This window comes from Pempheris klunzingeri, chromosome 9 (genome assembly GCF_042242105.1).
Source record: "Pempheris klunzingeri isolate RE-2024b chromosome 9, fPemKlu1.hap1, whole genome shotgun sequence".
NCBI classification, from domain to species: Eukaryota; Metazoa; Chordata; class Actinopteri; order Acropomatiformes; family Pempheridae; genus Pempheris; species Pempheris klunzingeri.
In genome coordinates this window covers 25,321,762-25,464,290 of record NC_092020.1, presented here as the reverse complement: position 1 = coordinate 25,464,290, position 142,529 = coordinate 25,321,762, and the positions used below count along the sequence as shown (strand labels likewise).

At 43.3% G+C, this 142,529-nt stretch overlaps 8 protein-coding genes across 9 annotated transcripts in view; 5 read left to right on the top strand and 3 right to left on the bottom strand.

The window, feature by feature from the left end:
* The window catches only part of LOC139206863 (NACHT, LRR and PYD domains-containing protein 12-like), a 39,095-nt gene extending 26,778 nt beyond the window's left edge, over positions 1–12,317 (top strand). The window contains exons 12-16 of one of the 2 annotated variants that reach the window (XM_070836460.1): positions 5,112–5,285; positions 7,404–7,577; positions 9,123–9,296; positions 9,716–9,762; positions 10,478–12,317. In XM_070836460.1, the coding sequence (XP_070692561.1) occupies positions 5,112–5,285; positions 7,404–7,577; positions 9,123–9,296; positions 9,716–9,762; positions 10,478–11,064 (1,156 nt within the window). In that variant the 3' untranslated portion in view covers positions 11,065–12,317. The remainder of the gene's footprint in view (positions 1–5,111; positions 5,286–7,403; positions 7,578–9,122; positions 9,297–9,715; positions 9,763–10,477) is intronic. The other variant, XM_070836461.1, reaches the window with a different exon arrangement.
* A 7,958-nt stretch (positions 12,318–20,275) lies between these two features.
* Positions 20,276–24,484, top strand: LOC139206838 (TBC1 domain family member 2A-like). The gene is made up of 4 exons (XM_070836433.1): positions 20,276–20,399; positions 23,922–24,042; positions 24,210–24,325; positions 24,441–24,484. Exons 1-4 carry the CDS (start codon positions 20,384–20,386, stop codon positions 24,482–24,484), a joined length of 297 nt encoding a protein of 98 aa, XP_070692534.1. The 5' UTR covers positions 20,276–20,383.
* Positions 24,485–24,838: 354 nt separating this feature from the next.
* LOC139207006 (TBC1 domain family member 2A-like) lies at positions 24,839–34,416 on the top strand. Its single transcript, XM_070836629.1, has 12 exons — positions 24,839–24,962; positions 25,744–26,013; positions 26,476–26,601; positions 28,000–28,110; positions 29,004–29,176; positions 29,265–29,376; positions 29,457–29,657; positions 30,093–30,280; positions 30,451–30,571; positions 30,828–31,013; positions 31,688–31,809; positions 34,204–34,416. The coding sequence occupies exons 1-12, from the start codon at positions 24,861–24,863 to the stop codon at positions 34,403–34,405; spliced, it is 1,914 nt and encodes a 637-aa protein (XP_070692730.1). The 5' UTR covers positions 24,839–24,860; the 3' UTR covers positions 34,406–34,416.
* Positions 34,417–46,241: 11,825 nt separating this feature from the next.
* Positions 46,242–69,323, bottom strand: slc44a1b (solute carrier family 44 member 1b). Its single transcript, XM_070836598.1, has 15 exons — positions 69,244–69,323; positions 68,698–68,787; positions 64,431–64,573; positions 57,249–57,385; positions 55,201–55,294; positions 54,273–54,442; positions 53,180–53,269; positions 52,789–52,946; positions 51,487–51,673; positions 50,684–50,852; positions 49,842–49,998; positions 49,041–49,124; positions 48,484–48,621; positions 47,517–47,753; positions 46,242–46,806 (listed from the first exon to the last, which is right to left on the bottom strand). The coding sequence occupies exons 1-15, from the start codon at positions 69,265–69,267 to the stop codon at positions 46,393–46,395; spliced, it is 2,292 nt and encodes a 763-aa protein (XP_070692699.1). The 5' UTR covers positions 69,268–69,323; the 3' UTR covers positions 46,242–46,392.
* A 6,426-nt stretch (positions 69,324–75,749) lies between these two features.
* On the top strand, positions 75,750–117,103 carry abca1b (ATP-binding cassette, sub-family A (ABC1), member 1B). The gene is made up of 49 exons (XM_070837343.1): positions 75,750–75,827; positions 79,087–79,212; positions 80,235–80,328; positions 85,836–85,977; positions 86,180–86,298; positions 89,596–89,717; positions 89,970–90,173; positions 92,168–92,257; positions 97,181–97,421; positions 97,527–97,666; positions 97,797–97,913; positions 98,137–98,331; positions 98,679–98,884; positions 99,292–99,468; positions 99,563–99,785; positions 100,785–101,006; positions 101,094–101,298; positions 101,593–101,706; positions 101,901–102,075; positions 102,483–102,614; positions 102,722–102,999; positions 103,091–103,311; positions 103,419–103,494; positions 103,576–103,826; positions 104,068–104,119; positions 104,230–104,355; positions 104,610–104,755; positions 104,860–104,984; positions 105,533–105,631; positions 106,169–106,358; positions 106,825–106,919; positions 107,004–107,036; positions 107,170–107,275; positions 108,154–108,228; positions 108,394–108,563; positions 108,732–108,909; positions 109,016–109,131; positions 109,707–109,851; positions 110,329–110,452; positions 110,597–110,726; positions 111,141–111,267; positions 111,386–111,448; positions 111,565–111,671; positions 113,399–113,540; positions 113,758–113,892; positions 114,366–114,469; positions 114,885–114,977; positions 115,129–115,372; positions 115,962–117,103. The coding sequence occupies exons 2-49, from the start codon at positions 79,147–79,149 to the stop codon at positions 116,112–116,114; spliced, it is 6,888 nt and encodes a 2,295-aa protein (XP_070693444.1). The 5' UTR covers positions 75,750–75,827; positions 79,087–79,146; the 3' UTR covers positions 116,115–117,103.
* A 1,739-nt stretch (positions 117,104–118,842) lies between these two features.
* On the bottom strand, positions 118,843–122,288 carry nipsnap3a (nipsnap homolog 3A (C. elegans)). Its single transcript, XM_070837046.1, has 6 exons — positions 122,188–122,288; positions 120,786–120,993; positions 120,032–120,193; positions 119,812–119,961; positions 119,408–119,494; positions 118,843–119,162 (listed from the first exon to the last, which is right to left on the bottom strand). Exons 1-6 carry the CDS (start codon positions 122,263–122,265, stop codon positions 119,086–119,088), a joined length of 762 nt encoding a protein of 253 aa, XP_070693147.1. The 5' UTR covers positions 122,266–122,288; the 3' UTR covers positions 118,843–119,085.
* Positions 122,289–122,842: 554 nt separating this feature from the next.
* noa1 (nitric oxide associated 1) lies at positions 122,843–128,592 on the top strand. Its single transcript, XM_070836916.1, has 9 exons — positions 122,843–123,068; positions 123,833–124,789; positions 125,112–125,276; positions 125,366–125,482; positions 125,591–125,682; positions 126,163–126,294; positions 126,884–127,000; positions 127,094–127,211; positions 128,019–128,592. The coding sequence occupies exons 1-9, from the start codon at positions 122,864–122,866 to the stop codon at positions 128,279–128,281; spliced, it is 2,166 nt and encodes a 721-aa protein (XP_070693017.1). The 5' UTR covers positions 122,843–122,863; the 3' UTR covers positions 128,282–128,592.
* A 3,767-nt stretch (positions 128,593–132,359) lies between these two features.
* rest (RE1-silencing transcription factor) lies at positions 132,360–140,068 on the bottom strand. The gene is made up of 7 exons (XM_070836736.1): positions 140,031–140,068; positions 137,428–137,712; positions 136,613–137,278; positions 135,895–136,055; positions 135,637–135,720; positions 133,354–134,633; positions 132,360–133,257 (listed from the first exon to the last, which is right to left on the bottom strand). Exons 2-7 carry the CDS (start codon positions 137,673–137,675, stop codon positions 132,733–132,735), a joined length of 2,964 nt encoding a protein of 987 aa, XP_070692837.1. The 5' UTR covers positions 137,676–137,712; positions 140,031–140,068; the 3' UTR covers positions 132,360–132,732.
* Positions 140,069–142,529: the final 2,461 nt, after the last annotated feature.

Genomic DNA, 142,529 nt, shown 5'->3' with positions numbered 1-142,529 from the left:
TATCATATCTCAGGCATTTGTTTTAATTTTAATTAATAAATTGCTGTTTATTCCATGTATTTATTTTTATTTGTTCATATAGTTATTTATCTATCTATTTATTCATTTATTTATTCGTTGCCGTGGTAACGGTGACGTCACAGCCCCTTCTTGTCTCAAAGTTTAGTTCCACTTTTCACTCTTCAAGTTTTAACTTGTCAGTTCGTCGTGTCGCAGTTTGTTTTCTCCTTCTTCTGAAAGGTAGGACTGTTTTTAGCGACATGTTTTCACTGTTTGACTCCTGAACGATCTTCTGTTCGTCCCGTTTCTTTACTGCAGGTAAAAATTAACAAAAAAAAAGACAGAAAACAGCAGAAATCTGCCGCTGGTTTACTCACAACTCCACTGGTGGAGTGTAGCAAGAGGCCTTTAGTCAGAAAATAAGGAAGAAGATGAGGAAATAAGTCAAAGTCAGCGGCCTCACACTCACTGTGGGTGTGTGAGGCTTTTAGGTAAAATGGTAAAAATCACCACCCACACAACAACAAAGCAAAATAGCAGTTAAACAAAAACCAAATAAGCTCAACTAGAACATGTTTAAATTAAACAAACTAACAAGCAGAAGGAAACACGACCAGCAGCACTTCTTATCATTAAAACAAGTGTTAGGCTGAACAGAACTGACTGAACCCTCAATGCAGACGAGGACACAGGTTGGGAGACAGGGAGGCTCTTTGGAGCGTATTTGCAGAGGAGGAAATTCAGCAGGAACGTTTCTATGTTTGTGTGTCGTCTTCTCTGTGGACTGAAATAACTGAATTTGTCTGATAAGTGACGGCCTCTTTTTCCACAGCTACAGAGAATAAACACCAGTCTGTCCTTCAACCAATGAAGAAGAAAAAATAAGCAAGAAGAAGAAATGCAGAGAACACATTTAGGTGACGAGTCCGCGCCGACCAAAAGGACTCACATGGAATCAGAAGACAGGTAAGGAAACACCTTCATATACACAATTTGGGTGAATTAGCCTAATGTGGGGCATTTTTGCATTTCAGACATTGACAGTACCTTATATCCACATTCAGTAGCACTCCCAAATCTCCAGGATGTGTCCTAATTAAACCAAAAGAGAAAGTGCAGATATCACACCCAACAAAGAAACGGGACACTGAGAAGAAACACCAGAGGAGGGAATATATTTTGGAAGAATGGTGCTCAGAAAGATGGTTTTTCCTATTTATGTACCAAACTCAATTCAAAAACTTTATTATTTTAAAGTTTCCTGCTTTCAAAGAGACATTTGCATAGTGACCAGTAACCATTTTAAAGGCTTCACTAGTGATCGAGGTCTTGTTGTGATTTCGGCAAGTGGATCATCCACATCCACATTATTTTAACAGAGTTATTAAAATATGTTGTCTTTTACTTTGAATCTAGAATCTTTTAATGGTGAATAACTCTTGTGCTGCAGAAAGAAAATGAAAATAAAATAATTACGATGAACAAAAGATGCAAAACAAGCAAAGTATTAAGACTGTGTGTTACACCACCAGGTCACAGCACCTACACGTGCACTCGAAGCACACAGCAGACTCTCCTGGATCTGAACCTGGATCTGTACCTGAACCTGAACCTGGACCTGAACCTGAACCCAGCTGTGTGTCTATAAAGAGTGATAGGTCAATGCTGCCTCCTCTTCTTTTTAAGGAACCTGCTGATGGAAGGTAAGAATTAAACTGGTAAAAACACATTTGAGACAGAAAGTTATTTGTTAATAAATTGGACATATTTTTGTCCGACATGCACATTTATCTGTGCTGCTGACGTTTCAGGGTCCTGCTGCAGAGACGAGACTCTCCTGAACCCAGCTGTCTGTCCTTCAAGAGCGACCGGTCGAAGGATGATTTCATTGATTTTAAAGATCAACCTCCATCTGCTGACCTTATGTAAGCTTACACTGACATTAAGAGTTGGTGAAACTAGAAAAGAACTAGTTTGAATCAGAATCAGATTAAGAAACAGTTTTATTGGCCAAGTATGTGATTTCTGTTTTTCCACTGATCTCCTCCAGACAAAAAGGGAGACAAGAACAACAAAGCTGAACGAAGCAAACACACATTTAACTTAAGCACAAAAAATGAACATTTAAGGTCTTTGTACAATGTAAATCTGTGAATATACATATAAGTATAGTTTAAAAAAGAGTGAGAAGAGACAGTAGTGCAATGATGCAGTGACGTGATCTCATGTTCATATATATAAAGACACACAAACACATTTTCAGACTCTAGAAGACCTTTAGTGTTCAAACCTGCCGCCTCCACACGGCCGACCAATCACTGAGTGAGGTGGGTGTCAGGACACAACCCGTCTGGGGGGAGGTTCAGACGCTGTTCGACCATCTGACAATGGAGGGCACTGATGTTTGAACTGTTGTTTACTTGTTGGTTGTCATTTTTCTCCTGGGAGCTGCCCAGCACAACCAGTTTGATACCAGCAGACACTGAGCAGCTCTACTGGAGCAGCTGGAGGGTCAGTGAGGGAGGGAGAGCTCATTGGAGGGGTTGGTGAGAGCTGCTGGGACTAAACAAAACCAACTAGTGAAGCAAAACACTGAGCTGAACTCTAGAAATAGGCTGTTAACTGTTGATTCTCAGTGGGATCAGCAGGACGAGTAAACCTTTACCACTACAGGGAGTCACCTGACCTTGTGTTTGACTCTCTGCAGACAGACACAATGTGAGCTAATTCTTCAGTGTTCCTCCACAGAGTTGACCAGGAGCATCAAACACCCCTGGACTCAATATTTATGGTCTGTTGTACAATAATTACTTTTACATCTATTCTGTTCCAAATCATCTCCACACACACGATTTTGTTTGACTTTGATCGTGTCATTCCCATGATCCTCTGCTCCAGCTGCTGGAGGAGAATATGGTCAGTCTTGTGAAGAAGGAGCTGAAGGAGATCCAGAGGGCTCTGAGTTCAGACTGCTCAGGATACTTAGAGAGTCAGAGGGAGGGTGAGGATGAAGAGCAGAGGAAGAGCAGCAGAGAGGCGATTCTGAAGATCACACTTTACCTCCTGAGGAGACTGAAGCAGGAGGAGCTGGCTGACTATCTGCAGAGCAGTAAGAGGATTTCTGGATAAACGGGACATTAACTAATGTCTCTAGAGACGATAGAAATGTATTATTTATTACTTTGTTGGAATTTTCATCATTTCTCAAATGTTATTATTTGTTGTGTGTCCATTCAGAAACTTTTGCCTCCGTTTGTCAACGTAACCTTAAATCTAACCAGAAGAAGAAGTTCCAGTGTGTGTTCGAGGGCGTCGCTAAAGCAGGAAACCCAACGCTTCTGAACCAGATCTACACAGAGCTCCACATCACAGAGGGAGGGACTGCAGCGGTCAATGATGAACATGAGGTCAGACAGATTGAAGCAGCATCCAGGAAACCAGACAGACCAGAAACAACCATCAGATGTGTGGACATCTTTAAAGCCCCACCTGGAAGAGATTCTCCAATCAGATCAGTGATGACAACGGGAGTGGCCGGCATCGGGAAAACAGTCTTAACGCAGAAGTTCACTCTGGACTGGGCTGAAGACGAAGCCAACCAGGACACACAGTTCATGTTTCCATTCACTTTCAGAGAGCTGAATCTGCTGAGAGACAAAACATGCAGCTTGGTGGAACTCGTTCATCGTTTCTTTCCTGAAACCAAAGAAGCAGGAATCTGCAGGTTTGACGGGTTCCAGGTTCTGTTCATCTTTGACGGTCTGGACGAGTGCCGACTTCCTCTGGACTTCCACAGCAACGAGACCCTGACTGATATTAAAGAGTCGGCCTCAGTGGATGTGCTGCTGACAAACCTCATCAGAGGGAATCTGCTTCCCTCTGCCCGCATCTGGATAACCACACGACCTGCAGCAGCCAATCAGGTCCCTCCTGAGTGTGTTGACATGGTGACAGAGGTCAAAGGGTTCACCAACCCTCAGAAGGAGGAGTACTTCAGGAAGAGATTCAGAGATGAGGAGCAGGCCGACAGGATCATCTCCCACATCAAGACGTCACGAAGCCTCCACATCATGTGCCACATCCCGGTCTTCTGCTGGATCACCGCTACGGTTCTGGAGGACGCGTTGAAAACCAGAGAGGGAGGAGAGCTGCCCAAGACCCTGACTGAGATGTACATCCACTACCTGGTGGTTCAGACCAAAGTGAAGAATGTCAAGTTTGATGGAGGAGCTCAGACAGATCCACACTGGAGTCTAGAGACCAGGACCATGATCTGGTCTCTGGGAAAACTGGCTTTTGAGCAGCTGCAGAAAGGGAACCTGATCTTCTATGAATCAGACCTGACAGAGTGTGGCATAGATATCAGAGCAGCCTCAGTGTACTCAGGAGTGTTCACCCAGATCTTTAGAGAGGAGAGGGGGCTGTACCAGGACCAGGTCTTCTGCTTCGTCCATTTGAGCCTTCAGGAGTTTCTGGCTGCTCTTTATGTCCATCTAGAATTCACCTACAGTGGTTTCAATCTGCTGACAGGCTGCCAAGTGTCTGCAGTGACAGAGCTCCACCAGAGTGCCGTGGACCAGGCCTTACAGAGTCCAAATGGACACCTGGATTTGTTCCTCCGCTTCCTTCTGGGCCTTTCACTTCAGACCAATCAGGATCTCCTGCAAGGCCTGGTCATCCCGGCAAGTAGTAATTTACAGGCCACTCAGCAAACAGTCCAGTACATCAAGGAGAAGCTTGAGGAAAATCTGTCTTCAGAGAAAAGCATCAACCTGTTCCACTGTCTGAATGAACTGAATGATCGTTCTCTAGTGGAGGAGATCCAACAGTCCCTGAGTTCAGGACGTCTCTCCACAGATGAACTCTCTCCTGCTCAGTGGTCAGCTCTGGTCTTCATTTTACTGTCATCAGAAAAAGATCTGGACGTGTTTGACCTGAAGAAATACTCTGCTTCAGAGGAGGCTCTTCTGAAGCTGCTGCCAGTGCTCAAAGCCTCCAACAAAGCTCTGTAAGAACAGGCAGATTTTGTTTGATTGAAATAATAATGTTGTCACTGCTGAGCTTTAATGAGAGAAATATATATAAATAACTTACACTCATTGTGTCTTCAGGCTGAGTGGCTGTAACCTCTCAGAGAGAAGCTGTGAAGTCCTGTCCTCAGTGCTCAGCTCCCAGTCCTCTAGTCTGACAGAGCTGGACCTGAGTAACAACCACCTGCAGGATCCAGGAGTGAAGGTCCTGTCTGCTGGTCTGGAGAGTCCACACTGTACACTGGAAACTCTCAGGTAAGCTTGCAGTACAGTTGGTGTCAAGTCAGTAGGAGGCAAATAGTGACTTGTGTGCCAAGTTCATCACTCCAGCAAAAACATTTGGCCCCATAATCACAGGTTTTACCATCAAACACTCATGTAAATCCCATTAAATCTAACCCAGTGTTGTGGAAAGATGAGGGGTTGATGAAGGATCATGGAGGCCGACACATAGACACACGGGAGACCCAGATGGCTTACATTGTGGTAAAGTTTACTGATCAGGAGAAGTGACATCAGCAGAGCAGCAGTTCATGCAAGCAGTGCCAACATCAATTCTGAGGATCCTCTGCTTTCATTAGGTATATATTGTCCAGATTACAGACCAATACGAAGACAGCTAGTCTGCTCAGTATTGTCAACAATAAACAGAACTCAACCTTGACTAGTACAGAGAGCTCCAGCATATCTTGTAGTGTCTGTCCATCAGAAAGCCATATTAGGGCAAGATAAGGCCTTAACATGGAGACAGGACTCAGACCTGTGGAGGGTAAAGTGACCTACACTTTAACCTATGGCATAATTTAGGGTGTCGTCAGTTTACGGCTGAAAGGAGACATCTTCTCTAGGGGAAAGGACAATTTTCCCTCACACCCAGTATCATTTAATACTGCTCCAAGTGAAGAAAGACATGCAAACTGCAGCTACTGTGCCTCTTTCTGCAGCAGGCTGTCAGAACAGTAAACAGGCCCAGAATGATGTCTGACAAATACACCAGATGAACTATAACTGAAGCAGGCCTCTTTTTGTGTTATGGGAAAAACCCTATCAATTACATATCTAGTACCGTGAATGCAACCAGAGAACATACGTGTGAGTGTGACTGACTAAACCGAGAACGTTGGTCCCATCAGTGGAAAAGTTAGTCTGTAGTCCTGATTGTGTAACAGGTCTCAGATAGAGTTCCCATTAACAGAGAAGAGTCCTGTATAAACAGGAGGAAGAATGAGACGGTGACAGAGCTTCTGGTCGGTGCAGCTTCGCTCAGCAGAATTTAATTACCAATACACAAAATATACTTTTCCTTTTCTCCCCCCTTGTATTTTGTTCTACATCTTCAAATATACTTTTATCAATACCAACATCCACAATATTAGAAACAAAACAAAATACACAGGCTGGTTACAGGACCATTACTTTGTGCTTTCAAATAAAAACACACATCCTCTATTCAGATGAATCCTGAGTTCAGTGTATCACTATTAATACATCCTCGTTCAGTCTACTAACTGAGCTAGTATGTAGTTCACTACCACTCGGAAGGAAACATTATTGTGAAATACAGAATTTGTAGGTACGTGTTCCCTTATTTAACCCCATAGTGCAAATGAAAAGAGACCCAGCACATTGCTAATGATGACTGTCGTTTCAATATAAATGCACGAGCTGAAGACTTGCAAACATTTAACTTTCCAAAGTGCTTACAATTTAACAATTCAAATACATACACATCAAACAGTAACACCAAATGCATACGTGTTAAGCTGGCTTAACAAGAAAAATAGTTATTAACCCAAAATGGAATGTGCTGGAGCCAAAAACTACGACATGCTTGGAGAATACAACAAAAAGTTTACAGCCGGCGCCATCTTGGGCCACCCCGACACAGAGAAGAACCCAACCGTATGCTTTCTACTTGTTCACAAAACCATTATATACTCCTCCCAGACATCGATCTAACATTACATTTAAATGTATGTAGTTATACAAGTTTTCCAAATCTCACCAACCTGTATAAACAGGAGGAAGAATGAGACGGTGACAGAGCTTCTGGTCGGTGCAGCTTCGCTCAGCAGAATGAGGACGTAAACAAGAGTCCGTTCTAAAGGAGTCCCAAGCAGAAGCAAAGCGCCTCACTGCCTCCTACTGGCAACACTGAAATGCTCTAAGTGTGTAATACAATGAGGGCTTGTCATCTCACTTAAGAGATAATCATTGACCATTACGGTTCATATTAGTACATTTATCTCACAGAAATAAGCCTTTCAAAATAAAACAAACAAAATTACATCAATGTGACCATACGTTTCGTGTGTGTCACAATTGCAATGATGTAACGTTCAGCTTGTTGGGTGTTATGTATTGTGTCTTCAGGCTGAGTGGCTGTAACCTCTCAAGGAGAAGCTGTGAAGTCCTGTCCTCAGTGCTCAGCTCCCAGTCCTCTAGTCTGACAGAGCTGGACCTGAGTAACAACCACCTGCAGGATCCAGGAGTGAAGGTCCTGTCTGCTGGGCTGGAGAGTCCACACTGTACACTGGAAACTCTCAGGTAAGCTTGCAGTACAGTTGGTGTCAAGTCAGTCGGAGGCAAATAGTGACTTGTGTGCCAAGTTCATCACTCCAGCAAAAACATTTTTCACACTGTGAACTGGAAACTCTCAGGTAAGGATTCATCAGCCTGATCGATTAATATATATTATTGATAAGCTCTTTTTAGCACGACTCAAAATTATTTTCAAACCAATTGTATTTACTCTGTTTTTAGACTTAGTACCTTACCATTGGCTTATTTTATATTAGTTTTGTCTCTCTGTTGTCAGCGGCTAGTCCGAGAACCCAAAATGTGGATATGTAATGTGGACAGACCCAAATTCAAGGTTCACACAGGTTTATTACAGTATGAACAGAACTCTCAGAACAACAGAGAGAATACAAAATGCCGAGGCTGCCACTCCTCACAGACTCAAAGGGATCTAACTAAGAAACAATGGCAGAGCGCAGGAACGCAAAACACTAACAAAAGGCGGACAGCTAACAAAATAATCCACAAACTTAGCTGCCCAGTTTCAGGGCTGATCTGGGCAATCGGAGCCCAGCAAGGGTTCTGAAGCTGGAGGTGGGAGTCAGAAACCAGGACAGGCAGGGCAGAGCAGGGGTTGAAGCCAGGGCAGGAGTGAGTTACTGAGTCGACAGACTGGCGAAGAGTGAGTTCCTGAACCAGACTTAAGCAGCAGGAGGTGGATGATGAATTGCAGGTGACCCACACAGCTGTCTCCACTCCTGCAACCACAGCCAGAGAGAGACAGACAGACAAAAGGGCACAGGCAGGGGCAGGAGCAGTGGTCCTGACACTTGTTGCATCAGAGACGGTTTTAAAGATACAGAAAGTCTGACAGAGTTTCAAGGAGTTTCTGTTTTATTGTCCAGAGTTTCTTACTCATTGATGATGCACCGTTGGTTTGGTCAGTTATGTCCGTGTGGCTCCAGCGTAGATGGTGTGTTTTCATAAAAAACTTAGCTCATGGTCAGAAACCATGGACCTCTCAGCACGACACACCTGGAACAATTACTGCAGCGTTTCAGGCTCCCAGCGCCACAATCATCACCACAGAAAAGGCTCAAACACTCGTCATGGCGATACGACAGTTCATCCTAGTTGTGTTATAAATGTTTGCTTTTTAATGTTTATTTCACAATGTAAAGTCCTTAAACTTTTTCATTTACAGTTTTAAATGTTAGTGTTGTTTTAGTTCACTATAATAACTCTGGTCCAAACTGTAGGAAGGTTCTGTCACCTGCAGCTCATCTAATTAGCTGTCTGTGACTGTTTCTTTTCATATTTCTTTATTTGGACGTGTTTTTAATGCGGTTAAGATTTAAGAGCTGCTAACAACATGTGGACTGAGGCTACAGGAAGCTGCAGTAGCTTCATAATAAAAGCCTTACAGTAGTCTGCCATTTTGGTTTTAATGTACTGACTGGAAAGTTTAAAGACGGAAGCAAATTACAGGCGATGACAGAAAAAACACTCCACCTTCCCGCCCCTGACAGTCCCATCAGACTGTTTCATGTGTGTTAATGTGTGTGTTTTCAGGCTGTCAGGCTGTCTGATCACAGAGGAAGGCTGCACTTCTCTGGCCTCCGCCCTGAGCTCCAACCCCTCCCATCTGAGAGAGCTGGACCTGAGCTACAACCATCCAGGCGACTCAGGCGTGAGTCTGCTGTCTGCTGGACTGAAGCATCCACACTGGAGACTGGACACTCTCAGGTATGAGGAGGCCTGCTGCTGCCACCGACAATCAGTCTGATAGAGGAGCTGCAGCTGGAAACATCTGTGTGTAGTTTTTATTTTATCTGGTGTCAGCGAGGAGACACAAAAAGTCAGCCAACACCATGATGCATGCCTTCAAAGTAAATTAAAAGGTTCTGGTTCATACAGCCTTAGAATAAAGTGAATATTGGTGAGAAAAGATTAGATGTAAACACAAGAATAGAGGTTTTCCTCCCTCAACAGACATTTAGGCATTTTTGTGTGACTAAGATCTAATTTTTCAGTCCATAATAACACAAAACACTGTCTGTAAACACAGAAATATGAACTGAACTGTGTGTGTGAGAGCGATGTAACGTCCATGTTTCCATGCTGAAAGAGAAAGTGCTGGTCTGACACCCCCCTCCTCCTTTCAGGGTGGAGCCTGGAGGAGAGCGATGGTTGAGACCAGGTCTGAGGAAGTGTAAGTGTGTTTATGATTCAACCATCTTCACTCATTCAAATGCTACTGAGGATGAAGATGATCACTGATGAGTCTCTGACAGGTGTCGTCATTTTAATCCTCTGAGAGCATGAACACTGAAAATAAACATTATTAATCCTTTCATCTAATGCAATGTTGTGAACAAATCAGTTCCCAGTTACACACTTTAACTCCACATTAAATTATTAAACAGCTCAAAATAACTAAAAATCTGCATATTGACAACAAAGAATAATTAAGAGCTGCTCAATTAGCAAATGCAGCTTTTTCTCATATTGGATAAACAGTAAACTCCAGCAACACTGCCTGTAAACATTCTGTAGCCTGAACAGACCATATTTATGTAATAAAGAATTAATTAGGCTAAAATCCTACAACATATTACGCTAACTTACCTGCATCACAGAGGTTTTGTGAGGTGAGTGAAGTTTGGCCTCTCAGGTTCACTGCAACAACTCCTTGTTGTTCTTTTTCTGTGGGAACAACAACACAGCAGTCAGAAACACAATAGTTGAGCTGGACATGAATGTGAAGTTTACTTCTTGATATCGATACATTCATTTATTCTTTTAAAAACAGTAAGAGGAGGTTTAATAGGTGGGATCGGCAGCTTCTGCAGTATCCTGTCAGGGAAACACTGATCAGGTGATCGATTGATAACTGCAGCTGTTTTGTGTCTCGTTCTCTCCGTCAGATTCCTGTGAACTCACATTCGACTTAAACACAGTAAACAGGAAGATCAGACTGTCTGATGACAACAGGAAGGCGACACTTTTGATGACTGAGACGTCCTATCCTGATCATCCAGACAGATTCTCCAGGTACCACCAGCTGCTGTGTAGAGAAGGTCTGACTGGTCGCTGTTACTGGGAGGTGGAGGTGAGCGGATATGTTGATGTATCAGTGGCTTACAGAGGAATCAACAGGAAAGGAATCACTACAGACAGTGTTTTTGGAGGGAATAAGCAGTCCTGGAGTCTGAACCACTCCAACGGTTTTTACTCTGTCTGGCACAATAACAGAAGAATATCCATTCCTTCCTCCTCCTCCTCCTCCTCCTCCTCCTCTGGTAGAGTAGGAGTGTATGTCGACTGTCCTGCTGGCACTCTGTCCTTCTATGAAGTCTCCTCTGACTCACTGATCCACCTCCACACCTTCAACACCACATTCACTGAACCTCTTTATCCAGGGTTTGGGATCTGGATAAATTTCGGAAAGTTGTCCTTGTCAAAATGGTTTTCGTCAGGTTCTGAGTCCTCAGTGTCTCTGTGTCGTCTGTAGGAGGGAGAGTCGTTCTCACTGACTGGATAGTTCAGTCTGTACAGGATCACACACAGCTGATGTTATTTAGTATCAACCTGATCATCGTCATAAAACAAGAGTAGTTATATATGCAGATGATTTGGTGCTCTACATTGCAGCATTAACATATGAAGAGCTGATTCATGTGCTGAGTGCCGAGCTGAGAACAGTGGCTCAGTGGGTAAGGAAGAGGAAACTATTGCTGAATAACTAAAATGTATAGTGTTTGGATCAAGACGTATGCCGGCCAATAATCCTCAGATAAACTCATCACTTGGGGGACGGCCAGTGCAACGAGTTAAAGCGGTCATGCTACTTGTTATTGTGATGGATGTTAGACTCAACGTGGACACATTGATAATATTGTAGCTAAAATGGGAAATGGATAGATAGATGGATTATTAAATCACCACAGGGAAATGAAATTGCTATAGCAGCCAGGTACATCTGAATTACAAGAGCACACTATAAAGAATAAAACTAGAAAGGGGAGAGTGAAAAATACAGGGTAGATACATACACACAAGATAAAGTGCATAATGGTGACTGTAATGTAACATCAAGCTGTCTGAACCAAGTGATCCAAGCTGTAGTTTGGCCATATCTTGTATATTGTCCAAGTAATTTGGTCAAAACAAAACATCCAGATTAGCTCTCCACAGGTGCACAGAAATCTCTCGTGGCTTCCTGTAGAGAGCAGATTATAATCCAGTCTTCTGATCTCCTTCAAATGACAAGAAACCAAAGCGTTCTTCCGGCCACGTAGTGCACATCAGAGGCGAACATAGCTACGTGAGCAGACAGGCCAGTTTAGGATGTATTTTACCACAGAGACCCAGGAGAAACCTCCTCAAGACGACTGTCATTTACAGAGTAATAACAGAGAGATTACAGGAAGGAGCTCACATTATTAAAACAAACACTAAAGCCGCTTTCAAGACAACAATTAAAGAGAATCTAACCTGATAAACTGCATGAACACAGTGGACGTGTCATCTTGCTCCCTACCCACTATCCTCTTTGTAGTGTAGATTTCTGTTTTGGGATCCTGATAATGATAAAGTCTTGTTTTTGAACTTTAAATGACGACTCTTCTTTGTTTATGGGCTGTTTAAGTTTGACTTTGTGTAGTTTAGATTGTTCAGCTATGAGCCAGTGAATGATGGTGTCCATGTAAACAATCTGTATAACACACGTCTGTCTCTAAATAAAGATTTCTTCCTCCACAAACATTATTAGCTGTGTCTCAGTTATTTCTGACAAATATCAATGAAGATCATTCTGATATTTATACTGACAGAGATTCAATGACACCTTGATGACACTTTTGTTGTTGTACTAATCAAATGCTTGAAAAGTTATCATACTAAGTTTTTAACAGTGTAATTATGTGTTTTTTCTCAGTTTTCACAATTTCAGCCAATAATACAACAGTTAGGCCAATTTACACATGAAACCCTTCATAGAAAACCAGTGTTTGATCACACTATGATATGAACAGTGAGACAACAGTCTGAAGGATGATGAACAATGTTCTACAGAAATACAACCATACAGATACAATTTATCTATTTGTATTTTATTCCAATTATTGTTCATATTGTCTATGTGGAAGAAACTGGAGCACCTGGAGGAAACCTGTGTGTGTGTGTGTGTGTGTGTGTGTGTGTGTGTGTGTGTGTGTGTGTGTGTTAGTCCAGGTCCTGGACCTTCTTCTTGCTCTTGTACTTGTGCCGGTGTTTTGGCGTCAGAGCTTTCTTGAAGAGCCTCCAAGCTGAGATGTGCTCCTCTGTTTCCTGGATGTTCTCAGGAGCGTCGACCCGTTCCATGACCTCTGTGTTCTCCGGTGGGGAGGTCGTTGCAATCGGCTCGCACATCATCTTCATTTCCCTCTCCAGTGCCTGATAGGCTTCCTGCTGAGTCTTCAGCTGGGAGGCCAGTTCAAGTTCAGCACTGGTCTTCTCCTCCAGCTGCTTCTTGACCTCCTCAAACTGCTCTACAGTCTGTGTGCTGACCTCCTGCTGAGTCTGCAGACTAGAAGCAGGCTTGAGTTTGGAGCTGGTCTTCTCCTCCAGCTGCTTCTTTACATCCTCAAGCTCAGCCGTCAGTCTGCAGACGTCTTTCTGACTTTCCGGCTGCCTCAGTGGCTTGTTTTCAGTCAGCCGCCGCGGCCGGTTGCGAATGGGATGGTTGATTCTTTCCATTGATGTTCTCGCTCTCTAAAATCTCTGTGTGTGTCTGATACCTGTGATGATCGCTGTGTATCTGTGAGAGTGAAACTGGTGAGTTTCAAACTTGTACCTTTTATATACTCAAAGTGAGGGTCAACATTCTAAATGTCTTTGATGTGTCATCAGAACCATCTAGAATGTTGACGTGTCATCATATTTATTTACAAGTTTGAACAAAATGGCCGCCCCAACATCAGACCACGCCCCCACAGGAAGTGCTCAAGGATTTGAAGCTTTGAATTCTACATAGTGTCCAGAGACGTCTGTAAATCAGCCTATAAATGTTTTGGAGCGTTGCAACCTGTGAAATGACTCGTTTGACCATCAGACTTTGATCCAGTCAACAGCATCACTGAATTTTATTATTTGAATTATGCCACAACTGCTTTACATGTTAACTTATTTTCTAAAACCATAAATGTTCCAGTTTGAATGTTTTTGGACCCTCTCTGCTCTGACAGATGTGATGCTCTGAATGAACAGCAGGTGGCAGCAGACGCTCATGTCCCCATAAGTCTGTTCCTCCAACACAGTTCATTTGTTCACAGGTAGAAGAATCACTTTAGTTGAAGTAGTAGAATTACTATAAAATACTCCATTACAAGTTTAAAGTCTGCTTTGGAAATGTTTCTTCATTGAAAATAACCAGGTGTGACACTAAAGCTCAGTGTTTCTCTGTGAAGTGTGGTGGAGGAGCTGCAGAGAGTCTCCTGTGTGTCCACCAGTCGTCCCACAGCTCAGTCTAACTGGTCCCAGTGGGACTCTGCAGTGGTCAGACTGGTGTGATGGTGGTTCATGTCTTTCCTCTGCAGATGTGTGTGTGTATATATTCAGTATCTATCTGTTGTACATGATTCTATAAAGCTGATTGTTCTGGAAAGTTTCATGTTCATGAAGGATGATATTAAATAAATATGTTTGTGGTTTCTTAATCTGCTGTTTAAGTCACGCCGTTATTCAACCAGAAGGAAAATATATGCGTGTGTTTGTCAAATTGAGAACAATTTTGGAGAGTGAGGATATTTTGTTCGGTCTTAACTTCCTCTAAAAGCTGTTTGAGAGCTTAGTCTTGGTTTAAAACGTAAAGGTTTTGAGCTTGAAAACATTCCATGAAGTAATCTGACATGCTCGCTATGTGCTTTTAAAAACTTTAAACAGGTTTAAATTGTGTTCAAAAGTAAATGTTTTGAAATTATGTTTTATTTTGAAAAGCCACAAGCGAGATTTATTTTTTTAATTCATTCTTTAAAAACAGCTCTTATTTTGAAATGGAAACCCGGAACTGGCGTGTGTTCCGGCGGTGCTCAAAATAACTTGTTGAGCAGAAAGGATCGTAACCGGCTGGAGGGAAGGATCAGGAAGAGAGAAGAGAAGAAGTCTGGATTAAACGAGACTCGAACCAGAGAAGAAGAAGAAGAAGAAGAAGAAGACGAAGAAAACAACAACAAGCAAAAACAAACGAAGAAGAAGAAGTAAACAGCAGCAGAGTTCAGTGACTTAGTTTGTTTTCTTCTGCTGTTGCTGTCAATCAAACAGGACCCAGTGAGGTGTGTTCGGGCCACGCCCCCTCAGGTAAATACCCAGGTGTGTTTCTGAGCAGGTCGGGACACGGTGAGACACACTGTGTAAGCTACTGCTGCGACGATTAGTCGAATAATCGTCCAGTTGTCAACTATTAAATTAACTGTCAGCTGTTTTTGATGAGTGATTAATCGATTTTGAGTTTGTTTTTTCAAGACAAAAGTCAAAATTCTTCAGTAAACTGAACATCTTTGATTTGTGGATATTTTTGGGACGACAGTTTTCACCATATTCTGATGTTTTATGTACCAAACGACTAACCGAACAGCTTTTAATCGAGAAAACGATCCACACATTAATCCCTAGTGAAAAAATTTGTTACAGGTCACAGTTAACAGCTTCAAAATGTGTGACTTTGTCTAAATATTATAGTGGCAACATGTTTGGATAATAAAGTTAGACACATAAACATGTAAGTGTAGAGCACAGCTTCGGTGTCTCCGACTGGTGTCACCGTCCTTTTTCAGCCCTGAGTCGAGTCAGCAAGGAGCCTGAGAGGCAGAAAACAGGGCAAAATTCACTGTTTAATGACTTTTCAGCATTAATATGTGTCCCTGGTGTGTTCAAAGACCATCAGACTGATAAAACACCGCCCTGTGTGTGAAAACGCTCATCTTAGATTTGCTCCCACTTGTGACGTCACACACAGGGATCCGTTGATCATGTGACCTCCTCCAGCCCATCAGGGGTCTCACCGTCCCGCTCCACCTCGCTGTCGGCCGTCACCATGTGGCTAATGTTAGCTCCAGTAATGAGATCTGGAAGGTACGAGCAGAGCAGGCGAACTGTTCTTCTTGTCCTCACGTCCTCCCACCATCTGACGACGGGGATCTACTTTCTGAAACTGTGTGTGTGTGTGTGTGTGTGTGTGTGTGTGTGTGTTTGGCGTCACGCTCCCCTGGATCTGAACCACTTCCTGCCATTATGTCTCATTACTGTGGAGATGCTTCCCTTTGAAGCCCGTTCTCCTGGCTGCTCGTCCTGTAAACCACCACACCCACGTTAATCTGGACGGGAACTCATTGGGTTTGTTGTTTTTACACCACAGACCGGGTGTAAATAGCAGGATAGCGGGACCGTCTCTGATTAATGTACTGTTAATGTGTTGACCAGTGTTGGTGCCAGAGAACAGCAGCGTTAAAAGTTTCAGGGAGACCCAACATGAAGAAACTCGTGTCAGACTGATATACAATTATATACAGGCCTGTGAGATAATTTCATGTGACTTTTAAGAACGGCCCGTCGGTAAATAGCACTCCCACCTCTCATACTACAAGTCCCACAATGCACTGAACTGCTGCAGCAACCCCCCCCTCCCGCAGGTATAATGACACACCGATCAGCGGCTTTGTAGCGACACTTCAGCTCGCCCTAAAATGAAAAGTGGGGTTTTACCTGTTTGTGTATCGGAGGTAAACCGAGCTCATGTGGCCGTAATTAAAGAACAGAAATATAAGACGACACGATGAGACAAAACGAGGATAAGAACAAAAAAAGAAGAAGAAAAAATAATAAAAAATTGTATTGAGGAAAGGTTGTTGGAGTTTGGCTGTTTAAATTCATATTTCTGAATAAAATACACATACACTACTCACTAAAAGTTAGGGATGTTCGACTTTCAGGTGAAATATAAGGAAAATGTAAAAAATGAGTGCTACAGTGATATTATATCATGAAAGTAGGGCATTTAAGTAGAAGCATGCACTGGTGATTTCTTCATTTTAAACAATGTATTTGAAGAAAATCTACCAACAGTGGTAGGTAAACCACAACAAAACATGTCAGTGTCTCAATAAATTGGGACGTGGCCAAAGGACGTCCACTCCTCTCCTTTCTGTGACTCTTCCAGTCTCTGTATCACTGTTCCAACCTCCTGATGACACTCTGTGACCCTCTAAGCTCAGTGAACACCTCCGTCTGAGGACTTCCTGTTTGAAGCCTCCAGTGTTGAGGTGCTGCTGATCAACTGTTAGGTGTCGTCTTGGTCTCATGATGTCAGAATGTGAACAGCAGGATGAGGAGGACTGTTTAAATACCAATTCTACCTGAAGCAGGAAATGTATTGGTGGATTCATGGATCAAACCTGTTGTGAATGTTGCTGTTAAGCTTCTTGTTAGAGAACAGCAGCTGGTGCAGAAAGTACTGAAACACTGAACAGTTGGACATGTGCATTCAAAGGTTTAGAGAAGGTCACATTAAGTTCACCTGGAAAGGTTAGAATGCATTTTAGGTTCATCCTGAAATTTCACCTGAAAGCTGAATATCCCTAACTTTTTGTGAGGAGTGTATACGATAATAAAATAGTCACTTTTAGACTCTTCACTAAATGTTGAGCCCGTTTGGTCCACGACTTCGACCGTGTTTTAAATTTTGGCCCCTTGTTTATGATTTAGTTTGATTGAGAGCCCCCTGCTCTGATGGCTGAAATAAGATATTTTCATTAGGTTGAGGAACAGTTAACTGATCTGCGTCGAGGCAGAGTCCCGAGACCAGATGCAGGACGAAGCCGATTCATTTAAATCTCCACAGATTTTGGTGTCAGCTCTGGTTTGTGTTGGTAACCAGTGAAACTACATCAGGACCGCTGTCATGTGATCAATCGTCTCGTGTCTTGTGGGGACTGTGTTTTGGAGTAGCAGCTGGCACAAAAACATTATTATTAAGATGTTTTTTGTTTTACAGGTGAATGGAGGCAGCTCTTTCAGAATGAGGTGGTGTCAGAATGAATGTAAAAGTCCATTTAGTCTGGTTTTTGAAGTGAAAACTGTTTCAGCGTGAGTCCAAACGAAGCTCCTGCAGCCACAGTGTGACGTTTTTAGCTTAAACGTCTCCTCACAAACATCATTAAAGTTTGTTTCTCTCTGCCGTCTTCCTCCTCTCCCTGTTTTCTTTTCTTTTTTTAGAAGGATGGATGGAGGCAGCGCGGCAGGAAATCCCAGCGCTGCCTCGTCTCGCTCACTTCCTGCCCACACCGGCGAGGACACGCTTCAACCAGCCGATTGGATCTCGGCTTCTGAGGACGACGACGGGCCGAGCGGAGAGTCAGTCAGTCTGCCTGAGTCCCGCAAAGACCAGAGTCCTGCAGAGGGACACCAGGAAGACCAGAGTCCTGCAGAGACCCAACAGACTGCAGAGGAACCAGACCAGCTGGGTCTCCCCGATCACATAACCCCTGAGGAACAGAAACCAGAGGATCCCCCAGTCAAACCAGACAAACTAAAACCAAACTTTCTTCCTACAGAGCAACAAAAAGTTGACGAAGACCGGACTTTGCCAAAAAACAAACCAAATTCAGATCAACCAGCACCAGAAGAACCTTCTCCAGCTAAACCAGGTCAAACAAAACCAGACTGTCTTCCTACAGAGGAAGAAAAACTGGGAGATTCAACTCTTCTAACCACATCAGATCTGCCAAAACCAGATCTAAAGAAACCAGGGGATCCTTTTTCTGCAAAACATGAACAAAAACCAGACGACTGTCAGAGACACCAAACCCAGGAGGATCTCAGTCTTACAACCCAGAAGACCAAAGAGGACCTTCCTCCTGCTGCCCTAAAGGAACAAAACCAGAAGGAGCTCGAATCCCTTGAGTCCAAAGACCAGCAGAACCAGCAGGATCCACCTCCAGAGAAACCCAGGTCAACCACACCTGAGGGGCACCAGGACCACCAACATCCCCCTCCTCCTCACCTAAACACCCTGCAGGCTCCTCGTCCTCCTGCTCAACAGAACCACCGTTCTCCCTCCCAGGTTTTTCCTCCGACAGTCCGTCTGACTGAAGCGGCGACCCTGGCTCCGCCGGTCCAGGCCCCGCCCCTCACCATCGAGGCGTTCTGTGACCGGGGGCGGTGGCCCCGTCCTCCGGGTTCTTCTTCAGGTGAGCCCAAACTGTGCGGCTTCCTGCAGAAGCAAGGGGGGCCTCTGAGGGCCTGGAAGCAGCGCTGGTTCACCTACGAGGAGAAGAAGAACCAGCTGTTCTACTACCGCACGCCGCAGGATGTGACGCCTCTTGGCCGGGTGGAGCTCTGCAGCGCCACCTTCACCTACCCGCTAAAGGGCGAAAGGGGCACCTTCCACATCAAGACACCCGAACGCACCTACATACTCAAGGTGGGTTAAAGGTTTAACGGCACCAACCGACACAACAGCAGTGAATGGAAACAAGCATTCAGTTGAAAATTCAGTGAAGTTTGAACTAAGTTTGGTTGGAAACTTTGAAAAAGCTGTTCGACCTTTAAATGACATCAAACTGCCCCCCAGGCTGTGACCCAGGAGCTGATGCTCTACTGGCTGCAGCAGCTTCAGGTGAAACGCTGGCAGCACAGAGAGACGTCCACCTGTCCGGACCCGACAAACAACAACACCACCACCACCACCACCACCACCACCACCCCAGGTAAGACACCAAGCCTCCAATCACCAAGACTCCTATCTACACTCAGCTGATACTTAAATCATCATGTTGGTGTGATTTTAGAGCTGCTGCTTAAAGTCAGACCAAACAGAACCTGTGTTCATTTTCATGGTTCATATTTTAGATTAATGATTAAATGATCTTTTCTATGATTTCTGTCAATATATATTGTTTGAACTACACTGCAGAGCCGAGCAGATCATAGTAACCAATGAAAATTGTTGGTTTTTCAGGTAAAAAACTGGTTTACTGGACTGATGAATAGTTTAACTCATGTGATGATGGTTTTACTGGTTTTGTCAGTTGATTTAAGTTGTCTGATGATGGTTTAACTGGTCTGATGATGGTTTAACTGGTCTGATGGTGGTTTAACTAGTCTGATGGTGGTTTAACTGGTCTGATGGTGGTTTAACTGGTCTGATGATGGTTTAACTGGTCTGATTATAGTTTAACTGGTCTGATAGATGGTTTACTGGTCTGATTATAGTTTAACTGGTCTGATAGATGGTTTACTGGTCTGATAAATGGTTTAACTGGTCTGATAGATGGTTTAACTGGTCTGATGATGGTTTAACTGGTCTGATAAATGGTTTAACTGGTCTGATAGATGGTTTAAATGGTCTGATAGATGGTTTACTGGTGACTTGCCGAGTTAAACTCATGCTTTCAGTCTCAGTAGTCTGTCAGTGTCTGTGACTGTGTGAAGTCATTTCCACTAAAAGTAGTTTGAGAGTCCTCCACCTGTTTCAACTCCTCGTGGCCCATATCCAGGAAGTGGGCGGGTCCTGTGGTAACCCCCCTTCTTCCTCCTCCTCCTCCTCCTCCTCCTCCTCGCAGGGAGAGTTGGGAAATCCGTCCTCCAGGCGAGGGAGCGGCTCAGAATGACAGATAATACAGTGTGACTCACTGCTCTCCAAAACACTGTTAAAAACGGCTACCTATCAAAACCCTGCTGGCAGAAGAGAGCGAGTGTCTGACTGACTGAAGTGGGACTTAATCTGCTTCACATGTTTACTCTTTACCAGAGAAAAGGCTTCTTGGACCAAACAAGCAGCTGCTGGAAAGTGGACCATGCAGGACTGTGTGGGTCTGTACTCTCCTCTCTCCTGTTGTGTTGTGAATTATTCTGATTAGCTTGGTGAGCTCATGTCAGTCCCAGCGAAGCTTTGTCTGATTAACCACAGATACACAAACCCGTGTAGGTGTGCAGGCCCCTTTAATCCACAATAATAATAGTGACTCCAGCTGTCAGATAAACACAGCGGAGTAAAACATGTCCCTCTAGAAAAGTTGCTCCCAGTCTGACAACCTTGGATTTAAATCACCATCCTGGCGTGGAGCACGTATGAGTCCTTCAGTGTGACGCACACTTCCAGAGGACGCCGTTACCTCCAATGTTCATCGAGAATAAACGTCCATTAATCCACTTTGAAATCTTGAAAAAGACAATTCAGAACTTGCTTTAAGAATCATCATGTTTTTAAGTTTTCTTCAGCGCTCTTTTAATGGTGCTAATGTTAAAACTGCATAAACCAGTAAATTCTTAATTCTGCATATTTACTGGTTTTACTGGTTTAGAGAAGTTGCTCGCCATCACTCACCAGAGCAAATGAATGGAGCAGAAAATAACATAAGATATAATATTTATTATACTTTTAATATCCCATGTCCAGCTAAAATAAAGTCTGTATATAAAGAAGGGAAACGGCGTCCAGCAGTGAGAGTGAGGCTGCAGGTCATCTGAACATCCACAGCTGCATTTAGGCAGAATCTACTCTGTTATTTACTTTTCTACTGTTAATCCAGAGTTGTCTGATTTGGTAGAAATGGAGTCTGACTGTGTGGAGACACAAACGTCCGCTCTGCAGAGAAAGTAACCACAGGATGGACACCTGCAGATCTGAAATATGACGTAAAATTACCTTTTTTTTTTTTTTAAATCAATGCAAAAACTGAAGGGGGGGCCAATGCAGAGCTGGAGTTATATAATCTGGTTTTCTTGAATTATAATTCTAATGATGTGAGCAGCAACATTTTCCACCAACTGAAGGCGGCCTGAGTAACACCTGAGTAGAGGCCATCACAGAAATCTTGACGAGGACAAATAGGAGCACCGACAAGCCGGTGAAAATCCTCAAATGATAAGACGGATCTAATTTCAGAGAATAATTTAAGGATAACTCGCAGGACCTACTGGACTAGTTTCTGTGGATTTGGTGTTTTTAATAAGTGAGTTCAGATTCTTTAAAACACCAAAATCACACAATAACAGGAACAAACCAACCAGTTCAAGGCAGCAGCAGAGCAGCAGCTCCTGTGTTCTGTGAGCTAAAATCCCTGTTTTAGTGAATGTAGTCTGGTGTGTGTGCTGTTTGTGGTTAAACCAAAAGGATCTTCCAGGTCTCTCTCTGTAGGGATCCTTTCCATGATGCTGTCACACACTTAGAATAACACTCTGAGCCTGTCGGTGGATCAAACAAGCTCTTTTAGTGGACCTACTTTAGCCCAGAACGAAGGATTACATCACAACCACTGAAGCCAGATCGTCACCTGCTCTCACCTGCAGGCGGAGGAGATCCACTGGACCGATTTCATCATTTGTTGTCCCTACTAATCATTTAAAACCCCAAATATATAAAAATAAAAATAAACAGGGCACAGGTTTAAAAATACCGGAGTTATCCTTTAAGGATTGAGGTTAGGAATTTAGTTGTGATGGTTATGGTAGAACAATAGAAGCACGACTGTGTGTGTGTGATTAGATTAAAGTGGAGTGAAAAGGCGGAGGATTAAAATGTTTTCAGACTTCAGCTGATCTGGATTTCAGAAGGTTTTCGAAACTAACGAGCTCAGTCTGCAGGTCATGACCTCGTCGACGTTTAGGGGCGACGGGGGCGAGACAGGAAATGTGGCGTCGCTCTGTGGATCTCAGGATCATTTCCTGTTTGGGTCGATTTTACACCGACTACGACCATCAGGGAATCGCAGCCTATCAGAGCTCAGTTCTGCCAAGGCGCAGTGACATCATCAGTGACCTCATCCTCAGGACGCCGCCAGCAGGATGTGACATCATTCTGACCTGATCAGCTGCAGGCGACTGAATGAGAGGAAACACTGACAGACTAAATATAAACCAGTGAACACACACACACAAGGAGGATGGAATTCAATCACATGCAGAACTTCATTCAGTTTTTAGTCATTTTTACTGTGGGAGAGAAAACAGTTGTTTCAGGACAGATTTTCCCTCAGTTTGGATTTAATAACACAACACAGAAAGATGAAAACTAAAAAGTCTAAATTAAATTTGTAAATCTTCCAAATGAAGACATGATATGAAGACTTCATATTGTTCGTTGGGACATAAATTCAGCCGTTTGTCGGCCAGAGTTTGGTGCTGCAGTGGAAGCAGCTCACCTGGTTCTCAGGTATTCCAGTCGTGTCCTGGCTCGTTCAACGGCTTCAGGTTTCAGGTCGGAGTTTTACAGCAGAAAGTAAAGTTATTTTAACGAGAAGCAAAACTGAATCAATCTCATTTTTGTTTTTTATTTGGTTTGGACTGAAGTTCAGCTCAACACCAGACCGACGGTATGAAGTGCTGCTGAGTGCCTCCTGCAGGCTGCAGACTTCATTACAAACAACATCCTGGTCATCTCGTCTTTAGAGTCTGGACATACACAGCCTGTCCTGAGGGGGGCGCTAGAGGAAAGAGCATCGTCCAAATGTAAAGGGTTATTCCTCTGGAGACCATGAAGGAGATCAGAGCACTGAATTTATGTATTAGATGATACATTTTCCCACAAAATCTAAAATATGATTTTTTTTAAATTTCAAAATAAAATAACACTAAAACCTTGTTATGAAATAAACAATAGCAATAATGAATAACAGGAACTAAATGAACAATAAATACTACGACTATGATTATGATTATAAAGCTAAAATTACATTTATATAAAATCCTAATTGTATAACATAAAAAATAAACAGAACACACCTGTGATATAAAGGTGATGGTGCGAAGGTTTCCAGTCAGTTTAAGCTTTTAAGTTGAATTTTTTGTTTGGTTGAATAAGTTTGAATCATCCGCATTGAAAATATTTGACTATGTTATTTGTCTAGAAACCAGCATTTATGTTCCTGCTCAGATCTTTTGGTTGACGCCTCATTTAAGCATCAGTTCACATCACGTTCGTGTCTGCACGAATCGCTATTCGGCTGTTTACACCCAGTCGGTTCAAGAGCGACAGACTAGTTAACTTATTTCTTTTATTATCATGAATGTTCAGTTACAGTTTGGTTAGGTTTAGGAAAAGATCATGATTTGGGTTAATAAGTAAAATACGAATAGAAAAAGTAAAGTACATTGAACACACTGTGCTTTCCATCATACATGTGGGTGTAAATAACCATATTGGCCGTTTTTATTATCATCCTTGGTGAGGAAATTCATTTTGTTTAGTTGTGATTTAAACTAAATGAGATGTTATTCACACCAAAAAGGCTCCAGGTGACGTCAAACTGAATTCAGCCGATTGTTTGTTCCGGTTTGAGTTTTCCGTATCGGTTTCTTTCCTTCTGGACTGAATTCTGTTTCCTGTGTCTGCAGACGACTTCCTGCCGGTGCTGAAGAGCCCGCTGGGTCTGGTGGGGGAGGAGGCGGCCAACGTACCATCACAGCGAACGCCGCTCGCCAATGTGTCGATCAAACATCCGCTCATCGAGATCCAGTGAGTGACCTCAGCATGTTGGTTGTCTCCAAAGATTTGGAAGACGTCCGACGCCAAGTGTTGTTTCGTTCAGACGCCAAAGTGTGTGAAAATGAGACCAAGTGTCCCGTGAGCCTTTAGCGCCTGCGGTGAAGGACCAAACCTGTTATCTCTTTTTGTGTGAACAGAAACTCAGTCCACAGCCTTCGTAAGAGGTCGTCTCAGGAGTGCAGTCAGAGCGTGTTTCATGTAGAAGCTCCTCCGTGGACTCCCCCGAACTCTGCAGACACCAACAGCACTACAGGTACGACTGGTTCTATTATAGCACTAACATCGGTTTTAAAACTGCTAATTCAAACCAGTCCGCACATTCAAAACCTTTGGACTTGTGGCTTGATCTGGATTCACTTTGGATTTAGACTTGGAGCGTAGAGCATCCGGTCCAAGGACTTCTGGCTCTTGAACTGGGATCCTGATTGGATGTCAGACTTGTTGGTTTTGACTTGATACTCGATGTTGGACTTGTAGAACTTGATTTAACAGTTGAAACGACTTCCCTGTGTTATCGCCTCACTTGTGTTAACTCGGGACATCGGTATTTTCCTGTTGATCACTTTTGTAGTGCAGCAAGTGATTGTTTTATTAAAAATTAATACTCGTCTTTGTTTATTTGATGCTCAGTTTTAGTCCCTCCAGCTCCCAAGACCCCCATCGAGCCTCCGACCCCGCCCACTCCCCTCTCATTGGCTGAGCCAGCAGGTCAGGAGGAGGGCCGGTCAGAGTCTCCGTCACTGTTCGACAGCTGCAGCAGGAAGACGAAGAGTCGCAGCTCGTCCACCATGCCGGTCCTCCGCAGGGACACTCTGTCCTCGTCCTCGGACCGAACGTCTCGCCTTCAGCAGGAGAAACAGATGCTGATGGAGGAGGTCAAAGCTCAGAAGGTGATCAGATACTGAACAGTTTAGCAATGCTACTGATCCGGGAGGATGTGTAGAAGGAACATGAACGAAGAGGGTTTGTCACGTGTTTCATGTCTGTTATCAGATGTCACGCTCTCCCTCTCCCCTTAAACTCCTGCTGAATGTTCGTGTGTATCACAGACCAGTTCCTGTCACTTCCAGGATTAAAGTGCTGCTCTAAACACCAGTTAAACTACTGAGCAGCAAAGTGATGTGATGTTAAAGGGAGGATCTGTAAATTATTCCAGAAGCACTTTTGGTTATATTGGTTTACAGTCTCATATCAGAGCAACAGCAATTAAGAAATGTTGATAAATTAACTAGTTTGACATAAAAAAGAAAAACATCTGATGTCTGTAGCTTTCAGTCAGTGAGCAGTAGCTAACGCTAACGCTAACGCTAACGTTACATCAGAACTGTATGCATGGTAAGAATTGAGCTCAGCATCAGATTTGTTGTGTATTTTAAGGGGTCCTTCATTCGTATGCACGTCAGGATGAGTAGCTGGAGTCCTCGGGAGGGTTTTCCCCTCAGGTGACCTTCGTCTTTCTCATGTATGATGCTGAATTTTACCCGATGAAGGTCTGAGGGTCAAAACATCTGAGTAACAAAAGGAAGTTCATGTGATGGAGAGCATGCGGGATGATTTTCACCAACAAAGACAACATGGACACAGTTTAGATGATCAATAAATCTGTTCTTTCCACCTCCACCACCGCTACTGATCATAATAATAATAATAATGATGCTGTGGCCTCTCCAGGAGTTGGTATGGATCCTCCACAAAGCCTTGGAGGCGTCTCAGCTGGAGAAGCGAACCTGTGCAGAGTTTTTGGCGGAGAAGGGCGAGCAGGAGCGTCTGGAGCTGCTGCGACACCGCGAGCGGCAGGCGGCCGACCTGCGAGGGCGGCTGGAGGAGGCGAAGACGGAGGCGGAGGCCACGAGGACGAGTCTGGCTCAGAGAGACGCTCAGCTGGCCGAGCTGCAGGAGACCATCAGGATGCTGACGGAGAAGAACAACGCCAAGCAGGAGGTGCGACAAAATCACAATAGCAGCACCAATAAATTGAGAGGAGCTCTTATCGCCACGCTACTCCACCCAGACGCCAACAGCATCCACTCATTAACACCTTAGTTTAGATTAATCGCTCTGCCAAAGAGATGCTGTGTAATTTGGTGTCACTGATCTCTGATTTGTTCCCACCACTTCCTGGAAAAGATCCTGATGGAGGTGTTTTATGGCTACAGGCTACATGCTAACGCTACGTGCTCGTCGCTGGTGTGTGAAGCGAGTCACCTGTGTTTGCTGACCCCGTGTCAGTTTAGTGTATTTCAGGGGTGCAAAAACAATCTTACGTGCATGAATTGAATATGAACAGCTGCAGCCTGATGTTAGCAGCACAGGCTCTGGAAGGTATATGTACATAAAAGTGTGTTGATCCAGTGATCACAGTGTTTCTGTTTGACTGAAGTGTGTCCTGTTGTTTCCTGTCAGGTGATCATAAAGCTGTCTGATCAGGTGACCGCCTGCATGTCCGACCCACGTTTGTTCGTCTCGACCTCCGGCGGTTTGAACTCTCAGACCTTCAGACAGCTTCAGCAGGAGATCGAGAACCTCAAGGTGAAGAAGACATTTACATACATGAATACTAGCAAACTATGCTAAACCCTCAGCCAGAAATCCTCGTGTCACTTTTAATCAGGGGCTTTGAACCATGTTTTTTATCAGTGTAGAAGCCAATCGGTCTTTTATTTCAGCCCCAAGTCTGAAGGAACTCACCCAGACCTTTATTTCCTGTCTACACACCTGCCCCAAATTAACTTGACTCATTATTTTAACCCAAACCTTCATCTTTTCCTAAATCTAACTGAACGGAAATATAAGTAAACATCATTTTACAAATAAAAACAATAACGACATCTCTTAATGGTTTATTTTGGTAAACAAACAGGAAACACAGAACCTCCATGTTAGTTTAACAGCCCGCTCCACCATTTTAGGAATATAACCAAGTTTAGTTCTTTTATTTGAGCCTGGTGAAGCTCTTCATCCCCGTCTCCGTTGGAAATCAGTCCACCACACGCAGTTGGTTCAAAACGCTGCAACTTTTCACTCCAAAAGAAGGGACCACATCCACTGGTTGCCAGTTTATTTTAGGATTCATTAATAAATTCTTTAAAGGCAGATTGGCTGTTTGCACCCAGCTGTCAGTAGTCAACAACACTGTTACAGCCTTGCCTTTTATATTTGTATTTGACTTGTTATTTCACCAAAACCATCATCCTTTCCTAAACCTAACCAACCTGCCACTGGAACTGATGATAAAGAAAGAAAACTGAAATATAGTTTCAGTTTACAAATAATGTATTTCACTGTTGGATTTGAACCTTGCTTTGAAAAACAGATTAGCCATGGAGCGCTCCAGATCCTACGCAAATAAAATAAATATACGAAACAGAAGTTAGCTCAGGTTGCCACAACTTTAAGCTAAAATATCTCCTTTTTTGTCGGTTCGTAGAAATCAACACGTGGACATTATATCACTGTTGGGAACAAACATGAGACATTGAAACAAGAGCATACAAGAAATAATCGGCTGGATTACGATAAAAGTAAATAAGTAAAAAAGAAAATGAAGGACGCCTGTCACAGGGGATTATCGTACAAAAGGGAAGACGGGAATCGAGCAAAAGGGATTTATAGCAGGAACCACAGAAGAAGAAATGAAGGAAGAGGGGCTCTAAAGTTCAATATGTATACATTTAGGAGTTTGGGGAAGTCAAAAATAAACTGTAACGATGTTGTGTGATTATAACAAGAGATAGTCGTGACTCTTCTGCACACGCTAACGTGAGGAAGGAGACGGTTGTAGGACAGGAGACCTTCTGTGGGTCTAACAAAGACCAGGAAGTCCACGGATACGCCTGAGCAGGTCAAAGAGAGAGTAACGAAAAGTGAGAGATAAATAGCTGTTGTTCTCTTCCTCTAATCCCTCTCACGCCTCTCTGTGCTCCTCAGGACGACATCGAGGCGTACAAGACTCAGAACAAGTTTCTGAACTCTGAGATCTACCAGCTGACCAAGCTGTGGAGGAACAGCTCTGAGCAGGAGAAGAGTCTGATGGTGAAGGTGGGTGTTCACCACTTCTCCTCAGGTTTTTCTTCTTCTTCTTCTTCTTCTTCTTCTGTGGTGGGAGGAGCTGCTTGTTTGGTGCCTGTCACTGTGATGGCAGTACTCACTGATTCGGCTAAAATGTGGAATGTCGAGCACAAACAAAAGCAAAATCTTCAGTTTTCCAAAGACACTCGGACGTCTTAATGATTCAGGAAAAATCTCCAGTCTGCCTCACCTACCGTGTCCCACAATGCAAAGCGCTTATCGTTGTGTGAATCTGTTTCTGAAGAAATTTGAGGTGAGAAATGATTCACCAGCTGCTGAATACTCACCGCTAGCCTGTTAGCCACGGCGCTGAATGTAGCACAAAATGGTTTAAATGGTTCACTTGCTGGGGTTTTTGCATAATGCTATTTTGTTTTTAACTTGCGCATAAAAATGACAATAAAGAAATTGATTGAAATTGATAACTTTCTATTATAATGTCCCATAGAGGTTAGCGAGTTAGCATTAACATTAACATTAGCTTGCAGTTTATTGTAAATGAGCTGAACTTACCAAAACACTGTTAGTATTTTAATAACCAACATTGGTGTATTTTGATATCTATAATATTTACCACATTATATATAGTAGTTTTATGTTTATTATTAGATTTAGATTTATATATATTAGATATTTCCTAATGAGCAGTAGGTTATGGTTTTCATATAATCATATCATAGACTGTAAATAAGAAGTGGACTGATGTTTTGAAGCCTGGAGTTTCGCTTTATGGGCGTCGCCATCTTGGTTTTTTGGAGCCAGAAGTGATGTTCGTTCCTCTGATTGGTTCGTGAGCAGGTAGCCCCGCCCTAAAGTACAGCCTCACTGTCACGCTGTGTTTCCTGTCCTCTGATTGGCTGCAGTGTGCCTACCTGGAGGCCAGTAACTGTCAGGTGGAGAGCCGTTACCTGGGCGTCCTGCGGCAGCTGCAGGAGATCAAATCTCTGGATCCGGTCCAGCGGGGGGCCGTCCAGAAGATGATCGAGGTCGCTCTGAAAGGAGAGCTGAAGAGCGTCATCAAGCTCAGCGTGGCCAGGTAACCCGGCGCAGGGTGGACGGAATAACAGGAACACCTGGTTCATTGGTGGGAAACGGTGGGATGAGCAGCTCTGTTGTGTCCGCAGGGATCACGATGAGTACGGCTTTAAAATCATCCCGGACTACGAGGTGGAGGACATGAAGCTGCTGGCAAAGATTCAGGCGCTGGAGATCCGCTCGCACAACCTGCTGCACCAGGTGTGAACCCTCAGCCGTAGACAAGCCGGCATCGATCCCCTCAACGCTGAATTAACACCTTTATTATTATTCGTCTGCAGGAGGGCGTAGAGCACCCCCTGCTGAGCCGCTGGGCTCAGTACCTGGCCGGCAGGTCGGATGACGACCTCTGTCCGTCACCAGAGCTCAAAAGTCTGGTGCGAGCCGGCGTCCCCCAGGAGTACCGGCAGCGGGTGTGGCGCTGGGTGGTCCGAGCCCGAACCAGGACGATCAGAGAGAGTCACCCACAGCGCTACCAGCAGGTACGCAGGGAGAGTTCACCTGTCCGCACCTGATCTACACCTGTCTCCACCTGATCTACACCTGTCTCCACCTGATCTACACCTGTCCCCACCTGATCTACACCTGTCCGCACCTGATCTACACCTGTCCCCACCTGATCTACACCTGTCCGCACCTGATCTACACCTGTCCACACCTGATCTACACCTGTCCACACCTGATCTACACCTGTCCCCACCTGATCTACACCTGTCCCCACTTAATCTACACCTCTCCACATCTGATCTACACCTGTCCACACCTGATCTACACTGAATCTACACTTAATCTACACCTGTCCCCCCTTATCTACACTTAATCTACACCTGTCCACATCTGATCTACACTTAACCTACACCTGTGCACACCTGTCCACACTCTATCAAACCGCACATTAATCCAGCTGCTGTTTCCAGCTGTGTGAGAAGAGTCGGACGTCTCCTCATCCGGCCTCCAGACAGATCCAGCTGGACCTCCACCGCACCCTGACAACCAATCAGCGCTTCTCCTCGCCCTCTAGCCCCGCCCTCCAGCAGCTCCGCTGCGTCCTATTGGCCTTCTCCTGGCAGAACCCTGCCATCGGCTACTGCCAGGGACTCAACAGGTACACACAGGTGTTGGTCCAAAAAAATCATTATCACACTTTTATAGTATGTCGTCATTTTACAAAAGTGTTTGTTTTTATAAACATGTGATGTGCTGTTTCACCTGTCATGTGACCTGTCATGTGACCTGTCATGTGACCTGTCCTGTGACGCCCCATGTGTCTCTTAGGTTGGCAGCCATCGCTCTGCTGGTCCTTCAGAGTGAAGAAGACGCCTTCTGGTGTCTGGTGGCCGTGGTGGAGACCATCATGCCTCAGGACTACTACACCAAGAACCTGGTGGCCTCTCAGGTCAGGAAACACACACACACACACACCTGTTCACCTGATCTCTGCTCACCTGCGACCCAGATTCACTTCCTGTACCTGTGTCAGGTGGTGTGTCCTCTGCCCCGCCCCCTTTAGGAGGGTGGGGCCGCCAGGTCAATGGAGTCTGGTGGCTTTGAACCAAGCGATAACCAGTTAGTTAGTTAGTTAGTTAGTGATGATTACAGACCTTGTGCCTTGTTTAGTTTTGATATGATCACTTTCATTGATTGGTGTCCAGGCGGATCAGCGGGTGCTGAAGGACTTCCTGGCGGAGAAGCTTCCCCGGCTGGCGGCTCACTTCGAGGATCACAGCGTCGACGTATCTCTCATCACCTTCAACTGGTTCCTGGTGGTTTTCGTGGAGTCTCTGCCGAGCGACATCCTGCTGCCACTGTGGGATGCCTTCCTGTACGAGGGCACCAAGGTACCATCCACCAACACAACAGCAATATAGAAACATATTTTTACATATTCTGGTGTCAAAATGACTGGTAGACTGTAAGATCACAGCCATTATGTTGCTTGGTTCAAAGCCACCAGACTCCATTGACAAAAATAGTAATTCTACATGGAAGTTGCTGGTCCACTGCTGCCTCAATCAGTTAGTTGGTTTGTGTTATTGTATGACTTTGGTGTTTTAAAGGGTTAGTTCAGATCCATCACAACACTTGTCTAACACACAGTAACACAGACAAGCTAACCAGTTGAGGCTGCAGTATATCAGTAACTCCTGTGCTCTGCGAGGTAAAATCGCTGTTTTTGTGAATGGAGTCTGGTGTGTGTGCAGAGAGTGATATAACGGCTGTGGTTAAACCAAAAGGATCTTCCAGATCTCTCTCTGTAGGGATCCTTTCCATGATGCTGTCACACACTTAGAATAACACTCTGAGCCTGTCAGTGGATCAAACAAGCTCTTTTAGTGGACCTACTGTGATCAGGTGCAGTTGTCCCAAAGGATCACCTTGCAGCCATTGCTGAGGTGATCTACTGGACCAGTTCCAACACTTTTATTACCTACCAGTCATTCAGACACCAGGTGTGTAATATGTGAAACTTTTTTTGTTCCTTGGAGATCACGTGTGTGTTTTTGTGTCACAGGTGATCTTCAGGTACGCTCTGGCTCTCTTCAAATACAAAGAGGACGACATCCTGAAGATCCACGACAGCGTGGAGATCTACCAGTACCTGCGCTTCTTCACCAAGACCATCTCTGACGGCAGGTAACGGCTCACCTGGTCTCCCCTGAACTCATTTGGTTGTGTGGTCACTGTGTTGTTGTAGCAGTGAGTGTAGTCACACTGCCACCTGCTGGAGCTTTAACACAGACACACCAGACCTGATCAGGTTTACAGTCTGCAGTGTGTTTGTGTTCGGTCAGATGCCACTCAGTCACGTTTTGAACACAGTCAGGAAGTTAGTTAGTTACTCCTCTAGAAGATGTCATTATCTCTGATGCCCTTCCAGAATAAATGCCCATAAATATAGTTAAAAACCATAGAAAAAAGAGTCTGCAGAACTTGCTTGAAAATCTTCATGTTTTTAAGTTTTCTTCAGTGTCACAGAAATCCAGTGATAATTATCAGTATATGAATGAGTCCACTGCAGACAGGAGCTACTAACGGCTAATTCAGCATGTTGTCAATGGACCCAGTTTGATTAAATCTAAACAAATACAGCAAAAACAGGGCTCAGGTTGTAGCCCACAGCTAACTCACCGACTCCATGGTAACATTACACTTCCTGTTTACATCCCTCAAAGCATCTTGGGAAGTGTAGTTCCAGGATAAGCAAGCGTGATAATCATCATAACAGACGTTTTTAACAGTTAGTATATCTAAAATATTTTTTAAAAGTGTTTTATACGAACAAAAAATCAGACATCAAATCAAACTTCAACACTTGAATGTCTCTGCAAATTAAACTGCACAAACAGTGTGTTAGTTTGAATACTGTCAGCATTGATTCAACTTTTAGGCACTTTGCAATGTTAGTTTGCACGTGACATTATTAAGTCACAGACTGATTGACAAGCTGCAGTTTCCTGGTAGTGTAAGTATGTTTTTTTTTATATAATTGCTGCATAAAATTAAAGAATACCTTTTGATGTAACCCTTTGGAGCATCACTAAAAGTGTGTGACAGCATCATGGAAAGGATCCCTACAGAGAGAGACCTGGAAGATCCTTTTGGTTTAACCACAAACAGCCGTTATATCGCTCTCTGCACACACACACCAGACTCCATTCACTAAAACAGGGATTTTACCTCACAGAACATAGGAGCTGCTGTTCTGCTGCTGCCTCCATCAGTTAGTTTGTGTTTTAAAGGGTTAGTCTGGATCCAACCCCACATTTGTGTAATAACACATAATTACGCAAACAAACTAACAGTTTGTGTAAAATTACTGTTTTTGTCAATGGAGTCTGGTGGCTTTGAACCAAGCGGCATAATGGTTGTTTTTAGTTAAACAAAAAAGATCTTTCAAATCTGCCGGCTTAGATGATCGACTGGACCAATTCCAAAACCTTTTTCTTTGTATCAGTCATTTCGACATCAAAATATGATCAAATAGGGCCGCAGTTTAAAAACACTGGAGTTGTCCTTCACACTAAGACACTCAAGTTCTATACGTACTCCACAAGAACAAGAACAAAGTTCGTTCTGGCCAGGACATTTCATACTACACGACAAACAAGTGCAGAACAGAAAAGCGGGAATGACAACATTTCCGCATTAACCCTTAGAGGTCTGCGATCACGTGACGTTTTCAAAGCGCCGTGACTAAAAACCTCGGTCACCTGGAGCGCTGCTGTCAACTTCACTCAAAAGTGCAGATTTGAAACTCTCTCCCAGTTTTTGTTTGACGTTGACAGACCATGTGAAACCGGAGATGTGATAGTTTTGATTAAATTAAATTATATTTAATTAAAAATATGTATCCGTGCGTAAAAGTGGGATGGGCAGGCGTTGCATTTCTTGTTGCATAACGCCTGCATAAATATTTTTGTACTATCAAATTAAAACTATCACATCTCCGGTTTCACATGGTCTGTCAACGTCAAACAAAAACTGGGAGAGAGTTTCAAATCTGCACTTTTGAGTGAAGTTGACAGCAGCGCTTCAGGTGACCGAGGTTTTTTGTTTCGGCGCTTTGAAAACGTCACGTGATCTGATCAGGTCATTTTTTTCTCGCAGCTCTGGTTTGGGAGTGCAGACACTCAGTGTTCAGCAAGTCTGAAAATAAACAGCAGCTATTTTAATCATGGTTTTAGTCATTTTCAATGTTGAACATTTTGTCGGTTCCAGTTTCTTTTCTTTCTTAGTTGATATTAAACTGAACATCTTTTGTCATTGGTCAGTTAAACGACATTTGATGGCATCACTTTGTGCTCCAGGACATTTTAATTGACGTTTTTCAAATTATTTCCTCTTTTTTTCTCGTCATTTCAGAGAGATGATAATGGACAGATTAATAGCAAGTTGCTGCTCAACTAGTTAACCAAAATGTTGAACTAATCCTTTAGAGAAACACATCTGTGACATGATTCTGTGGAGGAAAACACCAGAAACCCGTGTCGATGAATCTGTTAAATACGGTTCTTTTCGGTCCTGCAGGAGGTTGACCAGCATCGCCTTCAACGACATGAACCCGTTCCCCGGCCGCCTGCTGAGGAACCGGCGGGTGCTTCACCTGGAGCGCCTGCAGGGGGAGCTGCGAGAGCTGGAGGAGCAGCAGAAGGAGTTCGTGACGGAGAGCGCCGTGCGGAAAGACAAGGAGCTCGACACGATGGTCAGCGAGGACGATGAGGAGCTCTGAGCTCTCCGAAGGGTTTTTATCTTTCTGAAGCTTTTCAGGGATCGACACACGGCTGCTTCTTCCTTTAATACCTAAAGCTGTTTCACAGTAACGTTGGACAGCCCCTCCCCCCCACCACGGGACGTGTTGTTAGCATGTTCCTGCTCAAACTGAACTAAAATAAGAACTATAAGAGACGGAGGAGTCATCCTGTTTGCAGCAGAGAGCTCCGACGTCTGTTGTACGTTCGTGTTGCAAGTTGACGACGTCACTAAATTATGTTACCAGTTACTAAACGCTGTGACACCAGGCAGCGCGGGGGTTTCTACAGAGCCTCCAGTGTCTCCGTGTGTGTGACGGTGAACCACATCAGCCTCTCTTGGTCAGGTCACTAATCTGATTCCAATCAATGTTTTTCTGTGTTTCCTACGTGTAAATCAGGGCGTCGGGCTGTGGGGGGCGGCGATGCACCTGAAACTGTTTGGTAACCGACAAAAACGAGCAAATGCGTGAACGAATCGTCTTCTTGAGCCACATCAGGGATCAGATTGTGTTTTAGCAGACGAACGGCTCGTTTCAGAATCACTTTAGTGAACCTGAAGCTTCTGTTATCACAAAGACGGACGGACGGACGGACGGATGTTAAGAACATCAGAGTGGATATTTACACATTCTTTTGCTTTTTCACTAATTCCTTCACTACATTTAAACTAGTTTTTAAACCAAGCTGCACACGAAGCCTTAAAGTATTGTCGACTTTGTTGAGTGAGAGTTTCTGGTCTTTTCACAGGTTTGATACCAGCTGATAACGTAAACGGCCTTTACGGCCTGTTACTGCTGCCATCAGTATCCATAATGTTATAATCTTCATGGCAGTTTGCAGCTGGTTTTGTTACTGAGTCACTTTTGATTCATCTACTCGCATGGAGGCGTTTCAGCTAGCTTAAAACAGCCTCGCTAGCATGCTGTGTTTAACTACAGTCAGTGAGGCGTGTTCAGATTACACACACACACACACACACACTCACACACACACACACAAACCCAGTGTGTGCTCGTACTCAGCTAAAGAATAAACTGAGAGCATCAGTTCATCTTACGTGCAATTAAAGGACGCTGCTATTTATCAGCAGAGTATTTTATGTATTTTGTGTTTAAATGCAAACTTGTCTAAAATTTGGTTTGTTTGGTCTGAAACTATTTTAACTCCACGCAAACGTCAAGTAGCAAACGATGTTTCTCATAAACAGGAAGAGGAAAAAAGTACCAAGTGAGAAAGAAACACTAGCACAAGTGAAATTCAGCAAGTTTCCAGTAAGAATATAATCTGTGATGAGTAACTTTAACTGCACTGTTCTTCTTGCTAATGTACATTTCACACGAGAACACTGAGTTTGTTTGTGTTTTTACTATAAGTTTTCACTACTGGTTGTGTCTGTTGTGTAAAATTGTTGCCCAAATCTGTCTTTTTCTATTATTCTTGTGGTTTTGTACATAAATATCCATTAATTACAAGTGTTGGATTTTATTTTATTAATTCTACGTGATTATTATTGTTAATATAACGGTCAGATGTAATGGACTTAATTAATTTTGCTTTCCAGCCAGCAAATATGTGCATAAAAACAATGACGGTAAATGTAACCTTTACTGAAACACGAACACGATGATTGACACTGTGTCCCGTTCGCTGTTTTGACTAATCATTTAAATAATGTCAGTCTAACAAATTAAATATTTACATTCATGAAGAAATCTTATCGTTTACAAGATTTTGTGGTTCTCAATTTCAATTGACGATCTATTTTGTTCTATATCTACTAATATCTACTAAATATTTTGTTATTTAACAGGAGAAACTGATATATTCAGTTTAGGCCTGAAACCATTAGTCAGCTAATCAAGTCGCCTATTGAGAAATAATCGCCAGCAATTAAGATAATCAATTAAATGTTAAAATGATCTTTTCAAGGGAACTAACTGGTTTTCTAATTTGTGTTTCTCTGCTTTATATCTGTTGGTTGGACTAAATAAGACACTGGAAGACGTCATTTTGGACTCAGATACCTTCTTCACACACATACGGATATTTTTCCGCTTTACTTCAAAAAAGAAATTCTGTCCACAACCTTTGTTTTACAAAACACAAACAGTGTGTCAGTGTGTTAAATACTAAAGAAGAAGTTCTTAATGCTTATTTAAATAAATTAGTTGAACGATCCAAAGCAGACGGAAACTTTAAATGAGACCCGGCAGTGCCAAGCAAATGTAAACAAACCAGCAGTCCACCGTTAAGAGGCAAAGCCCTAACGCCCCTTCAGGTGGCGCCATGGGGCCTTATTTTGGAAAAAGTCTGAACAGCAGTCAACGAGGGAAAGACAAATAAATTTTTGATCCATTCAAATAGTTCCATGAATTACACACGTTGTAATTTTACAAAAAAAGTACCGTTTAGTAAACTACATCCTCTCCAACAATATACGTCACCTGCTAGCTAGCGAGCTAACGACGCTACTCGTGCTAATGTAACGTTATCTGATCCTTTTATCAGCCTGAAGCCAAAGAAGGATCAGACCCGTCTACCTGCTCCTGTGACCACATCCTGATACCAAACACACACACACAGCAGCTTTAGCGCCGCTCGCTAGCTGGACGTCGCTTACATGACTTTTCAGGTGTGTCGTCTTCCTAATTACACATTTTGAAAGTCTGATACTTCAACAGTTTTACAACAATCAAAGCAAAATTATCTTTTAAATAGACAAACATCACACGTGTAATTCACAACACTTGGCACACATTTGTCTCTCGCCATTGACGACCACACATTTTTTTTCTAAATTAAGGTCCCATCGTGGTCCATCGGAGGGGGCGGGACTTCAAAGTGTTTTAAAAAATCTGTTTTCATGAACTAAAGCTGTTACCATGTGGGCAAAATGTTAATTTATCTGAATACACATGGACGAGGCCCGAGTAACTGATTGTTGTTTTTTTTTGATAATTTCTATACATTTGTTTAAAATAACTGACACATTAATTGATAATGAAAGTGATCCTTAGTTGCTGCGCTTGTTTCTCTTGGTGGAAAAATGTCACCCGAAACAGAAAACACTCATTTCTGTTGTGCTAGCATGAATACACTTCCTGAGTTCAACAAAAGACATCAAGCACAGGTTAAAATTTTCCGTTTTATTATTTTTCTTAAAAAACAAATATACATAAGAAATGATAAATATAAAAAAGTCAACCCAGAAGAAAAGAAAAAGTTCTTCAATGTTACAAACAACTTCTTACTGCAGAGAAAACCTAAACACTAGTGTTACACCTGACAGTTAAACTCACGTGTCAGCCTAAAGTCTTAACTTGTTCTTGTTGCTATGTAGCCGTCCCTGGTGTGAAGACGGATTTAAAGAGTCACATCCCAAAGAAACGAAGGCGCCTATCAGGTAACTCGGAGTGTTTTTAGTCCTGTGAGCCGAACTTCAGGTTATTTCACACCGTACGACGATGACGCGCTGTGGCAAAGAGCAGGAAAACGTGGACATGCAACATGTTTCGGGATTCAGCTTCTCCACAATATCGGCCCCTTCGACGGGCTCCGATCGGGGCCGAAGAACAGTCCTCGGGTTTGAAGGCGGGTTTATTTAACAATTCGGTAACCATGACGACCAGAAATTAAAAGTCAACAAAAAGCGACAAGTGATTTCGCCGTAGTCGGGGACGCTCCAGTCGATCCGTGTTTCTGATCGACGGTTTGAACTGCAGAGAGCTGTTGTGAATCGGCTAGTGTTAGCATGTTAGCAGCTGGCTAGCGTGTTAGCAGTTAGCTCACCAGCTAGCGTAGTTCACCTCGAGGACGTGTGGTTGAACTTCACACCGCGGTTTTGACTTTATGGGGTTGAATCCAAAATGCTGCTCTTCTGATTGTTTCTTTTCGTCATTCACTGCTCGGCACAACTGGCTAGTTTCCTGCAGTCTAGTTCAGTAGTTTCAAGGCAAATCTGACGGATCACAACATTATTAAACTATTAAAGAAAACAAAGTCACTGTTGGGTTTGGCTTTTCTCACAATCTCTTATAATTATGTTGACAAAATTAAGACCAACTGAAGCCACATTTTGACTATTCTTTGCTAAAAAGTGAGCTCCCAGAGTATTAATCAACTTAAAACATAGTGTGAATGAATGATTAATAATTAATATTTGCTTTATCTGAGGAGTAATCAACTGCATATTTGCTAACGAAAGAAAGCGAATAAAAGAAGCGAATATCTTTTTTGCACTTCTTTAGTTGATTCACACATTTACAGTTTTATGTTCGTAGAAACTTACAGTTTGAGTGATTATGAATTTAAATGAATTTAAGGCCATGAGGACAGAAGATAAAACCGACATCACGTAGACTTCTTGAGTTTAGGTGACAGGAAGCGTCTTTACGCTAGCGAGCTTTAGCGCCTGGGTTAGCATGCTAGATGCTAACAGCACTAATTGTAAAGACTCTGATAAGACTTTGAGTTTTGTTAAGCTAACGGTGAGCTAACGGCTACTAACTTTACCGTCGACAGACAACCAATCACAGGGAGACTAGTGCTAATGACATCAGCTGTGACGTCGTCTCGTCTCTCACCTTTACCAGGTGAGTGAGACGTTAGAATATTTAATCCCGTTGAAGCCAAATCAGTGAGTGAATATGACGATATCGGATCAATGATTCTGACTGGAGCGCCCCGAGCCCGCGGCTCACCTGTCGACACCTTCAGCAGGCGGAGCTTCTGCGCTACGTGCTGATTGGTTGGATTTGGTGAATAAAGCAGATTATTGATCAGCAGGCGACAGAGGAGCTGAAAAGTTTCATTCCAGTCTGAATTAATATTTAAATACTCTGAAATGCATTTGAGAATAATTAATTTGTTTTATCTTTAATTTATGTTTAATTCAGCAAAACTCTAACCTTTTAATAATGTGTTCGATCTGGAATATTTTAAATGACTTTTCACTAAAATAACCAAAATAAATTGAAATATATTTCTATGTCTTTTAGCCCTAAAACTGTCATTTTTGGAAGTTTCTAGTTTGTGACGCAGTACTGACTTCCTGTTTCCCTCACTCCTGATTGGACGGCGCTACAGGTGTTTCCTAGCAACAGATTTACAGCCTTTACCAGCTTTTCCAGTTCTAGTGTAAACCTGGTTATCAGTTACTGAGAACTTGAGAGTCTAACTAACACACTATTTTATACTTTATAGACGTATAAAGATTAAATTGTTAAAGTACTTTCCGTAACGATTCATTTTCTGAATCTGATCTATTTTCTAATAATATCCAAGAAGTTTCCTGTAAAGAGCCGTTTAATTAATAATCATTTTAGGATCAACAGAAACAGCAAATAATCGGTACACTTTCAGTGAATTTGCCCAATTCCAAGTAATTTCTGTGTAACCCAGAGTATTTTTATCAGTCTACAGACGAGAACACAATTTAATATAAAGAACAAGCGAATAATAAAATATATAATTATATAATAATATACAAAACCCCAATGTTCCTGTTATGATTTGTGTAAAAAATTATTTATATCAATTAACTAATTAAGGACAGTTTAAATTGAATAATAAGCCATAATTTTTCACCACATTGTTTTTATCTGATGTTGGAATGAAACTCTTCAGTTCCTGCAGTCAGCAGGTTAATCTGCCCGGCGACAGCGGTCACATGATCCAAACTAAACGTATGAATGCGTCTGAGAAGCAGGATTTAAATATTTCCATCGACTGTTGTTACGGGTTGTTTTTCTTTTCTGGACGTTTGAACATGAATAAATGTGTGTGTGTGTGTGTGTGTGTGTGTGTGTGTGTTAATATCTGAGCTACAAACACTGTTCATCTAAAATACTTTACAGCTACTTTAAACTGACGTCAGTGTTGAATGAACTCCATCTTTAGTGCAATTGGTTAACATGCTCGGAGCATCGCGTCCTGTGACCACTGACTCACGGCGTCAACAGCTTTTAAACACACATGCTCTTAATATTTCAAAGCTAAATCTCAGAGTGAGGCCCAGAGTTTCTGCACAGAACCAAACCACATGGAGAGAACTAAACTCCTCTGTGGGTTTGAGGTTTTAAACAGCTCTCAGATCAGCTGTGGGGTCGGATTTGTTTGGAGGAGAAGCTCTTCGGTTTGTCTCTGTGCCGCTGAAACTCTCCGACCGGCTTATCTTTTGAAGTGAAGGAGGTGTTTCGCCGACAGGAGGTGGACGATGGGAACAGTCGCAGCCTGAAAAAAACGTCCGTCCTCGACACAAACAAACACATCAGCTGCAGCCTTTACATCTCAGGGCAGAAAAATGAACTTTAAAACCACACACAACACGATGTCCACTCGCACGTTGGCAACAAACTTTCCCTCAGAAACACGTCAGCAGGTCGATGTTTGAACTTTAATCTCAGCTGATTAAACTGTCGGTCTGAGGCTGAATCTAAACGTTGACGTCCTGCAAGGAAAACTCGCAACTGATCACTCGTGCATGCAGTGAGATGGTTTTAATTGCAGTACCGCTGGTGGCCACAGGGGGCGATGATCTACCAAATACATCTATGGTGAATTCGCCGCTGCGCTGATTTCTCCATGGCAACAGCAGCAGAGGCTTATGGGTATTTTAGTATTTGGAGACAGAAAGAAATAATTTGTAAATAAAACTGGTGCTCAGAACGTAAACCTGCATGTTTACAACGTCCAGGAGACGGAGGAGTCACATTCAGAAGTCCCATTAAAAAAACACTTAAAATAAAGAAACAGGAGAAATAATAAACGTATGGCATGTCAGTCTGATCACTCAGTAATAATACTGAATAATTTGGATACATTTGTTATAATCTTCAGATCTGATTTTCATTCAACTGAGAAAACCAGCCATGACCTTCAACTAATCTCCATGGAAACAAGAGGATCGGACTCGTCTGATGGGTCCGATGGACGTTTAGATTCAGCTGGACGCACAGCTAACCAGGACGGACAGCTGAGCGCCGCAGGTTTGCCTCAGCAGCACTGATGCCTTCATCACACGTCAACGTTTAGTCACCGAAAGTGAATCTCTGCCCGTAATTGTCGGTTTTGCAGTTTTCTGGGAGCGTTGCCCAAACAAACGTCAGACAGAACTACTCAAAGGTCCATGTGAGATGCAGCTGAAAGCTCAGAGAAAAGGCCAGTAAGTGGACACTGACTTGAGACAATGTCCCCCTAAACTCAGGCTGCCCAGTCAGGTGCCTTGTGTTGGACAGAATAGCAGATGCTGAACATTAAACCTCAGACAGAGATGGCGTGTCCGACATCAGACTTTAAACCTGGAACATGCGGAACAAAAAGAAGCAGGAAGACTTGTCGTTGTTGTTGTGGTCACATGATGCAGTTTGTTTTATTGCTGACTGTCTGAACTCAGCCGTCACGTCCACAGGAAGCTCCGCCCACACGTATCTGCCCTTCTTCGTCTTCTTCTTCTCTGGATTTTTAATGAAACGACGCTTAATGTCGAGGAGCTTTCAGACAGTGATCAGGAGATTAAACTCCAGGACGGGAAGTTGGATCCAGGTGACGGTTTGAGGAGATGAAAACAATCTGACTCTCCATCATCTTCTTCATCACAGATCAGCTGACGGGACGCTGACGCCTGCCACAGACTCCACGGGGAGACTCGGCTGAACCACTACAACCTGCCAGCTGACAGTCGTGATGATTCTCTCACTGCTGTTTATTGTTTTGACAGACTGAGTCTACAGCCATGCTAGCAGCTCTGTGAGGCTATACTTTGTGCTGAATGCTAATGAATCAGCATGCTGATGTATAATGTCAGCCATGTTCAACACCTTAGTGTTTGGTGTTAGCATGCTAACATTTGTTAATTAGCAGTAAACACAAAGTACAGCTGAGGCTGATGGGAACGTCGGTAGTTCTGCCTCAATGTCTCAACCACATTTAATCACAACCCATCCAATAGTTGCTGAGATATTTCCGTCTGAACAAAGTGGTGGACAGACGTTAGCATCACAGAGCTGCTAACGGGCTAAAAACATGTACTGATTCCTACAAAATAAGTTCAGTTACGTTTCAATTTTTGATTTACAGCTCTGTCATCAGTGTGGATCTGATGTCCAGCAGCAGTAAACATTCTAACATAATTAGCCCCCGCTAACAGTAGTGCTAGCGTGGTTACCCCAGTCGGTCACATGACTGTCATCATGCAGGTCGTAGGCAGTTTGTGGAGAACACCCCGCGAGAGAGAACAACGTCTGACGTGGAGTCGGAAACAGGCGTCGCCCTGCGAGCAGAAAATCACTGCTGTGTCAACTGTTCAACAGGCCTTCATCAGCCATCGACAGCCAATCAGATCCCTGCCCCGGTGACAGTAGAGTTAGTTTCTATGGCAACGGCTCTGCTCATTAACCTGCTGATGACCTCATTTACCCTGTAAACCAATCACTGCTCCACCGCTGGAGTGATTATAACTCAATTGATTAAGGCCTTCAAACTAAATATTAAGTTCTCATAAGTTCTCAGTAACTACTAACTACTTTAGCATTAGAGATGTATTAGCTATTAAAGACATTAGTCATGTGGTAATTGGTTGCTAAGTAACATCTGTGACCAATCAGGAAGCATTTGACACTGGAAACAACCAAGTCGACTGCAGCATCACGTCTCAGATTCACTGTAACGGCGTTTTTAATCGGACAAGTGTTACTAAGCATCTCCTGCCGATCACTGATCCTAATGATCTGCTCTCAGCTCCATCGATGACCTGCAGAAATTTTTTTTTTTCTTGTAGCGTTTAAACTTTCCGGTCAGTTTTCAGCTACACCTGGCAGTCATCTAACGTCTTCTGGTCGAAGTTTTCTTCTTCTGCTCTCTTGTTTTATGCACGCCCAACAGATCAAATACACGTTAACCAGCGCCAACGTGTTGTCGATAACACGCTTGTTGATGCAACACGTTATCGACACATTGACATGTTAAGAATGTGTTGATAACATTTGATTGATAATGCTGATTTTTCACATGCTAACACACTGACAACTATTTACTGATTGATAACTGATTTTTCAGCACTCGTTATAAACACATTAGCATGTGAATAATTTGCATGTTTTTAACATGTTACCAACACATTGTTCACGTATGGTTAACGTGTTGAAAACATTACGTGTATTGGAACTGTTCCATATTGTGCTTGTGCGGTAAACGACTTAGCGTAGCGTTGGAAATTCGTCCCACGTAAGAAGACGACCACAGAGCAGAAGTTTCAATTAGCATAGCAGCAAAATAATCCTGCTCTTTCTCGACCAATCGATTCGTTGAAATGTGTAAATTTTCGTTCGACCGAGATTTTCTTTGGTTTACTACAGTCTTCATAACTAAAATATAATATTTAGCAACAACTAATGTCTCTCTGTCTTAATTTACTGACGCTAACGGATGCTCGGTAAACTTTTATGTTAGAACGAAGCCGAATACGAAGCTACAAACAGCGACTACCTAAAACTCCTGATTTTAACTGGAAAGATTTCTTATTGGTTGAAGACTTATTTGCTAATTTAAGTCGTGCTTTTAAAGACGTGGTCCATAACAGAGCAGTGAATCTTTACTGTCGCCAAACTACGTCCAGTCGCTCGAAGTGGAACCGGCGGTCTAATCTAATGGAAATATAGTTTTATATTTAAGCAACAGTTGCCAAAAAGATATTATTAAAATGTGTTCATATTGTGCTGCAATTCGCTCAAATTAAAAAACTTTTTGCTATTTTCATGCAAACACATGAAACCTAGTTTAGTGCTCCAGCTAAGTAGGCCGGCCCTTAGTAACGCCCCTAGCAACAGAGACGATAACTAGACCCTGTCGAGTCGGCGGCCGAGCTGAGCTGATGCTTTCTAGAGATGGAGGGATTTCCCAAACTGAATGAAAACCACATGTAGCGCCTCGTTGGAGCTCAGATATTTGCTGGAAAACATCATTTACATCCACAGATTTAGCCGCTCTGCTACGTCCACCAACACCAGAGGACTGAAACTGAGATGAAAGTAAACCTGCTGCAGAGGAACCTGAACATGTTCTCGCCACAAAACAGTTGAACTGAATGAGAATTAGAAACAGCAGAGTGATATCTTTGTGATGTGCACGGCGGCAGTTAGCTGTGCTGTTTGTACATCACCAATTGATCAGAGGTATTGATCGATCTGCTCGCAGGGCGTCCCGTCGGTCTCTCTCTCTCTCTCTCTCCGCACATTAAAACCTGATCAGCTGACCAATAGGAGAGAAGGTGCAGCAGGACGTGTCTGACCTCTGACCCCGTCCCTCTGACACCAGCTGACCGCTCGGGTCTCATCCACCAATCAGACTGGCTCCGTCCCCGTCTGATGACATCACAGCGCTCCCGATCCAAACGGCAGGTGAGTCCAGGGGGTGGAGTTTTTGTGTCGGTGTCATGTGATCCCACAGCTCGTCTCCACAACGAAAACATTAAAAAAAAAAAAAAAAAAAATGGGACTCGCTTCACTGAAAAACTGTTAGGAACTGAAGTGTGAGCGGAGACGATGAGTTCAGTGAGACGAGATGCTTCAGTTTTATAAAAAAGGACATCACTACGAAAAAATGCATCAGCCGGTTTAAAATCTGCAGCGCTTCAATATAAAGTGCTTCATTACATTGTTACGTTTTTACAGTTTCTTATTAAAATATTGTTTTCCCTGGAGTGAAACCATAGTAAACATGTTACACGTTGGTAAAAATAAACATTTGGAATGTCTCTTTTTTTTTTTTTTTTTTTTTTTTAAGAAGTCCCATTGGCTGATTTTGGTCAAGCTGAACTCGTCCCAGGAGCCTGAAACAGGAAACCACAGGAGTCCACATGGTTAAATGCTTCACGGTTCGTCGTGATGATCAGACAGACAGGATGGAGGGCGACGGGTGTGTGGGTGGCGGGGTAGGGGAGGTGGGTTATGAGGGAAATGGAGGTGAGAGTGAAGCATCATGGGTAGGGAGACCAGTCAGCAGGGACGGAGCAACACTTTAGAGACACTGAACCACACGAAACAGAAGGTCTTTACATTTTTATTAGTGCTTCCATATTTAATTACTCAGTTAACTATAATTCCCCGTCGTCATGGAGGGAGGGAAAAGGCCCCACGTCCCCCCTGGATAGCAGCAAGACCCCCAGACTGAAAGACACTGAACTACACGAAACCAATTTTGGGTCGTTTTGCGTTCCTTTAAGTACTTTTTTTTTTTTTTTTTTTTTTTTATTTCATTAGTAGGCAAATTTAAATGTATTGAGTCTAAAAATACTGGTATCCAAATGTAAACTCCCTCCGTGACACCGTTTAGCAGCCGAACAGGAACCAGTTTGCACAACTGTCCCCGTGCAGGAAGACAGGACCCAGCAGACGCCATTTTTTTATGACAAACAACTTCTTTTTCTGCCTTTGCAGTCCTGAAACGTTATATTTGTTATCTTGTGAGCACAAGACCCACATCTTTGACTCTGAGGCTTTGTTCGTTGCAGCAGCAGCAGCAGCAGCAGGGGGATCGAGGCCTGCCAAGTCAAGTCTGAGTGAAATTCAGACAAGCACCTGATTTGTTTGAACTAATATGAACGAAACCCACACAGCTCAAAGATGTTCGTGTAAACATGAGAGGAGCAGAACCCTGAAGCCTCTGATCGTCTGCTGAGTCCTTAAAGCACTGCGGTGAGAAAATAAGGCCGAACACAAACAGCTGCAAAATAACCTTTAAAAAAAAGTCTTTAAAAAACGATTAAAATATAAAAAGATAAAAAAAAAAGTAAAAAAATAAATAATAAATAAGCTCAAAGTTAAGAAGAGTTTGGTCCCAGATGTTGAGCAGCAGCTGTGATGATGATGATGGTGATGATGATGAAGGGTATGAGTCAGGTTAGCATGCATCACTATTAGCATGCTGGACAGTGTACGTCTGTTAGCATGCGTCTGTTAGCACACGTTCGTTAGCATGCGGCGGTGACGGCGGCTGTTTCGGTGCTGGAGGGGGCGGGGCTTGGCTTGTGCAGCAGGCTGACGAACAGGAAGAGGGTGGAGGTGGGCAGGTAGACGCAGAGGAAGAGGACGACGTCCTCGCTGAGACAGAGGACGAAGTCGTTCTGCTCCATCAGCACCCAGTCCACCAGCACCCCCACCAGCAGGTAGTACACATGGAACTCCTGAAGCTCCTCCCACTCCCCCCCGCCACCGTCCAGCCCCACCCCCGCTTCCTGCGATGTGCTCTTCCGCTTGGCCACGCCCCCTCCGTCGCTGTCACTCACCATGGGCTTCATCTCCGCCCCCTCTGACACCGCCTCCTTCACCCGGCTCCGCCCACGCTCCACCACTCGCTCCAACCGCCGGCTGCTCTCCACGAACTCCTGCAGGGGCGGGGCCACAGAGGGAGGGGCGGGGTCACAGAGGGAGGGGCGGGGTCACAGGAACGAGAGAGGTGGAGCACAAATGTCAAATCAAAAGGACAAAAAACAACGTGAATCTCGACGGGTCAGTTTGTTGCTGTAATAAGACGGTGATGCTCAGATTTATATCCATTTTAACTGAAACACACGGGGCTCTGACTAACACCTGGAAACCAATCAGTCCCGTCAGTAGACTCCTCTGTGATGAAACCTAGTTTAGCGCTCCAGTTAGTAGGCCGGCCCTTAGTAACGCCCCTAGCAACAGAGACGATAACTAGTCCCTGCTCGCCTAACTAGCCGAGCCGAGCCGAAGCTTTCTAGAGATGGAGGGATTTCCAAAACTGAATAAAAACCACACGTGTTGTCGACCTTTGCTGTCGTTCCCGCCGCAGGTTGCAAGTTACACGGTTGCCATGACAACGGTGGAGTCATATTTTTAGTGACGAGCACGGCGGCGGCGGTTTGGCCGTGCTGTCGTACCGATTTGAGCACGTTCTCGCGTCACATTATTGTTTCTATGACGTGACAAACACGCATCACATCAAGAGAAGTGACGATATTATGAGCAACCAATCACATGATACGACAAGTTCAATCACATTAGATAATCTATGTTATTGATTACTGGTTATCTGCTGGTATAAAATGATGGAGGCGTGCTGCCGCCTCACCATCAGAGCTTTGTCCATGAAGAACTCCTTCCCCGGGGTGCCGTCGTTGTACTTGGTGTCGATGGCGAAGCAGAGGAAGAGGACGTCCACCACGATCTCAAAGATGGACAGGAAGCAGTGAGCCACCAGGAAGGAGAAGAGACACACGATGATCAGAGGCAGCAGCCACTCGGCGTAATCCCGCTGGTAGTTCAGGAGGAGGACGCCGGCGAACGCCGTCGACGTCACGATCAGGATCTGAGGAAACAGGACGGACAGATTTAGACAGGTCTGAATGTGTTTGATATTCATGTCACAGAAACACAATTGTCAACAATAAAGAGTAAAAAAACTGTGAATTCAGTCTGTCGGTCAAATACTTTGGACTTTCAGAGTAAAACTTCCACTGGTTGGATTATCATTGAATCTGTTTACAATCAGTAGTCACTGATCCAAGCAAACACCACATCAGGTCCAAACACCCTCAGAGCCAAGAGATTATATATAAAAACATGTATTTGTCAAGATAAACAGGGATCCACATCTCCCTCCAAAACCAGCACAGGAAACCTTTCAAAATAAAAGCCACAAAGAGATTTACCACCAGAAAACTTTTAACCCTCTGAGCTCTGTGATCTAAACGCTCCGTCTGCATCCATGTTGGTGTTTTTTCTTATTGTGACGTCATTTCTTTTCTTCAAATGCTTCATGTCCCTAAAATCTGTCCAATAAACCAGAATAACTGAGAAAACTGGGACAAAAATACAGAATCAGACATGTTTTTCCATCAGATGAGACTAAATAAAGACAGAAAACATGTTGATCCAGAACAACAGTGGATGTAGAAACAGAAACTAAAGATCTGTGAACCCTCCAGAAGAGATTTAAACTGTTTCATGGACAGTAGGGGGCGCCAACATGGCTCGACTCCTGTTCACTGGGACCAGAACCAGTTCAGACCTGCTGGGAAACAACCAGACCCTCTCACCTTCCCCAGGAAGAGCACAAAGTCTCCGACGGCGTTGATTGTGGCGACGCGCAGGGCGTTTTCCACCAGGATCACGAAGGCGTCGCGCGCAGACGTGCAGAAACTGGTGCTGTTGATGGCTGTGGCTGCATATGCATTCTGGGAAATAAAGACACGGGCGAGCCAGTGATGATGAAAAGAAGAAGAAGAGTTGAAAACCGGTTTCTGCAGCTTCTTCTGAGTGAAATTCAAGAATTTTTTAGCACTTTTAAAGAACCTAAACCAAGAATTTCCAGACTATTGAAGCCTTTTATCATCACATCTAAAGAATTGTGAAAAATGTTTTATTTTTTTTTTACCACTAAGATGAAACAAACAGATGACAGGATCATTTCATTTCAAATATTAAAACATGTTTGATTTACATGAACTGAAACACCAGATTATGCGTAAAAAAAAAAAGAAGTATCCTGAAATTCAAGCATATTGAAAACATAACAGCTAAAATTAACCTTTTCCCAAACTTTGCAGACTCTGTAGAAGCTTGTGAGGAAGAAAAGCGAAGAGAAGTTTGTTACCTGATTGAGATAGTTGAGGCACTTCTCCAAACACCACAGACAGCAGATACAAGTTTTCAGCAGGCAGCGAGCGCACGCATTCTCCTGAGACACACAAACAGCGGCAGATGACACGTTCGGCGTAAAAAAACAAAACAAACCGGCAGCGTCAGATCCCACCAAAGGAGGCAGAAGTCTGAGCTGCAGGTGAATCAGACAGGTGAGGAAGCATCAACACCGGGCTCGTCTACAGCTGTGAATCCCACCGGGAGCGTTTCACCAGTGTTTTTCCAGGCTAATTAGTCGACCTGCTCAGATTTAGTCGATTTGGTCCTTAAATTGATGTTGGAGCTGCGTTTCTTCTTCTGTCTGGTTTAAATAAATGTGGGTTTTAGCCTTAAATCGTGCCGGTCATAAAGGTATGGATGCACAGATATCGGAGCTACAGGGCCGATCTATTCAATTAACTTTATGTTTACGTCTGGGAGCGTGTGCTGTGTAGCGTCAGCAGACCGACTGTGATCGGCTCTGTGGACAGAAACACCTCCAAACCACTCTGGATTATCTTCCTGTGCTTTTAGATTAATTTACTTCAAACGAGCTGCCTGAAGAACGGAAACGTCGCCATTTAACAGGTTTTTTCAACAGAAACCTGCCTAGAGACAGAACTTCTTTGTGTGTTGGCCAACATTTCCCCGGATGATTAGACGGAAAGACGAGGAGGTTCTAGGCTCTTCAGCACCGGCTTCACTGTTCAGACCTGGAAGCTACGTCCACGTCTTTTTAAACAGTCTGTTGGTGTAAATAAAGTTTGTTTTGTACCTTTCCTTTGAGCTGGTTGTGGATGTACATGAGGATGAGTCGTGGGATCTTGACCAGCGTGATGATGAAGGCTCCTTTGGCGACGGTGCCCAGGTGATACCTGACCAGCCTCAGGACTGACGACAGGATCGGGGTCACCGGGAGCCGGTTCTTGTCTCTGAAACACAAACTCCTCATTAAGTTATGTTCTAGTTTATGGAAAATTAAATCATTCCTGAGTATTCGTTTCTAGATTAAAGGATAGTTCCGCTTTATTTCATCCTGATGGATTTCCCTTAACCCTGAGTTGACTTTTCACTCTCCAACCTTTGCTGAGCATAGCATAAAGACTAAAAACATGGGGAAACAGTTAGCTTAGCTTAGCATAAATCATAAAAACAAAGGGAAACCGCTATTTTAGCATTGCATAAAGTCTAGAAGAAGTGAGAATCAACAAGCTTAGCTTAGAGCAAAGACTCAACTCAGGGGGTAAAAAGTTAGCTTGGCTTAACATAAAGATTGAAAAAGAGGAGACACAACTAACTTAGCTTAGCATAAAGACTGGAGACAGCAAAAAAGCTAGCGTAGCTTAATATAAAAATTGGAAACATGGAGAAATAGCTATCTTATCTAAGCATACAGTCTGAAAATGGAGAATCAGCTAGCTTAGCTTAGCATAAAGACTGAAAACAAGGAGAAAAAACTGGAAATAGAGCAAAAAAAGGTAGCTTAGGTGAGTATAAAAACTGGAAACATGGAGAAACAGCTATCTTAGCTTAGCATAAAGACTGGAAACAAGGGGCTAGCCTGATTCTGTCCAAAAGGTAACAAAATCCACCAGGTGTGTGCAGGTGTGGACTCACCTGGTGAAGTAGTAAGTGACCACGGCTCCGGCCACAGTCATCTGCTGGCAGGCCAGGATGAACTCTGTGATCCAGACCAGACCCACAGCGTGGTACCAGGTCAGGTACTGCAGAGGCCCCGTCAGTCTGAACTCTGTCAGACCCGTCTCCTCGTTCTGGACCGCGTTCCCTGCAGAACCACACAGGCACTTAATCTCATGTCATATGTGTCAGGACCTTTTTTCAGCCCTCAGTGTGTCTGCAGGTATTCTTTACAGGAGGAAACGTGTTACTGAAGAAATCAACCTGATTTCAAGAAGTGCAGCAGAAGTGTTGCAATGTTTATTCATTTAGCTCTGTTAGCCTGAGTTAGCTCTGTTAGCCTGTGTTAGCTCTGTTAGCTTGTGTTAGCCTGAGTTAGCTCTGTTAGCCTTTGTTAGCCCGAGTTAGCTCTGTTAGCTTGTGTTAGCCTGAGTTAGCTCTGTCTCCACGACCAGATGTGACTTCACATCTGAGGGAACTTCTGAACGTTGAGACCAGACCAGCAGGAAGCCAGTTTATTATTTTTTTATAATAATTCATTTATTAACTAGAATAAATATGTTCATTAGCTATTTTTTAATTTAACAGCCCCAACATCAGTCCAGACTCTATTAATTCCAGTGAGATAGAAACCAAAAAGATGCTAAAAACAGTAAGAACGAGCTTCTTTGAAGAAACCAGTTTAACCAGTTTGCTGTTTCTAATCAAATGTTCTGTCCATTTCCTCAGCTTCATCTCTGATCTTTACTTCGTGTGTGAAACCGGACCGGAGTCAAACTGACCGGTGGTTCCCAGGAAGAGCAGGACCAGGATCCAGTAGATCCAGAAGAGCAGGAGGGCGAGGAAGGTGACGAAGGGCTGCAGGGTGAGGAGGGGGAGGTGGATGAAGACTTTGCCCGCCACGTGGAACAGAGCGATGGTCAGGGCGACTCGTTTCCTCATGAACAGCATCAGCAGCAGCAGGATGATCTGAAACAGACAACAGAGTCAGAGCTGAGGCCACGGAGCCGCTGCTGAAGGTTAACTTTTTATTTTATTATCAGGATATTGGTGTTAAATTCCTAGATTAGAGACTAAACTTTGAACTGATAATATCTATTTTTTTCAGTGTTAGCTCTGTTAGACATGTTCACTGACTATATTACATTATACTATGTTATATTAACATGTCATACTGTTTTTTTTATTATTTAAACATGATAAAAAATGTTTAATGTGTTTTTATTACTTACAATTGCTTTAATAATGGAAGTATTTTATTAAAATTTGAAAACAAAAGATTTAAGGGGTGGTAGTTGGTAAAATGTTTCCATATGGCAGCAATGTGCAATCATGAAAAAAAAAAAATCTATTTTTTCTTTAAAAATCTGCTTACTAAACAAATCCAACTCATACTTCGAGGAATGTATAAGCCAACATTTACACAGTGAATATAATATAATATAATATAATATAATATAATATAATTAATAATAATAACATATATAAATAACAGTGATGTAACTTGTAATGTAAATTATACATAACACTTAAAAATGTCTATAATTTCAAGATATGAATAAAAATGATGTTTTGGGGACGGCTGGAGACGAAATGTTATATGGAAGGAAATCAATTTTACCATTTTACGAAAAAAAATGTATGACATCTAAATTGGTTTTGATGGTGAAAATTACAAGTTAACTCACCTCAGATTCTTTTTCAGTTATTGTCTTGAAAGAATTTTGCCTAAATATTGAACAGATGGACGTTCAAACTGAATTTAGTGGTGATTTGAGGTGTTCAGTTATTTGTCCTGACATAGTAAAAAAAAGCCCATTTTTTACATCTAAACAGTAAAACATGAATTTATATTACTGCCTCTTAGTGAAAATGAGATAAAGGAATTGTTGCCGTATGGAAACATCATATTCTGCTGTTTGCTGCTAATTGTTTGTTTTGTACTTTTCTGTATCCTGTTTCCCCTCTGAGGATCAATAAGCATGACCACTGTGGTCTTTAAGTCTTAATAGATAAAAAACAAACACCCCCCCCCCCACACACACACACACACACAGCATGTTTGTTACGGCAGGTTTTCGTACGGTGAAGACGGTGGCAGCGACGGCGTAGACGAGCAGCGCCTGCCCGCTGTCTCTGCTGATCTCCACCTCCTCCTTTGCCTCCTTCGCCACTTTAGTGGTGGTGTCGTTTCCGTACAACCGGTGGTCGATGTAGAGCCACCAGAGGACGCTGGTCCCCGCTGAAACAACACACACACACACACACACACACACACACACACACACACACACACACACACACACACACACACACACACACACACACACACACACACACACACATTTAATGGGCATAACGTGACAGAGTTCATATCTATTCAAATACAACGAGGGAACACAGAGCTGTTTGTCTCTGCTGCAGTCAGCTCATCAGGAAAAGACAGGACGGGGTTTTAATAGGAAGTGAGCTCACCGAGGGATCCGAGGACGACCAGCGAGGTGAGGATCCAGACGAGGATGGCCGAGATGTAGCGGATGATCACCATGAGGATCATGGAGAGGACTGACAGACGGACAGAGAGACGGACAGACATGCAGAAACATGAAGCTGGTCCAGTAAATCACTTCTGAGAGCAGACAGAGAACCTGCTGCAACGGCTGCAAGGTGATCCTTTGGGACAACTGCACCTGATCACAGTTGGTCCACTAAAAGAGCTTGTTTGATCCACTGACAGGCTCAGAGTGTTATTCTAAGTGTGCGACAGCATCATGGAAAGGATCCCTACAGAGAGAGACCTGGAAGATCCTTTTGGTTTAACCACAAACAGCACACACACCAGACTACATTCACTAAAACAGGGATTTTAGCTTGGAAAATACAGGTGTGGCTGCTCTACAGCTGCCTCGATTAGTTAGTTTGTTTGTGTTATTATGCGTTACACAAATATTGCGTTGGATCTGAACTAACCCTTTAAAACACCAAAGTCACACATTAACACAAACAAACTAACCAATTGAGGCAGCAGTAGACCAGCAACTCTCAAGTAAAATCCCTGTTTTAGTGAATGTAGTCTGGTGTGTGTGCAGAGAGCGATATAACAGCTGTTTGTGGTTAAACCAAAAGGATCTTCCAGGTCTCTCTCTGTAGGGATCCTTTCCATGATGCTGTCACACACTTAGAATAACACTCTGAGCCTGTCACTGGATCAAACAAGCACACAGCTGAGGCAATCTTGTTTTTTAACAAAAAATTTGTGAAAATATGGCCCAGGATGAAAAATACAGGAGTTTTCCTTTAAGTTGCAGTGCGTTGATCGCTCAAGGTCACCATAAAAAAAAGAACACCATGAAGATTCATTTCATTCTCTTCTGTTCTTTATATATTGTTCATGTAGCAGATTTAAATTTGATGCCAAGAAACTGAGAACTCTTACTAAAGACTTCTTATAGAGAAGACCAACACAGAAACTTGCTCTAAAATATGGATCCAATTATCATTTACTGGAAAAGAAATGGAATAAACTGCTGGGTGATTTGTGGTCAGTGACGGTGTAGCCGGTTCTCACCCAGAGCGAGCACACACAGTCCGATGATGATCTCTTTACTGGCGGCGACGCCGGCAATCAGTCTGTGCAGAACGCTGTTATCGCCCACAAACGTCACCACGGCCTCCGCAAACTTCGCATAACAGGAGACATCCAGTGGAGTGCAGCGGTTAAACACTGGCAGCGGCTTACTGAGGACACACAGAGGGGTCAGAGGTCAGAGCAGAGACGGGTCTATTCAGTCCGATGGGAGACGTGAACGTGATCACAGATTCTGATCCGATTCTTTGGCCCCAAAGTCACCAAAGTAAATATTGGAGGCAGTTTTCACAGGACACAGATCTTCTGAACACTGAGACACTAAAAAACATTGATCAGACAGATCAATCAGGAGGAAATTACCTGTGTGAGACCTGCTTCTGTCTCACAGACACTGATATGGTTTGGGAGGCTGCTGAAGTACAGCAACAGTCACTGACAATAAATAGAAGCATTGTTTCGACGTCCTCAGAGACTCTGAAGCTGTTTCTGATAGAAAGCTGTCACTCTACACCTGGAGGCTAAAGTTAGTTAGCATGGAAGCTAACAACAACAGCAGGCTAACAGCAGTTTGCAGACGGTCTGTCAACCTGAACAACAGCTGACTACGACCTCCACTGAGCTCCAGTCTGACTGCTATTAAACACTGAACAGCTGGAGCTCAGTGCAGGTCGGAGTTAGTTGATGTTCAGATAGATTATCGATAGATTATTGATGCTCCAGCAGCCCCGTCTGCTTCCCTCCAATCACACCACCTTCACCACCAGGAGACCACGCCCACTCAGGGGACAGGAAGTGGACACCATCTCAGACCACTAGCACAGCCTGTAGTGAGCCATCTTTAGTTTTAGAGGATCTTTCATCAGAGGTCAGAGAGGAGGAGAAGAGTGGGAGGTAAAGGTGGACGTACCTGGGTGGAACAGGAAGCTTGGGACATTTGGAGAACCTCTCGGATAGACCGGGATATTTATGACCCGCTAACTCGTAGGAACACAGCTCCGAACCTGAACCAGAGAAAAAGAGAGACGTGATGAGGTTAACTTCATCATCTGCATCTTCGTCTGCAGCTCAGAGGACACACGAAGCTCCTCCAACCTCCAACCACAAAGGATCATGGGAGTAAAGTAAAGAAAACAGACTTACAGTAGCTTTAAAATTCAGCTATTAAAACTCTGACATGATACATAGATTCTGCAGAGGGAGGCAGCGTCCTGTGGTGTGAGACCACCTGCCAATATATCATATAATCTAGAATTTTCATCAGTTTTCATTCACAGTTTGGACGGATTTAGGCACCAAAACTACTTGGTCATGTTTAGGAAAAGATCACGATTTGGATACAAGTCAAAAACATGTATAAATATAAAAGGCAGAGTATATAAAACACAAAATACACTCTTTCCAACAGACACCAGAGTTCAAACAGCATCTGTTTTAATTAAATCTGTTTACTTTTAGTGTTTTTTATTCTTTCAGGCTTCATTTTCATGCAGACACACTCTGGTTTAATTTTAGATTTCATGTTTGTACATGTGTCGTGAATATTTGGACAGGTGTCTAACACACCTGTGGGTTGTTTATGGACAGAATCAAACCAAACATTAAGTGAAGTGAGGCTTCATCACTGGATGCTGCAGCCGGCAGCTGGTTAGCTTAGCTTAGCATAAAAAAAAAGACATGTGAGACAGCTAGCGTGGCTGGAGTGTCAGCTGACCCCTCGACTCCACAAAGTTACTGCTTTAAAGCCAGAAAAAAGTCTGACACATAACCCCACGTGCAGATTAAACCAACGAGATATAACATGTCGCTCAGTGAGGCTTTAAGAGGATTTTGCTGCAGGCTGCAGCTTCATATTTAGCAGACACTCGAGTGGCATCAGTCTGAAAGAGAAGAGGAGGATTTCCCTAAATGTTGAACTGCTCCTTTACTGAGAGAAGGAGGCAACAACACCAGTGGACAAAATAATAGCAACAGCTCCCTCAGACGTCTCAGACTGACCGCTGAGGAGTTTAAGACGGCGTCAGACTCATGAACTGGCTCCTCTGTGCCGTCCGGTCACAGAGGCTCCTTTCATAAACAGCATGGCCGCCGGAGGAGCTGTGAGGTCACCTGATAACATGTCTGCTGTCACGTTTTCAACACTGAACGAAGAGCAGCCATGATGGAGGACAAACGGGGCAGAGTGGCACCAACGATACAGGACTTAATGCTGCCTTTGTTACTGTACTCTGTGTGTGTGTGTGTGTGTGTGTTGTAAAGGAAGCAGTGATGCCAACAGTTGTCCGGACGCTCGCCGTCACGTCATGCTGATGATTTAATGTCTGCAAGTGTGACCTGACATGTAATCAATATACAGTACTGTCCACACACACACACACACACACACACACACGACCCTGGACATTTCAGAGAACGGGACGAACCAGGAAGAATCCTGCAGCCACAGCTCAGGGCTGAAAAGACCCTGCACACCCTTCTGCATGTTTTCCAAATAAAACAATAAAATTCAAATCTGTATTTTTACACTCGGTATTTTCCTGGAGAGACGCGACAAGTGAACATAAATTAACCAAATGTAGTTTTTAATGTCCTCGGTGTGTTTAGAGACCCTCAGACGCAGAGAGGTCACACACGGGGGTCTGTTGATCATGTGACCTCCTGACATCCACCTCACCACCTGCTGCTGCTGTTGTTATCTTGCTAAGGTGTGAGTGAATGAGCGTTTTCATGTCCTCCCACCATCTGAGGACGTGAACATTTACTTTATTTCGGGTGGAAATGTGACAAATGTCCTCACAGTGATGGCAAAACACGTCTGCTGTGTGTGTGTGTGTTGTTATTTGACTCGAACTTCAGGCTAAAGCTGTGAGTTTTATCGTGTTTTCTGTTATTTTGTAGTCTGTTGAACTTTAGCATTAGCATGTTACCCCATGGGTGACAGAGGGGGGGGGGCCTCACCGTTGAGCATGGCGAACCTCTTCAGGTCCTGGTAGGTCTTCAGCTCCTCGGTGGGACACAGAGACACACACAGAGCCATGGACTTGATTTTCCTCTGAACGATGTCGATGTTGCAGGGATCCAGGAAGAAGACAAATCTGCAGGAGACAGAAAGCACAGGAAGGAAGGTCAGAGGTCATATGCAGTGGTTAATAAATGTCTCAGACCAGCTGTCATAAAAACGAGAAAACACAAATATTTTAGAAATCTGTCAAAAACTTGTTTCAAATTAAACATTGTATTATTATTTATTAGGCAAATAACAAACTGGAACAACTAAATAGTCCCAATTCACATATTTTAATCAAAAATCCCTGATTCCTCCTTTCGACCGTCTCTTTTGTTATTGAGTTCCAAATAGTTCCCAGCTGTTCCCACAGACTTGCTTTGGATTAAATTTGTGTGTGATCTATTTTTTAATTCAATAAATCCGAGATCTGTTCGATAGGATTCAAGTCTGGACTTTGACTTGTCCAGTCCATCAGTTCCTCTACTCCAGATTCCTTTTGCATCATTTCAAATCCATCATTGTGATTAAAGAGCTACACATACTGGAGGGTTAACCATCACAGAAACTAAAGAAATATTTTGGTTATCAGCAATACTGTTAATTTAGGGCAGGGGAGGGAAACGCCTTCCACTGGGTGGTGGTCTAATACATGTGTTAAGCACTGTATATGGGTTGAAACGTATTTGGACAATTCAAATAAGCATTTTATTGAGAAAAAAATAATGATTTTAACGACTGTGTGAGATTTACGCCTCCATAAGACAAAGCCACAGCGTTACATAACAACACCAGACCTGTCTGAGTTTCTATTTTTGATCATTCAGTCCATCAAATGACTGAAAACCAGCTGACATGCAGTGACCGCAGAGCCGTCAGGGCTCCCGAGGGTCAGGAGGTGATCGGGTCTGGAGCCCTGGAGAGGTGTTTAAAGTGTTTGCAGTAAAAATAGAAGCAAAGATGAAGGCGAGGAGGATTAAAGCCGAGCTGAAAGTCACAATAAAGACGTGGGAGAGAAACCCAACAAAGAGTCTGCAGTGAAAACCTCCTACAGCAACAGAAATCTGTGATCACAGCTGATACACGCTGTTCCTGCCGCCTCACACACACACACACACACACACACACACACACACACACAGTATGTTAATGAGATCACCTGCACGAACTCACCTGTTTTAATCTATCTATGTCAAACCAGAAGAAGTGTTGGATAACAAGCGACATCTTTACAGGTGTTAACGTTGGAACAGTTTTCAGCTTCTGTCCTTTCCAAAAAAACATTCAAATGCACGAAAAATGACTAGTTTTAATTCTCAGTAAGATCTCAGCCTTTGATTTTGTTTTCTTCTTTTTCCTTTCCTCTTTTTACTAATTTTATTTTGTAAAAACAACCAACAATAAAATACACTGTAGCAAGCAAAACATAAAAACACATATTAGGAGAAAGAAAACCAAAAGATAAGAAAAGGAGAATAAATAAATAACATTTCAGACGTCACAACGTTTCAGGAGTGTTTTTCCTGCTGATCAGTGTTTCTGCTCAGGTTTAGTTGATCTGGTCACTAAATTGACGTTGGAGCTTCTAACAGGATCAAACAGGCTGCGTTTCTTCTTCTGCTGCTGCTTTAAATGTGTTTCTAACAGGATCAAACAGGCTGCGTTTCTTCTTCTGCTGCTTTAAATGTGTTTCTAACAGGATCAAACAGGCTGCGTTTCTTCTTCTTCTGCTGCTTTAAATGTGTTTCTAACAGGATCAAACAGGCTGCGTTTCTTCTTCTTCTGCTGCTTTAAATGTGTTTCTAACAGGATCAAACAGGCTGCGTTTCTTCTTCTGCTGCTGCTTTAAATGTGTTTCTTGGATGTACTTCCTGCTTTGTTGTGCTGCAGCTACAGACAGCAGCTAAAGTCAAAGTCAGAGTGTTTCTCCATCCAGGATGAACCTCTGGTCGTCATGGTGTTAAAAACCCTCTGAGTGGCTGACGTCTGGCCTGGTGCCCCCCCCCCATTAGAGAATAATACTGATGTGCTGCTGGAATACACCACTGAAAGTCTGCATGGGGGGCTTTTATTTTGAAATCTGAGCGGATTCTCTTTGTCGTTTGTCCGTCTGACTTCCTGCTGCCTCATCCGCTCTGAGCTGCAGCGTCTGTCAGAATCAGACCAGGAGTGAATCTCCGGTGGGATATTAACTTTTTAACTTAAATGCTGGAGCAGGATCAGCTCCAGCGTGACGCCGATGCTGCCGGTGGGATTTATCCACCAGCATCCAGCTCTTATAATACATCCATGGTACAGATGTGTGCTGTCGTCCAGATGTGAGCGTCTCAGAGTGATGATGTCACACAGCGGCGCCGTTGTACAGTAACAGACAGTCACACACAGCTGGTACCGACTCGCTCTGCCTCCCCCTCTGACCGTCTATGTCTCTCACCCTCCCTCTCCCTCTCCCTCTCTCTCTGTCTGTTTGAGGATTATTTATTCGGACTCATTAACTGCTCCAGTCTGCACTTCCTCCATCAGACTTTTCACGCCAAAATCGCTACTCAGAGCTGCTATTATTATTATGAATGACATCATAAAGCTGTCACAGCTGACCACTGACCACAAACTGCATTATTGTTGTCACTGTATCTTTTCTACAGTATATAAGAATGCTATCAACATGTGTCAGCGTTTTGTTGTGTTGGGACTACTTGTGTAAATTAGCTGTTAAACCATATAGCTATTTATATGGTTCCATAGATGATCAGATCGGCAATACGTCATCCAGAGTAGATCCCATCACCACGCCTCTTTTTTGGGGGAAAAAATGATCCCTTGTCCCACGTAGACAGTAACAGCGCCCACACTTAAACAAGCCAATTAAAATTAAAAACGCTCTGCTTAAGAGATGTTGGGAAGTCAGTGTCACAAGGATTAAATCCCACATTGCTAATCTCGGATTTGTTCCCACCAGGTGCTGAAAAAGGTCCTGATAGAAGGGTTTTATGGCTCCAAGCTAAATGCTATATGCTTGTGTGTTAGCGGCTTATTTGCCTCATTTGTGTGAAACGAGTCATCTGTTGACCCTGTGTTAGCTTAGCTTAGCTTATTTTAGGGGCACAAAGCCAAACCAGTTTCACTTTAATAACATTCACTATTAAAAGCTGGAGCCTGATGTTAGCAGCACATGCAGGACAGGACAGTGGCGGCGAGCCTGTTAGCGCTCATCGTTTCTGCAGAATCAAGCTAGCTAACAATTGATTTAAAGTTCATATCCTGACAGAGAACAGGTTCTAGTGGCTCTGGGTTTAACACTTCCTGGTTGGAGATCTGGCTGCACTGACCGGGCTAACGTAAGCTAACTTATAGGCTACAATGTAAGGTTAGCTAGCTCAGCTGTCAGAGCACATCATCATGCTAATGCTAGCTAACATAGTGTTAGCAGGGCAGGACTGAAAAGTAAAATATATCACTGGTAATCTGCTGACATTTTATTTTTAGTTTAGTTCATAGGGATGAATATAAATGGAAAATAAAAACAGCATCAGATCAGAAAACATGACTGATGTCATCACATATAAAACAGGAACTTCAGAGCTGCAATGCTTATTTGAACTGATTTATGGTCTTAGGCGACTATAAAATTCAGGCTTTAGACTATTTTCATGATAATACATTTTACCGGGCAAACCATCAATCAGTTATCCTGGAAAATAACTGCAGCCTGTTTCTAATAAAAGCCTCTGCAGGTCCAACACACGACTTTAAAGTTCAGTTTAAGGTATGAATGAAATCCAGCGGTAAGTTACCTCCGTACGACAGCAGGATTAAATCCTCTGTGCGAGTTTCAGATGCTGACTGGACACGTCAGTCAATCAACAGAGATTAAATTAAATAGATTAATCAATAATCAGTTAGTGTGCTAGTTGTTAGCAGCAGCACTAACTGAGCTGCTGCCAGTTAAAGTAGGTCTGAACACTCGTCTCCATATTTCATCAGCTGCTCGTGTTCCTGCAGGTGGAGCTGCAGGTAAAAATAGGCTGACGGAGGCAGAGAAGTGTGTGTGTGTGTGTGTGAGAGAGAGAGAGAGTGTGTGTGTGTGTGTGTGTGAGAGAGAGAGAGTGTGTGTGTGTGTGTGTGTGTGTGAGAGAGAGCTGCTGATGAGTCACAGCTCTGAACAGTTTGTCAGCACAATCAACACTGCTCACTCCCACAGGACCTCAAACGCACCGTGTGTTCAAGAGCCAGACTGAGCCAGTGAAACAACACTACAGCAGTACTGCAGTACTACAGTACTACTACAGTGTTACTGCAGTACTACAGTAATACTACAGTGTTACAGTATTACTACAGTAATACTACAGCAGTACTGCAGTACTACAGTAATACTACAGTGTTACAGCAGTACTGCAGAAATACAACAATAATACTACCGTAATACAATACTACAGTAATACTGTAATACTACAGTAATACCTTAATACTGTACAATACTACAGTAATACTGTACAGCTGTAGTATTACAGTATTACAGTAATACTACAGCAGTCTTACAGTAATACGACAGTAATACCTTTATACTAATGCTGTACAATAACACTACAGTAATACTGTAATACTACAGCAGTACTACAGTAATAGTCCATGACTACGACCCCAGCAGGAACGTTTGGTTTCTTATTGACTCAACCTGTGTTTTAATTGTTGATGACTGAATGCGAGACAAAAACATAACTGGGTGCTGTGCCATAATTAAAAATAAAAGGCTACTGGAGCTTAGTAGTCGTTTCCATGTTAAATGGCGAGAAGATTCATGAATGCCGACACGTTCTTTTATCAAACACAGGAGCAACTGACATGACGGGTACAACCCACAAGCAGTAACTTACAGTAGGTAACGCAGTACTACCTAGATTCCAACAGACAGCAGTAACGAGCCAGCTAAGACCTCTGAAGATTAGCTTCAATCTGGTTTTCATAGCGCAGAACCCTGTTTCTGACCTCACTGGACGTCACAGAAAAACATATGTATTAAAGCTCATAGCTTTATGAGCTAAAGAATACCTCCATTATCCACGAAGAATACCACCACAATACACTAAGAATACCACCACAATACACTAAGAATACCACCACAATACACTAAGAATACTACTAATATACACTAAGAATACTACCAATATACACTAAGAATACCACCACAATACACTAAGAATACCACCATAATACACTAAGAATACCACCACAATACACTAAGAATACCACCACAATACACTAAGAATACTACTAATATACACTAAGAATACTACCAATATACACTAAGAATACCACCACAATACACTAAGAATACCACCACAATACACTAAGAATACCACCACAATACACTAAGAATACCACTAATATACACTAAAAATACCACCACAATACACTAAGAATACTACTAATATACACTAAGAATACTACCAATATACACTAAGAATACCACCACAATACACTAAGAATACCACCACAATACACTAAGAATACCACCACAATACACTAAGAATACCACTAATATACACTAAAAATACCACCACAATACACTAAGAATACTACCAATATACACTAAGAATACCACCATAATACACGAAAAATACCACCATAATACACGAAAAATACCACCATAATACACTAAGAATACCACCACAATACACTAAGAATACCACCACAATACACTAAGAATACCACCACAATACACTAAGAATACCACCAATATACACTAAGAATACCACCACAATACACTAAGAATACTACCAATATACACTAAGAATACCACCATAATACACGAAAAATACCACCATAATACACGAAAAATACCACCATAATACACTAAGAATACCACCACAATACACTAAGAATACTACCAATATACACTAAGAATACCACCACAATACACTAAGAATACCACCAATATACACTAAGAATACTACCAATATACACTAAGAATACCACCACAATACACTAAGAATACCACCAATATACACTAAGAATACCACCAATATACACTAAGAATACCACCACAATACACTAAGAATACCACCACAATACACGAAAAATACCACCATAATACCCTAAGAATACCACGATAATACACGAAAAATACCACCATAATACACGAAAAATACCACCATAATACACTAAGAATACCACCACAATACACGAAAAATACCACCATAATACACGAAAAATACCACCATAATACACGAAAAATACCACCATAATACACTAAGAATACCACCATAATACACAAAAAATACCACCATAATACACTAAGAATACCACCACAATACACGAAAAATACCACCAATATACACTAAGAATACCACCAATATACACGAAAAATACCACCATAATACACTAAGAATACCACCATAATACACTAAGAATACCACCATAATACACAAAAAATACCACCAATATACACTAAGAATACCACCACAATACACGAAAAATACCACCAATATACACTAAGAATACCACCAATATACACTAAGAATACCACCAATATACACTAAGAATACCACCAATATACACTAAGAATACCACCATAATACACTAAGAATACCACCAATATACACTAAGAATACCACCAATATACACGAAAAATACCACCAATATACACTAAGAATACTACCAATATACACTAAGAATACCACCAATATACACTAAGAATACCACCAATATACACTAAGAATACCACCATAATACACGAAAAATACCACCATAATACACTAAGAATACTACCAATAAACACTAAGAATACCACCACAATACACTAAGAATACCACCAATATACACTAAGAATACTACCATAATACAAAACATCATTATAATACACTAATATACCACCATAAAACACTAAAAAATATCTCCATTATACACTAAAAATATCAGAATATTGTAAAAATACCATTTACACACTAAAAGACACCAGTGGTGCACAAACCCCCCCTTTATACACTAAAATACCTCCATAATGAAAATACCTGAGTTACTCATTAAAAACAGGCCTGACATACATACATATATGGTTAAACACCATAACAACACCAAGCACCTCAGTCAAACACAGTACGGTGGGCAGCAGAGAGCCAGTATAAAGTCAGACTTACTTCCTGTCGGTGTGGTCGAGGCCGCTGAGCCGCACACCCTCGATCAGCTTGTTGCGTTGACCGCAGGTGTTTCCGTAGCTGTCATATCCAAAGACGAGACGAGCGGCGCCGCCGGTGGCGATGGTGAAGCCGCAGATGCTGCCCTGCAGGACAGAACACAAACATTATGATGATAGTAAATCCAGTCGTCAGCAAAGAGGCGAACTAGCAGATTCATAACATTAAATTGATTCATGTATTTAACTAAACAACAACACAGTGTGTATAAATGGTCCATTTTCAGGGGAAAGTTTGTGTGAAGTGTTTTGCAGTCACCCAATTAATTCTATAAATGTTTGGTCAGTATTGTTTAGTTTTGACGTGAGATCGGATCCAAAAGGTTAAGTTATGGGCTACATCCAAAAATGACGTTCATTAAGGACCAATGTGCCAATTATTTTCCTGATTCATCAGTAGTCTAGTCTGTAAAATGTCAGAATTGTCCATCTCAGTCCAACATGACATCTTCAGATGTCCAACCAACAGTCTAAAACACAAAAACAGAACATCTCAGACACATCGGAGAAACTGACATGAGTTGAATCATGATCAGTGATCAGATAGCAGAGTCAACAATCATTCTAATACTGACTGTCCTTGGACACAGAGGTGCTTTGAGCCAAATGCTAGCAATAACATGCTAACATGCACACAGTTGCAATGTTAACATGCTAACATTAGCTAGTTAGCAGTAAATACAAAGTACAGCTGAGGCTGATGGGACTATCAGTTGTACACGTCCAGAGTGCTGCAGGAATCAGTCCTGAAACCTGCAAACAAATTAGCGTTTTTCTCACTTCCTGGTCTCCCTCTCTCTCTTTCGAGTCAGTAGGCTTTTGGTTACATGCCTGAAAAAAGGTCTGTGGTTAACAGAAGCTTAAGAAGCAGTAAATCAGTACACTCTTTTTCTTAAAAGAATGCAGTTGCTGACAGTTGGCTAAATGAGACTACAAAGGTTGTCGGGGAGGTTAAACATCATTACATCAACTCTCCAACTTGTAGAGTCATTAGTTTGTTTTATTTTGAAATTACAGTTTTTCAAATTGTAGTGTAACTTTGTGGTGGTGATGCTGACGTCATGCTTCTGTGGTGCAGTTTGTTTATATCCTAACGTTAGCTTTTTACTTCTGACATTAAAAAAAAGAAATCACAAAAGTGGTGTTAATTTGTGACGATTATCAGTATCAGAAACTCTGTTTGCCACAGAGTTGATTTTCCACATTTGTTCCAAAAACCAACAGAAACATCTCATTGGCTGTTTGTGAAAGGAACCAGGGCGATGCTAACCTGATGAAAAGTAAGGGGATCAATAACATTATTGCAATAATAATGCACAAGCACGCCTGACAGTGACCTCTAGTGGCCGTTAGAGGAAGAGGAGGAGGAGGTTGCCACGGATACAGTCGTTGATATCCCGTCTACTTTGGTCTCTTTCAACCCAAACCGCCATCTGAGTAGTTTGTGTGTGCAAAACGAACCGAACCTAAAACCAAAGAGGCAGCAGAGCAGAAAATGGTCACGACTTCTTTCGGTGACTCTCTGGAAAAGGAAGATGTCCCGAGGAAGGAGCCACACGTGACGACTAAATATGATATTTTTATCAACAGAGCTGCAGAATGAATGTTTTCACCATGAAATAAATAAAGTGTGACAGATTATAACCCGAACATGTTTAAATAAACTGACTTTCTATGTTTTCTCCTCACTGATCATTAAACTTTCATCTTCTCTATTTCTGTCCATGGCTTGGTTGTAAAATCAAACCGTCTCTGACCAATCAGATCGCTCGTCTGAGGCTCTGTGCAGTCGAATGAGCCAATCAGCTGTCTGCTCAGCTGCTGCTGCTGCGTTCACTGTCTGGAGGAAATCGGGCCGCACACATGTCTCATTTATCTTTCATCTCTCAGTTTTTAAATCTGCTGCTTCGCCGACTGGAGACGACCGACAGATCAGCTCCTTCTATATTTTTACCAAAATCTTGTGAAATCAGGTCTAAATACACAAAAGAATAATCAAAAAAATACACAAAAGAAGAATTAAAATTAGTGCCGCTAACAATTAGTCATCAATAAGTTGACAGATTCAAACTTTGGTAAAAATCAATTCTTTTTAGTTATTTATTACAGTAAACATTTGGTAAATCCAGCAAATAAGATGATCGTTATTTTCATTATCAATTCATCTTTTGATTATTATCAATACTGTCACACCTGGACCAGCTGACACACCTGGACTGCTGCCACATCTGGACCTAACGTCACACCTGGACCAGCTGTCACACCAGGACCTGCTGTCACACCTGGACCCAACATCACACCAGGACCCGCTGTCACACCTGGACCCAACATCACACCTGCACTGCTGCCACACCTGTAGCTACCGCCCCACTGGGAGCTACCGTCACACCTGGACCCACTGTCACACCTGGACTAAGAATAACAGAAAATCCCTGAAAATCCCTCCATCCTTACAGATTCATTCATCAATGAATCAATCAGTCAAACGACAGAACATGTTGATATTCAATGAATCAATTAATCAACTTGATGAAGCAAATATTCCAAAAAAAAAAAAAATATTTTCTGACATTTTATCTCCTAAAGTGATCAATAATTTAAAAACTATCGACACATTGATTAGTGTGACTACTGTGCAGCAGCATCACTCTCCTCTGTATTATCTCTTTGCTTTCATCTAAATTTGATATAATTTATGCCACATGTATAAACTGTTGGTGTGGTGCCTAGCATTTACATAACATTTGCATATTTAATGAGCTGTCGGTTCTGCTGCACATCTCCTACAATTTTAATCAGACGATAAATATGTCTTATTGTGTGTAATTCTTTGAGGTGACTTTTATTATTACACACTTTATGGGATGTTGGTTTAAATACAGCTCCCACTGATATCTGTTGTATTTGCAGCTCAGCACAAACTGAGAACTGACCACTGATCAGCTGATCGTGATCTCATTATAATAATATGAATGGTTACACACACTAAGTCACTGAAGCCGACTGGATGATCCTCCGTCAGGTTTCTCTTTCAGTTCATCTACAGACTAGTTTTCCTTCTTTAAATTGTTCAGATCAGATTTTCTTGAAACGAGTTCAGATTGTAAACTTTTACTACAATATCAGCACGTTCGCCGTGACGTCAGCACGTTCGCCGTGACGTCAGCACGTTCGCCGTGACGTCAGCACGTTCGCCGTGACGTCAGCACGTTCGCCGTGACGTCAGCACGTTCGCCGTGACGTCAGCACGTTCGCCGTGACGTCAGCACGTTCGCTATGACTTCAGCACCTTCCCTGTGATGTCAGCACGTTCGCTATGACTTCAGCACCTTCCCTGTGATGTCATCATGTTCACTATGTCAGCACATTCGCTATCATGTCAGCACGTTCGCCGTGATGTCAGCACGTTCGCCGTGATGTCAGCACGTTCGCCATGATGTCAGCACATTCGCTATCATGTTAGCACGTTCGCCATGATGTCAGTACGTTCGCCTTGATGTCAGCACATTCGCTATCATGTCAGCACGTTCGCCGTGATGTCAGCAGGTTCGCCGTGATGTCAGCAGGTTCGCCGTGATGTCAGCACGTTCGCCGTGATGTCAGTACGTTCGCCTTGATGTCAGCACGTTTGCCGTGATGTCAGTACGTTCGCCTTGATGTCAGCACGTTCGCCTTGATGTCAGCACGTTCGCTATCATGTTAGCACGTTCGCCGTGATGTCAGCACGTTCGCCTTGATGTTACTATGTTCCCTATGATGTCATCATGTCCACAGCTGCTGTGATTGGCTGTCAGCACTGGCACAGCAAACTGAAATGTCCCACTCAACCTGAACACACCACATTTTAAAGCCTGACGCCCGATCAGTTTTCAAACAATGATCCAGTTAAAGAATCAGTCCAGTTCACAGCAGAGCAGCTTTTTCAGGAAGAGACTAAAATATAAAACCAGCTCCTCGTTTTCACTTTCTTTACCAAATACTGTTTATAAAATGGGAGAGAAGAAGAAAAATCAGCTTCTGTTCAGTTCGCTGAGACAGAAAACATGAAGGAGCTCAACTGTTCTGTGTTTCAGGGTGAAAATTATCCTTAAAGTAGTTTCTGATTAATCTCCCCTTGATCACTAATCGATTAATCGCTGCATCCACACTCGTTGGGGGGATAATTGGAGTTTTTAGCGGGTCTTTCTGTCGGTGATGCTCGGTGTGGTTACCATGCCGACGCAGAAGACGGTGAAGAGCAGGAACCAGGGCAGGTCGGTGCAGCTCCGGTCCTCCAGCGGTCTCCATTCTCTCTTTGTCCTCTGAAACACACACACACACACAAACAAACACACGGTCACACCGGGCCTGCGGGACCGGGCCGGGCCGAGCCGAGCCGCTCCGCCTGTCCCCGGCCTGGTGGCTCGGCTCAGCTCGGCTCGGCCCCGGTTTCCATCAGTAATCAGATCACACAAAGCGGGAGCACCGGGAGCAGCAGAGGGCTGAGCGGTGCGCTGACATGACGGTCCCGGTAACAGGCCCCGGTAGCCGGCCCCGGTAGCCTGCCTCTCCCCGGGAGGAGCTAATTGGATTACAGCTCCTGGCTCTAATCCCAGCTCGGCCCTCTCTGCTCCCCGGGACCGGTTTCCCTTTCACGGTGAACAAATAAACACGCACCGGTGCTCTGCTGAAGGGCACCGGGGAGGGTGGAGGAATGAGAGGGGGGGGGCAGCCGGTACCGAGCCGAGCCGAGCCGAGCCGGTCTGTGCCGTTCTTACCTCCGCGCTACCGCAGCATCCCATTGCAGTCAGGGTGGACGTGCCCGGAGCTTCACGGAGCCTCACGGAGCTTCAGCTCAGCAGCAGCGGGGGTCTGGAGCCCGACAGGCGGGGGGGGGGAGGAGACGGACAGCCCCGCGCGCTCTGCCTGCATGCACTCACTGCGCAGCGGCGCGATCCCGGAGGCCGAGCCCGGAGCGGAGACGGTCCCGACGGTCAGACTGAGCGGTCCGGCCCGCTGAGCATGCTACTGTCGGTGCCTCCTCCGGTTACCGTACCGAGCGGGGATTAACGGCCGAGGATTTGTCCGCCACACTTCCTGGTGGGCCGTCAGGTGCAGCGGCCATTCATCTCATTGCGCATGCGCAATTAGTGGCCGCGGAGGAGCTGAACAACAAACCGTTTTAACGGCGGAGCTGCAGGTGTAATACCCGGTCTGACCACTGAGTGGAGCCCAACGGCAGGGTGGCGCTGTTTCCACCACTGGGTGCATTTTTTACAACTTTATTTAGAAAAACAAAACAAGTAACAACGTTTTTGAAACGGGATTTTGTATTTTGTATTTTATTTTTGCTTATAGTTTTGTTTTAAGTATCTTTTTATTTATTATATTTACCTGCAACTCACAACATTTTGTAAATTTTTCTTTTGCTTATTTATTTGTTTGTGTTCATGGTGGTGGTCACTTTTACTTCTGTACTATTGTAACACCAGAATTTCCCGCCCCGGGGATCAATAAAGTATTTCTATCTATCTATCTATTCATCAGATATCTACAGATCAACACGTCGTTTCCTCATATGACCATTTCTGGTGTTTTTGTACTGTTTCACACAACACAATTGTTTTTATTCTATATATTTACATCTTAATTTAAGCAGTATTAATGTCAGATATTATGTTATCAATCACAAATACCTTTCCGTAACATATCAGCTTTACTTTTGATACTTTTAGTGCACTTTCTGACAAAACATCTGTACTGATATGTGAGTAAATTGTTGTATAGTTGTTACTTTTAATGGTGTATTTATGTATATTTATTGATTTAATAAAAGCATCTGAGTACTTCTTCCACCACAGACAAGTCATCAAATCAACTTGATTTTAAAATATCTGTTTGTCACACGGGTGCAAATAGCCAGACGGACGATATTTGAATATTTAAACCTGGTCCGGTCATGCAGTATAAAGAATGATAAACTGGATCAATATGGATAAATATGGACTAATATGGTTTGAGTGGATGAATGATTTAGTTCCAGGACTTTCACCAGATCCTGTGTGAGACAGGAACAGTTAATTATATTCATTTATTTCCAAACTTGTTTAACTTACATTTTTCAGTTTTCTATGACCAATTATCAGTTGGTCATAGAACTACTTGATTAGGTTCAGGAAAAGATAATTGTTTGGGCTAAAATAATAAGTCAAATAATGATATAAAATGCAGGTACATTAAACACAAAATATCTTCTTTCCAACATACACCAAGGTCCGAATAAAATTAATTTGCACACTACATTTACAGTTCTTAAATTCAATTTGGAGAAACTTGTATTTTACTGGAGTATTTCAGCTTTATAGTATTTTATACTTCTACTCCACCACTTTTCACAGGCAAATATTGTACTTTTACTCCAATATGGTTACAAGTTACTTTTCAGATTAAGATCTTACTTAGAAAACATCAGGACCAGTTCATAGAACATGATGCATTATTATAGATGACCTATAATAATAATAATGATGATGACATTTACTTTTTGATAGTCATAACTCATAAAAGACTTGAGTACTTTTTGCACCACCAAGAAAGTAACAACCCCACAGTGTAGAGAGCCTAAAAATATGTTTTAAAGTGTCAAAAATAAAGCACTCACAGCCTCTATGAGTGTATTATCAGCCTCTCACTGATGATTTAGCTCAATAAGGTTGTACTGGGCTAATTTTACATTCTTTCGGATGGTTTAATCTAAAAAAAAAAAGCATCACTGTTTAAAAATTCAACATGTTTTATACATTAAATCTTTTTCTGAAACTCCACCGTCAGATAAATGGTGGCATAAAAAGTCTAATATTTAATTCTAGTGCCGAGAAATCTGGATTGTTTTTGCATAAAGAAGCATGAAATTAAAGATACTCACTTACAAGTACTTTAAAAATGCACTAAAGTACAAATACTTGAGTAAAAGTACTTAGTTTCTTTCCATCACTGTATTTTCATCTTTGTTTCACAGTTTTTCATCCAGGTGACAGCAGTCGATGTCTGACCAGTAAAACCAGCGATCTTTTACCTTAATTCTGAAATGAACCTGCTGCTGAGAGCTCGAGGAGAGACGCTTGGGGTCCATGTTCCTGGAGAGTCCTGAAAAGTCCTGGAGAGTCCTGAAAAGTCCTGGAAAGTCCTGGAGGGTCCTGGAGGGTCGTGGTGTTCCTGTCAGACTGAGGACAGCAGCGATGTGGGTCTGACCAGCCTGCAGAGAGGACAGAGAGCTTTTGTCTTATTGTTTACTGTTGTACCAGGCTGAACACTGAGTGTGTGTGTGTGTGTGTGTGTGTGTGTGTGTGTGTGTGTGTGTGAGTAAGTGTGTGTGTCAGCAGGTCTGCTGGTGTGTGTGGGAGAGAGAGACATTGATTTCTTATCAAACAGTAGGTTTTCTTCAAGGAAGAAAGATGATTTTCAGTCAAACTTTCAACAGAAAAAAAAACCTGGAATTTTTGTCACAAGCTCAAAAACTCATTTAAATATTCAAACGTCCTCAAATTCATTTTCTTTTGTTTGTTATCAGGTTGCAGGTCACATTTCTACTGACGTTAACATACTTTCTTCCCTCAAAAAACAAATAAAAGGGACAAAAGAGAAGCATAAAAAACTATTTCTCCACGGCCGAGTCTCCATAAAAAACATATATGTGAGATTTTATGATACCTGATGCTTCTAATACTGCAGCACTTCTCAGAGACTAAGGCTTTATTTAAAAGAACAAAACATTAGAGCGACATAAACAACAACATCATGCAATAAAAAGTAAAATAAAATCAGTTCACACTAAAACGATTCAAATGATAAATAAAAGGAGACAAAATACAAATAGATAAACAATAAGAGACCAAAAATACAGTTGTGAAGTGAAAAGCTGTTTTTTTTTTTTCATTTAGCTGCCTGCTTTAGTCACTGATTACTTTTTTAGATTAACATTTGACCTAAAAAGACACATGATGAGCTGATAAATAAAAGTTATAGATTAAATATTCTATAGAAGAAATCAAGGTTGTTGTAATGTCAGATACAGAACTGCTATTGTCATTTCATCCCTGTGTTTTAGTCCATATTCTGTTAAATTAGCACCATTAAAAGCGAGCCGAATTATCAACTAGCAGCTGTTGTTTTGCAGTGTGTCACTGGATTTACAGACAACTTTCACTGGATTACTTTGATATTGAAGAAAACTTAAAAACAGGAGGATTCTCAAGGAAGTTCTGCAGCGTTTGTTTCCTCTATGATTTCTAAGTGGATTTCTGGATATTATTATGGATGTACATCAGAGGTACTGATATCCTCTGGAAGTGTAAGTTACTCTGAATTATTCAGTATCTGTGTTGTGTGTGTGTGTTCAGGTGTGACTGAGTTATGACTCTGATGAGGAAGGCCACTTTTGACTCAACAACACCTCCTACAGTGTCTGAGCTTCTTCTTCAGCTCTCTGCCGCCCCCCCAGGATGACTTCTGTCTGTGTGTTTAGTCTTTGTCCTGAAAGTCTTCATGTCACCAGAGGGTTAAAACAGTTAAAGTTAACAAGTCATTTAACATAACTTGATTTTTAGACAAATTAGAAACTGAGCCACAAGTATCTGGACTTAAATATTTACATTTTCTGCTACTTTATACTTTTTACAAAATAAATACAGAAATAATGGCTCTAAAATGTTGCACAGATTTATAAATAAACTAAACTAAAATAAAATAAAATAAAAGCAAATGCGTGTCAGCAAAAGTGGCTATGAATTAAAAAGGAGCTTCATATGGATGTGTTTTAATTTTTTGTGATTTAAAATGTGGAATTAAAAGCAGCTACGTCCAAGTGTGTTTTAAATTATTTAACATTGGGCACAGATAAATAAAATAAAATAAAACAAAACAAAACAAGTGTGTATTTTAAGTTTTTGTAATATAATTAAAATAAAATAAAAGTGGTATTAAAAGCAGCTCCATGCTGGCATGTGTCAAATGATTTAAAATGGGGAACAGCTTCATAAATAAAATAAAACAAAATCATGAATTAAAAGCAGCTTGTGTGTTTTAAATAATTTAAAATGGGGCACAGATTTAGCACAGACTGTAAACTCACTGAAATGAATCTCCCCACGGCAAACACAGTAAGAGGACCTTGAGTGGAGGTCGTATCGATACCATTCACTGTGTGCAGTTCAGTGTTTGTCCACTAGAGGTCAGAGCAGCACAACAGCAGAGAGGCCCTCTGTTATCTTCATCACCATCACCATCACCATCACCTCGCTCCTTCATCACTGCACTCATCATCAGGTCTGTATGTTAAAGAGTTTGAGCAGTGAAAGCTCCACCTGATCAAACGTCTCCAGCCTGAAGCAGCTGATCTGATCTGATGTCACACTGACTGCAGCCTGAAAAGGGAAATCAGAAACTGTGTCAGAGTGCAAACAAACAAAAAACATGACTTCATGTTTCATCACGAGCACTTTCTTCATTTCTTCAGTCCCCACAGGCTCAGAATCAGCACGGATTCATAAGAAAGCTCCTTTACAGCAAAAAAAAAGGAGTCTGTGAGTCCTTATGATGAGAGACTTTGTCAAAAACAATGACTTATTATCTTAAAATAATTAGAGACTTTGTCAAAATATTGACTCAGTATCTAAAGAATAATAAGAAACACAAAATAATCACATATCATCTTAAAATAACTAGAAACTTTCTCAAAATAATGACTTGTTATCTTAAAATAATTGTCAAAATAAGGAATCAGTACCTAAAAATAATGAGAAATTTTGTCAAAATATTGACACATTATCTTAAATTAATTCATTGTTTTTGAAATAATGACTCAGTATCTAAAAATAATAAGAAACACACAAAATAATCACTTATCATCTTAAAATAACTAGAAACTTAGTCAAAATAATTACTTAAAATAATGTTAAAAAATTTCAAAATAATGACTTATCTTAAAATAATTAGAAACTTTCTCAGAATGATGACTTGTTATCTTAAAATAATAAAATAAGTTGTCAAAAATGGTCAAAATAAGGACTAAATAATGAGAAATGTTGTCAAAACAATGACTTATTATCTTAAAACAATGAGAAACTTTTGGGATCATAGTAAATCATTAATTAGAGAAACATGTAGAACAAAAACATTTCTCATTACAATGACTTGCTGGATCTTCTTTTTCATCGTAGTGGTATCTCTGTAATCATGGTGTGTATTTTATACTAAAAAGGGGCTAAACTTTATAGAAGTTTTACATATTGTACTAGTTTTGTTACTATGATGACAAAAACAACATTTCTCTCTTCGCCTCTGTAGTTTTACTCTTCTCTGTTGTTGTTTCTGCTCTTGGCTCACACTGGAAAGTCTTTTATTGTGAAACATTCGCTGCTTGATCTTTTATTGTGAAACATTGAACCCAGCTGCTCCGTGACCGACAGTAACCCCTCTGTCAGCTTCCGCTCACTGAGGCCGGAAGTACGGCCAGAGTGCACTTTACAAAATAAAATACACACTATTACCACTGCTAGTATTATTTCTACTACTACTACTAATAATAATAATAATATATATTAATAATAATAAGAAGAAGTAAAAGCACAGAGTTACATAAAAGTCTTTTTTTCAGACAAAAACAAGTCAAACTTTTAGTAAACTTCAAATTTCACTGACAGAACTTTTAGTTTTTAGCTAACTTTTAAAGTTTTAGCTGATGTCAGAGGGACAGTCGGGCTAGCACTAACACTAGTGGCTACCTTGAAGCTAACAAGTTTTTATTCTCTTGTTTTTGTTATATGCTACAGCTATAGTTCTGATTATAGTTGTGAGGGTTAGCTAATCAATGCTGGTGTGTTTGAGAATCATACTTACACCTAAGTCACAGAAAAGGCATCTGTATATAGTAAAGTCCTCCGGCCATTTGACAAAACATTTACTTTTTAGCTAACTGTTAAACTTTTAGCCGATCTGGGAGGAATAATCAGGCTAGCACCGACAAAAGTTAGCTAGTACTGGTAGTTAGCATTAGCTTAGCCCAGTGTTAGCTTGTAAAAAGTATTAAAATAACACTGCTGTAGCGACCCTGAAGCTTATATGTTTCTATTTTCTTGTTTTGTTGTATGCCACCCCTGCGCTGCAATAAAACACATCTGTGTTTAGTTTGTCCGTCTGTTTTATTTTGAAATGGCTTACCGGAAGCAGCGTGCGTGGCCGTGGATGAATTGACTCCGGTGAGTTTTTGTCCCGCAACTGCAGGTCGGTGCGGGGCAGATGCTGCTGAAGGAAGACAGGAGGCAGACCGGGGTCTCCGAGGCGGATAAACAACACCGACAAAACGGTATTTCACCTTTAATTCGCTTTGTTTCGCCTTTAACCTGAATCCTGTTGGAGTTTTAATGTGATTTAAAGTCACTTTCAGAGAAAACAAACGGCTGAAAACAGCATCTCGGTCCTCAACTATTCATCTCCTGCGGCTTAAAATGGTTAAAAGGCGTCGAAAGAGAAAGACGAAGCTAAAAAAACGAGTTGATGTTGAGGGATTTGCTGTTAAACTAACGTTGCAAAGTTACGAGATTAAATTCTGCTTAAAAGGACAAAAACTTGAATGTGGTTTTGTGTCGGCGCAGCACAGTTTGAGCTGCGGTTTTAAAACTTGAAAAGGGTTTTGTTTGAGTGTGAACACGCTTCTGAAATTAGTGCAGCTGTTAGAAATATTAAATTAAACCCCCAGTGTTGGATTTTTTTTGTGCTTTTGTGTTGTTAAAGAAAAGAAAAGAAGATTTTTTTAAAGAGATTTTAAAGTTTTATTGGGTGCAGTTCGTGTGGCTGCCACTGGGGGCGCTGCGAGAGCTCATCACTGCAGTTAAATCAGTTTATTTAAACCCTGATTTACTCTCAAACAGTGTCATTAATCTGTTTTTATATGCAAAATAGCTCCCTGCTAACACTTCTGTTAGTTAGAAACAAAATTATTTTAGCTCCTGATGTCAGGAAGCCACATTTCTGAACATTTAGAGTGACATTTTCTGTTGTTTTTGTCTCCCTGGCTGATGGCCCAAATGTTTCTAAGTCTTTTCCAGCATCCAAGGAGACTTTGATGAAGTTCAGTTATATGCTTGTGCCATAAAATGTCACATTTTAGCTGCAAAAGATGATTTTTTTGAAGGTGAACTCCTACTCAGGCCAATAACGTACATACAGAATCCCATAGAAAATACAGAAGATTTAAGCGCTCGAGCTGTAGTCCTTTAAATTAGAAGTGTTGGACATTTTTACGTGTTTCTAAGCAGATTTCTGGTGAGTTTTAGGTATCTGAGGAAATGAATGAAGTGAATGTTGTTTATTTTCTCCAGTCGGATGTAGAAAATGATGTCTGAAAAAAACACAACAATCTCACATGTTTTCCTTTTGAGTCAAATTGAGGTGTTTTTTCGAGTTAACTTTAATATGATTGACTGAAATATGTACAAATTCAAAGAAAAGAATACAATTAAGATGTAAGATAATTATCAAATATCTAGAAAACAACATATTTTACCAGGACAGAAAGACTTTGTCAACCTTTGACCTTAATCAGGGTGTCACACGTGTTGTCGATAAAGGTTAGGGTATCAAAAAAGACCGGCTGTGTATTCTGCATTAACCAGAGAGAGAGAGAGAGAGAGAGAGAGAGAGAGAGAGAGAGAGAGAGAGAGAGAGAGCAGTGATCAATGAAGATATCAGACGTCAATACAAATAACACAGATTCACGGAGACCATGATAAAGTTGATAGTAAGAAACTTTATTTACACCGCACGGTTCAGAAAACTGCTTTACTGTAAAAACAAACAATGAAAACCATTTTTTTAAAAAATGCACACAAGAAAGGCCGTATACAAAACTAGGTTAAAAGAATGAACATAATAAGGACGGAGCTAAAACAAATAAAATCAGCTTAAATAACTGGTGGCTCATGTAAAATAAGGAAAGACTGAAGACGTGAATGAGGACACAGACTCTGCCTGCTGTTTTTACACGTTTAGATCACGTTTAGATCACGTTTAGATCATGTTTAGATCATGTTTAGATCATACTGTGAGTGGAACATGAACTGAGTTAAAACCAGTACATTTTGAACAGAGTCTCTGTGAGGACTCACTGATTGATTCTCCTCAGACGGCTGATTTCATCATTGCCGTCATCATCGTCATCATCATCAGAGTTCAAGGACATTTGTGTTTTTGTGTATGTCTGTGTGTGTGATGGGGGGCTCTGTGTGTGTGTGTGTGTGTGTGTGTTAATGCCCCCCTCCCCCGTCACTCACTCATTATTCTTTGTTTCCTGTGTGTGTGAATGGACGAGGAGCTGCAGCTTACTGTCATCAAAGTGTGCAGACGAGGACGAGGACGGGGGTCTGAGTGCTTTTACACACTTGCAAATGCATTCAGACGCCCTCCCCCCTTTCCTCCCATCCTCACCCCCCCAGCACCTCCCTCCTCACACACACAGACTCTGATGGCAGGAGAATATAAGTTTGTTGTTTTCTTCATTTGTGTTTATTTTATTGTAATTATTAGTTTAAGTGTCACATAGTCGCCAACATTACATAAACATATGTGTGTGTGTGTGTACATATATATATATAATGTATGTCACACATAGTAAAAACAGTGTTAATGATTATGAAGTAAAAAGGGAAAATATGAATAATATAAATACATAAAAGCTGTGTGACATAAAACTAAAGATTTGGATTTAGTTCTGGAAATGAAAAGAGGGTGAAACATTCAGTCATTTAGAGCAATTTGATAATTATTAAATATTTAGTGATCATATAGATATCACATATTTATCAGGACAATTTAAATTATATGATAAATGACTATTTGTATAATTTTTACTTTTAATGACAATGTGGGTTAGAAAACACCAAATATGTGAAGATTAAACACGTGTGGTAAAAAACTACATCGACATCTTGTACATATATGTATATTTACATTAAATTGATATTTAAACAAAACATGAAACACACAGAACAGAAAATATTCTGTATATATTGATCTTTTTTGATATATTCTGTGTGAAACATCATGTGACATCACTCTTATGACGACTTTTAGTACGTTTACGTCCTACGTTTGACTTTATATACATAATGGCTGCTCACACACATGTTACGTGTTCATGTACATGTGTGTACGTAGTGTGTTACTGTTGTAGTGTCGGTGTGTGTGTCGGTGTGTATTAGTGTTTGTTATGTGTTGCTGATAGTGTGTGTGTGTGTGTGTCGGTGTGTATTAGTGTGTGTGAGGTGTGTATCTCAGTGTGTAAGGTGTGTATTATTGTGTACTAGTGTGTGTGTTAGCTGTGTATCACAGTGTTAGTGGTGTGTACTAGTGTGTGTTAGCTGTGTATTTGCCAGCCTGTTAAAACAACAGTGACTCTTATTTTGAAGGGCTGCTGTTTTTAAAGCAGATAAACGTGTGCCTGATCAGCAGCTTCGGTATCTGAGCCTCCCTCCTTCGCCCTCGGCCTGATGTATCTGCTGTGACCTTTGACCCCGGCACCTTTGAGCCGTGCGCTGGCTCACACCCCGTCTGTGTTCTTAATGCAGAGCGAGCGGCGGCGGACCGTCATTCCGGTGGAGCGCGGCGGCGGAGAGACGGCGGCAGACATGTCTGTCCTAACACAGCTGGGCCTGTTGCTGTGGAAGAACTTCACCTACCGACGACGACAGACGGTCAGTCGCTGATTTACCTTCTACCTGTCTGTCTGCTGTCTTCTTTATCGATTATCGTCCCCATTAATCAATCAGTTGTTTGGTCACCAGTATTTATACCAACCACCGTTTAATTTATGACATAAAAACTATGAATCAGAAACTAAATTCCCATTTTAATTGATAAGAAGTGACTGAACTCTTTTATATTTTTAGCATTAATATTATTGTGCCTGTTGTTGTTTGTCTTGGTACCAAAAATCAATAAACAAAGAAGATAAAGAAGAAGAAATGACAGATTTATGTCCCACAGTCTTAAAATGTCTCATTTTAGCTCCAATAACCTCAGAAATGATCATTTTTAACTCTGCCAGCAGCGATAAGTGACCTGAGCAGCTATCAGAGTGATAAACTGATTAAATGATTAGTCTATAAAAACATAAAGCAGTGACGAGTCAATAAAACTGAGAAAAACACGAAATCAGAAGTGTTGCATGATGAGTTGGTGAACTGATTGATCGCCTCTCTGCTGTCGTCATCTGAAGCCCGAACGTCTTCAGATTGACTTGAATATTGACTGAAGGGGGTCAGAGGTCAGAGCTGCCCGATAGCAGCTGAGGCATCATGGGAGACTGAGTCCCTCTCGTGTTGTTGATGTAACGATCTGTCCGAGCGCAGCGTGTTTGTGTTTCTGTGTGCTGTGAAAACAGAGAGCTCCGATCGATGGATGGATGCATCGATCGATGGCGCGTCATTAATTATGAATGACGGCTAATAATAAAGACGAGCTGCTTCCTGTTTCACACACACACACAGACACACACACTCTTTAGGGGCCTAGAGGGATGCTTTCAGAGTGTGTGTTTGTGTTTGTTATTGTTAGTGTGTGTGCTACTGTGTGTTAGTGTTCATTAATGTGTGTGTGTGTGTGTGTGTTATTGTGCTTTTCTGTTGTGTATTAGTCCATGTGGTTTACTGTGTGTGTATCAGTGAGTGTGTGTGTGTGTTGTTGTTGACTTCCTGTCTCTCTTCCTGTCTCCCAGCTTCAGCTCCTGGTGGAGATCGTCTGGCCGCTCTTCATCTTCTTCATCCTCATCGCGGTGCGGCTGAACTACCCGCCGTACGAACAGCATGAGTGTGAGTTTAAAAAAAAAACAACTTTATTTACATTTCCATCGGAGGCTCATGGACGCGTCGGACAGCGAGGAAATAAAATATGAGACTAAAAGTCTGTTTCTGCCCCGACGGGCTCAGATTGTTACTCTGGTTTAACCTCAAACAGCCATCGTGTCGCTCCCATAAAAGCCACCAGACTCCATTGACAAAAACAGTAATTTTACACAGTAGTTGCTGGGTAAGCGCTGTCTCAATCAGTTGGTTAGTTTGTGTCATTGTGTGACTTTGGTGTTTTGAAGGGTTAGTTCGGATCCAACGCAATATTTGTGTAACACACAGTAACCCAAACGGAGTACTCGATTGAGGCGACAGTAGACTGGGAAGTCTGATGTTCTGCAAGGTAAAATGACTGTTTTTGTCAATGGAGTCTGGTGTGTGTGTGTGCAGAGAGCGACATAAAGCCTGGAAAGGAACCAGAGGAATCTGCTGAGCTCATGTTTTAGTCGTGAAATAGTTGCCAGGCTTGTGTTTAAGATGAATTAACAACAATACAAGGCAGATTTTTTTTCTTGTTGTGGAGCGAGCAGGGGTGATTTTGAGTGAAGCGGCTCTGAGCAGGAGTAATCAGAGGTGATGTGGGTCAGTACCGGCCCGGTGCATGCTGGGAGTATTTCTGCATGCACTCACAGAGGTGATATGAAGCTGTTCCTGATTATCAGATTTTAATCTGCAGCAGCAGCAGCGCTCAGACCCTTGCACCTTTTAAGGACGTCTCATATCAAATGTCAGTTTGACTCCAAATGGCAGATTGATTCCTGATTATCTGAAGCTATTGATTGATAATTGGACAGCTGGAGAAAGTGCAGAGCTGGCTGAGATGTTGTTTATAGGTTGCAGGAATTCAAATGAAGGTCTCGACGCTGAATGAAGCTGGTTTAAACTGCTCGTGTTGGTTTATCAGCGCCGTTTATGGCACTTTATCGCCGGGCTGTAATGTCATTATCAAATGCGGTGAAGGTCACAGAGCGGCGTTCAGGATCGATAAGGTCATCACGTAACCACACGCTTCCAACCTGAAACTGTGTCGGCGTCGGGCTGAGGGTTCGGCAGCTTTCTGTGGAAGTTCAGCTCGCTCTCTGACTCCACACGGCTGTGAGAAAGTAACCCCCAGCAGCCAATCAATCAATCAATCAATCAGTCAGTCAGTCAGTCAATCGATTTCCAAACAGCTTCACTTACTTCCAAACTTCTAAAGTTGATTAAGCTTGTCGTGTAAACTGACGTGAGACGGATTCTTGTGGCCTTCGGCAGAGTCACGTCATCAATGAGTTAATAATGTGGTTTAGGATCAATCAGGTCTCTGAGTCGTGGTTTCACTGCAGGAGTTTCAGGCCCAGATTATCTGGTAATGTGACGGATCATTTAAAATCTGGATGATGACGCCACGGCAGCCGATGAAAGAGCAGCCGACTGTATCGCCAAGCAACCGGTAACCATGAGGCTAATGTTAGCTAGCGTTAGCATACTATACTGTTGATGTGAAAACTGTGATGGATTAAATTTCACCACTGATTCTCGCTCTCCTCGTCCGTTTGTCCACCCTGATTCGTGCAGTCTTCTGTTTTTGCGTTAGCATGTTGTGCTCAGTCCGGTTTGTTTACATGTGCGTGGTCGTGAGATCGTGCTCCCCCTGGCACGATCCTGGAAGAGAAGACTAGTGTGTGATCGGCCATTATCTTCATTATTCTGTCTATCAAATGCCAAAATCAGTTGGGCATTAGAGAAGAAATGGTTTGGGGGGGTCTGAACTTGGGCCTCCTCCTGCCTCAGGTCTGTATGCTAAGCTAAGCTAACGTCGTAGTGATTAAACGTGAGAAAAGGTGCGTTTCATCACGAGGAAGATTTCCTGAAATGTTGTTTTAGTATTTCGACGTGTCGCCCACATGTTCCTGACATGTTAAAAACTGGAACTGATGAAACACATTAGATGAAATGAACAATAAAATACTTAAAACTGAAAAACATCAGCACAATATGATTAAGAGCTCTGTTCTGATATTTAATGTTTAATGTTTAAAAGATAAAATTAACAAACATCATTTCATGGAGGAACTGGAAACAGAGAGATCCAGATTCTCCTGCTTTTTTCTGTCCAGTGAGAGAAAACGTGATGAACTGAGCTTCGTCTCGTTTGTCCGGTCACTTCTTACTCAAACTGAGACCACATTAAACCTGGTTGAACTCATGCAGGAAGCCTCCCGTCTTCCTGTTTCCCCTGAAAGCAGAAGCTCTCAGGACTTAAAGAGCTTTCAGTTCTGCTGCAGTCGGCCGTTTGAGGAATGTTTCTGCTGTGATTCACGCAGCATGTGAGCTCGGACGTGTTGAAACCCGTCGGCTTAAAGCGACCCTGAAGGTCTCGCACAGAAGACTTCACTTGATGCGGTTTTCTCAGTGGCCAAGTTCAGATTTAACTGTTTCAAACGGGCCTTGAAGTCTGACTCAGTTATCACACAGAGGAAGCCTGTCGAATCCTGAGTAGGAGTTAATTATCGTACCACAATTCAACGAGTAAAAGTACGATAAAACATGTAAATAAACGGCAGATCAATAGTAAAATATCTTCAGAGCTCACACAAGGTGCTTGAATTTAACTGTGAAGGTTTGGAAAGTGCTTAAATTCAAATACTCTCCTGGAAAAATGTTTGTTTTTCAGCATAATTTGGTTCAAGCACTCATTTAACGCTAGATTATAAACCTGATCAATAACATACAATCAGTGTTGATATAGGCAGCTGGTAAAATAATCAAAGTGACAACATGCACTGATTGATCATTATTCGTAGTGTTGAGAGTCTGGAAACATTTGGTTTAGTTACCTTGAAAGTGCTTGAAAAGTGCTTGAACTTTGCTCTTGAAAAGCCGTACGAACTCTGGATCTTTTCTCTTTTCAAAGTTTAATTGATCGCAGCAAACGTATTGTAGACTACATGCACCTGCAGTAGTCAGTCGATAAATTGATTAGCTGAACGGACGAAGATTAGTCGCCAAATATTTTGATAAATGAGTAAATTTTTCAGCAGTGAGTCAAAGCTCCTTTTTGCTTGTGATAGAAAACAGAATATTTTCAGTTTGTTCAAACAAATAAAGCTGATTGATTAATGTAGAAGATAATCTGCAAATGAACCAATAATAAAACAAATGTGTGATTATTATGGGCAGCATGTGATGATAGAACATGCTGTAGAATCAGGTGGTGACGTAGGGCTTTGTCATTGATTGATCTGCTTGTTATCATCTTGAAGGATTGATTAATTGTTTAGTCTGTGTCTCATTTTGTCCAACTAACAAAGAGAGCGAGTTATCTGGCACACAAGACGAAAGCCTTTAATCGATTAGTCGATTATCAGAATAGCTGCTGGTCATGTTGATTGAATAATCCATCGATTGGCTGATTGTGACAGATTAAGTTTGCAGTAGTCAAATTGGGAAACAGCAGAAGTTTCTGGCGTGAAAACCCAAAGATGTTTCTTCCTCAGAGGGAAACGTTTTGTGTTATTTTTAGGAATATTTAATCCGACGCATCCTGAACGCTCCCGTCGGTGTCCTGAGTCTGACTGCTGAGCTAAATGAGCCGTGAAGCCGTCCTGTCTGAGTGAATCTGCAGCTCTCTGTCTCTTATCTTATCTCCGTTTTGATTAAAAAGAGGCCAGTTGGCAGTCTTAAAGGTTCTCTGATAACAGCTTCTTCACTCCTCATGGAGCTGACGGCGGGGCGAAGCCCGGTGGAAGGTGGAGGGTGGGGGGGTAAAGGTCGCGGCGCCGCCTCCTCCCTCGGCTCGCTCCTCCAACAGCTGCTGCTGATGCTTCGATGCAGGTGATAATAAACCAGTGGCAGGTTATCTACCTGCGGCGTGTGTGTCCAGGTGAAAGTGTGGACAGTGTGTTCCAGCACAGCTCGGGGAGATAAAGACGAAACGTCTTCAACATCTTTCAGATTAAATCTGACAGGAGACAGTGTGTCTTCACAAACACGTGTGTGGGGGGGTTTAAATCTCACATGTGCCCCCGGGGGGGGTTTAGTATGTAGTATGACCATCTGCATCCCCAGAGAGGGCACCCAAGGGTGAAAGCTCAGGAAGAGAAACCAAGTAAGATCCCTAATCAGGACGGACAGATAGATCTGGAGAATGTTTTCTACGTTGAGCTCATACTTGAATTCAGATAAAGATGCTTGATTTCCAACATAATCGCTCATCAAAAATCTCTAACAACCCCGCCGTCGTATTTATCGTGTGGCAGCACACACACACACACACACACACACACACACACACACACACACACACACACACACACACACACACACACAAGAAGATAAGAGAAGATATTCCTTTATTTTCCAAACCTACATGAGAAGCAGACGTAGTTGCCACGGCGTCGCCCATCAGTTTGTCGTCGTTTGCCGTTTGAAGCTTTGAGTTTTGGACGTCGCCTCTTCGCCTTCTTTACACAGTTTGTGGTTTATTTTTCACAGTTGCATTAATAGTGACAATTTAACGGACTACGGCTTTGAGAGTCTGGAAATGTCAGATCATTTCATCAACACATCAGATGTGTTTGGTGCCTTGAAAAGTGTCTCAGGAGAGAAAACCACTCAGACTCTATTAAAGAAAGACAAATGTGAAATATTAAATACATATGAAGCAGCTCAAAGAGTGCTGGGCCGATTGTAAAACAAGTGAATTCAAAGAAATCCTGTAAATCCAATATGATCATAAAAGTATTCCAACCTATTGATCAGCAGCGTCTCCACACTGACCTTATCTGACCACAGAGATCAGCAGCGATACCCCACCAGGGCTGTATAACAATAAGTGGGGCTGAAGGAAGATAATTTCTTGGTCAAAATCCGACTGACAGCTGAGAGAGAGGCTTTTACAAGAACACAGATGCAGACGGTGGTTTGTGGTCGTAAAAAGGACTCTAACGGCGAGAGGAGACGAGTTTACAAGAAGAGAGAGAGAAACTAATATGGTTTGGAAATAACGACATCACTTCTGTATCGTTTAATTGACAATGATTTCATTTATTGTGTAAAACTTTCCTTGTGTTGATGTTTAATTAGTGCAAAGTGATAAAAATCAGGAAGTCTGCAGCCCAATATGAATAATGTTAATAAACACATTTAAAAAAATGTCATTTTAATTAAAAGTTCATCAGTTTAATCGGTTAACTCTTTAAACAAAATGTTAAAGAGAGACAACGATCACAAACAGTTAATCAATAAGCAGTTGATGTTTGTCACATCTGAGCTTCTTAGTTTGTTAGCTCTCAACAACTACATCTCCCATGAGTCTTAGCTGCCGGGGTCTGATGGGAGCTTTAGTTGTTGAACAAAATGCTAATTTTTTATAAAACTTGAAGTCTTGCATGATATTATTCATATTACTGTCGCTACTCTTATTTTGGTAAAACTGACAGCTGGTTAACACTTCCTGTTTTATTTTGTATTTTTTTTCCTGTCCGCAGGTCATTTTCCCAACAAGGCGATGCCGTCGGCCGGCACGCTGCCCTGGATTCAGGGGATCCTCTGCAACGCCAACAACCCCTGCTTCAGGAGCCCGACGCCGGGCGAGTCGCCGGGCATCGTGGGAAACTTCAACGACTCCATGTGAGACCAAATTTTGTCTCACTTCCATCAGAGCTGAGGCTTTTATTCTGAAAAAACTGCCCATCTTTAATTTATGAATCCTGTTTTCCTCCTTTCACGTTTACACTTTCACTGCACTTCACTTATCTTCAGAAAACATCAGTCAGTGTTTGTGTTTGTTCCTCTTCATGTTTCAGACACTGATTCTGTGTTTCCTCTCCAGAATTTCTCGTCTGTTTTCGGACGCGAAGAAGATTCTTCTGTACAGTCAGAACGATAAAAACCTGGATGGGTTTAAGGAGCTCGCTCAGGCTCTGCGGGCGATGCAGAACAGCCGATCAGGTAGGAAACAGAAAGCTCCGCAGCTTCGGTCTCTTCTTGGGTCGGCGGTGACGGCAGCAGCATCGCATTTAGCTTTAACTACTGATAAAATCACTTCCACTCCAGGTGAGAAACATGTGGCGATTAATGAACAAGGGAACTGATTGGTAAAGACGCCAAAGTCCATTTATTATGTAAAGTGCACTTGTTAGTAAATATGAGCCCCTGGTGGGACTGGAGACCAACAAGATGTCAGAAGGGGATCTGTTGATCATGTGACCTCCTCTCTGACATGACGAAGACGTCGAAGGCGAGAGTGAAGCAGCAGAGTGACGGCTGGTGTTTTTTGATCGTTGAGCCACTTAAACCTGCTCTGGTAGGACCTTCAAATACAAGTAGGAACTTGAAAATTAGCAGAATGGCACTTTTAAATCTACCTGCAGCCATCCGGTCATACAGATTCTCTATGAAATGACCCTTCTGGGCCTCTGTAGAAATAATCTGATAACTTTATTTTCACTTTATACACTAAATGATGATGTTACTTCATCCAGATTAGAAGCAGTAAATGATACAACTGTGAAATTAATCATCAGTTGGGACCTTGAAACGTAACTCAAGTATATAAAACAGGTGAAACACGTCTTTTTAAAATGTTAAAGAAGTCGTTTTAGATTTAGTTCCTTTACAGTAAAACTTGGCAGAGGATTTTAAACCAGCAGCATTTCAGATTTCTGCAGACGTCCTCAGAGCTCAACAGTCGTCCCTCCTCCGGTTGTGGGTTTTTCAGGCTCATTAAACAAAAAGAATTTTCCTCCTTTGTGTGTTAATTTGCAGTTTAAACTCGCTGTGGGGGGCGTTTCTTTTCTCTACCTGCTCCGACCTGCCGGCGCTCCTCCTCCTCCTCCTCCTCCTCCCTGAGATGGAGCTTCAACACATGTCTGCTCTTTATTCCCTCTAATCACGTCCGATCTCACAAATCAACGCTGTTTGATTCGTGAGAACAGGAAGGTGTGATGTGAGCGTGGGCGTGGAGACGAGCCGCGGCAGGTTTACCTCTTCAGGTGATCTCACCTGGTCAGAGTTCAGCGCAGCCCCCGAGCTGTCGCTGAGTCAGACGCTCCGTGGAAACATCTGAAGAGTTTAGACCAGATTCAGAGACGTGAGGCACTCCGGCCTCTGCAGGTGACGACCAGCGTGGCGCCTCTCTCTTGTCGCGCCGTCCTGTCACGATGAGTTTTCCGCCGCTCGGCTTGGTGGCGTCACGCTGAGCGTCACCGAGTTCAAACGTGTCGCTCTGCAGCTGAACAAACTCTGTCCAATCAGAGGCACACGAGGAGATCTGAACCCAGATCAGACCTGAACCTGGATCGGTTCACTTCAGGCTCTTCGTCAGATTCACAGTCAGAATATCTGACATGTTGTTTCTCCGGTGTTTTTGTCTTTGGAGCCCCGATATTAAATCATCATTTATGAAATAAATCACATGAAACGAAGTAGAACGTATTACTTTATTATCAGTATTATGAAAAATGACCTGTTTATTTCATAGGACTTTAAGCAGAGTTATATAATAAAATACAGGCGTAACATTAAAATGTCACAATAGTGATTCAGTTTAACATTTTCTTCAGTTTCACAAATTCTTGGCTTGTTTATATATTTTATAACATGTAAATATATATGATTTTTTTTAAAAATGTATTTAATTTGGAACTCTTTGAGGCTCCATATTTGTCGGTGTAAGTTGTCATTTGTTTGCCTCTGTGTGTTAACGAGACACAGAAAACAACAGAGAGACAGGAAACAACTTCAAAGACACTTGAAACGACAAAGAGACACAAAACGACCACAAAGAGACAGAAAATGACCTCAAAGAGACCTTTAAACGACTGCTGTATCGCCTGTAGTCCCAGTTTAACTTTCAGCCCGACGCCTCAGAGGGACTCGGAGGCCCTAAACTAACTGCTGATTGGCTGAGAGAGTCAGTGAGTGCGAGCGCTCCTCTCCGGGTTGGCTCATGTCGCCTGTGTAGTTTAATACCGCAGAGTAAATCCTCCCTGGAGGCCTCTGATTGAAGCAGACGTGTTTCTCTGTTGGAGCTCTCAGAGGAAACTGCTCCTCATTTGACCAATCACATCACTCAGAGCTGCTGATGTCAGACAGCTCAGCGTGTCCTCTGACCCGTCAGTAACTGTGTCAGTTCACCTCAGCTCCTCCTGAAGTCCGGTTTTTGTCCCCGTGAGGCCTCCGTACCTCCAGTCTGTGGTTCGTCGTTGTAAAAAAGAAGGAAAGGATCGATTTCATTGTCAGTTAACCTCCAGATTTTCACTGATTGATTTCAGAAAGACGATAATTCAGATCGCAGGGATTATTGTGATCGATGTTCGGTGTATCTTGAACATAACCGCCGTCCATAACAGCAGAGACAAGCTGCATAAACTAGTCGTGGACTAGTCGTGTTTGGATGTCCTTGGATCCTTGGTTTAAACCCACCAGCCTCCATTGACAAAAGCAGTAATTTTACACGGTAGTTGCTGGTCTACTGCTGTCTTGATTGGTTAGTTTGTTCTTGTTATTGTGTGACTGTAGTGTTTTAAAAGACTAGTTTGGCTCCAACATGGTGTTTGTGTAACACACAATAACACAAAGAAACGCATTGTTCAAGGCAGCGGTAGGCCAGCCACTGCAGGTAAAATTGCTCTTTTTGTCAATGGAGTCTGGTGGGTTGAATGGGATTACATTAAAACCATTGGTTGGTTGGTTTGCCATCTGTTCTTGGCTGCTGGTAAACTAAACATGTTTCCAGAAGTTTGTGTCCACGCCACAGCTGCCTGTGTAAACCTGTAGCAGAAGAAAAGATGGGGGTGGGGGCTTTGTCCAAATAAAATGTAAATAGTTGGAGAGATGCAGGTTTCCTCTGAGCTCCGCCTGAGTGGAAAGTTTGTCCTGCAGACATGTGACAGCATGCAGCTGACAGGCAAACCTGGAAATGTGTTTCTGCAACTTCATACAAGCAACAACAACAAACTTAACGTGCTTTATCTGATCAGGCGATGCTCATTTACATGCAGACGCGTCCATAGGAGGCCAAATATGGTCAACGCTTCCTTTCAGTTGTAGCCTCAGGGGTCTTTTACTGCCACTGTTGCTTTTTAAAGTAATAATCCCCTAAATCTTTGTGTTCACTCTGGTTTTATACCAACAAACCAAGAGGAGCAAACCTGGAGTCACATGACTGATGAGGCGTCAGGTTTCTCTGAGGACACAGAAACTCTGACCTGATGTTTCTATCTCCTCTTTTTTTTTCTCTGTCAGGCTTCAAGCTGAAGCATTTCCTGCGAGACGATGAGACTTTGTCGACGTTCCTGCTGAGAAACGCCTCCTTCTCCGAGCACAGCGTCAAGCAGATCAGAGAGGCTGAAGTCAACCTGGAGAGGGTGAGGACGCGCTCAGTCTGAGCTTCAGCTGTCACTGTGACACTGTCAGCGGGAGAAAATGAGTTTCATACATAAAAACATCAAATTAATGTCCCAGAACGTCTGAAAACTGGGAATGAAACTATGATAATATTAATAAAAATCTGTTTATGTCATATTTTACATGAAATAAAACCAGAGAATATAAGAATAAATAAAATGTCCTGATAATGAACCTGACTTTTGAACCCTCTCTCTTTCCGTCCGTCTCAGGTCATCCTGAAAGGTTTCGGGGTCCACCTGAGGGACATGTGTCCCAGGAAGGGCGGCCAGCGCAGCGTGGAGGACTTTGTGACGATCGCGGACCCGCAGGTGTTAACGCTCGTACAGGACACGATCTGTAAGGCCCAGTCGTCATGGCTGAACCAGGCCGAGGAGCACTTCCTGAACAACCTAGACTTCCTCAAACCCATTCAGGTAAAAACACACCTGCTGATTGGTGGAAACATCTGCAGCGTTTATTTATCAGATTATCAGCAGATGTTATATAAACAGACAGAAACTGACCTGCGAAGCGATCTATCCTTAAAACTTGTGGTTATCTGGATTAAAAAACAAAGAGAATCCACATAGTTTTCAAAATAAAAGCCCCCCGTGCAGACTTTCAGTGGTGTATTCCAGCAGCACATCAGTATTATTCTCTAATGGGGGGGGGGCACCAGGCCAGACGTCAGCTGCTCAGAGGGTTTTTAACACCATGACGACCAGAGGTTCATCCTGGATGGAGAAACACTCTGACTTTGACTTTAGCTGCTGTCTGTAGCTGCAGCACAACAAAGCAGGAAGTACATCCAAGAAACACATTTAAAGCAGCAGAAGAAGAAGAAACGCAGCCTGTTTGATCCTGTTAGAAACACATTTAAAGCAGCAGAAGAAGAAGAAACGCAGCCTGTTTGATCCTGTTAGAAACACATTTAAAGCAGCAGAAGAAGAAGAAACGCAGCCTGTTTGATCCTGTTAGAAACACATTTAAAGCAGCAGAAGAAGAAGAAACGCAGCCTGTTTGATCCTGTTAGAAACACATTTAAAGCAGCAGAAGAAGAAACGCAGCCTGTTTGATCCTGTTAGAAGCAACAAAGTGACCATATCAACAAAAATCTGTACCAGAGAAACTCAACTCAGACTCATTTTCATTGAGTTAAACCAGATGAAACACCAGAGAAGAAGAAGAAGAGTTGTGTATGTTAACAACAGTTAAGCACAAAAACATACAAATAAGACAAATATATACACAACAAAACCTCTAAAGAATCGTGGAAAAAACATCCAGTCTCTGTTAGGAAACTTTTACTTTTAATGTTTTAATGTTCTTCTTCTACTTTTTAGTTGTTGTTGTATTGTTCTGTGTAAACAAAGTGAACTATGGTGGGAATCCTGTAGAAAGAGTCAGTGAATGACGGAGGGCGTTTTCACCTGGCTCGCACTGTTCAGGTGACACAAAGCGAAGGTGTGTTTGGTGTGTATCCAGCATGGTGTGTGTGTGTGTGTGTGGGAGGAGGCGTGTCTCGGCCTGTCCGTGCTCTTTACAGTCTCAGTTTTCGTACCCTGGAGACCCGTTTGGTGGTTTTAAAGGTTTGAAAGCAAGCTGTATGTCAGCGAGGCCTCGCTCCCTTTGTGTTCAGAAATCTACGAGCGGCTGACGGACTGTGTGAACCTCAAACTAATTCAAACTGTTTCTGTCTCAGCTGAAAGTTTCCACGGCAGCAGGGAAGGAAATCGGTAAAATCCTCCAGTCAGAGACTCCGAGAGAAAATCCTTTTACAGTTTCAGTAAAGTTAAAGGAGGATCAGCTGTGAAATGAACTTCAGAGTGCTCTGATGGATGATAATGAAAATCAACAGGTTATTCAAGGTTCCTCAACAAAACAAAACAAAAACACACATCTGCATTAAAGTCCGGTGTGTTTTAAAGAGCGATGAATTGACCCTTCGCCAAGTCCCACCAGTCTGTGGTACTTTTGAGAATCTGTGACCGACTTTAAAGGTAATAATAATGAATTTCTAGAATCATAGCTCAGAAATATAAAGTAAACAGAAAGAATAAAGTCTGCAGTTCAGAGCTGCATTCACAATAAAGTGAACTGTGAATGAAGCGGATGTTAAAATTGATGGAAAAGCTCATCGGCGCCCCAACTCAGCTGCCGTGTGGCTAAATCACCCGTGATAACGTCCTTTTGCAGACACGGTAAAGACGGAGCTAAAGTAAACAACAAAAATGATATTCGGTTAGAAACCTTAGAAATTAAACTTAACTTTACCGCCAGTGCATTGATTGAGGTAATTTATCATAACAGTTAAAGGGGAGTTTCATCAAAAAAGTGTTGTCGAATTTCTCTTCGTCAAAAATAAAGTTGCTCTATTACAAGTTTGAACTGAAGCTGGAAACTCAAAGTGTCTCTTTGTGTCTCTCAGATGGACGTGAGGTCCGACCCCGAGACCGTCGAACAGGTTGCCAAGGCGACCAGCAACCTCCTGGACAGTCTGGGTTCGCTGGCAGTCGAGGTAAGAAACACACCTGGTCAACCCGAGGCCTCCGCGGCGTCATTTATGTTCGGTGGGACGTGTCCTGCAGCGGACAGACGTGTCGGTCTTCCTGCCTGCATCAGCAGCAGACCGAGGCCACTGGGTTTACTTGGCAGCTCCGAGTGTCTCTGGGAGTCTTTGTGTCCAGATAAAAGCTGTTTTCCTGCAGCAGAGACAGATGAGCTCCCCAGCTGAACAAAGACTCGAAACGTCTCAGCAGGTTTTCTCTTCGCAGTCCTCTCAGGAGGAGAAAACACGAGTCTGAACAAACAACAAACACTCAGCGCTCATCTGCGTCCTGCTCAGGGTCCCGCTGAGTCGCCTCGGGCTGCAGGTGGCTGCATGGAGCCTTCGGCGGCCATGTTGGAGGCCACAGCAGCACCGAGGAGACTCTGAGCTGCAAAGGCAGCGACTCTGAAACAGTGAAGGATCCACAGTGAGCTGTAGTAGTGGGATAAACTGGGAGCAGACTGGGGACACACTAGAAGTGGACTGGGACCATTATGAAGAAATACTGGGAACATTATGAAGGAACACACTGGGGACAGACTGGGGACAGACTGGGGACAGACTGGGAACAGACTGGGAACAGACTGTGGACAGACTGGGAATAGACTGGGAACACACCGGGAATACACTGGGGACACACTGGGGACAGACTGGGGACACACTGGGGACACACTGGGGACACACTGGGAACACACTGGGGACACACTGGGAATACACTGGGGACACACTGGGGACACACTGGGAATACACTGGGGACACACTGGGGACACACTGGGAACACACTGGGGACACACTGGGGACACACTGGGGACACACTGGGAATACACTGGGGACACACTGGGGACACACTGGGGACAGACTGGGAATAGACTGGGGACAGAGTGGGAACAGACTGGGAACACACTGGGGACAGACTGGGAACAGACTGGGAACAGACTGGGAACAGACTGGGAACAGACTGTGGACAGACTGTGGACAGACTGTGGACAGACTGTGGACAGACTGGGGACAGACTGGGGACAGACTGGGAACACACTGGGAACAGAGTGGGAACACACTGTGGACAGACTGTGGACAGACTGGGAACAGACTGGGGACAGACTGTGAACAGACTGGGGACAGACTGGGGACAGACTGGGAACAGACTGTGGACAGACTGTGGACAGACTGTGGACAGACTGTGGACAGACTGGGAACAGACTGGGAACAGACTGGGGACACACTGGGGACAGACTGGGGACAGACTGGGGACAGACTGGGAACAGACTGGGAACAGACTGGGGACACACTGGGGACAGACTGGGGACAGACTGGGAACAGACTGGGAACAGACTGGGGACACACTGGGGACAGACTGGGGACAGACTGGGAACAGACTGTGGACAGACTGTGGACAGACTGTGGACAGACTGTGGACAGACTGTGGACAGACTGGGAACAGACTGTGGACAGACTGTGGACAGACTGTGGACAGACTGTGGACAGACTGGGAACAGACTGGGGACAGACTGGGGACAGACTGTGGACACACTGGGGACAGACTGGGGACAGACTGGGGACAGACTGGGGACAGACTGTGGACAAATTTCTCCCTTCAGTCTTCAGTCTCAGCTGTTGAGGACAGTCTGATAATCGGAGTAAAGTTCAGTCAAGATGACCCAGTATGTTGTTTTTCACCCTGAGGTCATCACACACACACACACACACACACACACACACACACACACACACACACACACACACTGGGCTAAATTGAAAACATGTGACTGCTGTGTTGTGTTTGGTTTGTGCGGATGCTGAGTCAGGAACTCTGTGTGTGTGTGTGTGTGTATGTGTCGTACAAGTGAACAAACCTTTATTTAACCTTTAATTTACAGGATGTAGTTTAAAAAAGAAACAGATTGCTCCTTTAAACATCATAAACGTCTTATCTAAATAGTTTTTCTTTTCCTCCAGTTAATGAGCTTTATTTTGAAATTCATGCGTAGAGGGAAGTCATTGGATTTGAAGACCAAACAGAAAAAGTGTCTCAGAGCTGATTCTTTGTTTTACAGTTTAAAGGCTGAACCCGCTTTATTTAACGACAGTCACCTTCTGCTGTGTCTGACAGGCCGGTCCCGTCGGCCCGAGGGGAACTCACTTTAAGCTTTCCGGAAACTTCTGACCTACTTTCATCCGTCAGAGTCTCGGATCAGATTAGTTTCAGAAATACGCTGTTTCTTCATTTTACGGGCTACGGCTGCAAGTGATTATTAACTTTATCGTCTGTTAACATGCCAACAAATTCTTTTTTCTCTGGGAGAAAGAAGAAAACAGTGAAAAGTCACAATCATCGAGTGTTACTCGATTGTTTACTAAGATTTAAAACATCTGGAGAAACTAAACCCCAGAGAATTGACGTGTTTGTGCTTTCTGTAGATTGACTAATGAATTAATCATCAAATCGTTTCAGCTCTAGAAGCGACCAAAGGGGGAATTCTTCCCCTCTACGATTCCGCCAAACATCAGGTTGTTAATAAAGTTATCTTTGCAGAAGTTCGCAGCAGATTTTCAGCGTGCAGGCTACAGGAGCGATGGTGTCGGGCATCCTGTTTTTGTTTGCACTGAAGGTCCAAGTAAAGGCAGAAAATAATGAAACGTGTAATATGATTATTATTATTATGTATGCATTATGTATTATGTACAGAACAGCAACACGTTCTGTAGTAGACTGTGGCCGTATCGCCCACCGCTAAACTAAATAAATGTACATAAATAAATTAGTAAATAGATAAATAAATAAAGATAAATACAGTGTTTAACTGAAGTTAAATGATTGTAAAGAAAAAATTCATTCTGATCAGAAAATAGACATTTTATTGCCTTTTTTAAAAAAATAAGTGGTCATTGCTAACAGCTAGCTGTACGGGATCAGGCTATTTAATATTATTTAATATTAATTATAATATTATTTTGGTTGTTTGATCTTGAATGCCCTGTAGTGATCGACGGACGGCAAGCTTTACCCAGCATGCCGTTCAGCAGTGTAACAGTGAATAGGGGTCCCCTCTGAACACCTCTGGTGGTTGTGATGCACCGCTGATGAATACGTCGAGAGCTCAACGCTTCCTTTAGTCCGTTAGTCCTCAGCAACACGGCCGCCGTTTCACTTCTGCTGAAGTGTCCAGTAACGTGTTGACCTGCAGTAACCTCCTCATCTTCCTCTTCCTCCTCCCGAAGCTGCTGCAGGAAACACAAACAGCCACAGTCCCACCATGCGAACCTCCTCCTCCTCCTCTCAGCTTCACTCTTCACCTTTCCTCCACTGAATGCTGCTGCTTATTCTGCAGATTCACTCTGAACATTCAGCAGCAGATTAAAAAAAACCAGCTGCTGTCACGTTAAAACTTTAAAAACAACTTTTCTGGACAACTTTCTTTCTTTCTTTTCTTCCTCAATGATTAGGGAAGGATGGAAATCCCCAAATCTGATCACTGTATTTGGACATTTTACAGCTAAACATCTTCTTAATGCAGACTTTTAGTTGTAATATAAGTAATAATAAGACTCCAAACACATGAGAGACTGAACTGATCTGTCCACGTTCATGTCATTAATCAAAACTCACCTCTTCAAAACTGTGTGTTTTAACCTTAAGCACTCTAAAATGCATTATTATTATTATTATTTTTACATCCACCATCAGTGCTTTAGGTTGTTTTTCATAGTGATACATAGAAAATATACAAAAAACAACACTATTGTATCAAAAACATGTTTTCCAGCTTTTAATGTAAAAGAATGGTGTTGTGTTCAGGCACTCTTCGTAAGCTCGTACTTCCCAGACTCCTTTTCTTTAGTCACAAATAAGCATTTTTAAATACAGTTTTACAAATGGAGTAATTCAGAGTTACCTCGGCTGCAACTGAGCGTGTGTGTCAAGATGTTTAGAGGGTAAATTTAGCATTTAGTTATTTTATTTGTCATTATTAAAAGATGCTTTGTGGGGTTCTTCTGATGTTTCTGACGATATTTGAAGAGAACGTCAGTAGAAATCCACTGGAAAGTAATTCTGCAAACATTCGGACAACCGTTGTCGGCTCTGAAGTCATCGGTCGGTGTTAAAACTAGTCGGAGCCTCAGCAGGAAGTTGCGACAGACTTCACGTCACTGTCAGCGATTATTTTGTGAGTGCAGAAGTCAGACTGACTGGAATAATGATTCATATTGAGGACGGACTGGAAGCGTTCTGAGTTATTGTTTATTACAGTTGTTCGTTGGTTAGTTTACTATAGCGGTAGTCATGGCAACAGGCTGGTCTTGATTATCCATAGATTGAATCACCAACGTGAGAGAAAAAAGATTAAATGGTTAGAAATGCCAAACGACTTAACTGATGTAATAGTTGTTGTTCCATAAAGCAACATGTTTTTCTCTCACCATCTCGCGGGCTAACAGCTAACGGCTAATGGCTAATAGCAAACACCAGTGTTGCTAATGCTAACTGCAGATTAGCGCTGATTACGATACATTTCTAGCCAAAATAAAGGCACGACAGTATAACAGATAGGTAAACAATGTGCTAACATGCAGAATATGTAGCTTTTAAACTCACCTGGAGGACAAATGAATTATCAGTTGTGTTTCTAACATGTGGCGGTGCTGCACTCTTGTGGCCCAAATGAGTATTACAACAACAAAACACAAAAAAATAAGAAATGATCCTTTTTTATCACCAGTTTTAAGCCATAATGACTTCATATCAGATTTAAAAGATGTCTCACCAGATTTTTTTCCTCTTTTGGGTGTTTGTCCTAAAAAAATTAGTCTTTTTTGTAACCTAAAGCTCTTCCACCTTTTTTTTAATTTTGATGCATTTATATACCGAATTGTTTCTCTCTCTTTGTCGTCCAGTTGGCCAGTATGAAGAGCTGGATCGACTTGAGGAACGAGATCATCTTCCTGACGCAGAACGCCACGTCGTCGCCCAGCACCATGTACCAGGCCGTGTCCAGGATCGTGTGCGGCCACCCCGAGGGGGGCGGCCTGCAGATTAAATCCCTCAACTGGTACGAGGACAGCAACTACAAGGCGCTGTTCGGAAACCACAACAGCAGCGAGGACGAGCCCACGTCGCTGTACGACAACTCCTCCAGTGAGTCGTCAGGAAAACTACCTGAGAAGTAGCCCAAAGCGTTGGGATCTCATTATAGACTCACAGGGTAATTCTGGATTTCTTACTCGACCGTGTGTTTTCCAGCTCCGTACTGTAACAGCCTGGTGAAGAACATGGACTCCAACCCGATGTCCAGGATGATCTGGCAGGCTGTGAAGCCTCTCCTGATGGGGAAGATCCTGTACACCCCGCACACCCCCGCCACCCAGAAGGTCATCCATGAGGTACGACGCCGCTTCCCGTCTCGTCACTTCATCGCAGGAGGAGCACCCCGTCTCACCCCGTCTCACCCCGTCTCACCCCGTCTCACCCTGTCTCACCCCGTCTCTCTGTCTGTGTCTGTGGTGCGTTCAGGTGAACCGGACCTTCCAGGAGCTCGGTGTGTTCAGGGACCTGGGCGGGATGTGGGAGGAGATGAGACCCAAAGTCTGGAACTTTATGGAGAACAGCGAGCAGATGGACGTCATCAGGGTAAACAGGCTCCGCCCACCTCCGTCTCTCCTTCATCTTAATTCTTGATTTTTCATTTTCTTCTTTGATTTTTAATCTTTGTTTTTCATTCTACTCAGCAGAGTGGTCTCTTTCTGAGCTCCACAGATAAACAATGTAGAATCACACGGACATTATAATTCTAGACGTCGTGAACTGATTTGTCTTCAGCCGATAAATAAAATCCTGATCCGACCCTCCTCAGACGCTGCTGAAGAACAACATCACCGCCAACTTCTTCCACGCTCAGCTGGCCAACACCGACTGGACCGTGGCCGACATCTCCAACTTCCTGTCCAAGAAGGTCGACGATCCCCGGACGCCGGGCAGCGCCGTCACCTGGAGGGAGGTGTTCAACGAGACCGACCAGGCCATCATGAGTATCTCCCGCTTCATGGAGGTCGGTGTTGACCTTAACAACCAGTCTGACCTGACATTTACAGCTAAAACAGTCATTTACGCAGAGTTTTAGCTATTTTTGGGGTAAATTTTGGACCTTTTGACCGTCTGCACTTCTGAGGACACAAACCTGACAGCTAACTGACATTGTGGGGACCGTAGACAATCTTGAGCTTCAGGTTACAACTTCTTGCTCTACAAATGATGCGATTCATCACATTTACATTTGGCGGAACATAAAGTGGCTCTGGTTACATTTACGGCACAACCAGGGCTGCACCGTCACCAGTGATGATGATGATCATGACCTGACCTCCCTGTGTGTGTGTGTGTGTGTGTGTGTGTTAGTGTGTGAACCTGGACAAGCTGGAGCCGGTCTCCAGTGAAGAGCGACTGGTCAACCAGTCCATGCTGCTGCTGGAGGACAGGAAGTTCTGGGCGGGGATCGTATTCCCGGACGTCGACCCCAACGCCACCGAGCTGCCGGCCAAGCTCAACTACAAAATCCGCATGGACATTGACAATGTGGAGAGGACCAATAAGATCAAAGACGCGTGAGTACACACACACACACACACACACACACACACACACACACACACACACACACACTCAGATGAAAGTGTTCCTGTTCCTGAATGGTGGTCATGACCTCAGTGACCCTGAAATTACTCCAACAAAAACATCAACACAGAGACACTGAGAGGTGTGTTTGTATACAGTAATTGTCAGGACCATGTGAGGACAACTAGCAGGCCCCCACAATGTTAAAGGAACAGTTCAATGTTTGAGTGAAATCCTCTTTTCTTCTTTCTTGCTGAAAGTCAAACTGATTCCACCTTCATGTCTGTTCACGCAGCTACAGCTAGCAGCCAGTTAGCGTAGCTTAGCATAAAGGGTTAAAGCGACTCGACTTGTCTGTTTTCTCCCCCCCCCCCCCCCCCCCCCCCCCCCCTCTCAGGTACTGGGACCCAGGTCCTCGTGCTGACCCGTTTGAGGACATGCGGTACATCTGGGGTGGGTTCTCGTACCTGCAGGACGTTATCGAACAAGGCATCATCCGAGCGGTGACGGGCACCAAGGAGAAGACGGGCGTCTACATCCAGCAGATGCCGTATCCCTGCTACGTAGACGACATGTGAGAACATCCGCAACCTTCCTCCTGCTCTGGTTTTTAGTTTTCAGAGGCGTCCGACCTCTCGTGACCTTTTCCTTCGTGTCCTCTGTTGCAGTTTCCTGCGGGTGATGAGCCGCTCCATGCCTCTCTTCATGACTCTGGCCTGGATGTACTCGGTGGCGATCATCCTGAAGAGCGTGGTGTACGAGAAGGAGGCCAGGCTGAAGGAGACCATGAGGATTATGGGATTGAATAACGGCATCCTGTGGTTCAGCTGGTTCATCAGCAGCCTGATTCCTCTGCTGGTCAGCGCCGGACTGCTGGTGCTGCTGCTCAAGGTCGCGACCAAACACACACACACACACACACACACACACACACACACTTAACCTGCCGATGCATCATTTAATAATTTACTAATTCACAACAAATGCACGTTTTTGATTTTTCCAAAGTGGAGCTGCGACAATTAGTTGCTTAATTTGCTTAATTTAATTGATTATTCAGGTAATTTTTCAAGCAAAACTTTTCAGCTTCTTGTTTATGAGGATCTGCTGCCGTGTTTAGTCTGATCAGTAGAAATAAATTCACAAGCGTTTTCACTTGTAAATGGTTTAATATGGATACAGAGGAAGAGTTTAGAGAGAAAGATTGACGTAACTGTCTTTAATCTCACAACAACAGCTCTACTTACTCAATAAACTTCGCTGTTTTCCAGCCGACTGTGACACTCGTGGCTGTTGTTTCATTTAATGACTCACTTTATGATTAAAATAAATAGTTATTAAAATAATTGTTGTTGTTATTTTGCTGTTTAGCCGGGTGTTCAGTCAAACAACAGCCAGAGAGCCGGCAGTTCTTGGTCTAAGAACCACGAATCAAAATTTAACATTGTTTGTTTGTGTATCAGCCAACTTTGTAAAGATTGAAGCTGCTTGAAGATTGTTATAGTATTTACAGATATGTGTGTGTCCTGGTGGCTTTGACTCGTTCATCTTACATTTCCCGTTTGTCTCAAAGTGAAACACCTAAAAACAAGATTCACTGTATAAAACAGACTTTAATATCAATACAGTCGCTCTCCAGAGAGGTTTTAGCACATTACCCGAAGTACTGATGTCTGCTGCTGATTCATTCACTGAAATGCTCATAGTGATGTTTCACTATCACCAATCTAAGTGTGAACTAACTGGAAATAACTCATAAACAAAGCTGGACATCATCAGGAGACTGTAAAGTAAATTAAATCAATCTTAGAAACGTCATCACTTGACTGATTTGAAATAATCTGTTATAATCTGGTGTGACTGACTTCGCTCTGAACTTGTCCTGTACAGAAGGGGAACCTGCTGCCCTACAGCGACCCCGGGGTGGTCTTCCTCTTCCTGGGATCCTTCGCCGTGGTAACCATCATGCAGTGTTTCCTCATCAGCACGGCGTTTGCCCGCGCCAACCTGGCCGCCGCCTGCGGAGGAATCATCTACTTCACCCTCTACCTGCCCTACGTGCTCTGCGTCGCCTGGCAGGACTACATCGGTTTCGGAGCCAAAGTCTTTGCTGTAAGACCACGAAGCTCTGATAAGTTTGTTGTGACGATGCCGTGTTGTTATTGGACAGAGTGAGTCACATGTCCGCCTCACCCGCAGAGCCTCCTGTCCCCCGTGGCGTTCGGGTTCGGCTGTGAGTACTTCGCTCTGTTCGAGGAGCAGGGAGTCGGTATCCAGTGGAAGAACCTGGTGTCGAGTCCTCTGGAGGAAGACGACTTCAGCCTGCGCACCGCCATCCTCCTCATGTACGTCGACTCCTTCCTGTACGGAGTCCTCACCTGGTACCTCGAGGCCGTGTTTCCAGGTGAGAGCAGACGAGCTGCAGTCGACCACGAGGTTTAACGTGTGGTTAACAGACAGTTCAGGTTCAGACAGACTTAAGAAATGGATCTGATGGCAAAACTTTAGTTTAAATCCACACGATAATAAGATAGATAGATATTAAAGCATTAAGGTTCCCATGTTTAGACTGTTTGTTTTTATTGTGCACAGGTCTCTCTTGAAAAACAGATCTCAATCTCGATGATACTAACTGTTAAAATAAAAGAGTAATAATAAGATAATATTAATAATAAGATTTATGTGCTGTGTGTCTCAGGTCAGTACGGGATCCCTCGACCCTGGTATTTCCCCTTCACCAAGTCCTACTGGTTCGGGGACAAAATCGGCAAGTCCAACAAAGTCCCGCTGAACCGGAGAGGAAACCCAGGAGGTGAGACTGCTGTGACGCAGAGTAACCACACGGTGGCGATACAGAGCTGCACTCTCACACACAATAACGTCTGTAACCATGAAGAACAAACAGGGAATTTAAATACAAATTACATTTTTATTCTCAGTTTAATCTTTGATCTGAAGGAGACTCTGTGAACAAAACAGTCATTTGTGTTCACACTGGTTTTCCAGCGGTGTGTATAGAGGAAGAGCCGACTCACATGGATCCCGGCGTCTACATCGAGAACCTGGTGAAGGTTTATCGTCACGGGAAGAAGCTGGCGGTGGATGGACTGACGCTCGGCTTCTACGAGGGACAAATCACCTCCTTCCTGGGACACAACGGAGCCGGAAAAACCACAACCATGTGAGTAAAGAACCACGTAAACCAGTGCAAACACACACACACTCGTACTGGGGAGGATACTGGCAGAAGTGCAGGTAAAGACACATTAACTTACAGGTGCAGACAGATGCTGTCACAGTGGTAAAGATACAGGTGGAGGTTTAGATACTAGTAGAGGCTCCAGTGCAGAAACAGGTGCAGAGATACACTACAGGTGAGTGTAGGCACAGAAGCACACAGGTGTAAAAGCAGGTACGTTATCATAAAAGCCCTTCAGAGAGGCTGTTTTCACTGAGACAGCTCAAAGAAGTCCTTTACCCACCACATGTGGGAGGGGGCACAGGGGATTTCTCACTTAAGCAGCGTTAAGTGAAAGGTAAGTGTGTTTATGTAAATATGTAAATGATGCCCCCTTGTCTCCTGTGCAGGTCCATCCTGACCGGTCTGTTCCCTCCGACCTCCGGCACCGCCTACATCATGGGCAGAGACATCCGGACTGAGCTCAGTGCCATCAGACAGAGTCTGGGAGTCTGTCCACAACACAACGTCCTCTTCAGCATGTGAGTCCTCCGACATGGTGCCCCGCCGTCAGCACTCAGTCTGTGTTTGAGGTGGAAATGCCACTTTGTTTTACGACTTTGCTTGTGTGCTGCGTCGCCCCCTGCAGGCTGACGGTGGAGGAACACATCTGGTTCTACGGCCGGCTCAAAGGCCTGTCGGAGGAGCAGGTGAAGGGTGAGATCGAGCAGATCCTGCAGGACACCGGGCTGCCCCACAAGCGCACCTCCAGGACCAGCGCGCTGTCCGGAGGCATGCAGAGGAAACTGTCTGTGGCTCTGGCCTTCGTCGGAGGGTCAAAGGTCGTGATCCTGGACGAACCCACGGCCGGCGTGGACCCCTACGCCCGCAGAGGGATCTGGGATCTGCTGCTGAAGTACCGACCGGGTGAGTGATCCTGCTCGGTCGGCTTAATCACCGATAATACTCTTTATTCTTACTCAGTTGGACTTCAGCTGAACTTTGATTCTCCTGTCAGGCCGGACCATCATACTGTCCACACACCACATGGACGAGGCGGACATCCTGGGCGACAGGATCGCCATCATCTCCCACGGGAAGCTGTGCTGCGTGGGCTCGTCTCTGTATCTGAAGAACCAGCTGGGGACGGGTTACTATCTGACGCTGGTGAAGAAAGACCCGGAGCCGTCGCTCAGCTCCTGCAGGAACTCCTCCAGCACCGTGTCCTTCACCAAGAAGGTCTCGGCAACACGACGCCACCGTTATTTTCACCGAACGGTCTCAGTGTGCAGAGCGTTTTCTGCTCCATCAGGACTTTTACTGATGCTGTGTTCTGTGTGTCTCAGGAGGAGGAGTGCGCCTCGGTCAGCAGCAGTGACGCCGGACTCGGCAGCGAACATGAAAGTGAGGCCGCTACCATCGGTGAGCTCTCGGTTTCTGCAGGGCGTTTGATTCGTTCACCTTCAGGTGGGTGTGATTTGTGTCTCATGTGTCCGTCCTCAGAAAACGGCCCCGCGGCGTCCATCTGTGACGTCCCCTTCGTCCCCCCCGACGTGTCCTTAGTCTCTGGTCTGATCCTGTGTCATGTCCCCGACGCCCGCCTGGTGGAGGACCTCGGACACGAGCTGACCTACGTCCTGCCGTACAGCGCCGCCAAGGACGGGGCCTTCGTGGAGCTCTTCAAAGACCTGGACCTCAGACTGCCCGACCTCGGCATCTCCAGCTACGGAGTGTCGGACACCACGCTGGAGGAGGTGACGCGTCGTTTTTATTCACTGATTATGAGCTCGTTCATCAAACATCATAACCAAGCGTCCATAAAACCAAACATGTTTTCATAAATGGATTTTCATTCAATCCCTCAACTGTTCTTCAGCTGCAGGTTTATATTCGGTATTTCAGACGTAGATATATTTTTATGACGTGTAATTTTTCATGCATGCAACCGCAGAGAAAGACGCTTTTAAGAATAAAACAAAACTTTTGTCTTTTTAGATTTTCCTAAAAGTGGCTGAAGATAACGGAGTCGACACTGACGTGCCCTCAGGTGAGGATTGACCTCTGACCTCTGTGATCTCATCCTAGAATAAGTCTTAAAAGGCTCTGAAATCGCTTCACGACATCACGATGATCTGAAATTCATGTATGTGTGTTCAGATGGTACACTTCCTGTTCGGAGGCGGAGGAGGGCTCACGCCTTCGGTGGAGGAGACCATCAGAGCTGCCTGAGACCTTTAACAGAGGACGACAACAACGACTGCAACGAGTCAGACGGAGACCCCGGTACGCTGCACGCTCTCTAACACAAACAAACACAAACATGTCTCTGGTCAGGCTGAAGCAGGGTTTTCTCTTTCTGAGACAGAGTGGGACCTCCTTTTTAAACGTGATGTATATCTACACTGGCTGCTACATTATATACTGTGGTTGCTAATGTTAGCATACTGGTGTCTTTTCGATGCTAGCATTAGCGTAGCTTAGTCAGTTTCAGTGAAGTAATGATGTATGAAGTGACTTTGTGTCATGTGGCTCCTCAGAGTGCAAAGAGACGGACTGGTTGAACTGTACCGGTAAAGGATCGTATCAGGTGAAAGCTTGGAGCCTGAGGAAGCAGCAGTTTGTGGCTCTGATCTGGAAACGGTTTCTGTACGCTCGGCGCTCCAGGAAGGGTTTCTTCGCTCAGGTACGCTGACGTCCACATCTGCAGATTTGTGAGCTGTTTCTGTTTTTTTTCGTATCAAATCTTTGTCCTGAACTTCTTCGCTGAAGTGAAATGTTTGTTTGCAGATTGTTCTTCCTGCTGTGTTTGTGTGCATCGCTCTGGTCTTCAGTCTCATCGTCCCCCCGTTTGGAAAATACCCCAGTCTGGAGCTGCAGCCCTGGATGTACGAGGACCAGGTCACCTTCATCAGGTACACAATGGTTCTGACCTGCCTCTGACTGTCCCATGCTGTCCTAAACTGTCCCACGCTGTCCTAAACTGACCTAAACTGTCCCACGCTGACCTAAACTGTCCCACACTGACCTAAAACTGACCTAAACTGTCCCATGCTGTCCTAAACTGTCCCACACTGACCTAAAACTGACCTAAACTGTCCCACGCTGACCTAAACTCTAAACTCTAAACTCTTAAATCTCTCCACTGGCCTCCAGTGTGCCAAAGGATAGATTTTAAAAATCCAGTTACTTTCTCATAAATCCCTAAATGGTCTCTTAAACTTTAACTATTTATTTTCTTGAGCTTTTGCAATTGAATGTTTCTGCGTCTTGTTTTTATTGTGTTTTATGTCCCTGTAAAGCACTTTGAATCGCCTTGTGTTTATATTTGCGTTGCCTGAACTACACACACAGAATATTGTAGTAAAACGCTTCTGTATTATTACAGCGTAAAAACCTGACTGTGATTTTGTATTTTATTATTACATTTTTGCCGTTATGTGTGTGTGTGTGTGTGTGTTAGTGACGACGCTCCCGGAGACGCCAACATGCAGAACTTACTAAACGCTCTGATGGACACTCCGGGCTTCGGGACTCGCTGCATGGACGGACATCCCATCCCGTAAGACAACATGGCCGCTACGAGTGATTTAATACAATAATAGATGATTTAATGCTTTAAATAAATGATTTAATACTTTAAATAAATGATTTAATACTTTAAATAAATGATTTAATGCTTTAAATAAATGATTTAATACTTTGATTAAATGATCCAACAGGAGTTTACGATGACATTTTCTGGTTTTTTTTATACATGGACGATGATGAGGTTTTAACATAAAGCATTCATCATCGGCCTGACGTCACCGCACTGCATTCTGGGTAGTGGAGTTTAAATCGGCTCACTTGGAGCTGCTGAAATGGACCCTTTTTTTTCACAGCTTAAGAAAAAGTGATATTTTAGTTTTATTTAAAACATGTACTATATTTTATGCATTTGTTGATAATTTGATCCATAAAAATCTTACTTGACAGTTTACGTTTTAGATAAACTCTGTTATTTAGGTCCCTGATTCAAGGATTCTTAGAGGTTAATCAGTCACACATGTGATCGCTGATCATCTGTCTCGTGTCTCTGTCCGTCCCCGTCCCTCAGAGACGCTCCCTGTACGATGGGCGATGACGACTGGCACACGCCTGAAGTCCCCGAAAGCGTCCAGCAGCTCTTAAGCTCCACAAACTGGACCATGGAGGATCCGTCTCCGGCCTGTTTCTGCAGCAACGACGGCAAGAAGAAGATGCTGCCGGACTGTCCTGCTGGAGCCGGAGGACTCCCCCCACCTGAGGTCAGACCCCCCGACACAGACCTGGACCTCGTCAGTTGTTCGGTTTAAACACCGGACTGATTTTAGACAGTTTGAAAGTATGAGAAACTGTTAACAAACCAGGCTGAACAAATGACTTGATCAGAGTAAAATGAGTAAAACCTCCAACATGACATAAATCACAGAGCGGCTACAGGTCCTTAAAAAGTCTTAAATTCACATTAACTATTAAAAGGTCCTTAAAGTATTAAATAGTATTAAATTCTGTTTGTTTTATTTGAACATGTTCACTAACTCTTAAAAAGCCGTACGAACTCTGGAAGTGAGACCAAGATCAATAATAGCAACTTTGGTTCAGTTCACTCTTCTGTTACACAGGAAGACACGTGAACACACACACACACACACACACACACACATCTCTGCTGCCTGTAAAGTTATATTACAGTATTTAATATGAAGAAATGTTGTTGTTGTTGTTGTTCAGATGAAGCTGAGCGCCACCGACAGTCTGCAGAACCTGACGGGAAGAAACATCTCCGACTACCTGGTGAAAACGTACGCTCAGATCATCGGCAAGAGGTCAGACACACACCTGAACGATGTATCACAGCAGAAATACTGCAGGTGCTCAGTGACTAAAACGTGTCTGAATGTGTGTTTCAGTCTGAATAACAAAGTCTGGGTGAACGAGTTCAGGTCGGTATCTTTAATTCTTCTGTTCTGGTTTTATTCTGTGCATTTTAAACTTTGTCAGTCAGTTGCTGTTTCTGGTTTTTCACTTTTTGGATCCTGTTTTTTTTTTTCTCTCTCTCTCTCTCTCTCTCTGCAGGTACGGAGGCTTCTCATTGGGCGCCAGGAGCACTCAGGTCCTCCCAGCGGCCAATGAGATCGACGACGCCATCGAACGAGTCAGAAAGATCTTTGAGTTACAGAAGGTCAGTCAGAGACGCTGGTGTGAAGCTTTTGGAACAAAGTGTGTGTTGTTCTGAGCTCTGTTTATGTCCTTCACTCTGTTATTATTATTAATTTATTCGAAATACAACATTTCAGTTACATCCTTATATTTGACTCACAGCCTAAAACCACCAATAAAACTGCACCATCTATAACTGATATAGTATATATACATACATCTCTAAACTGAGACCAATAGTTAGTCTAAAGAGCAGAAACATACAAGAGAAAACTGGAAATAAAAAACTGGACCGTTGTGTTTGATCTAAGATAAGAAAGAACTTTGATATGTTATAAACTTGGGTCCTCTCTGTTCATATCCTGGTGTTTAAATGACTGGTAGGTAGTAAAAGTGTTGGAACTGGTCCAATAGATCACCTCAGCCAGCAGCCACCAAACGGGCTGCAATGGCTGCAACATGATCCTTTGGGACAACTGCACCTGATCAACCGTTATGTCGCTCTCTGCACACACACACCAGACTCCATTCACAAAAACAATTATTTTACTTCGCAGAGCACAGGAGCTGCTGGTCTAACTGCTGCCTTGGTCCATTAGTTTGTTTGTGATATTGAGCGTTACACAAATATTGTGTTGGATCCAAACTAACCCTTTAAAGTCACACAATAACACAAACAAAGTAACCAACTGAGGCAGCAGTAGACCAGCAACTCCCATGTTCTGCCAGGTAAAATTACTATTTTTATCAATGGAGTCTGGTGTATTTGAAGAGAGCTATATGACTATATGTTTGTGGTTAAACCAAAAGGATACCAAACTATGTAGAAATAGGGCGCAGGTTAAGCTTTATCTATTGAATCTGAAGCGTTGGATGTTAAAATGTGTGTGTTTGTTTCAGGGAGCCGCTGCAGATCGATTCCTTGACAGTCTGTCGGGTTTCATCAACGGTTTGGACACGAAGAACAACGTCAAGGTGAGAAACAGCTGAGAGGAGAGAGAGTTCAGTCAGGTGTATTTATGAAGCCTGTTATCCCTCGAGAACAATAAATATACTGATCAATCTGTGTGTCTTTCCTCTGATTGATTTGTTGATTGATTGATGATTGAATAAATCGATTGATTGTCACTTCCTCCTCAGATCTGGTTCAATAACAAAGGCTGGCACAGCATCGGAGCGTTCATCAACGTGATGAATAACGGCATCCTGAGAGCAAACCTGCCGGAGGGGAAAGACGCCAGCAAGTACGGCATCAGTGCTTTCAACCATCCGCTGAACCTGACCAAGGAGCAGCTGTCACAGGTGGCACTGTGAGTACACACACCTGACAGGACACACACACCTTACAGGACACACACCTGAGAGGAAACACACCTGACAGGACACACACACTGTAACACACCTGACAGGACACACACCTGAGAAGAAACACTTCTTCATCACCTACATGTCTAACTCCTCCTCCTCTATGTTTCCAGGGTAACGACCTCTGTGGACGTCCTGGTGTCCATCTGTGTCATCTTCGCCATGTCCTTCGTCCCGGCCAGCTTCGTGGTCTTCCTCATCCAGGAGCGCGTCAGCAAAGCCAAACACATGCAGTTCATCAGCGGAGTGCAGCCGCTGCTCTACTGGGTGGCCAACTTCATCTGGGACATGGTGAGACACAAAACAAGCGCACCCTCTCAGTGGGTGTGTGGCATTGTGTGTGTGTGTGTGTGTGTGTGTGTGTGTCGCTCACATCATTGTTTGTGTGTCTCTGCAGTGTAACTACATCGTCCCGGCAACGCTGGTCGTTGTCATCTTCATCTGTTTCCAACAAAAAGCCTACGTGTCCTCCACCAACCTGCCGGCCCTCGCCCTGCTGCTGCTGCTCTACGGGTCAGATACTACACTGTACTACACAGTACTGCACTGTACTGCACTGTACTGCACTGTACTGCACAGTACTGCACTGTACTCCACTGTACTCCACTGTACTGCACTGTACTGCACTGAACTACACTGTACTGCACTGAACTACACTGTACTGCACTGTACTGCACTGAACTACACTGTACTGCACTTTACTACACTGTACTACACAGTACTACACAGTACTGCACTGTACTGCACTGTACTGCACAGTACTGCACTGTACTACACAGTACTACACTGTACTGCACAGTACTGCACAGTACTACACTGTACTGCACTGTACCGCACAGTACTACACTGTACTACACTGTACTGTACTGCACTGTACCGCACAGTACTTCACTGTACTGCACTGTACTACACTGTACCACACTGTACTGCACTGTACTACACTGTACTACACACTAATGCACATTAGACCACTAAAGTACTCCTCACTGTGTTTCCAGAGCTCTCAGTTGTCCGTTGATGTTGACCTGACTTGTTTCGGATGTTCTGACAGAATCTTTTTGTTTCTCTGCTCGTCGTTTTGTTCTCAGCTGGTCGATCACGCCGCTGATGTACCCGGCCTCCTTCTTCTTCACGATCCCCAGCACGGCGTACGTCGTCCTCACCAGCGTCAACATCCTCATCGGCATCAACGGCAGCATCTCCACCTTCGTCATGGAGCTGTTCGGGAACAACGTGAGTCCACGTGGTGACAGACTGCAGCTGTAATCTAAGCCACAGCCTCTCTTCAAACCCACCAGACTCCATTGACAAAAACAGCAATTTTACACAGGAGCAGCTGGTTTACTGATGCATAAATCAGTTCATTTGTTTGTTTTATTGTGTGACTCTGGTGTTTTAAATGGTGAGTTCGGATCCAACACATTATTTGTTTAACACACAATAAGACAAATAAACGACCTGGTTGAGGCAGCAGCAGACCATAAACTCCTGTGTTCTACTAGGTAAAATTGCTGTTTTTGTCAATGGAGTCTGGTGTTTTTGAAGAGAATGATATTTTGGCTGTTTGTGGTTAAACTGCTGAACCAATTCCTAAACCTTTTGTGCCTACTAGTCATTTAGAATGTAAAGATAGAGCCCAGGTTTAAAGATATTGGAGTTTTCCTCAATCTGAAGTTGGAAATTAAACTAATTGTGCGCTTTAACTTGCAGGAAATCGGAGGAATCAACGACATCCTGAAGAATGTCCTCCTCATCTTCCCTCATTTCTGTCTCGGTCGAGGACTCATCGACATGGTGAAGAACCAGGCGATGGCCGACGCCCTCGAGAGATTTGGTAACACACACACACACATCAGCTGACACTTTACCACACTGGTGTTGTTTTATTTTGATAAGCTCCGGTGACTTCCTGCCGTGTTGCTCGCTGCTGATTGGACGCTGAACGTGGTGTTAAGCGGTCGTGTGGATGTTGTTTCAGGTGAGAACAGGTTCCGATCCCCTCTGGAGTGGGACATGGTGGGAAAGAACCTGTTTGCGATGGCCGTGGAGGGGGTGGTGTTCTTCATCATCACCGTCCTCATCCAGTACAGATTCTGCATCAAACCCAGGTACACACACACACACACACACACACACACACACACACACACACACACACACACACACACACACACACACACACACACACACACAAGTAACACGCAAAACTCATCTTCCTGTGAAACACTGAGCTGTTGGAGGGTTTAAAGCTGCTGTGATGCACCTTTTTGTCCATTTGGGGGCAGAAGGACAAAATAAAATACTTCCTGATTCATTTTGTGTTCATAGTACAGAGCTTCAAGTACTCTCATGTACACACTACTGCATATACACAGTACTACGGGTACACACTCAGGGTACATGTAATACTGTGTACTAGTGTGTTTAACGTGTACACACATATATACCCTACTATGTACACACTACTACCTGTACACAGTACGACATGAGCTCAGTGTGTGTGTGTGTGTGTGTGTGTGCAGGTCGGTCAGTAAACTCACCAAACTGGGACCTCTGGGTGAGGAGGACGAGGACGTGGCCCGAGAGAGACAGAGGATCGTCCACGGCCTCGGACACGGAGACATCCTGGAGCTCCGGCAGCTCACCAAGGTACACACACGCACACGCACACGCACACGCACACGCACACGCACACAAACACACACACACACACACACACACACACACACACACACAGAGTGTGATCTGACTGAAATGCGTCCTGCAGGTGTTTAAGAGGAAGCAGAAGCCGGCGGTGGATCGTCTGTGTGTCGGGATTCCTCCTGGAGAGGTGAGACTCTGATCCACTGATAAACAATAATCATCAATAATGATTAACAACAATAATCCAGAACAAAACACTGAAGCTAATAAACTCTGTGTGTGTGTGTGTGTGTGTGTGTGTAGTGTTTCGGGCTGCTCGGCGTGAACGGAGCCGGAAAGACGACGACCTTCAAGATGCTGACGGGAGACACGCTGGTGACGAGCGGAGAGGCGTTCCTGGCGGGGAAGAGGTGAGTTCACAGAGCGAGCGAACGAGCCGGCAGACCTCAGATCAGCCGCTCGGTCAGTTCTCAGGCTGTTTTGGTGCCGCCGAGTTCAGGACCTGAAGCTGACCTCAGGTCTGCTGCTGTGTTGTTGTTGACCTGGATGAAAACAGCAGATTTATTCAGAGGATTAACTCGTCAAACCTCAGCTGGAACAATTCAGTAAATCAGGTTAGAGAGTTTTTTTACTCACATTTCAGGACGAAAGATAAATACATAAAATAAAATAATGGATAAAGAAGGTGATGTTTAATGATAAGCTAAATGAAAATAAAAGTATTTTAAAAACTTTTAAAAAAGATTTAGTATAAATAAAAATAAAATAAATGTAAAATATGTAAAAAAAAGAAAAATAAGAAATACATCTTGGATACTGAGGATGGTGTTATGCTAAAAAAATATTCTAAAAATGAGCATGATTCAGTATAAATAAAGGAATAAATAAAACAAAATGAAAATGAGATAAAATAGTGGATACTGATGGTTCTGGTTAAATGTAACAATTAAAATAGAATTAATCAACAATATGATGGAAAAATAATCAATAAAAAGACAGAAAACAGAGAAAAATAAGACAAAGAAAATGAATATTAGTAGTTTTATGTACTTTACTTTATCTACCTTAAAGTAAAGTATTATATTGGCTCTAATATTTATACTCAGTTCTTCATTAATTTACTTTTTTTGACCTAAAATCAGTCACATACAACAATCAACATAAAGTTTATTGAGTCCAAACACTCAGCCTGTAAAATATCCGCCGTGTTTTAAATCTGAGCTCAGCAGCAGCAGCAGCTCTGGTTTCTTTCTCGTTAATCTCATTAATTAGAATAAAAACGCAGTGAAGTGTTGCTCCATCTTTTAATCCCACCAGCCTCTCTGGCAGCTCCTGCACACACACGCTGATTTAACGTTAAAGTATAAAGTGTATTTAAGGGCAGATGCACCTTTAACACATTCTGTTCAGTTTTATTATTTTATTTTATTTTGATCTTCAGAGTGTCAGAAAACTTTTATACATTGAGGTTAATTCAGGATTCAGTTCATGTTTAGTGAAAGAAACCAAAGTCCATCATTTCAAACAAACGGGGTCACCCTGTGCTCTCTCCCTCCTCTATATACACCACAATTACACAACATCTAACTACATTTGAGGATTATTCACCCTGTAGGCACAGACCCACCTGATCAGGTAACAAACAGGACTCACCTGAAGGATCCCTGCAGAGAGAGACCTGCAAGATCCTTTTTGTTTAACCACAAACAGCCATAATATGGCTCTCTTCAAACACACCAGACTCCATTGACAAAAACAGTACTTTTATACATGAGTTGCCCGTCTACCACCATCTCAGTCAGTTTGTTTGTTTGTGTTATTGTGTGACTTGGATCTTTTTAAAGGGTTCTTTCGGATCCAACACAGTATTTGTGCGACACACAATCACACAAACAAAGTAACTAACTGAGGCAGCAGTAGACCAGAAACTCCTCTGTTCTGTGAGGTTAAATCACTGTTTTTGTGAATGTAGTCTGGTGTGTGTGCAGAGAGCGATATAACGGCTGTTTGTGGTTAAACCAAAAGGATCTCCCAGGTCTCTCTCTGTAGGGATCCTTTCCATGATGCTGTCACACACTTAGAATAACACTCAGTGGAGCCTGTCAGTGGATCAAACAAGGTGTGTGTGTGTGTGCAGTATCCTGAGGGAGATCGATGAGGTCCATCAGAACATGGGATACTGTCCTCAGTTTGACTCCATCAACGAGCTGCTGACAGGAAGAGAGCATCTGGAGCTGTACGCCGTCCTCAGAGGAGTCCCCGAGAAGGAAGTCTGTGATGTGAGTCTGAACACCCAAAACACACACACACACACACATACACACACCTCCTGCAGAGGTCAGTGAGGTCACACACAGTGTTCATATCAATACAGGAGGTGGTTTAAACTTGGCATGACAGAGAAAGAACAAAAGAAGAAGAAAACAACAAAAAGAAAAAGATGCAGGGATGATGATGATGATGATGATGATGATGATGATGGTGTTTGATTGACAGGTGGCTGAGTGGGGCATCAGGAAGTTGGGTCTGGTGAAGTACGCTGATAAAGCAGCAGGAAGCTACAGCGGAGGAAACATGAGGAAACTGTCCACGGCCATGGCTCTGATTGGTGCTCCACCTGTCGTCTTCCTGGTTAGACACACACACACACACACACACACACACACACACACACACACACACACACACACACTCACACACTCACAGATGTGCTCTCAGATTTAGATGTCAGATTTTTACAGTAGCTGCAGCTCTGTTAAAGCTGCAGAGTTACACAACAGCATCAGGCCATGGTCAGCCAATCAGAGAGCAGCTGAGGTGTTTAACAGTAGGATTGGGGGGGGGGGGGGGGTCGAGGTCGGGATGGGGGGGTTGTTGTGTAAGAGAGGGAGGATTAAAAAGGAGCTGCTGCTCCGTTTACTGAGGAGAGAAGAAGAAATACAGGAGCAGCTGGGAGCTAGAAAAGAGAGAAGAAGAGTTGGTGGTTTAGTTGGTGAGGTGGAGGAAGCACACGATGCCGCTGCTCCTCCTCCTCCTCACCTTCAGCCTCTGCTTCCTGCTCCACCTGTGGGCCAACCTCAAGCTGGCTGTCCTCCTCGTTACAGGACGAGCCCACGACCGGCATGGACCCCAAAGCTCGCCGGGCGCTCTGGAACTGCATCCACAGCGTCATCAAGGAGGGACGCTCGGTCGTCCTCACCTCACACAGGTAGGACACACACACACACACACACACACACACACACACACACACACACACACACACACACTGTCCTCACCTCACACAGGTAGGACACACACACACACACACACACACTGTCCTCACCTCACACAGGTAGGACACACACACACACACACACACACACACACACACACACTGTCCTCACCTCACACAGGTAGGACACACACACACACACACACACACACTGTCCTCACCTCACACAGGTAGGACACACACACACACACACACACACACACACACACACACACACACACACACACACACACACACACACACACACTGTCCTCACCTCACACAGGTGTGTGGTTGTCATCAGTTAGTGTTACTGTGTGTGTGTGTATTAACTGTGTGTGTGTATTAACTGTGTGTGTGTGTGTTTCAGTATGGAGGAGTGTGAGGCTCTGTGTACCAGGATGGCCATCATGGTGAACGGCAGGTTCAGATGTCTCGGCAGCGTCCAACACCTGAAGAACAGGTAACACAGACACACACATGCTGAATTTCAAAATAAAAGTCATCTCTGAGAGGTGTGTTTTAATGTTGTTTAACAGCTGATTAAGTTAGATCAGATCAGTGAAGTTACATCAGAAACAACAAAAGCAATAACTGGTGCTTTTGTGTCTCAGGTTTGGTGACGGTTACACCATCATCCTGCGGGTGGGGGGGCCCGACGCCGACCTGCTGCCCGTCATGAAGTTCATCGAGAGCGAGCTGAGCGGCAGCACGCTGAAGGAGAAGCACAGGAACATGCTGCAGTACCAGCTGCCGTCTTCACTCACCTCCCTCACCCACATCTTCTCCATCCTGGCCAAAAACAAAGAGACGCTGAGGATCGAGGACTACTCCGTCACTCAGACCACGCTGGACCAGGTACACACACACACACACACACACACACACACACACACCTGTGAATCAGTGTTAGGTTTAGGTACCAAACTGCATTAGATTAGATAAGATTGTTATTATCATTATTAGCTTTGGGTTTATTGCTGTTATTAATATTTAAGTATTTAATTGTGTTGATAATGTAGTTTTGTTATTAGTATTTATTATTATTTAGTTTTTATTGTTTTTTTCTCTCCTTGCTTGTTCTGAACGCGGTCGTGGGCTCGATTTATTTTTTTATTTAGGTTTTTAAAAATGTTTTATCTCTCTTCCTGTTTGCACCAATGCATTGTGGGTCGGAGAGAGAGCGTTTTAGGAAGTAGAATAAACAGAAAAGCAGGACTTCCTCTTGAGTGATGTCACCTGCAATGTTTGGCCCCTTTTTCTTTCTATTAAAACATTAAAAATGATGATAATAATAATTTTGAATGATTTCAGTGATTAAAATTCAAAAGATGCTTCAAACCTTTGAGGTTTGAGCTTTAAATTAAACTGTGACTCTCAGATTTTAGACATTTTGACCTGTTTTCAGTTTAAACACCTGAACTCGACCGCCTTTCTTGTGTCTCAGGTGTTCGTGAACTTCGCGAAGGACCAGAGTGACGACTATCACTCCAAAGACAACTCGGTGCGACGGAAAGACGTCTCCATCGACATCCCCACGCTGAGCCGGAGCCGAGGGGGCGCCGAGGGCGGGGGCTCGCTGAGGGAGAGCGTCATGTGATCCCGTCATCACGCGACCACGTGACCGTTAGTAGGCTGGAGCGTCTAGCCTGGACTCGACCCCGCGGCAGAGAGGACACGCCCCCCTCCTCGTCTGCTGTGACGTCATACTGATTTGAATACTGTGGTGGGCGGAGTCACCTGCTGCCTCATGCCAGTCAATGCAAATGATTAACCTGTGGAGGCGCCGAGCCGCCTGCCCGCCGAGCCGGCCGCCTCCGCCGCCCGCCGACCAGACTGAGTGTCAAAGAAACTTGAATAAGTGCCTCCAGAGGTTTTCCTGTGATTGAAGCGCTGCGTCCAATGAACTCTTCAGGGTCCGTTTGTTGTTTTGAACAAACGATGAAGAATCCAAATCATTTCAAACGGCCGAGGGCTCGACTGCAAACGTCCGAATCTTTAAAACTTAAAAAAAAAAAACGTTTGATTCCGTTTTTATTGTGCCAGAGTTTTATTTATATGTGTAGCTGAAACAGAGAGTGTAATTTTTGTTGTTTCATTTTAGCCGTTTCCTGTAAAACTGTAGTGTTTAACAGCCAATCAAAGTGCTCGATGCAGACGCTGCACAAAGAAGACAATGATTAATTTTATAGGTTTTTTTTTTTTTAAGAAAAGACGATTTTAAAAGGAAAAAAAAAAAAATGGCAGATTTGTTTTGTGTTTGGGTGTGAAGCAGTGAAATACCTCATCAGCTCCTGAAAGCACACTACAGTATTGACGAGTTCCCCGGAAAACAGCCGATCGATCGGTCGCCTCCGCCTCGCCGTCACACGGTGGGCGAACGTGGAGGCGACAGAGCGGCTGATTAGTCCGAAGGAGCTTCAGCACTTTACGTGTTCACACCGTCAGTTTGTCTTTGCACTGAAACCCTCCACACGCGATGAACGCCGTTTTATTCACTGATCAGCAGAAGTTATTTAAAGTGACAGAAAAAGCTGATGGGAAGAAGAACTGTTACTGAGCACCACACAATAAAATGAAACAAATCTACTGTTTCTGCTGTGTCTCATCTTTCATTTATTGTAGAGGAGAACTATTAGAGGAGCCCTTTACATCTACACATCCTGGTGTCAGAATGAGTGGTAGGTAGTAAAAGTGTTGGAACTGGTCCAGTACATCACCTCAGAGTGTTATTCTAAGTGTGTGACAGCATCATGGAAAGGATCCCTACAGAGAGAGACCTGGAAGATCCTTTTGGTTTAACCACAAACAGCCGTTATATCGCTCTCTGCACACACACCAGACTACATTCACAAAAACAGTGATTTAACCTCACAGGACACAGGAGTTTCTGGGCTACTGCTGCCTCAGTTAGTTACTTTGTTTGTGTGATTGTGTGTCGCACAAATACTGTGTTGGATCCGAAAGAACCCTTTAAAAAGATCCAAGTCACACAATAACACAAACAAACAAACTGACTAAGATGGTGGTAGATGGGCAACTCATGTATAAAATTACTGTTTTTGTCAATGGAGTCTGGTGTGTTTGAAGAGAGCCATATTATGGTTATTCTGTTATTCTAAGTGTGTGACAGCATCATGGAAAGGATCCCTACAGAGAGAGACCTGGAAGATCCTTTTGGTTTAACCACAAACAGCACACACACCAGACTATATTCACTAAAACAGGAATTTTATGTGGCAGAACACAGGAGTTGCTGGTCTGCTGCTGCCTCAATTGGATAGTTGTGTGACTTTGGTTCAGATCTGAACGAACCCTTTTAAACACCGAAGTCACACATTAACACAAACAAACTAGCAGATAGAAGCAGCAGTAGATCAGCGACTCCTGTGTTTTGTGAGGTAAAATTACTGCTTTTGTGAATGGAGTCTGGTGGTTTTGAAGAGAGCGATAAAACAAGTGGAATATTTCCCACTAAAAGAGCTTGTTTGATCCACTGACAGGCTCAGATTGTTATTCTAAGTGTGTGACAGCATCATGGAAAGGATCCCTACAGAGAGAGACCTGGAAGATCTTTTTGGTTTAACCACAAACAGCCGTTATATCGCTCTCTGCACACACACCAGACTACATTCATAAAAACAGTGATTTTAGCTCAAAGAAGATGAGAGTGGCTCGTCTGCTGCTGCCTAAATCAGCTGGTTTGTCTTTATTCTATTTCATTTTTTCCGCAGTATTTTCATTGAATTTTCAACAACATAAAACAACTTTTTATATTGATATATTTAAAACTGTAGAGTTTTGATTGCTGCATTAAAACAAAGGAAAATTTAAAAAAATGCTCCTCATTGTAATAAATGGTTCTCTTCGGAAAATGGAGTGCATTAATTATTTTGTGTAAAATATAACAAGTGGGCCTTTAAAGAAAAATAATAAAATATGAAACATCTTCTGATTTGTTTAACACTTTTTATTTTTATTCCATAATTCCAGGTGTGCTCCTTCATAGTTTGGACGTTTCCAATATTAATCTACAATGCAGAAAGTAATAAAAAATAAAGAACAAACCTTCAGGTCAGAAAAATGTAAGAAAACAAACTATAATTCAGTCTGTTTACACGTTCGTGTGATTTTTATCTCAACTTGTTTTTGTGGCTTTTTCATTGAAAGTCTGTAAACTCACTGAAAAAGTTCATAACTCAAAGTTTTAAGAGTTTCTATTATTTTTCAGAGACTTAAATTATATATTTTATCTACATATATATATAAAGACGTTGTGGTTCTCTGCATGAATGATGTTATGTTACCAATATAAAGGAAACACGATCAATAGATGAAACTGTTTATTCGGTTGTCTTTAAATGTAGATTTGTACAGTTTACATGGAGCTCGGCTTTAAAGGCACAGTCTGCCAGTTAAATGTAAACCAAAGACACCGCAGGATTGGACGCTGCAGCCGTCAATCAAACGCTGGCTGACATGAGGTGAAGCTGAGGGTTGGTTTTCCTTGTTCAGGTGAGTGACAGTGTTTGTCTCTGTTGCCGTGGAGACAGGAAGTTGAGGACAGGAAGTTACTTCAGCGGAGAGAACGGACACGGAAACATGAGTTTGTTCTCCTGAGACTCCAGATGGACGACGCTGTTTCTGACTGAGAGAGAGAGACGGATCGATTAGTGCCGATCAATAAGTCACAATAATGTTTACGCAGTCAGAACGTTTGGTTTTATGTGTTTGAAGATGTCTGAAACAGCTGCTGTAATTATTCCACCTGTTACTAAAACTGTTCTGGACCAAGCTTTCCTGTTTCCAGTCTTAATGCTAAGCTAAGCTAGCTGTTTCATCGTGCATGACGTCATATGATGTGTCATATGTGTCTTGTGGGCGGAGCCTCACCTGCAGCGACCACTCTGGCGTCAGTGTGAGCTTTGTGTCGAAGTTCAGCTCGCCGGTCGGCGCTCTCGAACCACCAGAGGGCGTGAACTGATGGAGACAACACAATGACATCATCAACAAACATCACCTGTTCACACTCAGAGCGGACAGGTGAGCAGCAGGTTTGGCACTTATGGCTGCCATCATCGTGACACAGGTAGGAGCTAACAAAGTCTGAAACAGATAATCTGATGTCATTTTTTACAGTGTACCTCAGATTATTTTTTTACAGTGTATCTCAGATTATATTTTTTACAGTGTACCTCAGATTATTTTTTTTACAGTGTACCTCAGATTATTTTTTACAGTGTACCTCAGATTATTTTTTTTTTACAGTGTACCTCAGATTATTTTTTACAGTGTACCTCTGTTCAGCGGGCCACACTCGGTGTGGAAAGCTCCCACCAGTTTGCCGTAGCCCGGTGCATCATGGGAGGTGGTGGCAGCCTGGAAGGCTTCTCCCCAAACCGCTGGACCGCCGGGACGCATCTGGAAGGAGGCGAGCTCGTACACACCTGAAACACACACCTGGAGTCAGAACGGAGACGTGATGTCATCAGACACAGGTGAGGGGGCGGGGCTTACCGCCCTCCTGTGGCGGCCTCTGCAGGCGGCTCCAGGGAACCAGGTAGGTGACCTCGTTATCCTGAGAGGTCAACATCGGGATCGCCTTGGAGATGTAGTCCGAGATCCAGGAGGGGTCCTGAGCCAGGGCTGCCCGGACAGCTGCCCGCTGAGAATAACTGTCTGAGGAGGAGGAGGAGGAGGGAGGGGGGGAAGAAAGAGGGAGGAAGAGGAGGAAGGAGGAGATGAGGAAGAGGAGGAGGAGGAGAGGAAGAGGGGAAGAAAGAGGGAGGATGAGGAGGAAGGAGGAGATGGAGGAAGAGGAGGAGGAGGAGAGGAAGAGGGGAAGAAAGAGGGAGGATGAGGAGGAAGGAGGAGATGGAGGAAGAGGAGGAGGAGGAGATGGAGGAAGAGGGGGGGGAGGAAGAGGAGAGAGTGCAAGAGGAGGGGGGAAAGGAGAGGAAGAGGGAGGATAGGGAGAAAGAGGAGGAAGGAGGAGATGGAGGAAGAGGAGGGGGAGAGCGAGAAAGAGGGGGAGGAGGAAGGAGAGGAAGAGAGGAGGAGGGGGAGAGGAGGAAGAAGAGGAAGAAGGAGGAGATGAGGAAGAGGAGGGGGGGAAGAGGAGAGAGAAAGAGGGGGAGGAGGAAGGAGAGGAAGAGGAGGAAGGAGGAGATGGAGGAGGAAGAGGAGGAGAGAGAGGAAGAGGAGGAGGTGTCAGCTACATCATAACTTCCTGATGAAGAGGAGCCTTGGAAGTGATGAAGAGCGTCCTCACCATACTTCCAGATGTGGAACACCTTGTTCAGGCCTCCGTACTCGACGGTCCAGTAGCCAATCAGCTCCGAGTGGGCGGTGCGCAGGTGGATCTTCTCATTGGTCAGTTTGAGGAAGGCGGTGTTCTGGTCCGGACGGATGCTGTAGGTGCGGAACTCATAGAAGGTTCCTTGTTTCTGTTGGGACCCGGAAGAGAGACGCACACGAGGCTGCAGAGAGGAGAGAGCAGAGAGGGGTCTCACTCTGACCATAAAACAGAGGAAGAAGAAGAGGAGTCATCTGGACATCCACCTGGACTAAGCCACAGGTGAGTTTACCTGCCGGTGACATCACAGCTCCTCTGGACAGACGCCGACATCAAACATCTCAACCAGACTCCATTCTTATTTCTGCTGTTTTTAGTCTGTGTCTTTCAGCCTTTGAATCCTTTAATCTGATCATATCTACAAAGTTAAACAGTAATTTGTTCCTGTTTTCTATTTTATTTGTTTATTTTCTAATATTAGTGTCACTACCTGTTGTACTTTTATCTTTTTGGACTTTCAAGCACATCTGTTAAAGTAAAAAAGACATTTATATGAAATTAAACAGTAATTTGGCACAAAATAAACCATAGAGATGCAGTTTATTCACAGTCTGTAATTATTTTAACTGTTAAACAGTTTAATTAATATGCTGTTGACTCTTTGTATTTCTATTTATTTTATTTTACTTTATTTTATAACTATGAGAACAACTATTATTCTGACTATTACTACTATTGTCATGATATTAGAGCACGTGGTTTTACACCTGCATTGTGAGGACATTTTGCCATTTTAGAGTTAAGACTTGATTTTAAAGGTAAGGTTAGAGTTAGGGTCAAAGTTCAAGTGTATATCTATGTGTGTGTGTGTGTGTGTGAGAGAGACTTTGCTCATTAACATTAAACTATTCACATAAATCTTTGCAGGTGTTTGTGAGGACAGTTTTAACACGTTTTAATCAGGTCTGTGGTCGACAGTGGAAAAATAAAACTACACAGTGAACCTGATTGGTTACAGACGGAGGAGTGAAGGGGGACTCAGGTGAACCGGTCGCCCCTCAGCTGCTGGTTAATTTTAAACTTCAGGCTTCGACCTTTTCTCCGAGATCAGGTCCAAAGATCAACTACAAACCACCAACTTCACAAACCTCAGATTGGACCAAAGAAATCAGAAACACAGACCAGAGTGTGTGTGTGTGTGTGTGTGTGTGTGTGTGTGTGTTCACAGGTTCATGTTTCAGGTAAATGTGTGATTAGAGGAAATAAACTGGCCATAGTTTCCGTAGGCGTGTTACAGTCTGCAGCAGCTCTCACAGTTATGGTTAGTTATGGCTAGTTTAGATTTAGTTGTGGTTAGTTATGGTTTAGTTAAACTCACCTGACCAGGTGCTGCAGGGGCTGCAGGTGTGAGCAGGGCAGCAGCTGATCTCAGTGAGGAGCTTCTGAACTTCAACATGTTGAAACTGAAGTGACAGAAAAGAGAGCGAGCAGCAGACAGGAAGTTACCTGACAGATAGACAGATAGACAGAGATCCTCTGTGAGGCAGAGAGGTCTCACTCCCCAGGGAGGGGAGAGAGGGAGACAGGGAGGGAGAGATAGAGGGGGGAAGAGAGAGAGAGAGAGAGGGAGGGAGAGAGAGGGGGAAGAGAGAGAGGGAGGGAGAGAGAGAGAGAGGGAGGGAGAGAGAGATGAATTGTTATATGTATTTCTGGTTCCTGGAACAGCTCCAGAGTGAGACCTCTTGTCCTCATTGTCACCTCTCAGACCATGACGTCACGGCGTTTAAATCTTTTCATTTCTTATTCCTTTTAAAATATTGATCAAATTTTATTTTATCATATTAATGTAGTATCGATATTGTTAACATTCACGCGTAAAATATTTACTTAAAATTCAGAAATAAAATCATTTTCAAATCTTAGCGGAACATAAACAATGACGCATTTTACGTCACATCCGTTCAGGAAGTTGAATGGCGGCAGCGGTGAAGTCGCGTGTGTTTGGGGCTCCAAGGTGAGCGCGGTGTGTTCAGGCGTGTTTGGAGGACTTAAACATGCTCAAGGTGTTTCAGGTGAGCGTCCGGCGGGCGGTGTGGAGGAGCGGGTGTTTCCCCGCCCGCCGCCTCCCCGCTGCGGGGCCAGAGGCCGCGGCAGGCCGGTTTCTGACCCGGCAGCTGAGCAGCAGGGACCGGAGGACAGTCCGGAGCTGCACGGTGGACCCGAGCCTGGAGGAGCAGTTCGTGTTTGTGGATTGTACAGGTGAGACACTCAGGTACAAATACTGCAAATACTGAGACGTAAAGTACAAATACACACAGACTGTGATACTACAAATACTGTTGTAGTACCATATTTAAATCAGAGGTTCTGTGGTTTTACTGTTGCTCCTCCACATTCAGATGAATATAATAGTTTTTCACACATTAAACTTTGTGTATACAGCTATTGACAGTATATTGATTAATAACAATAACAATAATAATAGAAAACTAACTAGTAGTATTAGTATTATAATACTATATATAACATAATATAGTAGTATACGTATTGAGCAGAGGTGTAATTACTTAATCTCTCATATCTTACTGGTCACTTTGATTTAACAATTTAACATTTAATCTACTGATTAACCATTTTTTTCCATCTTTGATGCTTTTTAATTCGGGTGTCAGTGACACTTGACTTCCTGCTGATTTTTCACATTAAAATCCCGAATAATGAGGGAAACAACCTGAAGGCTTTTATTTTGAAACATCTGCAGGAAGAGTTCAATTTAATGATGAAATAAAACCACAGCCAAGTAGAAGTGTTAGAAAGCGGTGTTTTCTTGTACGACACGACTGTTGTGGTTGCAAATAAACATTAAAGTGGATTTAGGGAGACAAACAGGAAGATTAGAGATGAAGAGCTGCTTCTCTCAATAGAAACATTAAAGGTAGATTTCAACACAAAAACTATGATAGGACATCTATGAGGAAGTTATCTTCTTCTGTGGTTTTTACTTCTCTCTATTCTGGGTTCAGATCCAGAGGAGGACCACCATCAGGAGGACAAAGGCCTCTCCTTCTCTTCCTTTTCCTCCCCTCCTCCTCCTCCTCCTGGAGCTGATCCTCCTCAGGTTCCTCCTCAGATACAGCTGAGGTCTCTGGAGCTACAGCTGGAGGTGCTGAGGGGCGTGGCCCAGCAGGAGGCGGAGCCCGACTCTCTCATCCAGTTCCACGACGTCGACTTCCCGCTGGACGAGAGCATGGTGGCAGCAAAGAAGAAGAAGAAGAAGAAGGCAGCAGGAAAAGGCGAGCATAAAGTCTTCGGCACCCCAGATGTGGATGAACCGTTTAGTGACACCTGCTGCTCGGGCTGCGGCGCCGTCCTGCACTGCACCGCCGCCGCCGTCCCCGGATATCTGCCCAGTGAGAAATTCAAGGTGCTGCAGCAGGAGGAGCGTCTGAGCGGAGCGACCTGCCAGCGCTGCCACCTGCTCACCCACCACCACAAAGCCCTGAGCCTCCAGATGTCCAAAGACCAGTACCGCGACGTGGTGCGCCAGGTCCGCCCCCACAAGGCTCTGGTGCTGCTCATCGTCGACCTGCTGGACGTCCCAGACTCCATCATCCCCGACCTGCCGGAGCTGGTGGGCACCAACAAACACGTGGTCGTCCTCGGCAACAAGATCGACCTGCTTCCCGGAGACTCGACCAACTACCTGCAGCGAATCAAGCGGCAGCTCTCCCAGTACTGTCAGGACGCCGGGTTCGGCAGCCAGGTGACCGACATCCACCTGATCAGCGCCAAGACCGGGTACGGCATCGAGGGTCTGATCTCCAGCCTGCAGAAGTCCTGGAAGTACAAAGGTGATGTGTACCTGGTGGGCAGTGCCAACGCTGGGAAGTCGACGCTCTTCAACACGCTGCTCGAGTCCGACTACTGCAAGTCCAAAGCCTCTGACGTCATCCACAAGGCCACCATATCGCCATTGCCTGGTGAGCACACCAAACTCCATTCACATTTCTATCAATTTAAGGGTAGTCTATTGTTTGTCAAACACACAGAACTCACACAGCATGATGGGAAATGTTTTTTTGAGGGCCCCTTTTTAAATTCAGCAATGATGATAACAATGAGCCAATAAAAAATACAAAAAAAAGTGAAAAGAAAACATCTTAAAAATGACAGAAATACAGAACCATGGCCTTCAAAGAGTGAAATCTGTGTTTCAACTTCGTATTGCATTTCATTTTCAGAAAGTGCTGCAATTAGTCATCATATGACTGTGTTTGCTTTTTCCTGCCGTGTTGCATTCAGGGACGACTCTGAACCTGCTGAAGTTTCCCATCATCAACCCGACTCCGTACAGGATGTTCAAACGTCAGGAGCGACTGAACAAAACGTCGCAGCAGGCGGAGAGCGAGCTGTCGCAGGACGAGCTGAGGAGGCTGAAACTCTTCAGCAGGCAGGGATACCTAGTGGGTAAGACGGGGGGGAGACAGGGGGAGAGCCGGCTGAAGGGTTAGTTAACCTGTTAACCAGTTTACCTGTTGACCTGTCCACCTGTTCAGGTCGTGTTGGCAGAACGTTCCGGGTCGACGTCGGATCGAGGCGAGATGAGATCGAGTTCGATCCCGACAGTTTGGCTTTTGGAGAAGAAGAAGACGGAGACATGATGAAGACAAAAGGTGAGGCACATCTGATTGGACGATGGATTCCTGACCTCTGTGTGACCTCTGTGTGACCTCTGTGTGACCTCTGTGTGACCTCTGTGTGACCTCTGTGTGACCTTCCAGCTCCCAGCAGGTCGACTGTTGAATTCACCTTCAACGAGCTGAAAGACGCTCACTGGCTGTTCGACACCCCGGGAATCATGAAGGAACACGATGTGAGGCTGAGTCACTACATGATCAATATATTGATAACGTTTTGAACGTATTTAGATAAAGACTAACGTTAGCTTAGCCTAATAGTTTATAGCCTAATGTTAGCATAGCCTAAGTTTATAGCTTAACGCTAGCTTAGCCTTAGTTTATGGCTTAACGTTAGCTTAGTCTATGGCTTAACGTTAGCTTAGCCTTAGTTTATAGCCTAACGTTAGTTTAGCCTAAGTTTATAGCCTATCGTTAGCATAGCCTAAGTTTATAGCCTAACGTTAGCATAGCCTAAGTTTATAGCTTAACGTTAGCTTAGCTCTAGTTTATAGCCTAACGTTAGCTTAGCCTTAGTATCACAAACTTTGAATTTCCACATAGCAGATTTTTTTGCACCAATCCAACATCTCTCCCTCCCTCCTTCTCTCCCCCCGTCTCTCTCTCTCTCTCTCTCTCTCCCACCCTCCCCCTCTCTCCCTCTCTCTCTCGCCCAGATCCTCAGCCTGTTGAACGAACAGGAAGTGATGTCGGTGGTTCCCACTCAGGCCATCGTCCCGCGGACGTTTGTGTTGAAGCCCAGTATGAGTCTGTTGGTGGGAGCGCTGGCCAGGATCGACCTCCTGCAGGTCAGAGCTGCAGTGTCGCCGTGGTAACGTTATTATAGAGAATATAATAATATGAAGCAGACGGAGCGTTTAGAGCAATGAAAATGTAAATGTGTTTCTCATCTGATCAATTGTTTAATTAATGGAAGAATCAGTAAAATACTCGATTACTAAAATAACTGACAGGTTTTATTCTTTATAGAAACACATTTTTATAGCTGGAGGGAATAAAAATCTGACATAATTTATTTATATTCATTCATAAATAACCAGTTAGCTAATATTAGCATGTTAGCATGATGACAGTAAGTCTTTGGAGCTCTTTAGATAATTGTTGATTTTATTATTTTAGTTTTTTGTAATTTACTTATTTTAAAATGTTATTTATTTGCTGGTGAGATCCTCTTTGAACAGTTAGTTTAAATTAAGGCTGTAGATTTGTTATTATTTTTAATTAAATGACCTTTTAAGGAGTTGAAGTGTGTTTTCTGATGTGCAGTGAATGTCTCTGCCTCAGGGTGGCGCCGTACTGCCTGTTAGTCTGGTTTTATTTGTTAGCTGTCAGCTGTTGTTTGGTGTTTCTTTCCTCTAACTGGCTCGCCGTCCACAGGGAGGGAAGTCCTGCTGGTTTTCGGTCGTGGCCTCCGGTCAGGTCCCGGTTCACATCACCAGCCTGGAAAAAGCCGACGCTGTTTACGAGAAGCATGCGGGACACGTCCTGCTGGGGGTGAGGCTCGCCAAACCTGCGGTCACATGATCACAGCTGTCAAAACAGGCCGCTGATGCTGATAATGAGCGCTGGATGTGGTGCTGCGTTCAGGTTCCTCAGGGAGGGTCGGAGCGGATGAAGGAGTTTCCGGCGTTGGTTCCTCAGGAGTTCAGGTTGGAGGGTCGAGGTTACCAGGAGGCTGCTGCTGACATCAAACTGTCGTCTGCAGGTAAAAAAAAAAATCTCACCTGAGATCATTTTGACCTGGAAACACATTTTTAGTTTTCTGCATGTCTGTAAAGAGGAAAGTACCAACATGATCTTTCTGCAGCTCATATTCTTTAAGATTCACTCCATTGACCTTCTGTCTTTTTTATCCACATTTATTAAAACACATCTGAAAACACACACATGCACGTCGTTATTTTTTTGGAGGCTAATAAACCAAACTAAGTGACAGAAAGTTAAAACTGGATCATTATTTCCTTTCAAAGTAAGAGACTCCTCTTTTCCCCTCCTCCCAAAGACGACCCGTGCCACAGCAGATACAGAAAACAATAAATCAATCAATTTATCTATATAGCTCCACTTCATAACAGTGTTAAGATGCTTTCCATAAAGAGCAGGTCTAGACCAAACTCTTTAATTAAGGATTCAAGAATCCCCACATGAGCAGCATCAGATATTCTATTCATATAATTAACTGAACTAACTGAAGAAAAGGAAACGACCTGTCTGCCGAACAAAAACAGGAGAAAAAGGGATTAAATCACCCCGACGTCTACCTGCAGCTGCTTTTAGCGCAGATTTACAATCACCATAGAGAGCAGTTAATCCTAAATCACCTCAGAGGACACCAGGTGGCACAGCAGGGTCTAGCTGGGAGCCGAGGAGGAGGAGGAGGAGGAGGAGGAGTCGGTCTCAGAAGAGGGCTTTAACCTTCAGGCAGGGAGGAAACAACAGAAGCATCCAAATGTACATTACCTGGGTCATGACACTCACCTGTGAACTGACCTACCTGTGTCCGTCCCCGCAGGCTGGGCGGCGGTGACGGCGGCGGAGGGCGATCAGCTGCTGTTGAGGGTTCACGGTCCAGAGGCGGTGCGCTTCAGTCTGCGGACGCCGCCGCTGCTCCCTCACATCGTCTCCATAAAGGGAGAACGCATCCGAAAGTCTGCCGCCTACAAAGTCATGAAACCGCCGGGGCTGCTGGACAGCGGGCTGACGGCCCTGGGAGCCGAGAGGCTGCAGGTGAACAGGAAGAAGAAGAAGAAGACGAAGACGAACGTGAAGAAATGAAGTCGGACACTCAGGTACAGGTGGAGAGGACGCTCTGCTTCTTCTTGATCCGTCATTCGTTCCTGCTGTTTTCTGATCCTCCAAACGCTGGAGAAATGTTCAGTCTGCAGACAGAACGGACGGTCGAGGCCTGATTGAACGCGGCGTGACTGTGAGGACGCTGCGGGAGGCGGCAGGTTTAAGACGGCCTCTAAAGACGCTTGTGTTTGTGTGAATTAAAGCCACATTCATGAGGATCTAGTTTCCGTCTCTTTGGCGCCGCCTGTGGTGATGAGCGGTAACTGCAGGTGTGGTGTTGGAGCAGACTTCCACTGAAAACTTTTTAGTTTTACAGAAAGTTTTTCTTTTTGTAAATTTCTTTCGATTTGCAGTGTTTTTTTAAATTTAACCATCTGTACTCATCAACCTTTTCTATATTTGTTCGGCTTTAGTAACTGTAACTAGCTAGTAACTCAGCAGAGACCGAGAAAACACTGAGTACATCGCTTCTGGCCTACTTCTTATTTTTCCCTCTGAATATCGACTCAGCGTCCCGTCCGTAATATCAAAGAATAGTAGCTCCGTCACCCTTCTGTTACCCGATTCACACGGAACAACATAGACTGTTAAAAAAAAGAAAAAAAAAAAAAAGAAGAGGACGTGGTTTCCTGAAGACGTCTGATTGGATGGAAGTCAATGAGAAAACGAGCCGATTTATTTGATTTATCAGCTCAGTGAACATCTTCCTGATGAGTTTCTGCTCTCAGTCTCTAGTTTACAGTCTTCTTCTGCACAGCAGGATGTTCCTTTAGTAAATTATGGTCCCATTTAGAGGGAAATAGACCAGGAAGAGAGTGAGGGGGCTTTAGGGCGGGGCTACCTGCTCACTGACCAATCAGAGGAGGGTCCTGTCTAAACCTGACCAATCAGGAATCAATGTCGCTTCATCTCACAACATCTCAAGGCTTCAAAGTCTTTGCTGAACATGACGTAACGTTTTCTACAACATAACTTAAATTCACGTGTTTCCATGGAGACGGCTAACGTCCTGTAAGGTAACTTAAAGCAACACGTGTGTCTACTGGCCCATAACAACGTAACACAGTTCAACAAAACACGAATCCTCTGTTACGTCACGTTACACGGATCTGTCACAACGTTCTACGAGTCCAGTGTGTAAAGAACGTTGAGGTTCTTCATAGAAACGGGCTACAGGTTAAGTTCCTGTCGTAGAAAAGGCTTATTTCTGTGTAGGAATATTTAATAACAAATGATTTATACATGTTTTTGTACACGTCCACATTAAATTAAATATGATATATATACAGATTCACATTTTGTTGTCGGTGCTTTGAATGTGTTTCAGTATTTAACTTTTTTTTTTACGTTTCTTTTTACTTCATGATGTAATTTAAGTTCTAACACAAAGCATGAAACCGATCTGATGCAAAAAAGAGTTTATAGCTGTTGCTAATTTCTAACTCTCGTCCCTAATGAGGCTTTTACATGTACAGCGCAGTTAAAATATATAAATGTTGGCGTCATAAAACCACATTACAGATGTGCAATTACAATAAAATACATGTAAAATACACAAACACACACACCGATGATCATTTATTAGCTAAAAAAGGCTTCAGCTTTGATGTAAAAGATTTAATATCTGGTTGGTTGATGTGTTCCAGCGAAGGGACTCAGATAAAATAAACGATCGGACGAGTTGATTTTTAAAAATCTTTATTCGAAAACAAAGTGTAGAATAAAGTACAATACTGATTAAATTTGCGTCTGCCGATGGAAACCACGTCTCACCGTGTTAGTCTGAGGAAACGAACGCTCTACCTGCATGCAGTCTACGAACTGATACTGAAGACGTTTAGGATTTAAATGGGAAAATACGCTAATTTCCATTAAGTAAAACTCAAACTGTGACGGTTTCTCTCGTCCTCCTGTTACTGATTAGCTAATAAACCTCTGCTAACCGGAGAAAAAGACTTAAATCCTCTTATTTTTTTGCTCCTTTAAAGAATAAAGATGGTGTTATTTCATCTTTTTTATTTTAATAAAACTGTCTGTTCATGCACTGGAGGAAAATCTTGCATAATTTTTTAATATTTAGATATTTAAAAACAAAATAAGTTCATAGTTTTAGAGCTGGGTTATCAACAAAGTTAACTGACTGACAGCAAATCAGCAAGTTTGATGATTTGAAGTCCCAACAACAGCTGAAGTCACTCCACAGGGAGTCAGAATAGAAATAAAAAGTTAAATAACACCAGTTTTATCCTTTTGTTTACCTAGTTTATGTCACTGCAGTGTAAATACAGACACATTAACGTACAGGATCATGATTCAAGACGACAAAATAAAGTATACAAGCACACAGAAAACAATGGAAGGTTCTTAGTGCCACCAAAATAACATCTACAAATAATGGAAAGTGAAAATTCTCAGTAGATCTGAAGTCTGATGCCTCATATTTATGATTTGGCAAATCTCCCTACTGGGAAACAGATCAGAGAGGCGAGGACACGACAAAGTTTCTTTACAATGGGAGGAAAAAAACGAAAAATCTACACGAGTGCATCGCTTACAAGAGCTCCACGGTCACTTTGGCTTCTCAACTAAAAGGGAATATTGCACACAAGTATTTACAAGGAGACAACCTGGAGTTTAACCAAAAAGAGTTTCTTAACGTCAGTTTTTTTTTTTTTTTTAAACCCTCAAAACCAGACAAACGCTGATTTGAATGCAGAATTTACAGTCGTGAATAATTAAGGAATAAAATGGGATGTTAATAATAACCTGGGTGATCTCGTGAAGCCGATCTGAACTGAAAGACGGCAGCATTCAACAAAGACACTCTGGATGAGGAAAAAACCACTAGTTCTATTAAACCCATTTTCCGCCACAGAAACCGAGCGCACGGTCGTCTCTGCGGACTTTAAACCGTCGAGCCGAAAACAAACAACATGACAGTAACTTCAGAGGGAGATTGTTGTCAATTCATCTGAAATACAACACAAGAAAGCTAAAAAAAAGTACAAACTGTACACAAAGTTGATTGTCAAAGGCACTGGATGTTTAAAAAAAAAAAAACATAGAAAATAATATTTGGAGAAACCAGTTTCTGAACTTCACCTACATACAGTAAATTACAACAATCCCTGGCAACAGAGGAAATGTTCATGTGGAGCAGAAATCTGACCGACTGCCTCAGATTTGATGATTCAATCAGACGATTCGAACATTTGCAGAAATGTCTCAACAAACATCTTAAAAATTCACTTGGAGAAATGATGAGAAGCTGCTGACGGTTAACATGAATCACAGATGAACATGATCTGGCAAAGAGAAAGAAAAAAAACACCTACATGTACACAAAGTCATCAGAATCTTGAGTTTGATTCGTCTAAATTAAACATGATGAGTGCTGTGGAGGTTTAAAAAGTGGGGTTAACTATGAGCAGAGCTGAGTGAGGCACCAACAGCACAACACCAGCAGGTGTGCGGGGGGGTCCAAGCACCCAACGCACCCCCAAACCAAAGGTGCACCAACCCGAGGCCTGTTTCAGCGTTCGCTCAGCATCGTAGCCGAGTCTGTTGCTGAGCAGCAGCTCTAACTGGTTTTATCGTCTCGGTGTTGCTTTCTGGACAGAAGACGTGTCTCAACTCTCTGCTCGGGTCGCCGTTGCTCCACTTTACATGGAAAATAGCCGTTTAATGCTTTAAATGTTTTCACCAAATTTAGTTTGACAACATTGGGGCACATTTTGGATCTGCGTACCAGATTTAGTGGCGTCTGAACACTATATTTGTGTCCTGATAACAAAAATGTATCTTAGTGCCACCGAATGTCAGATTAGCACCAAATCCAATATGAAAAATGTGTCATTAATAATCCAAGACAACACTGAGGACACACCAGGACGATGTTACAACGATATAATGGATTTGCACTAAATTCGGCGTGTTGGATCGGGAGCACATCGTGCACCAAATTTGATGTTTGAAATGTTTTTCCATTAATGACACTGACTGTGCAAACAACGATAAAACTCATGTAGTTGCAAAAAAAAAAAGAAAAAAAGAACAGACGCCTACAACAAATATTTTAACCCCCGTTTGGTCTCAGACTTGAAAGGCTAGAGAACAGCTAGCAAAAGTGGGTTTAGCATATTTCACAAAACAGACAGCGGTGCTTGGACCCCTTATTATAAAAAGGCATACAGAGAGTTTATATTTCCAATATTTTAGAAAACAGGCACTCAAAACCATGTGTGTGTTGATATTTGTAACCAGTCATGAAGAGACAGTTGATATTAACCAGCTAACTGGGATTAACTGGTGTTTCCTGACGACTCAGCTTTGCTTTAGAGCGCCAGAAGTCAAAGTTTCTGCTTTAAGCACCAAAAAAAAAAAAAACTGCACAAAAATGTACATGCAGAATGCGTTGCCATGGATACAGAGCCTCATTTTTGTCCTTTAGCCGTGTTGTCCATGTAGTAGACGTTGACGAGGTGGCGGTTCAGGTGGCGTCGGTACTCCACCTCCAAAGGGAACGTGCGGTCGCAGAAGATGCACATGTGACTCTTGAGCTCCGTCGGCGTTGGGATCTCGTCAGTGGGCGTCTCGGGGTCGTTGGCCATCTTGCCCGACCCGGCGCCGTTGCCGTTCAGGCCGGAGTCGTCGCTGCCCTCGGAGGCGCTGTCGCTGATGTCGCTCCCGCCTTCGTGGCTGCTGTGGATGCCCTCGTCGTCCTCCGGATCAGCAGGTTTGCTCCGCTGGCCCGGAAGCACCAGAGGAGGCGGCGACGTGGGTTTGACAAACGTCGGAGCGGGCCGGTGTTCGGCTGGGGAAGGTGTGCCCTCACCTGAGCTGCAAGAAGGAGAATCCTCCATCTTTTCTGAGGGTTTGTTCAGAGTCTTTTCAGGCACTGCTGGGGCGGTCTCACCTGTGGAGGCATCCATCTGTGCCGGGCCGTTTTCCACCGGCGTCTGCTCAGAGTGTGTTGCTCGTGTTGGGCTCTCTGGCTGAGCGGGTCCTGTGGACGGACCGCTGACAGAAGCCGTCGTGCCTTTAGTTGGAGCCACGCTTTGTTGAAGACCTGCTGCTTTCTTGCTGCTGTTCCTGGTCTTCTTCTGCTTTACAGGGGCCGGTTCGTTGGATTTGTGCGGTGCAGGAGCGGCGTCGTTTATCTTCTTAGTGTCTTCTGGAGCAGGTTTCACCTGCAGCTTCTCTGCCGCTGTGGCTTTCAGCCGTCTGGTCTTGGATGGAGTCTCAGACGAGGCCTTTTTGGAAAGATCGAGAGCCTCCACTGCTTTCCTCTTCGCAGCTTTTTCCTTCACCACTTTTTGCTTCTGAGTTTTCTCCGGACTCTCTGGTTTCTGCGGAGCTTCTTCGACATGCTCTGGTGTTTTTTCAGACCTCTTTGATCCGGACTTCCTCGGCTTGTTGACGCTCTTGTTCTCCTTTCCACTGATGTCGTTCTTCTGGAGTTCCTTCTCCTTCTCAGGCTTCAACTCTTCTTCCCGTTTCTGCCTCACCACTCGTTCTTCCTCTGATCTTTGTTGGTCAGATTTCTCCGTTTGGTCTTTCTCCACTTGAGCTCCTGCTGTTTGGTCCTGGACAGTTGTTTTCTCCGCGGGAACCTTCTTCACTCGTCTCTTTGTCTTGTTTTCTGTATTTACAGCAGCTGTTGCCATCACCGCCTGGGGCTCTTTAACAGATGTGCTCTCCAGAAGATTCTCATTGACCTTCTCTGTCTTCTTCTGCCTCGTTGAGACCTTTTTCTCCAGTTCCACCTTGTCCTTCACTTTCGGTAGTTTCTCTTTCTCTGAGGTGACGTTGGATTTCTTCGGAGCCTTTTCAGCCGCCTCACTCTGCGCTGACTGGATGGCGGTGGGCCGGCTGCTCTTTCTGATTGACAGATTGATCGGGCTCGAGCTCACGCCGCCGCCGTCGTCCTCCACGTCGTCCTCGTCCATGTCGAAGTCCTCCTCCACGCTGGATGAATTGTCAAGCTTGCTCGCTCTGGTGTTTTCCTCCGCCCCGTCAGGACCGGGCTTCTTCACGCGCAGTTTGACCTTGGAGATGTCCACGGCGACGTTGCAGCCCGAGTGCCTGGACTTGATGTGGTACTGCAGGTTGCACTTCTTGGAGGCGGCGTACTTGCAGAGAGGGCAGAGGAACTGGCGAGGATTGAGGTGGAGCTCGACGTGCTTCTTGAAGTTGCTGCGGTCAGCGGTCTTGTACTCGCAGTAGGGGCAGGAGAGAGGTTTGGGGCCGTTGTGCACCTGCCGGGCGTGGCGTGTCACCTCATGCTGGTTGGCTGCCAGGTAGTTACAGCTCTCACACTTGAAAGGCCGCTCACCTGCGCACAGGAAGGCAAGAAAACAACGTCAAACTGCTGCAGAGGACAGTGTGACACGTGCACAGGTGAGACACGGAAGGAGTTCATGCAGCAGACGAACAAACTCTCCTAAAACTCCTAAAAACTGCTCCTAATTCAGGTTTAACCAATTTTTTTATTGCGTTTGTTACTGTGTACAGTTTATTCAATTTAATTTACAGTAAAGTTAAAAGTTTAATCTATTGTTCCCTTACTGTTGTCTTTATTGTGCTGCTGTAAATTAACCTGCCTCAGTACATAAAGTGTCTTTAATGACTCTTTAATGACCAAATCTGAGACATTCTAGATAAAAATCACTTTTTTTTTTTCCCGTTTTTAAAACTAGTTTTCAGTCTTGTAGAAGCACCATCACAGAGCTACATTATCATTTTTTTGTGTGTAAAATATAATTTGTAATGTATTTTAAATCAGACTCAGCGTTTGTTTATGCAGCCCGTTGGAGATCATACAACAGCGGTCTAACTTTCTGACACAAAACTGTTCGTACAGGAAGTTTTTGTCCACACCAGAGCAGATAAACCTGAAAACACAGTTTGAGTTCTTCTTTCAGATTGTTTGTTCTGTTGTCTTGTTTTTTTTTGTTTGTTTTTTTTACACAGTGGATTTACAGGCGTGTTTTCAGGCTGATCTGCTTCAGCGCGAGCGCCTCGGACAGGAACACAACACAACACAGGAAGTGACAGCGTGTGGCTCTGCTGCAAATCACTTTACCGTGTTAATCCCACATCGACTGCGTCAGTGAAGGCAACACAGACAAAAACAAGTTTACAGTGAGTGACGAGAAGAAGAAAAACAATCAACATATCAACAATCACCCATTTCTTCTTCTAATACTACTAGTTCAGTCTGTCTACTGATTTATCTCTCAGTACTTTTACTCTGATGTTTGGCTCCAGACTATTGACCTGCACACGTTCCCGTGTTTTAAAGGAACATTTTACAGAGTTCAGTGTGGACGACTGACCGGAGTGAGTCCTCATGTGTCGGGTCAGGTGGGTCTTCTGTGAACTGGAGTAGTCGCAGTAGAGACACTGGAAAGGACGGACACCTGCACAGAAACAAAACACAATGTGTGTGAGCACATTTACACTCTGGAGTCCAGATCTGGAGTTTTATCCTGGTTTTCCAGGTGGAACATGAGAAACCTGATTATTCATCGTAGCGGCCTCCAGGTTTCTGATCACCAGCAGAGACAGACGGACGGACTGACGGCGTGTCCTACCTGTGTGTGTCCTGATGTGTTGGATGTAGTTGCTCTTGCGGTCGGAGAAGTAGGAGCACTGGCTGCAGGTGTGCAGTTTGCTGGGGAAGTGGTTCCTCAGGTGTTTCCTCCAGTGGTACTGACTGACGGTGGTGTACGGACACAGCGTGCACTTAAACACCCTGCAGACACACACACTCAGTTTATATACAGCACATTGAATATTACATGTCGTGTGTCTTGTTTTACATGTTTTTCTTTTGTCTTGACTGTTTATTATTCACTATTTTACTGAATGTTCTACTTTAGCTGCTGTAACACTGAATTTCTCCACCGTGGGACTAATAAATATAATAATAAATATATAATATTATAAATATCTTGTCTTGAATACGACGACTGGATCGTTTCATTTCAAATATTAAAAGAGTTTTGGTTTGTGTGGATGAAAACCACAAATTATGTTGAAAACCTTATGTTATGTTAGTTATGTTCCAAACCTTGAAAAGAGTCAAAATTGAGCTTTTCCCAGATTTTGTTCAAATCCTACAAACATGTTGAATTATTTTCCTAAACATCTGCAAAGCTGATTTTTCTGTTTACATCCATGTTTACTTGCTAACTCAATGCTAACTCTCCTGTTAGCATCCAGCTGTCTGCACAGATCTGCCAGGAGTGCGTCCTGATGCATGAACATGACGTAAACAACAACGGGGAAGGAGGTCAGTCTGTGTGTTACCTGTGGTCCTCGCCCTCCTTGCTGTGGTGTTTCAGGTGGGCGATGTAATGGTCGTATCTGTTGGTGTTGTAGCCGCACCGCTCACACCGGATCAGCCCTTTGATGTCACCTGCTGCCCCCGCCGCCGCTCCTCCCGTCCCCGCCTCCTCGCCGCTGTCCCCCCCCCTGCCTGACGGCGCCTGGGACTCGGCCGTTTCCGCCTCCTTGACCTTGGTCTTGCTCCTCCCCTCCACCCGGTTCACCACCATCATCTTGCTGATGCCGTGTGTGCCCAGATGTTCGACAAACTCCTGCTCGTTCTGAGCCTGGAAGTGACACGGTTTACAGTGGAAGGGTTTCTTCTTCTTGGAGCTCTCCGTCGTGGTGGCAGCAGAGGCAACGGTGGTGGTGGTGGTGGTGGCGGCAGTGACGGTGGCGGCAACGGTGGTGGTGGTGGTGGCGGCGGCGGCGGGGCTGTCTTTGCGTTTGGTGCCCTGCTCAGGTGTTTTGGTGCTGGCAGGGGGGCGGGGCCTAGTGTGACGCGACAGGTCTTCAGCTTTGTCTCCATCGTCCTCCTCATCCCCCTCCGTGTCGTTTCCCACGATCACGGCCTTGATGCCCGGGCCCGGAGACTCGGGGTACTCGATGATGCAGACCTCTCTGTGGTTCTGGTTGTCGTAGCTGTACCTGATCGGACACACAGGTGAGTTAACTGGCAGGTAAGAGGTTATTTTCTCATTTTTCTGATTCGACGACTGGCTGAAATAATTTTTACATTTTTAAAAAGAATTTAAGACCATGATGCAACAGGAGTTGGGAGCAGACTAACTCCTGACCTGATGATGCTCTCGTCCTCGCTGTCTGAGTAGCTGCATCCCACCGTCTTCAGCTCCATCATCTCCTTCTCGTCTGCCGCGCTGCTGTCACAGCCGCCGCCGCCCTCCGCTGCCGCCACGTTGGCCAGCATCACCAGCTGAGGGGCGGGGAGCGTGTTAGAGGGCATGTCGCTGAGGTTCTGACCGTCCTCCATCAGAGAAACGCCGACGGGAAACATCTCCACCGAGAACACCGTCTGAGCGGCCATGTTGAGCTCAGCTCTTCACCTCCGCCGGGACGACAAGCTGCAGAGTCGACACCACGAAGGAGAATTTAGAGAACGACAGTAAAAGTGACAGACGGGCTGCTTTATAGTGTAGTATAGTATATAGTATAGTTTTTCTAAAACAAGCTGCAACAAAACAGAAAACAGACACGGTTTTTCTACAAAAGACGCATTTTTTATCAGAAATTATTGCAGCTGTTTAAAACAAAAAAAAGTGTAATGTACTATTATTATTGTTTGCTTTTATAAAGGCAGCGGCGAGAAGAGTTTAGCTCAGTTTAAAGGAGTTAAAGAGGTTTTTTTTATGCCTTTTCAACATAAATACTGATGTTCCTGGTGCGCCTACTGATAGAAGACCATCCTGAAGTAAAGAAAGAGCTGATCTGAGCAGCATGAGACAGAGAAAAAGCTTTAAAAAAATATATATATATATCGCTATCATGTACTTTCTCATAATGTAGACGCACTGTTACACCAGTCAAATGTTAAAACAGCAGATTAGTCACAACAGACGCTTCAAATTCGGAAAATTTGCATATTTCTTTTAAGTCATTTAGTGAATAAAATGACCAAACAGTTTGCAGAGTTATTAGCCTATAATTTAGTATTTTTTTTAATTTCTATTTCCATTTTTCCAAATTAGTTTATTGAGTCGGTTTGCTCGTTTCAGCTCAGTTTTATAATTATAATATGAGGGCTATTTGTCAGGAGATCAGATGTGGTATAACAATATAAACACTTTGTGAAGGCTGCAGGTCGACACATTTAACCAAACTGACAAAAGACTAAAAACATTTCCTGCTTATTTTTTAAATCTAATTTGACTTCATTTTGTAAATACACAGTATCATTTCAGTTAGGTTTTTTTTCTAAAGTCTAGTTTTTATTTCTATTTCAGTTAACTAACATGTTTTTTCCAAAACTAAATTTAGTTTATATTTTAGCAGCTTTAGAGGAGCAAACATTTACAGCCCAACAGATCATCAGACACAAAATCCTCTTAATCGATCACATGCGGCAAATGATGGGTGCCTTAAGGTGCCACTTTTATTTATAGTATATATTCCACCTATGTGGTGCATTTTACTTAATGCATTAGTGGCAGTTTATTTGAGCTCCAGGGTTTGATTTAGACTCATTAAATTCAGTTTTAGAAGATTATTATTCCTGCTGGTGGTCAGTTTATAAGTCCACATCACTTTTGAAGCGTCTTCTCACAGATTGATTTTAAGTGGTGTCTGATTTCACACTTTGCTGTGGAAACTCTCAGCAGACTGAAAATGTGTCTGTCGGCCATTTTGAAACAGCACCACAGCTCAGTCGACAGCGCCATAAGGACGGATGCAAAAAAAAAAAAAAAAATACGTTCAGAACTTCATCCAGAAAACTTCCACTTTAAGTTGTTACACCGACGAGGCTGTCCGAGATTTCACTCAGTGGTTTTAATGTGAAAAAATACACATTTGATTATAGTTTGAGTAAAAGTTTCAAGTTACGGAAAGGGAAATAAGCGGATTTTTGACTGGGAACATAAAAAGCGACCTAATCCTCAAATCAACCAGATAACAAAAGCACGCCGACAAATATCCGATTGAATCTTAAATTTAGTTAAACTTGAATGGAAGTTTGGTACGAGGAAGCTAACGCTAATGGAGAAGTTTACATGTCGCTTAACGTATAGTTGTTTTAACACGTTTGAAACAAACAAAAAAACACATTAGTGTCGACAAGGTGGTAAAACTCGGTGATTATTTAAATCTCAAGTCAGATAAAGATTAAAAAGTAAAAGTTTGAGCCTCCACGTTTGAGGGTTTCACGCCCGGTTAAAACATTTCCCCACACAACTCTGGCTCCTCAGTATCTGACACTGTTAAATCCGCTGAAATACGTTTTAAACTCATTTCAGATACTTTAAAGTTCACCGTTAAATGTAGACGTAGTTGATTTTGAGCCGCGGTCGTGATTTCCAGCGACCATTTCAGGTCGTCAGTGGTTCAGAAAACTTAGTTTGCGGAAGCGCAGAAGTGGAATCAAACAGCGACATGTTGATGCTGAGATTAAAAGTTAATCTGAAGCATTGAAGGAGGTTTTTACAGAAGCTTTTCGGCGGTGGAGTTGAAGTAAAGCGCTGGATGGATGTGTTAGGAGTCGGTCGGCGGTGTTGGGAGTGTTAGCCATGGTCCTGATCAGCCCCGGACAGCGCCTTCTTCTCCAACTCACCGCCTCCATTTTCCTCCAAACTGCCAACAACTTTCCAGCTGCTCCGCTCCGACCAACAACTCCCCGCAGCTCCACTCACAACCCGACATTTCTACGCCGAACAACAGCGAAACTCACCGACTCCTCGGATCCAAACTTTAGTCGACTCTCGCTGGTCTTTTCTTCCAGGTTTGGGAGGTTTTTTTTTTGTCCTCGACGGACGGCGCAGAAAGAAAAGTGTCGGAGAAGTTTCCGCACATTCCTCCACACCGAGGCACGTACGGGCGGTGACGTCAGCACGTCGCTCCGGCAGTTTGAAGCCTCAGGGGGAAATAAAATAAAATTAAATAAAATTAAATTAAAATAATAGTAGTAATGATAGTATGAAATAATAGAAGAAAAAAAAAGCTTCAGGATAAATGCATAAATAATGAAATAGAATAAAAATAAGTAAGTAAAATAAAATAAGATAGAATGAAATGACAAAAAAAATGACAAAAAAGAATAAAATAACAAAATAAAATAAAGTAAAATGAAATAGAATAGAATAAATGACTATATAAGGAGAAATACAAGAATAATAAAATACAATAAAGAACAAATAATAAAATGAAATAATAAAAAAAGTAAAATAAATGAATAAATAGTAATTATAGGGGAAATAAAGCTTCAGGATAAATATATTAATAATGAAACACGATAATAATAAATAAGTAATAAAATAAATAGATAAATGAAATTAAATAAAGTAAAATAAACAAATAATAATGACATAAAAAAGCTTAGATTCAATTAAATGAAATTAAACTAAATTAAATTAAATTATCAAGGTGTAATGACATTGTAGACATTAATCCTATCAATCCACTCCAATCATTTTATTGTCATATGCACAAATAAAAACTGTACAATGAAATTCATACTTTGCCTTCTCACCCTCAGTGTCGTTTTAAAGACAAAAAATAGATAATTAAATTGGAAAAAAGGAGATAAATATCAACAATGATGTACCGACACACACACAAGATAAAAATAATAATACATTCATAATGAACCTGAATGTAACTAAGTACATTTACTGAAGTACAAATTTGAACTACTTGTATTTCACTTATTATTATTATTCACTGGGAGGTTAATAAAAAGCTTCTACAGATTTCATCAACAGGAAAACTAGCTGCCACATCAGCAGAAGCTTCGTCCAACAGTAAACAATCCCAGCAGGTGTCTGCAGGTCTGTGGAGTCCTTTGAAGCTTTACTCCACACGGTGAAACAGGCTGCAGTGTGATCCTTTGAGGCAACTGCACCAGATTGAAGTATGTCCTCTAAAAGTGCTTGTTTTTGCCACTGACAGGCTCAGATTGTTATTCTAAGTGTCTCTGTCTTTAACCACAAACAGCTGTTATATTGCTCTCTCCAGACTCCATTGACAAAAACAGTAATTTTAGTTCACAGAACACCACAGTTGCTGGTCTGTTGCTACCTTGATTGGTTGGTTAGTTAGTGAATTGGGTGTTTTAAAGAGTTATTCTGGATCCAAACTAATGTGTTAAAACACCAGAATCACAGCTACTAGACCAACAACCCGTGAGTTCTGTGAGCTAAAATTGCTGTTTTTGTCAATGGAGTCTGGTGTGTTTGAAGAGAGCGATATAACGGTTTAATTTCAGATTATATGAAAATCACAGCCTCACACGACGAGGATCAGTTTACTGCTCATTTGTTTAACAAAAACTACAAACCAAAGCCTCAAAATGACATGTTTAAAGTTCAGTACGACCTCAGACAGGTGCGACAGGTAGGACAGGTGTGGTTTGCATTCAGGTGTTCCATTTCTGCTCTGTTCTTCGGCCTCAGACACAAACTTTGAGCCCACCGAGGTACATTTAGCTCATTTTACCCAAAATACACATTAAATAGGAAAAGTTTAATTAAAGATTGAATCAAATTAGTTCATAGTTCATGTGCCATTTTCTCCTTTACTTGGAATTCTGGGTAAATTTATCCGTCATAAACCCTGTGTTATTATTATTATTAATAATGATAATAATAATAATGATAATAAAACCTGTAAATGTACTGTGCAAGGACATTATTTTACAAAATGCTGCTTTCGACCACATCTCATGGTCTTCCTCAGTGGATGGAGTATAAAACTGATTAAAAAATTATATAAAAAAAGATAAATAATTAATGAATTATTAAAAGTAAAGTTTATTTTTAATAAGCTGCTGGTTGTATTGACATGTTTTCACCACGTGGGGTCGTTTCTGCTTCACTTCCACCACCAGCACGTGTCTTTATAAATATATAAATATATTGATAGAAAAATGTGCTGCTAATAAAAACATGATGATGGTTCACAAGTTGCCAAAAAAAAAAGATCTGATCAACTTTTACATTTTCTTGCTGAGTTTCATTGATCAGCATTAAAACAGGCTTCTTCATCGGATCGAACATCAATCAATGATTGATCAGCATCGATCAATGACCGATGACCTGCCTCGTGAGCGGTAAAGTGTCGTCACAGATTGACACGCGCAGCAGCCACGCCCCTTCCTCGAGACGCTCGCAGGCGCTTCAAGTTGCACGGAAACACCCCGGAAGTTTGGCGCGCCTGCCTTCAAAGTAAAAGC

Bases quoted from the DNA above. Each gene is read 5' to 3' on its own strand.
- LOC139206838 (XM_070836433.1), top strand. The intron at 24,043-24,209 runs GTGAGTGACCTC...TTGTGTGAACAG, and splicing joins CATCCGCTCATCGAGATCCA to AAACTCAGTCCACAGCCTTC. The intron at 24,326-24,440 runs GTACGACTGGTT...CTTTGGATTTAG, and splicing joins AGACACCAACAGCACTACAG to ACTTGGAGCGTAGAGCATCC.
- LOC139207006 (XM_070836629.1), top strand. From the start codon at position 24,861: ATGCCGGTCCTCCGCAGGGACACTCTGTCCTCGTCCTCGGACCGAACG. The intron at 24,963-25,743 runs GTGATCAGATAC...TGGCCTCTCCAG, and splicing joins AGGAGGTCAAAGCTCAGAAG to GAGTTGGTATGGATCCTCCA. The intron at 30,281-30,450 runs GTACACACAGGT...TGTGTCTCTTAG, and splicing joins TACTGCCAGGGACTCAACAG to GTTGGCAGCCATCGCTCTGC.
- slc44a1b (XM_070836598.1), bottom strand. From the start codon at position 69,267: ATGGGATGCTGCGGTAGCGCGGAG. The intron at 54,443-55,200 runs GTACGTCCACCT...GTGTGTCCTCAG, and splicing joins AAGCTTCCTGTTCCACCCAG to TAAGCCGCTGCCAGTGTTTA. The intron at 48,622-49,040 runs GTAACAAACTTC...TTTATTTCCCAG, and splicing joins GCCTCAACTATCTCAATCAG to AATGCATATGCAGCCACAGC.
- abca1b (XM_070837343.1), top strand. From the start codon at position 79,147: ATGTCTGTCCTAACACAGCTGGGCCTGTTGCTGTGGAAGAACTTCACC. The intron at 109,852-110,328 runs GTGAGTCCACGT...TTTAACTTGCAG, and splicing joins TGGAGCTGTTCGGGAACAAC to GAAATCGGAGGAATCAACGA. The intron at 111,268-111,385 runs GTACACACACGC...TGCGTCCTGCAG, and splicing joins AGCTCCGGCAGCTCACCAAG to GTGTTTAAGAGGAAGCAGAA.
- nipsnap3a (XM_070837046.1), bottom strand. From the start codon at position 122,265: ATGTTGAAGTTCAGAAGCTCCTCACTGAGATCAGCTGCTGCCCTGCTC. The intron at 120,194-120,785 runs GTGAGGACGCTC...CCTCCTCCTCAG, and splicing joins GTTCCACATCTGGAAGTATG to ACAGTTATTCTCAGCGGGCA. The intron at 119,163-119,407 runs GTGAGGCTCCGC...TCTCTCTCTCAG, and splicing joins CGCCAGAGTGGTCGCTGCAG to TCAGAAACAGCGTCGTCCAT.
- noa1 (XM_070836916.1), top strand. From the start codon at position 122,864: ATGCTCAAGGTGTTTCAGGTGAGCGTCCGGCGGGCGGTGTGGAGGAGC. The intron at 125,683-126,162 runs GTGAGGCTGAGT...TCTCTCGCCCAG, and splicing joins GAATCATGAAGGAACACGAT to ATCCTCAGCCTGTTGAACGA. The intron at 126,295-126,883 runs GTCAGAGCTGCA...CGCCGTCCACAG, and splicing joins CCAGGATCGACCTCCTGCAG to GGAGGGAAGTCCTGCTGGTT.
- rest (XM_070836736.1), bottom strand. From the start codon at position 137,675: ATGGCCGCTCAGACGGTGTTCTCGGTGGAGATGTTTCCCGTCGGCGTT. The intron at 137,279-137,427 runs GTCAGGAGTTAG...GTGTCCGATCAG, and splicing joins GAGGACGAGAGCATCATCAG to GTACAGCTACGACAACCAGA. The intron at 135,721-135,894 runs GTAGGACACGCC...GTTTCTGTGCAG, and splicing joins ACACATCAGGACACACACAG to GTGTCCGTCCTTTCCAGTGT.